The sequence below is a fragment of the Anomaloglossus baeobatrachus genome, chromosome 7 (assembly GCF_048569485.1).
Source record: "Anomaloglossus baeobatrachus isolate aAnoBae1 chromosome 7, aAnoBae1.hap1, whole genome shotgun sequence".
Taxonomy (NCBI): Eukaryota; Metazoa; Chordata; class Amphibia; order Anura; family Aromobatidae; genus Anomaloglossus; species Anomaloglossus baeobatrachus.
The window spans coordinates 124,155,023-124,299,201 of NC_134359.1; the positions used below are offsets into that span (position 1 = coordinate 124,155,023).

The 144,179-nt window shown below is 47.3% G+C and overlaps 1 protein-coding gene across 1 annotated transcript; it reads left to right on the forward strand.

Moving 5' to 3' along the window:
- The first annotated feature begins 28,539 nt into the window (after nt 1-28,539).
- Nucleotides 28,540-112,221, forward strand: LOC142246637 (inducible T-cell costimulator-like). The gene is made up of 5 exons (XM_075319705.1): nt 28,540-28,615; nt 40,419-40,769; nt 43,429-43,556; nt 68,560-68,665; nt 111,904-112,221. The coding sequence occupies exons 1-4, from the start codon at nt 28,540-28,542 to the stop codon at nt 68,662-68,664; spliced, it is 660 nt and encodes a 219-aa protein (XP_075175820.1). The 3' UTR covers nt 68,665; nt 111,904-112,221.
- Nucleotides 112,222-144,179: the final 31,958 nt, after the last annotated feature.

Sequence of the window (144,179 nt, forward strand, 5' to 3'; positions counted from 1 at the left end):
TGCAAGCCCCTGGCCCAGAAGTAATCTGAAGGTACAACTGCATCCCAAGGGCCTGGTGTGGGCTCCAGCAGAGAAGCACCAGAGAGGGCCTGCGCAGTCTACCACACAGAAAAGGGGACGAACAACAAGTCCCAGCAGCAAGAGGGCAATTGCAAACCCAAAGTGCAGTGTCCTAACACAGCAGAGAAAGATTAAGGAGTAGGCCTCATACTCAACTGGCCAAAGATCACCCCAGGCACTTCCAGGCCGGCCGGACCATCTTTACCATCTGTGACGGTCTCCCTGGACTAAACTTCTGCCGAGTAAAAGAGGAAAAGGTAAAGAGACTACTGTTTGTGCCTGTTTCTTTCATTGCTGGTCGGCCCTGCACCGTGTTAGTCACGCAGCACCATAGACTTCCACAAACACCAACCGTGCCCCGGGCATTGCTCCACCTGTGGGGAGCAGTACTACCATTGCTGCCATAACATCATCCCGGAGGCCTCACACAGCAGCGGCGGCTTAGTAGCCGCATACCACAGGTGGCGTCACGAACACAAACTTTAATTCAAGCCACATATTCAACTGACACCCACCAGGGCCACGGAGCCGGGCCTAGCCACCACTGACTACCACCGGACTAGTCCGGTCCGGCACCGGGTGTCCCATAGCCCTGGGGTGGGCGAGTCAACTTTGGCGTCACGAACAGGATTTCGTGCCCGGTCACACCGGGTACTGTGCGCCTGAAGAACTGTGTAAAAGACTGTGTACTGGTTGTAAATTGCCGCCGCCATTAGCCGCGCCGAGCGCAGGAAGAAGGGGGGCGTGCCTGACAAAGAGCGCGAAGGGAGCGCGCCATCAGAGCAGAGCGCTGTTAACCCCGCGCGACCCGGAAGAAAATTTGAAAAGTGAACGGAGCCTGGTAAGGTTCACTAAGGGGGAGGAAGATGTCCGACTCCGAGGGAGAGCAGGTGGCTGCCATCGCCCAGGGCGCCGCAGCACCGGCCGAAGTAGTCCCAGTCGCCGTCGCCCCAGCCCCCACTGTAGCGCCGGTAATGCCGATCACCATGCCGTACATACCAGGAGCAGAATGGCTGCCGCAGTACTCCGGGGAGTCCCATACCTTGAGTGACTTCAGAGAAAGCCTGCACAGCTTGTTCCGGGTGTATCCTCTGACTGAGAGCCAGAAGGTGGGCATAGTAATGGGACAGCTAGCCGGCGCAGCCCAGCGTGAAGCGAAGTCCTGGCCTGATACAGATAAAGGGACAGCAGCCCAGATACTGGCCAAGCTAAAGAGTACTTTTGACACCCGCACCGCAGCAGAGATAAAGATGAGATTCTTTGGGTGCAAGCAACGGGCCACGGACAGCATAAGGGACTATGCCCTAAACTTGCAGGAGGCCCTGAAAGCAGTTAAACAGGTGGACCCAGAGAGTGTACGTGAAGAAGACAAACTCCTAACTGAGCAGTTCATAGAGGGGCTCCTGTCAGATGCCCACAGGACCCAGCTGCGTATCCTGGTCCTGCAGAACCCTGCTCTGGACTTTGCCAAGTTTAAGGACCAGGCCATCAGGGTACTGAGAGAATCTACACCGAATGACCCAGTACCCCTCCGGCCTCTTGCTATCACGTACCCCGGGGTGGTGCCTGCAACACGAGCCACTGCAGGGGCTGAGGCGCAGTCCCTGGATAAGGATCCCACTGCAGAGCTCAGACAGCAGTTCCAGGAGCTGACCAAGACTGTGGCTGCCCTTGCCAAGACCGTGCAGTCTCTACAAATGACCCCCTCGCCTGCAAAAATCGAGTTGGCCTCCAGCCCAGAAGACGTCCCATGGATGCGACAGAGGAGGATTCCGCCGACCCGAGGCAGAGACACAGACCGGTATGATTCAACAGGACAACCGATCTGCCGCCACTGCAACCAGGCGGGCCACATTGCACGACGCTGTCCTTTAAACGGGCCGAGCCTGGGGCCAGGAGCCAACCCCCAGGTGTGAGGAAGCCCGGCTCAAACCCCAGCCGCAGCAAGTATGTGGGAGGACGCCCGGTCCTTCCCATTGTGCTGGATGGGATCCCTTTGAATGCCCTCCTGGATACGGGGTCCCAGGTAACAACCATCCCCCACAAACTGTACAAAAGATATTGGGCTGATTCAGACATTGACCATGGCCCAGATGATGATTTAACGATTGTGGCCAGTAATGGTCAGCCCTTACCTCAAATTGGGTACAAAGAAGTAACCATTAAAGTGGGGCGGGTGGAATTGCCATGTCAGGGGATGATAATTGTAGATATAGATCGCAAAGAATCTGACCCACTGCTAACCCTTGGTACAAATGTGATAGAAAATTGTATTGCCGAAGTGATAATTTTGTTGCAACAGGCGTCTGAAACTGCCAGCTCCGGGCAGCAGCGTGTCCTACAGAGGGAGATCAGAGCCCTGATGAGGAGGCAGCAGGTAGAGCTGGCCGGAGGAGAAATTGGCAGTGTGAGGGTAAGTGACCCCCTTCCCATTGTAATACCCCCAAGAAGTGAAATGTTGATATGGTGTCGGGCAGCAATAGGCCTCAAGGGTCAGGATTACCATGCCTTGGTAGAACCAGTGTATTCAGACAGTAGGCCTGGAGTCCTGATAGCCAGAGGGGTAGCGGACGTCCGCAAGGGGAGAGTGCCCGTCCGTGTCCTGAATTGTGGGGAGGAGGAGGCCAAATTACCCCGGTACGCCACTGTAGCAAAACTGTACACTGTCAGTAACAATACCATTAAAGCAGTGGAACCCTTGATCCCGTCCGACCAGGCGGAAGACAATGGCTCCAAGGGGCAGCCGGAAGACTGGTGCCAAAAATTACATGTAGGCACCGACTCCACCCCCTCGCACCAAAAGCATGGGGTTTACCGGGTGGTACAGGAGTACGAGCGGGTCTTCAGCAAACACCCCCTAGATTTTGGGCAGGTGAAAGGGGTTAAACATCAAATCCCCACGGGTGATCATCATCCCATTAAAGAGAGATACCGCCCTGTACCCCCCGCACAGTATCAGTGTGCCAAGGAAATGTTACGGGAAATGAAGGAGGCTGGGGTTATCAGAGATAGTTGTAGCCCCTGGGCAGCTCCACTAGTGCTCGTAAAGAAAAAAGATGGTACAATGAGAATGTGTGTAGATTACAGGCAAATTAACCGCATTACACATAAAGATGCTTATCCACTGCCCAGAATAGAGGAGTCACTAACAGCCTTAAAGTCAGCTAACTATTTCTCCACCTTGGATCTCACCAGTGGGTATTGGCAGGTTCCCGTGGCAGAGGCGGACAAGGAGAAGACTGCATTCACGACACCAATGGGCCTCTGTGAGTTCAATTGTATGCCATTCGGGCTCTGCAACGCCCCAGGGACATTCCAAAGGTTGATGGAGTGCTGCTTGGGCCACCACAACTTTGAAACCGTGCTGTTGTACCTGGATGACGTAATAGTCTACTCCAAGACTTATGAGGACCACCTGAAGCACTTAGCAGAAGTGTTTGAATCCTTGTCGAAATATGGCCTGAAGATCAAGCCGTCCAAATGTCACCTCTTGAAGCCAAAGGTACAGTACCTGGGTCATGTGGTCAGCGCAGAAGGTGTGGCACCTGATCCGGAGAAAGTCACTGTAATCAAGGACTGGCCAAGACCCACCACAGTGAAGGAGGTGCGGCAGTTCCTTGGACTGGTGGGCTACTACCGAAGGTTCATTGATGGTTTCACCAAGATAGCAGCGCCCCTTCAAGATCTCCTGGTGGGCCAGCCAAAGCAGGCTAAGAAGCAGAGCCCTCCATTTGAATGGAGCAGCCAACTGGAAACATCCTTTGTCCGGCTGAAAGGGGCTCTCACGGGAGAAGAAATTCTGGCCTACCCTGACTACAGCCAACCGTTTGTACTGTATACAGACGCCAGCAACGTGGGACTGGGAGCAGTTCTGTCCCAGGTACAGGGAGGCAGAGAGAGGGTGATAGCGTACGCCAGTAGGAAGCTTCGGCCCACAGAAAGGAATCCAGAAAACTACAGTTCCTTCAAGCTGGAGTTCCTCGCTATTGTTTGGGCAGTGACTGAACGCTTCAAGCACTATCTGGCATCGGCCAAGTTCACCATCTTCACGGACAACAATCCGTTGACACACCTGGCAACAGCCAAGTTAGGTGCGATGGAACAGCGATGGATGGCCCGGCTGTCTAACTTTGACTTTACCATCAAGTATCGGGCTGGCAAGAAGAATAACAATGCTGATGCGCTGTCCAGAATGCCTCACTTGCCCGAGTCTGGAGAAGACATGGATGAACTCGAAGAGATAGAGTTACCGGCTTTCCATCACCAAGGTGTGTCCCAGTGTGAGCATGCTGTGGGAGTGAAGCGCTCAAGCCAGCACGGGGTCTCGGTCAACCCCTTACTCCACCATAATTGGGAAGAAACACAGAACGGTGACCCGGCCGTGCGATTGGTCAAAGAGAAGCTAGCGCAAGCTGAGACCCATCTTGGCCCAGACGCTCCAGAGGAAGCCCAGCAGCTGTGGAAGGAGAGGGGACGACTGTTCACCTACCAAGGCAAGCTCTGCAAGAGATATGTCAACTATCGAACAAATGAACTTGTCTGGCAGATAGTGGTTCCGCAGAGAGATGCTCCAATGGTCCTAGCCGCGTATCATGATAACGCAGGACACTTCGGGTGGAAGAAGTTGGAGGCCCTACTCCGTGATCGGTTCTATTGGGTGCACATGAGAAAGATGATCGAGAAGTGGTGCCGAGACTGTGGCCCGTGTAACCTGAGGCGGAAAGACGATGCCAGCCAAAGGTCTCCCTTGCAGCCAATTGTCACAAAGCAGCCCCTGGAGTTGGTGGCCCTGGACCACGTGAAGTTAACACCAAGCCGGTCAGGCTATGTGTACGCCCTCACCATTGTGGACCATTACTCTCGTTTCCTGGTAGTAGTGCCTGTGAAGGACCAGACAGCCAGGACAGCAGCTAGAGCGTTCCAGGCATCCTTTTGCCGACCTCACGGCTATCCGGAAAGGGTACTGACTGATCAGGGTCCTGCATTCGAGGCTGAAGTGTTCCAAGAGTTCTGTAACATGTACGGTTGTAAGAAAATCCGAACCACACCGTACCACCCCCAAACCAATGGACTGTGCGAGAAAATGAACCATGTGGTTATTGATATGCTGAAGACCCTACCGCTGGAGGAAAGGAACCAATGGCCAGAAAAGTTGCCAGATCTGGTAGACCTGTACAACCACATCCCAGTGAATTCGACCAACTGCAGCCCCGCTTACCTGATGCGAGCCAGACCAGGCAAGTTGCCTGTAGACTTTGAGATGGGGACTGTGTCGCCTGAGGCGGTTCAAGAAATAGAGGATTGGGATACAGAACGGCAGCAGCGGTACCGTAAGGTCCAGGAGTGCGTAGAGAGGAGCCTGTCTCAAGCAAGAACGAGACAAGAACAGCATTACAATCAAACAGCCCCAGCAACTCCCTTAGCACCTGGAGAACAAGTCCTCAAGAAGAAGCGGAAGGCGCATAAATTGGATGATCAGTGGGAAAGCGAGCCCTACACCATTATCCCCTCCAACTTTGACAATAGTAAGGTATGCCTCATAAGCAAAGATGAAGGCAAGACCTATCAAGCAATTTCCCGAGACCGCCTGAAAGCGTGCCCTGAACGGTGCAGAATCCAAAGAGAAATGGAAGGAGTACAAGGAAGTCCCCAAAGTCAAGAGAAAGAAGGGGAGATGATTCAAACCATCCTTGGAAAGTTCCCCAAAACTTGGACCCGAATAAACAATGCCATAGTGGTACCAGTTTTGACGTTTCCGCAGTTGGTCGAGCCAGAAACGGAAAAGGTTCCGGATCCACCTAAAGAATCGTCCGCTCCAGCACGAGATGACACGCCAGCAGTGGAACAGGAGGATCAACCCCCTGTCAGTGGTGAACCTGTCATACCCTTGGCGACTCTTAGATCACAAAGGCAACCATCACGCTTACCTATGGGGGTTAGGCCCACCTGTAGTGCTGAGATAGAAGACGCACCACGTAGTCAGGGGCAAACACCAGAGCTACGTAGGTCCCAGCGCAGCACTCGGGGACAACCCCCTCTAAGGTATAGGGAGTCAACTGTATAAGGGAAAGAGTACTTATTAGGATGTAAATAGTTATGCAAAATGTCTGTCATGTTGTGTACAAAATGTTTTCTTTTTCTTTGATTGCGAAAATGGACAATTGGGCCACTGGACTATGGGTGGCCAACACCTAAATTGTTCATAGTTAGCACCAGTGTGCTCAACACCCCTGAAGAAAAACCCGTCCGGCGTGCATAGAGTGGGGTCATCAATGCTCTGACGCACGCCCAGAGCCTACGTTGGGGGTTTGAACGCGGCGGGTCCCCCATGGAGCAGTGTAATGGACACCCGGCAGGGAGCCACACTGGACTCTTATAGTAATGTTTAAGGTTGTAACGTTAAAGTATTTGCGCCTCCCATAATGGGATGAAATGTTCTAACATGTCATGTTTGTTTCTACAGTCCGGGAGTACTGAATTTAACTAAGGGGGAGTGTGGCGCCCCAGGACCTGGTCGCCACAACAGCATTGCCCTCCCAAAAGGGTTAATGCTGAGCCTGGAGGTAATTGGGAGATCTATTGGCCAGTAAGTTAACACTCAACACAGTTCTCCCTCCGGCCAGCAGGGGGAGCTCTGAACCTGGAACTTCAGGGAGCATTCCTTAAGTCTGGCTGGAAGGAGGAAGTGGTGGGTAGTCTGGACACAGGAGTGAAAGAGTGCAGACGCAGAGTAGTGCTGCCTTGTAAACTGGGGCCTAGAGCTTGGATAGCTTGGCCCAGTGAAGCAAGGGGAGCAGAGAGGCACAGCAGGGACTCGGACATCGGAGTCTGTAGTTGCCAGGGCATAAAATCCATCCCTGGTAGCTGAATCCGGAGGGCAGGAGAGCTGCAAGCCCCTGGCCCAGAAGTAATCTGAAGGTACAACTGCATCCCAAGGGCCTGGTGTGGGCTCCAGCAGAGAAGCACCAGAGAGGGCCTGCGCAGTCTACCACACAGAAAAGGGGACGAACAACAAGTCCCAGCAGCAAGAGGGCAATTGCAAACCCAAAGTGCAGTGTCCTAACACAGCAGAGAAAGATTAAGGAGTAGGCCTCATACTCAACTGGCCAAAGATCACCCCAGGCACTTCCAGGCCGGCCGGACCATCTTTACCATCTGTGACGGTCTCCCTGGACTAAACTTCTGCCGAGTAAAAGAGGAAAAGGTAAAGAGACTACTGTTTGTGCCTGTTTCTTTCATTGCTGGTCGGCCCTGCACCGTGTTAGTCACGCAGCACCATAGACTTCCACAAACACCAACCGTGCCCCGGGCATTGCTCCACCTGTGGGGAGCAGTACTACCATTGCTGCCATAACATCATCCCGGAGGCCTCACACAGCAGCGGCGGCTTAGTAGCCGCATACCACAGGTGGCGTCACGAACACAAACTTTAATTCAAGCCACATATTCAACTGACACCCACCAGGGCCACGGAGCCGGGCCTAGCCACCACTGACTACCACCGGACTAGTCCGGTCCGGCACCGGGTGTCCCATAGCCCTGGGGTGGGCGAGTCACTCCCTATATACTGCTGGCAGCTCCCCCAGGCTCCCTTTATACTGCTAGCAGCTCCCCCCATGCTCCCTATATACTGCTGGCAGCTCCCCCATGCTCCCTGTATACTGCTGGCAGCTTCCTTATGCTCCCTATATACTGCTAGCAGCTCCCCCATGCTCCCTATATACTGCTGGCAGCTCCCCCATGCTCCCTGTATACTGCTGGCAGCTCCCCCATGCTCCCTATATACTGCTGGCAGCCTCCCCATGCTCCCTATATGCTGCTGGCAGCCCCCCATGCTCCCTATATACTATTGGCAGCTCCCCAATGCTCCCTATATACCACTGGCAGATCCCCTATGCTCCCTATACACTGCTGGCAGCCCTCCCATGCTCCCTATATACTGCTGGCAGCTCCCCCATGCTCCCTGTATACTGCTGGCAGCTCCCCCATGCTCCCTGTATACTGCTGGCAGGTCCCCCATGCTCCCTGTATACTGCTGGCAGCTCCCCCATGCTCCCTGTATACTGCTGGCAGCTCCCCCATGCTCCCTGTATACTGCTGGCAGCTCCCCCATGCTCCCTATATACTGCTGGCAGCCTCCCCCATGCTCCCTGTATACTGCTGGCAGCACCCCCATGCTCCCTATATACTGCTGGCAGCTCCCCCATGCTCCCTGTATACTGCTGGCAGCTCCCCCATGCTCCCTATATACTGCTGGCAGCTCCCCCATGCTCCCTATATAGTGCTAGCAGCTCCCCCATGCTCCCTATATACTGCTGGCAGCTCCCCCATGCTCCCTATATACTGCTGGCAGCTCCCCCATGCTCCCTTTATACTGCTAGCAGCTCCCCCATACTCCTTATATACTGCTGGCAGCTCCCCCATGCTCCCTGTATACTGCTGGCAGCTTCCTTATGCTCCCTATATACTGCTGGCAGCCTCCCCATGCTTCCTATATACTGCTGGCAGCCCCCCATGCTCCCTATATACTATTGGCAGCTCCCCCATGCTCCCTATATACTGATGGCAGGTCCCCCATGCTCCCTATATACTGCTGGCAGCCTCCCCCATGCTCCCTATGTAAGACCTGTTAACATTTATATGTATATATATATATATATATATATATATATATAGGTTAAAAGACTGTTTGGTGGACTTCCTTGTGTTATGCTGCCACCTGCTGCTCAAGTGACTAGATTGAGTCTGGAACAGGAGGAGGAGGAGTCTACACCCTTGACCTGGTCTTTATCCGCCTCTGCTCAATCTCTCACTTTGACAACTCACCTCTTCCCCTCTCTGACCACAACATCCTCTCCTTCAAGCTCACAAACCCTCGTCCGCCCCAGCACACTCCCACCAATCACACATTCAGAAACCTACAGGCCATCGATTCTCAGACACTTTCAGACTCTTTACACACATCACTGTCCCCTATATCCTCACTTTCCTGTCCTGATCTGGCTGTAAAGCACTACAATGACACACTCAGGACTACGCTAGACCAAGTAGCGCCCCTCACCCTCAGAAAGACCAAACACAGAGTAAAACAGCCCTGGCTCACATCACAAACTCTATTTCTCCAGCGATGCTCCAGGAGCGCCGAACGCCTATGGAGGAAAACCCGCACACCAGAAAACTTCATCCACTACAAGTTCATGTTAAGGACCTATAACTATTCCCTTCACCTCGCCAAACAGACCTACTTCACCAACCTTGTTTCCTCACTTGCCAACAATCCAAAAAAGCTCTTTGACACCTTTCACTCCCTCCTCAGTCCCAAAGTACAGACCCCTATCACAGACCTTCATGCTGATGACCTGGCCTCGTATTTCACAGAGAAAATAGAAAACATCCGCCAAGAGATCAGCTCCCAGCCACCAAGCCCTGTGAATCCCATCCCTCCCCATATTCCATCCAGCTCACTTTCCACATTTGACCCAGTCACAGAGGAGGAAGTCTCCAGGCTCCTATCCTCCTCTCGTCCTACAACCTGCCCTACTGATCCCTTCCCCACACCTCTACTCCAGTCCCTCTCTCCAGTTGTCGCCACTCACCTAACTAAAATCTTCAATCTCTCTCTCTCTTCGGGTATCTTCCCCTCCTCCCTCAAACACTCTATCATTACTCCATTATTAAAAAAACCTTCTCTTGATCCGTCCTGCACAAGCAACTACAGACCAGTCTCCAATCTCTCCTTCATCTCTAAACTCTTGGAGCGCCTGGTCTACTCTCGCCTCACCCGCTACCTCTCCTCTCACTCTCTTCTAGATCCTTTACAGTCTGGCTTCCGCCCTTTACACTCAACAGAAACTGCCCTTGTCAAAGTGACCAATGACCTATTGACAGCAAAACGTAACGGTGACCACTCTCTGCTTATTCTTCTTGACCTTTCTGCTGCCTTTGACACTGTTGACCACCATCTCCTTCTCTCTATGCTCCACTCTATCGGCCTAAAGGACACTGTTCTTTCCTGGTTCTCTTCCTATCTTTCTGGCCGCTCATTCAGTGTATCATTTGCTGGCTCCACATCTTCTCCTCTTCCTCTCACTGTTGGGGTCCCTCAAGGCTCAGTCCTTGGCCCTCTTCTTTTCTCCCTCTACACTGCCCCAATTGGTCAGACCATCAGCAGATTTGGCTTTCAGTACCATCTTTATGCTGATGACACACAGCTATACACCTCCTCCCCTGAGCTCACCCCCGCTGTACTACAGAACACCAGTGACTGCCTGACTGCAGTTTGCAATGTCATGTCTGCTCTCTATCTGAAACTTAACCTTTCCAAAACTGAACTTCTTCTTTTCCCTCCATCTTCCAACTTTCCTCAACCTGACATCTCCCTCTCTGTGTGTGGCACAACGATAAGTCCTAGGCCGCAAGCCCGCTGTCTGGGTGTTATACTTGACACTGATCTTTCCTTCACCTCCCACATACAATCTCTTGCCCGCACCTGCCGCTTGCACCTCAAGAACATCTCTAGAATCCGCCCTTTTCTCACAATGGAAACGACAAAAACCCTCACCGTGGCCCTGATCCACTCTCGCTTGGACTACTGTAACTCTCTATTAATTGGTCTCCCCCTAACTAGACTCTCTCCTCTACAGTCAATCCTTAATGCAGCAGCCCGGGTCACCTATCTGGCTAACCGCTACTCGGATGCCTCTGCTCTGTGCCAGTCATTGCACTGGCTGCCCATATATCATAGGATCCAATTCAAACTGCTTGTTCTCACCCACAAAGCTCTCCACAGTGCAGCACCCCCCTACATCTCCACCCTCCTCTCTGTCTATCAGTCCACCCGTTCTCTACGCTCTGCAAGCGACTTTCGACTAACATCCACACTAATTCGAACCTCCCACTCCCGGATCCAAGACTTCTTCCGAGCTGCACCAACCCTCTGGAACGCTCTACCCCAAGAAGTTAGGACAAATCACAACTTACTCAGCTTCAGACGCACCCTAAAGACGCATCTTTTTAGGGCGGCCTATCACACTCCCTAATCAGATTCGATTCACATAGTCCCTCTACAACCTCTCACAACATAGCTCCACATCAAACTCCATGGCACCCAAAGGCATCTCAAGGCTCGGGCCCACTGGTCCAGGAAACCATTATCCAGCCCCATTTCCGTGAGATGGTTGGATTGTCATTGTAAATAAGCACTTGAACCTTGCCTCTCCCCCCATCTCATTGTAGATTGTAAGCTCTCACGAGCAGGGTTGTATTTTTTTTTTCCCCTCTAAATATTGTATTTCTATAACTGTTACTTGTTTGTATATGATCCTCCTGAATTGTAAAGCGCTACGGAATATGTTGGCGCTATAGAAATAAAGATTATTATTATTATTATTATTACATGTGGCTGTGTTTTTGGCAGAGAGGAGTGTGCTGGAGTGGGCTGTAAGATAGAAGGCCTCAGTCTGCCCTGTTTTTCCGAGGTCCAAGTACCTCAGAGTGTTGCGTGGTGTCTCCCCCAAGACACAGATCCAAAGAGGCTGGATGTGGAGCGAGGAGCCAGACAGCACGTGCAAATTACAAAATTACAGATCCAAAGAGGCTGGATGTGGAGCGAGGAGCCAGGCAGCACGTGCAAGTTACAGACCCGGGACAAAGACTGAACTTTAGAGGTGTCTGCCAGCGGAATACGGGCCCCAACGGTGACGAGGTACCCCACGCTGAAGCCTGCAGTTAAGTGTGCACACTACTTTTAGTTAGGGACAGATAGGAAAAGACTGCACTGTGTTATACGAGTAAGATAACAAGGACTCTGCGTTTTTTTTGTTTAATAAGGATTTCTGTGTTTTGCTTTTGGGAGTACAATCTGAGGCTTCCTATCCTTGACAAATTATTCAAAGTGGTTGTATGTATATTGCATTATATCTACTGCTGTGCACATTCCCGCTTTTCTTCCCCCTCCTTTCCCGCACTATTCCTTCACCTGTGTTGTGCAATACATTATTAAATTTGCATTGATTAACCCCCGTGGTTCCGTGCAGTCCTTGCGTATCCCGTTACCTGCAGTATTACATTTGGCGTAGTCGGCAGGATACGCAGGCTGGTACGGAACAATGGACGGACAGGGGAGTGTCGCTGATGGAGGTGTTCTAATACAACCTGATGGGGGAATACCAGCAAGGCAGCTGTCCCTGGGGGCTATGCTGACCCATATACCAAAATTTACTGGCAACAATGTACCTCTCCATGACTGGGCGCAGAGAGTGAGGGGCATGTTGAGAGTAGCAGGAGTGACTGCAGAAAATCAAGGGGAGATACTGTTGATTGCCCTTGAAGGCCATGCTCAAGAGACTATTTTATTGCGCCCTGAGAGTGAACGAAAGACGTTAGAGCAGGTGGTGAAGATTCTTGAGAGAGTGTATGTCGGGAAACCAGAAGCAGGAGATTTACAGGCGCAACTGTTCTACAGGCTGCAGGGTGAAGAAGAAGGTCTGCCACAGTATGCAAATGCACTCCAGAGAATAATGAGACAAATGCTTACAGCAGAGCCAGAGCTAGCACAAACCCCCGGTTATGCTGACCGTACCCTGCGAGATCAATTCCTCCGCGGATTACATAACCCCAAGATCAAAGGTTCCCTCCGTGAACGGCTCAGGGTAGAAAAAAAACTAACTTTCCAGGAAATATTGGAAGAAGCAGTCTCCCGCACACAAACTGAAAATTGCGACCCGCAGAACGCCTTGGGTGAAGTTTGTATGCATAAGGTAGTCCCGGGTGAGAAAAACCGAGAACCGAGCCAACTTGAGGCTAAAGTGGATCAGTTACAAGAGACTGTTACTGCTCTACAAGAGTTGCTGAAGAATATGCAAGCCCCGGCGTCAGAAGTAAGAACGACAGCACCGCGGCCAAATACCCGCACGCATACCTATCAAGAAGAGAGGGGACAGATCGAGCAGAGACGACCGAGACCCGCTGAAGGCTACCGGTGTTGGAACTGTGGAAATCGGAACCATTTATTCCGACACTGTCCGGAGAGGAAGACTTCTCAAGAAAGACCGCCGTTAAACTAGTGCCTCCCTCCATGGATGGGCACATGGCGGGGAGACCAACTGAGCTTAGAGAAAACCAACGCCCTGAAGATATAGCAGCCTGCACGCCGACGATCACGGCCGAATTTGAAGGGAAAGAAGTAAAATGCCTGATGGATACTGGGTCCCAAGTGACCACCATGCCAGAACAGTTCTTCTACCAACATTTTGGACAAACTGTATCCATTGACAAAGGGGCACATATCAAACTGAGGGCTGCAAACAATCTTCCCATTCCGGTTGTAGGGGTCGTGTGGATGAACATACGTGCCTGTGGCCAGAACTTAGGCAAAAAAGGGATTGTGTTAACGGAGGGCCGGTACGACATAGAGGTGCCAGCTATCGTGGGCATGAACGTCCTGAAAGAATTAGACCAGTTGCTCTTCAACAAGGGGGGCTGTGATTACTGGAAGACGCCAGTTGCTAACAGGCCTGCCCAAAAGGTCTTCCAACACCTTATCCGTGCCCGAGGACTGTGGAAGAATGGTGGGAGCCGCTACCCGGTGGGGAGGGTTCGAGTCCCAAGACAGACAACAATTACTCTACCTCCAAATCGTGAGACAGTCCTCACCTTGCCAGTCGGGGCCCACCGTACACTCGAGGGGATGGAGGTGTTGGTGGAGCCTTACCGTGGTGAAGAGAACGGAGACGAACCGTTGGTGGCTCGCACTTTAGCAACAGTAAGAAATGGAAGGGTCCCTTTCCGTTGCGTGAACACCGGTGAACAGGCCTACACCTTGACCTCGGGAGTTGTTCTGGCCCATGTCTACCTGGCGCCCGAAGAGGTGGCGGCTGCAGAATCGATTGAATTGCAGCCCATGGCAGGGGAAGCCTGGACTTGGGCTCTTTCTATGGAAAGAAAAGAGAAACCCACTGATCAATGGAACAGTCGCGTCATCTTAGGGCAGATGGGAGTGGACCTGAGCCCCTTCGATTCGGAGCAAGCCCAAGCCATAGAGGACTTTATTTGGGAGAATCAAGCCACGTTCTCCCGTCACGCAGAAGATTTCGGCTGTACTGACAAGATTCAGCACGAAATACCCACAGGAGATGCCCCACCGATCAGGGAAAGGTACAGGCAAATACCCCCAAAGTACTACCAAGAGGTAAAAGAGCTTTTGGCGCAGATGCTGAAGAGCGGGGTGGTAAGAGAAAGTCAGAGTCCATGGGCTGCCCCAATCGTGCTGGTCAAGAAAAAGGATGGGTCTACCCGCTTCTGTGTTGACTACCGCAAGCTTAATGGATGCACGGTTCGTGATTCCTACCCTCTGCCCCGGATAGAGGAGTCCCTGTCGGCGTTGGGAAAGGCACGTTACTTCTCCTCCCTCGATCTGGCCAGCGGATATTGGCAGGTCCCTGTGGCAGAGAAAGACAAGGCCAAGACCGCATTTATTGTACCCATGGGACTCTTCGAGTTCAATCGCATGCCGTTTGGACTAAATAATGCCCCAGGAACTTTTCAGCGCCTCATGGAAAGTTGCCTTGGAGACATGAACTTCGAGGCCACATTGATTTACCTGGACGACATAGTAGTGTATTCTGCAACCTTTGAGAAACATCTAGAAAACCTGGGCCAAGTGTTTCAGCGGTTACGGGCCCATGGGCTTAAACTAAAACCAAAAAAATGTCGGATCTTTCAGGAAGAGATTGAATATCTCGGACACAAGGTGTCGGAAGCCGGCGTACAGCCCTCCGATGGGAAAGTGAGAGCAGTGCTAGAATGGCCCACACCCAGCACAGTGCGGGAGGTTTGAGCTTTCCTGGGGCTAGCCGGATATTACCGTCGCTTTATCAAAGATTTCGCGAAGGAGGCAGAACCTTTGCACGAATTGCTCCGAGGCACTGCGAAAGGACCAAAAGCACAGAAAATTTGCTGGGGACCAAGACAAGCAGAAGCCTTACACCGATTGAAAGAGGCCTTGGTTAGCGCCCCTGTGCTTGCCTATGCAGACTATAACCTCCCCTTTCGGTTGTATACAGACGCGAGCCTCTACGGCCTGGGTGCAGTACTGGCCCAGGTACAGAATGGTACTGAACGGGTGATTGCATATGGAAGTCGGACGTTGCGAGAAGCCGAGCGCAACCCCGAGAATTACAGTTCCTTTCGGTTGGAATTACTGGCACTAGTATGGGCAATAACCGAAAGGTTCTCGGAATATCTCACGGGAGCTCAAATTGAAGTCTATACGGATAATAACCCCCTGGCTCACATCTCCACCGCCAAACTGGGAGCAATGGAACAGAGGTGGCTGGCACGACTGTCCAGATACAATTATCATGTGCAGTACCACTCTAAGCATGAAAATCAGAATGCGGATGCCCTTTCTCGTGTTACCACCGAAGCCCCAGTGGGGGAGAGAGATGAACAGTTGGAGGAAGACGAAATTCCGGACTTTAGTAAATTCACCGCTCAAGTGGTAGAGGCTCGTATGCTGGAAATTACGTCGGGCACGACATCACGCCTGCTTGGCCAAACCAGAGAGGAATGGGTGAAAATCCAGTCATCTGACCCAGAACTGCTTCAAGTGAAAGAGTGGGTGATCCAGCAGCGCAAGCCTAGAAAGGAAATACGGGCCACGCTGTCGCACGTGGCCCTCCAGATTCTCAGCCAGTGGGATAAGCTGTCGGTGCAAGAAGGGATGCTGTATCGGAAGGTGCACCTAGCTACAGTGTTAGAAGTACGGTGGCAAGTAGTGATACCCCAGAAGATGGCAGTACCATTGGCCCGAGAGGCGCATGAGAAGGGAGCCCATTTCGGACCGGACAAGACTTACCAGTGGTTGCAAAGAATAGTATACTGTCCTCAGATGCTTCGGGCAGTAGAGAATGCCTGTAAACTGTGCCGTTCCTGCGAGTTAAGTAAGGCTCCTCCACAGCAAGCACCAGTACAGACTATTGTAACCAAAGAGCCGTTGGAAGTACTCATGATCGATTATCTCAAGATTGGCCACTCCCACCGGGGCTATCAGTTCTGCCTTGTGATGACAGATCACTTCTCCATATTTGCGGTGGTGACGCCCACCAGAGATCAGACGGCTGAATCAGCTGCTCGAGCCATCAGTGATGACTTTATCCGGGTGTACGGCTGCCCCAAAAGAATACATTCCGACCAAGGAGCTTGCTTTCAGGGCAGTGTCATGAGAGAGCTGCAAAGGATTTACGGAATGCAGAAGTCAAGGACTACGCCTTATCATCCGCAGGGCAACGGAGCCTGCGAGAGATTTAACCGGACCCTCCTACAAATGCTACGCACGTTGGAGGATGATCGTAAGAATCACTGGCCCGGCTATCTTGCAGAACTCGTGTGGGCGTACAATAATCGTGTCCACTCCACCACTGGGTACACCCCATACGTGCTACTGTTTGGAAGAGCCGGAAGAGGCATTGAAGAGCTGAACCTAGCTCCCCCCGAGATCAGTGAAGGTCAGAGCGTAGGTTCCTGGGTTGATTGTCACCGTCGACGGCTGGAGACTATCCATCGAATTGTCACCAAGCGGTTGCAAGAAAAGACACACCCGCAGCGGAAACCTGTGTGTGAAACCCCGTTCTTACCAGGAGACAGAGTACTAGTTGCAGAGAAACACCCGAGACACAAGTTGAGCGAGCGCTGGAAAACAGAGCCGTACATTGTGATCAGAAGAATCTCGCCCCATGGATCAGTATACGAAGTGAGAGGCGAGCAAAGAGGCGGCACCCTCATCCTGCATCGTAATATGCTGAGGCCCTGCTATTCAGAAGACAGGACCAGACAAAGTACCCCGGAGACGGTGCCTGTGCCTGTTCCTGTTACCTTCGAAGAGGGCTCTGATGATGAAGAATGGTGGCGGGCCCCGACCAACCCAACAGACTGGGAGAGATCCACACCCCCATCCGTTCAAGACACAGGTGCCACCCCTGCAGAGCAGGAGTCACTAATCTCCAGAGATGGGGACGAGAATACTGTACTCCCTGATACGGCGCCGACGTCTGGCGAGTTAGCTGTGGTGCCACGCCGGACTGAGCGGGCTAATGCTGGTATTCCCCCTGATCGGTACTTGGCAGATGAATTTGTGTGTTCTGTCACTGAATCCTGTTTTACGACATTGGCTCCCAAGCAACAGGTTGTGAAGCAGGGCAGGAGTTGCCACCGTGTGCCCCTTTGCAGAGTGCCTCAGGAGTGTATCGGCCGGGACGGCCGAGGTTAAAGAGGGGGGGAAATGTAAGACCTGTTAACATTTATATGTATATATATATATATATAGGTTAAAAGACTGTTTGGTGGACTTCCTTGTGTTATGCTGCCACCTGCTGCTCAAGTGACTAGATTGAGTCTGGAACAGGAGGAGGAGGAGTCTACATGTGGCTGTGTTTTTGGCAGAGAGGAGTGTGCTGGAGTGGGCTGTAAGATAGAAGGCCTCAGTCTGCCCTGTTTTTCCGAGGTCCAAGTACCTCAGAGTGTTGCGTGGTGTCTCCCCCAAGACACAGATCCAAAGAGGCTGGATGTGGAGCGAGGAGCCAGACAGCACGTGCAAATTACAAAATTACAGATCCAAAGAGGCTGGATGTGGAGCGAGGAGCCAGGCAGCACGTGCAAGTTACAGACCCGGGACAAAGACTGAACTTTAGAGGTGTCTGCCAGCGGAATACGGGCCCCAACGGTGACGAGGTACCCCACGCTGAAGCCTGCAGTTAAGTGTGCACACTACTTTTAGTTAGGGACAGATAGGAAAAGACTGCACTGTGTTATACGAGTAAGATAACAAGGACTCTGCGTTTTTTTGTTTAATAAGGATTTCTGTGTTTTGCTTTTGGGAGTACAATCTGAGGCTTCCTATCCTTGACAAGTTATTCAAAGTGGTTGTATGTATATTGCATTATATCTACTGCTGTGCACATTCCCGCTTTTCTTCCCCCTCCTTTCCCGCACTATTCCTCCACCTGTGTTGTGCAATACATTATTAAATTTGCATTGATTAACCCCCGTGGTTCCGTGCAGTCCTTGCGTATCCCGTTACCTGCAGTATTACACCTATATACTGCTGGCAGCCCTCCCATGCTCCCTATATACTGCTGGCAGCTCCCCCATGCTCCCTATATACTGCTGGCAGCTCCCCCATGCTCCCTATATACTGCTGGCAGCCTCCCCCATGCTCCCAATATACTGCTGGCAGCTCCCCCATGCTCCCTATATACTGCTGGCAGCTCCCCCATGCTCTCTATATAGTGCTAGCAGCTCCCCCATGCTCCCTATATACTGCTGGCAGCTCCCCCATGCTCCCTATATACTGCTGGCAGCTCCCCCATGCTCCCTGTATACTGCTAGCAGCTCCCCCATGCTCCCTATATACTGCTGGCAGGTCCCCCATGCTCCCTGTATACTGCTGGCAGCTCCCCCAGGCTCCCTATATACTGCTGGCAGCCTCCCCCATGCTTCCCAGACCATGCACTGATTTAAAAAACAAAAACAAAACAAAAAAACACGTTTTTACTGCTCTCCACGTTCCCCCGCTGCTGTCCTCACGTGTCCTCTTTCCCCGCTGCTCCGTCCTCATCTCTCCTCTGCTGCTCCGTCCTCATCTCTCCTCCGCTGCTCTACAGCTGCGGTCGGCGTCCTCCCGCCCTGCGGTCTGTGCTCTGAGCACAGCGGATGCACAGGAGTGACGTCACCGCGCAGGCACAGAGGGAAAATGAAGGAGCGTGGAGCTGCACGGGCCACTCCACGCTCATTCATTGTTGCTATGCGTGATGACAGGGAAGGGGGGCCCGGTGCTGCCGCCGCTGACAACGGGCAGGGGGGCCCGCTGTCAGCTGCGGAGGCACCAGGTCATACAGCGGCCGCGTGGTCTGCGCCAGATCAGCACAGCTCCTCTCACAGAAAGGAGCTGCTTGCTGATCTGCAGAGCGGGCCCCTAAAAGCTGCCGGGCCCAGTCGCACTCGCGACCTCTGCGACCGCGGTAGTTACGCCCCTGATTTTATATATATATATATATATATATATATATATATATACTGTATATATACAGTGCCTTGTGAAAGTATTCGGCCCCCTTGAATTCTTCAACCTTTTCCCACATTTCAGGCTTCAAGCATAAAGGTAAATATTTTAAATATTTTAATGTTATGGTGAAGAATCAACAACAAGTGGGACACAATTGTGAAGAAGAACGAAATTTATTGCTTATTTTAAACTTTTTTAAAAAATAATTAACTGAAAAGTGGGGCGTGCAATATTATTCGTCCCCTTTACTTTCAGTGCAACAAACGCACTCCAGAAGTTCATTGAGGATCTCTGAATGATCCAATGTTGTCCTAAATGACTGATGATGATAAATATAAGCCACCTGTATGTAATCAAGTCTCCGTATAAATGCACCTGCTCTGTGATAGTCCCAGTGTTTTGTTTAAAGCGCAGATAGCATCATGAAGGCCAAGGAACACAACAGGCAGGTCTGTAATACTGTTGTGGAGAAGTTTAAAGCTGGATTTGGTTACAAAAAGATTTCCAAAACTTTAAATATCCCAAGGAGCACTGTGCAAGCAATTATATTGAAATGGAAGGAGTATCATACTACTGCAAATCTACCAAGACCCGGCCGTCCATCCAAATTTTCATCTCAAACAAGGAGAAGACTGATCAGAGATGCAGCCAAGAGGCCCATGATCACTCAGGATGAACTGCAGAGATCTACAGCTGAGGTGGGAGAGTCTGTCCATAGGACAACAATCTGTACACTGCACAAATCTGGCCTTTAAGGAAGAGTGGCAAGGAGAAAACCATTTCTCAAAGATATACATAAAAAGTGTTGTTTAAAGTTTGCCACAAGCCACTCGGGAGACACACCAAACATGTGGAGGAAGGTGCTCTGGTCAGATGAAACCAAAATTGAACTATTTGGGCACAATGTCATGTTTGGCGTAAAAGCAACAAAGCTCATTACCCTGAACACACCATCCCCACTGTCAAACATGGTGGTGGCAGTATGATGGTTTGGGCCTGCTTTTCTTCAGCAGGGTCAGGAAAGATGGTTAAAATTTAAGATTCCAACAAGACAATGATCCCAAACCTAAAGCAAAATCTACAATGGAATGGTTCACAAATAAACGTATCCAGGTGTTAGAATTGGCCAAGTCAAAGTCCAGACCTGAATCCAATCTAGAATCTGTGGAAAGAGCTGAAAACTGCTGTTAACAAACGCTTTCCATCCAACCTCACTCAGCTCCAGCTGTTTCCAAAGGAAGAATGGGTAAGATTTTCAGTCTCTCGATGTGCAAAACTGATAGAGACATACCCCAAGCAACTTGCAGCTGTAATCGCAGCAAAAAGTGGCGCTACAAAGTATTAACAATAATATTGCACACCCCACTTTTCAGTTATTTATTTTTTAAAAAAGTTTAAAATAAGTAATAAATTTCATTCAACTTCACAATTGTGTCCCACTTGTTGTTGATTCTTCACCATAACATTAAAATTTTTATCTTTATGTTTGAAGCCTGAAATGTGAGAAAAGGTTGAAAAATTTAAGGGGGCTGAATACTTTCACAAGGCACTGTACACAGTAAATCACAACTGCAATACATAGATTCAAACGGGTAATAGTAACATGTAGTTGACAAAAAATCTACAAGTATGCTAGTCCCACAGGATTCTATTGCATAGGTCTTCAAAATAGTAAAGGCACTGTATAGAGCACTTATTAGTATAGTAGTCGTTTTGTTATGGTGTCTCGCTGCCTCAACGAACATTTCAAACAGTTTCTTCCTCACTAATTGCACAATAATATTGTCTATCTGTGCTATTGGTGTCGTTGCTTTTTGTAAGCAATCTTGATTAATTTTACCATTAAAGGGATTCTGTCAGTCATTTGCGTTATGTAGTAATCAATATGGGCATACAGGTAGTATAGATGTGAAATTATCCATACCTGTATGCCTCCTGGATGAGGGGTCATTTTGCAAAAATCCTCTTTTATATCTTCTATCTTCTGGGCTATGGGTTGTGTGCTGCTCGGAAGATAAGCCTTCCTCCAGTCTTAATTATACAGGATTCCTTCTCCTCTTCTTTTGATTAGTGTTTCTGTGACATCAGGTGCACAGCCAAAATCTTGTGCCAGCGCATTATGTCCTTTGTGTCCAGCCAGGTACAACTAGGCAGCTGTGGATTGGAATCCGCAGCACAGGTTGGCCCGAGCTTTCTGGGCGCCTCTGCTGCGAATTGCAGTCCGCAGCCTCCCCAGAAAATGGCGCTTTCATAGAAGCGCCATCATCTGGCGCTGTATCCAACTCTTCCAGCAGCCCTGAAGCCGGGTGGCTTGCTGGGTAATAATGAGTTAATACTAGCTAGTATTAAGCCACAGATTCTTAATGTCAGGCAAGTTTGACCAGGCTATTAAGAATCTCCAATAAAGGGTTAAAAAAAGACACCACAGAGAGAAAAATTACTTTAATAGAAATAAATACACAGACACACTTAGAGACTCCATGTTTATTACTCCCTGTCATCCCTCCACGATCCTGCTCTTCTGTTTTCTTTCTCCTTCAACCCATGCAGCTCTGCTACATCAGACAGCACTGCATGGGAGGAAGACGCTGCTGCTCCATGCAGTCTAATCACTCAGTGAGTGAGCAGAGGCTGCGGGCTCTAAGCAGTGACTTTGTTTACTCAAGAAGTAGGAGGGCACCAAATCCTGGGATCACCCCTGGCACTGAAAGCTAATAATTAATAGAGAGAAAAGAAGTGCCAAAAAACTGAGGGATCACCATATACATAATTAATCAAAAATATTTTATTGTATATCAAGGAACATAAAAAGCACATTTGTGTCACACAACACCAAATGGTATCACAACAACCATAGACAAATTTTAAAAACATTTAAAAACATACAAAAAGGAAACCATGTTATTCCCTATATAAAGTGGACCAAGATTCTAACCAAGCTAGCTGGTATAATGAACAGATCAGAAGTTAGTTAAATTTTCAAAGCACATGGTGTTGCAGCACAGCAAAAAATGTGCTGTAGCACTTCACAAATAATTATACATATTGAACCCAGCAACAGCTTGTAATGCAGTCATAATATACCTTGATACTTAGACAAAGCAGCCTTGTGCAGAAAAATTATAGAAACCCCAATATCTCAACTAGCATAACCCCAGGTTAAACCTGAGCACCACAATTCCCAGAGCTGCAGCCTGATAATCCCTAGCCCTGGGCTGAGAAAATGAGTGCAAAAAAAAAAAAAATCCCTCCTCAAGGAGACAGATTTTGACTTGACTCGTGTGTCTATGCACCAAAGTTCAAAGGGTTAAAGCAGGATAATGTAAAGCACAAAGCTGTTTGAAGGTCCAGGGAATCACCGTAGGCTAAGTTCACACATCCTGTGTTTTCAATCCGTCAGGTCCGTCAGCAACGGATCAGTCATTTTCAAGATGTCAACTGATGCAACTGATGTGTTTTTCACAGGATTCCTTTCACAGGAATCCTGTGAAAAAACGGATCAGTTGCGTCCGTTACATCCGCTGTGCGTCCGTTTTTTGACGGATCAGTCATGATCCGTCTGTGTTTGGGACAGCCCAGTGGGCATGCCAAGCATGCTGGGCATGCTCAGTAGAGCATGACGGAATCCTGCGCTGGATTCCGTTGTAAGACGGATTACGACGGAATCCAGCACCATAGACATGCATTACAAGCTTGACGGATGGCGACGGATTCCTGCGCGGCGCGTTAATTTTGACGGCCCGAAAAACGTTACATTCTGCGTTGCTCCCCGCTCGGCGGTCAGTCAAAAACGACGGACCGCGACGCAGCGGATGCAACGCAGGGTCATCAGTCGCAATCCGTCGCTAATAGAAGTCTATGGGGAAATACAGGATTCCTGCAAAATATTTTGCAGGTTACCGTAATTCCCCAAGGCGACGGATTGTGACTGATGCAAAACACAGGATGTGTGAACTTAGCCTTACCCACCCGACGCGTGTCGTCACACTTGGTGACTTTCTCAAGGGCAAAAAAGTAACTTACTTACTTTTTTGCCCTTGAGAAAGTCACCAAGTGTGACGACACGCGTCGGGTGGGTAAGGTGATTCCCTGGACCTTCAAACAGCTTTGTGCTTTACATTATCCTGCTTTAACCCTTTGAACTTTGGTGCATAGACACACGAGTCAAGTCAAAAGCTGTCTCCTTGAGGAGGGATTTTTTTTTTTTTTGCACTCATTTTCTCAGCCCAGGGCTAGGGATTATCAGGCTGCAGCTCTGGGAATTGTGGTGCTCAGGTTTAACCTGGGGTTATGCTAGTTGAGATATTGGGGTTTCTATAATTTTTCTGCACAAGGCTGCTTTGTCTAAGTATCAAGGTATATTATGACTGCATTACAAGCTGTTGCTGGGTTTAATATGTATAATTATTTGTGAAGTGCTACAGCACATTTTTTGCTATGCTGCAACACCATGTGCTTTGAAAATTTAACTAACTTCTGATCTGTTCATTATACCAGCTAGCTTGGTTAGAATCTTGGTCCACTTTATATAGGGAATCACATGGTTTCCTTTTTGTATGTTTTTAAATGTTTTAAAATTTGTATATGGTTGTTGTGATACCATTTGGTGTTGTGTGACACAAATGTGCTTTTTATGTTCCTTGATATACAATAAAATATTTTTGATTAATTATGTATATGGTGATCCCTCAGTTTTTTGGCACTTCTTTTCTCTCTATTAACTCTAAGCAGTGACCTCACTGCTGACAGGCGGGTTACCATAGCAACGGTGCTCCGATCACGTGATTCCCGGTGCCGCAATTCACCGGCTGTGGCATCTAGTCCTTGCATGTGGGCTGACTCTGTAAAGAGCGCCCACATGCAGAAACGGGGAAGCCGACCATGTGCCAGAGCATTTCGCCGGTACACGGAGATGCTGGAACTATCACCGCGTACCGGAGAGATGCACTGACAGGACCTAGTATGACATCTAGCCATGTGACCAGTCTGTAGCCAATGAGATAATAGACACATGACTGGTCACGTGCTATTTTGACATCACGATAGGTCCTATCATCAGTGCTGGTTACTGGGAGGACGCAGTGATTATCGGAAGGAAAAGCGGCGGGAGACAGAGTGCAGGACGCGTCGCGGGGAACTGTAAGTGTTATAGCAATGTTTATTAACTGTATGTGTACATGTTTTTATGTGTTTGCCTCCCATTGTTTTCAATGGGGTTCGAGTGGTTCGTCAAATGGTTCGTCGAACGTTCGTCGAACGGAGCCTCCGTTCGACGAACCGAACCAAACTTGAACGCTAGGGGGCTGGCTCATGTCTAGAACAGAATACAAGTCTCACACATAGTGAACGACTGGCGAGGATGGTGCAGTATTATCTAGAGCTCAATATCAATGCTATAAGGGGGTTTGGACTCTTTTGTATTTTGGTCATTAAAAATGGAAGAGTGGCCTGAGCTCGCAAGTCATGTCTTAGAATTTTTGGCATGCCCGGCAGCCAGCATTCTCTCAGAACATGTCTTCAGTGCTGCTGGCGGTATACTGATGGGTAAGTGCATCTGGCTGTCTACTGACAGTGTAGGCCACCTAACTTTCATCAAGATGAAGAAGGCATGAATATCCAAAGACTTCCCCACCCCAGTCCCAGACTGTGCAGACTAGGCATTGGTGGTTTGCCAGGTGGTGTCAGGGAGCACCAGTCCTACACCTGTCTGTCATCTTGCTATCTCTCTAATGAACTAATGAAGGTAGAAATGCTGGTTCAGGCTTCGTTACAGAGCCAATCCCATGCATCCATGTTGCGGCATTCCACTGTTTGTAGTCTGTGCCAATTGTTGCGACTTTTTCTGTTGTCTGACCTTAATTTTTGGAAATATAGAGACTCCAAGTAGCGACTCCAAATTGTTTTTTGTCTGTATTGCCATGGTTCTGGGAGCAAGAGACCTACATGTGTCTGTCATCTTGCTGTCTCTGGTGAAGGTAGAAATGCTGATTCAGGCTTGTTGCAGGGCCAGTACCATGCATCCATGCTGTGGCATTCAATTATTTGTAGTCTGTACCAATTGTTTTCTTTTTCCTATACTGGCAGCCTTGGGGTAGCAAGACCCCAAACTGTCACTCATCCACTTATTGATTTTAAAAATTGAAAATTGAAATATCGGGCCGCATCCTATGTGTTTCATGGACCGTACTTGACTGCCGTGCAAAGACACTAAGGGGCAATGGTAGTGGCAATTGATGCCAATGTCCTCCTGTCTGCCGGAAATGTTTTTAAATGTCAAGACTCCAAGATGGATCTCCAATTGTGTCTTGTCTGTACTGACAGGGGTGTGGGACCAAGAGGCCTTTTCCTGTGACTCATCCACTGCTTGATTTTAAAAATGGAAATACTGGACCACAAACTGTGTGTTGCATGGACTGTACCTGACTCCAGAGCTAATACACTATGGGGCAATTGGGGGGACAATTGATGCCACTGTCCTGCTGTCTGTATGAAATACTTTTAAATGTGAAGACTCCAAGATGGGTCTCCAAGTTGTGTTTTGTCTGTACTGGCAGGGGTGTGGAAGCAAGAGGCCTAATCCACCTCTTGATTTTAGAAATGAAAATGCCAGGCCACATCTTTTGTGTTGCATGGACCATACTTTACTGCTTTTCAAATACACAATAGTGCAAAGAGGAAGCAATTAATGAAATTGTCCTGCTGTCTGCCTGAAATGTTTTTAAATATCAAGACTCCAAGATGGCTCTGCAAGTTGTGTCTTGTCTGTACTGACAGGCATGTGGGAGCACCATCCCTACACCTGTCTCTCATCCACTTCAATATTTCTTATGTCAATAGTTTAGGAAGCTAATTGTTGTGTCAAAACAGTGAGGCTTCATTACAAAATGTATATTTGCTGTTTTGGAAGCTTTTTGACCCCCTTAAAGGTATTTTCTGCACCTTAAGTTTGGCCTTCCATTGAATCTAATGAGGTTAGAAAACATTCAGTGGATCATTCGGCAAACATAGGGAAGTTTGCAAAGATCAGCAAACCAAACTTTGAAAGGTTTGTCATCTCTAGTCTCCAAGCCTGGATCAGGGAGTCTGCTTTAAACTAACGGATTGTTATGCAAAAGGAATGGATTAGTGATTGTGGAGACACGGGGGTCAGTGGGTGCTCTCGTCCACTGGACCGGCCGCCTTTAGAAAGACAGCATGGCTCAGGGCTCATCCCAACTGAACGCCTGACCTCCTTAACCGTGGGCGGAACACTACTCAGACAACACAGGGTGAGGGAATCACAATATTAAGACTTTATTGAATCCCCAAACAATTAACGGCACAGAGCACATAACCAGCAGCACACATAAATGTAACAGGCAACAGAGTCTCACCCTTCCACTGGCTCACCAAGGATTAGAATGTCCGTGCCTCAGAGCTTCCAGGGCTACTTACTCCAATCCAGCAGCACCCTGCTTTTGGCGGGCAACCACCGAGAATGGAATAATGCCAGATTTAGGAAGCTGGCTGAGGTCTGCAAAGTCTGTAGTCAGATGACTGGATTGTCCCAAGCTGGATTCCTTCCTCAGGTAGTCCTTGATATCAAAGCCGAATCCTTGCATTCGATGCTGAAGTCCATATAGTTTTATAATCCAGGTTTGGTTATGGCTTGCCAATCGGATCCGCAGGTCCGTAGATTGGTAGCATGTAGCAAGAGTCTCTCTGGGCAATGGCCAGTCCTCCTTCTTATACCCCCAAGTTCTTCATTCAGACCATTTGGGGTCTTCATGATTGGTGGATGAGACTGGGCTCTTATTGGCTAGATTTCAAGCCATGTACAGAATATCCCAGTTATAATGGTCAATGGCAGAGACGAGGAAGAGACAGCTAAGGGGTGCTTCACACACAGCGAGATCGCTACTGAGATCGCTGCTGAGTCACGGTTTTTGTGACCTCATTAGCGATCTCGCTGTGTGTGACACTGAGCAGCGATCTGGCCCCTGCTGTGAGATCACTGCTCGTTACACACAGCCCTGGTTCGTTTTTTTATTGTTGCTCTCCCGCTGATAAGCACACATCGCTGTGTGTGACAGTGAGAGAGCAACAATCCTGAATGTGCAGGGAGCAGGAGCCGGCGTCTGACAGCCTGCGGTAAGCTGTAACCAAGGTAAACATCGGGTAACCAAGGTGGTTACCCGGTATTTACCTTCGTTACAAGCCTCCGCAGCTCTCACGCTGCCAGCGCCGGCTCCTGCTCCCTGCACACTCTAAGCTAAGCGGTGTGCGCTGGTAACTAAGGTACACATCGGGTAACCATACCCGATGTTTTCCTTAGTTACCAGTGTCTGCAGCTTCCAGACGCCGGCTCCGTGCAAGCGCAGCGTCGCTTGCACGTCGCTTGCACGTCGCTGCTGGCTGGGGGCTGGTCACTGGTCGCTGCTGAGATCTGCCTGTTTGACAGCTCACCAGCGACCATGTAGCGATGCAGCAGCGATCCTGACCAGGTCAGATCGCTGGTGGGATCGCTGATGCATCGCTAAAGTGTGAAGGTACCCTAAGTTAAATCAGATCCAGCAAAGACATCGTAATACAATGGGTGTCTGGCCTTCAGTGGCCAAAACAATTACATGAGTCAACAAAAACTTCAATACTAAACTCCCAAGAGTCTTGTAGAACAATGAGGGATTATCCCCCATCTATAAACAAACTGTCTTCATGTCTGGCTGAATTTTAAGAAAGTTAACCCATGCTAGGCACTGACAGAGTCCATGTCGTCACAGTGATGCTCAAACTTTATTATTGGTAAAATATTCTCCCAGTTGTTGCTAACAGCATGTATATAAAATTTGGCAACTGACTCTTATTGTGCTTTTTTTTAGGTTGTACTGGTTTCAAAAGAAAAGTGAGATACATTGTTATTAAATTTTTATCAACCACTGAGGACTCTCAAATTTCAATATTTTTCTATCTACTGGTTAACATGGTACAAAGATATATCTTTCGTGTTATAAAATTTAAATTTTAGCATGTATGTAGAGAAATGGTAAGGCTCAGGTGTCACTAACTTCTAACTGGGAAATACCCCCTAGAAATAATGAAGAAACCGCTACAATATAATGCATATAGCTTTAATATAGTTATGTATCTTAACAATGTGTTTTTAATATGAAAAAACAGTTACACTCTGTAGTCAGTGGACTGATTTATTAAAAATCAAGATAGGGAAAATTTGCGATGGTATACAAGGTATGTTTGCCACTCAAGTCACCTTGTTTTTGTGAAACCACATCAAGAGGAATGTAAAAGACAAATATGCTAACTAAACCTTTCCGCTGAAAAGACGTTTTACACATTAAGACTCTTACCTCATTTCGAGGTAGAGCTAATCTGGAGCTTTTTTCTTTCATCAGTTGTAACAATCTAAGATTTAAGCAGATAACATGTTAAGAAAAACAGTCTTTATGATGAGCACTTGTCTTGTTGGCATCCTTCTGTTCATTTCATTACAGGTTTCTGGTAAGTTTTTATTATTGTTATATTTTATTGCAAACTAAGATAATATAATATAAAGATTGAATGTGGATCAATATGTGGTCAGTCGACTAACTGATAGTAATCTAAAAACGTACAGTCCAGATTAAAAGTATTGAGACAAGTTTTGTAGTTTGTAAGCTTTATGAAGCACCGTACTTCCGGTGCTATCTATATATACAGCATATTAATGTGTGTGTGCAATTAGTCAATCAACCAAATATAAAATACATTTTGTCTCAAGTAAAATATACTGTGGAATAAATAATAAAAAAAGCAATATGTAAAAGCAGTGAAATCTTAGCGATAAAAAAACAATATAACTAAAATATAAACAACAGCACTCCAAAAGCATTTCTAGTCTAGCAAATAAGTTACTGTCCTGATTTAGTTTAGTCAGTTATTTCTTTTATGTCTACTGTAGGATATGTATATATATATGGCTCTATAAAGGATGTCATTTAATTAATGGAATTTTCATCTCTAATTTAAAAAAATAAAAAAAAATAGTAAAAATATTCTTTAATTAGCTATCACCACATTTCCAACTACAGTACATTGGAATTGCCATGTGAATGCTATACAAAGAATGTGACTGCTTCAGCTAGTGATTGGCAGCAGTAGTCACATCTCTGTATGGCCATAACTAAATGTACAGAGACCAGCTACTTTTCCTGTCATATGTACATGTGCTAACATGCCATTGTACCTTATTCGGTGTAATTAGTGTAGCAAAATACAAATTTGCTAAAGAAAGCCTTAATCATTCTATTTTTGAATTCCGGTAAAGTATCTCTTCTCTGTATTGTAACTCATAGTGTATAAATATGCCAATCTTTGTATAAAGGAAATCTAGATATCTGTGCATCTGGGAGATCTTCAGGCAGCAGAGGATATAAAATATTGTCTTATTTAAATATTCATTCATTTGTTTCATACAGTCTATGAGATATAAAAAGACATGGTACATTGAAAAACTTTCTTCTGGTGACGGAAAAAGAGAAGAACCTTTACCGCAGGTCAAATTCCAATTAGGTAATTGAATGGCCTAATCCAGGGGTCTCAAAGTCAACTGGGTAAATGTGCTGCCCCTGGGTCAGCAGCCGAGCTGCTCGGATCCGAATCCGCGATGGCTTGAGGGGTCTCCGGACCTGGGGGGGGTCGTGCGGCCACTCAAATAAAGGGGGGGCTATGTACAGGGGATGGTGTGGAAAGTTCGTAACGCCATCCGTGGTGTGTGGTAAGGGTGAAGATTCACTGCTGTGGCTGGGAGTACCCGGTGGCGATGGTATCGGCAGCCAGGTGTTTAACCCCTCCACGGGTAGGGGGGATGCCCCGGGACTCTGTGATGGTGTCGGGGAGGTGCTGTCGGGCCGGTAAGGGTTAATTGCGTACTCACTCAGTCCAATAACGCTGACACTGACAACGGTTGTAAACCAAAGTTCTTGATGCCGCTACAACAGGGAGGGAGCACGTCTGAATCCCGTGCCCGTTGGTGTTGCTTGTTAGCCTGTGACCTTGACCTTGGCACCTCTTTCTGTAGTTGGTCCCTTTTAGCTTAAAACTAAATGGGTCCCGCTCACCCGTATGGCTAACAGAGTGAGCTTGCTCTCAGGGTTCACGCTTGGGATTTTCTGGACTATGCAGTGGCAAAGTACTGTCCCCCTTGTTGCGCTAGTACCCTGATTTTGAAGCAGGAGGAGAACGGATCTTGAAGGCTCCATCCTCGTCGGGTGAATTACCAGGACGCCTGAAGCTACTTCCTGGCCTAAGGTCCATGTACCCCGTCATGCCCTGGCCACTGCCCGGTGATGGCACAAGGCCGCCAGCTGTCCTCCTCGACAGTCCGTGCCCCTTGTCACGATCCCCTGCGACCGGGGTACAGCTCCTACCAGGCCCAGACCAACATCTGCCACCTAGTAACTGAGGAGCCCAACCCCTGACCTCTCCTCTCGAGAGTCACTGCTACACTGACTTGTGACCTCTCCTCTTGTTGAGAGTCAATCTACAACGGACTTGTGACCTCTCCTCTTGAGAGTCACTCCACAACTCCTTTGTGACCTCTCCTCTTGAGAGTCACTCCTCAACTAACTGTCTCCTAACATTCTTGACCTCCCCTTACCAACCCCCCAAGTGGCCAACCCTATTCCCTTCAGGTTGACCACTGGTGTGTCTGGTGGGTGTGGTGCAGAGTGTTCCTAGGGTTTTGATTAGCTTGTTCTTAGCAACACCAAAGGTCAGGGACCCGTAACCAAGGAGGAGGTGGATATCATGCAGAAGGGCAGATTGCACAATACCCTGTGATGATCTGATAGGCCAGGTCGTCACATAAATAGGCCGCACATAAAAAAAATTGATATCACTGGCCAAGTTCTTTGCAAGACAAGAAGACGTTTTCAGTACTACCATTATTTTCTATATAAATTTTGGTAAGTTTTTTTATTTTTGGGGTATTTTTTATTCTTTTTATGGTGTTTATCATATAGTTTATATTTCAGATCTTCTTTTTTACTTTAGTTTTTACATAAAAAGTATTTTTTGTTTCCAAATATTTTTCCTTTATTTTTTCATATTTTATTTTGATTTGTTTAAGTTTTCTTTTTTGTCTCCTAGTTGGCCCCATACAGTAATATTATTTTACAATTAGCCCCATATAGTATTTCTGACCCCCCATCCTGTAATAATGTCCCAAATCGTACAATAATGTCCCTTATCTTGTCAGAATGGTTCCCATCCTGTAATAATGTTCTGTGTTAATGTCCCTCAGCCTTTAATAATAGTCCCTATCCTGTAAAAATGATCAAAATCCTATAATAATGGTTCCATATTTTAACCCCCATTTTGTGCTTTCCGTTTTTTATGCCACCCTTCTTCCGAGAGCCGTAATGTTTTTATTTTTCCAACAATATGGTTATGTGAGAGCTCGTTTTTTGTGGCATGAGTTGTACTTTTAAATTAAATCATGAGTTTTACCATATATTGTACTGGGAAAAGGCCAAAAAATTCCAAATGCAGAAAAATAGCAAAAAAGCACGATTGCACGATAGTTTTTGAGATGTTTTATTCACTGTGTTCCCTATACAGTAAAACTGATGTGTCAGTGTAATGCCCAGGTTGGTATGAGTTCATAGACACCAAACATGAATAGGTTTACATTTATCTAAAGGGTTAAAAAAATCAGACGTTTGTCCAAAGTGGTGTATGTTTTGCACCATTTTCCGTGACCCATAGCGCTCTAATTTTCTGGGATCTATGGCTCAATGATGGCTTATTTTTGCATCTCAAGCTGATGTTTTTAATGGTACCATTTTTGCGCAGATGCTACGTTTTGATTGCCTGTTATTGCATTTTGCGCAAAACTTGTGGTGAGCAAAAAACGTAATTTTGGCATTTGGAATTTTTTTTGCTGCTACGCCGTTTACCAATCAGATTAATTGATTTTATATTTTGATAGATCGAGTATTTCTGAATACGGTGATACCAATGGATGTGTGTATATTTTTTATCTTTAATTTCCAATGGGGTGAAAGGGGGGTGATTTGAACTTTTAGGTTGTTATATTTTTTTAAATTTTCAAAACTTTTTTTTACTTTTATATATTTTACTAGTCCCCCTAGGGGACTTTAAGGATCAACAGTCTAATCGCTCATTCATATCTGCTGATCACAGCTTCACAGCTGTGAACACCAAATATGCTCATCACCTATCTCACACAGCTCTCGGCTGTGTAAGATAGGAAGTGAGTCATGTGAGCTACAGAAGTCATCACATGACGGATCCGCAGTGTGGCTCGAGGGATTCTACCGGACCCAGGGGTCACGCGGACACTTTAAATAAAAGGTATTTGTACGGGATTTGCCGTAATCAGTCTGTGACGCCACCCACGGTGTGTGGTGAAGTGTGGCACCACCGCTGCTGTTGTGGGGCACCCGCGGGCGATAGGGTGGCAGCTGGATGTTAACCCCTCCGTGGGTAGGGATGGATGCCCCGGGGTCCAGTGTCTCTGTGCTGAGGGTGGTGATTGCAGGGGCCGGCATGCCCAGTCAGACCGGGGGATGTTAATTTACTCACGATTGAATAAATCACACAAATACAATGGTAAACCAAGGTGCTGGTGGCCGGCCGCCACGACTGGGTGTATTCTGGTCCCACACTCGGGCTGATGGTCTGTGTCACTTTCCTCTGCACTGTGTTTTTGGTGTGTTGGACTTTCCAGTGTGAAACATGGGAGTCCGCTCCAGGTACTTTGGTTGGGAGCCGTGCCTGCTGACGCTGGCTCCTGGGATCTACCGGGCCCTGACGGATGCCCTATCCCCCGCAGTGGGCTGTTGTCTGCTTTTTGGGACTTTGGTTGGGACAGGACCTAACATCCTGCCCACAATTGGTTAATTAGCTAGGCCGTTGGTTCCGGTCCTGGCTTCAGGGTCCAAGTACCACCTCTGTGCACGGTTTCCGGGTCGGTTCTCCGGTGTCGGTACCAGCAGGCTCCAACCCTGCCCCGGTCCACCTCGGATCTCCGGCAGCCGTCTTCCCGTCTCCTGACAGACACGGACCACCATCTGCCACCTAGCCAGTACGCCGGGGCTCCAACCCCGACTCCTTTCCTTTCTGTCTCAGCACTTCATTTTTTCCTCTCAACTCCTCCACTCCACTAGTATCACTCCTTTCTACTTGAACTCTGAACTGAACTGACTCTTTTCCCGCCCTGGGTTCTCCAGACCCCTAGGTGGGCGTTCTCCATCCGCCTGGTCCCGCCCACTGGTGTGCCTTTCGTTCCCTGGGGGGGTGACTAGGGTTTTGTGGCTAAGTGTAACCCTATGTGGGAAGGTGTTATGCTAGGGCCTATTCTGTGTGACCACCTGGAGGTGCCAGGGCATCACATTAGAATTGCCATATTCCAAGATAGGGAATTACTTACTACACACTGGTAGTCCAACAACTAGGACATTCAGCATTCACAAAAATTGTGTTCTGGACATCAAAAACAGAGCTTTGTAGTGGTTTGTCTGAAAAAAGGTTGATCGTGTGCAACTTACACGATTCAGATGGGAATTTGCAGAGCCCCGAGCTTGAAGCACCACTCCAGCTTTTTTTGTAAGCACCGGAGTCATACTTCTAATCTAAGGTCTGTGAACTTAGACCCAAGACACAAAGCAAGAAAATCGGTGCGAGTGGAATGCGATAAAACATCGCATTCCACTCGGACCAATATTACCCTGTGTGTCAGCACCCATGAGCGATTATTTTCTCAGCCATAATCGGACCGAGAAAACAATCGCAGCATGCTGCTATTGTATCGCGATCCAGGTTTCTCTCGCACCCATTCAAGTCTATGGGGCGAGAGAAAAAACGCACTGTACTCGCGGTACACCGGTGTACCACGAGTTTAGGGCGAGAATGGCAGTAGCCGGCAATAGAGGAGAGAGAGAGATAAATCCGTCTCTCCCCTCCGCAGCGCTGGCCCGCACCTCCTCAGTGCCAGCCCTCCCCTTCTCAGTGCCGGCCCACTCCCCGCAGCTGAGGTCCGATCGCATGATTGGACTTCAGTCGCAGTGACACTCGCATGACACTCGGCTCCCACTGTGCTGCCAGAGTGAGCTGAGTGTCATGTGAGGATCGTAGTAGTCACCCGTGTGGCCCCGCCCTTACTCATATACTCCCACTCCGGTATCTTCACCTTTATCTGCACCGCACCTTCTTGTGACTGCAACTTCTGATTGCTGGATTTCAGAGATAAGGGTCACAAACTCTCAATGCAAGTCTGTGAGAGCCAGAGCAAGGCCAAAACAAGGCTTTCATAGATATGAATTAAGTTGTGACCTCCGGCTCACTCCAACAAACAATGTAAAGATCAGGTAGGTCACACACTGTTGAAGACTGATAAGAGTGGCGGCGATAGAGGGTAAAGACGGCGGCAGATAAGTATAAGGCCTCTGACACACGTTCGTGCCTCCGGTACGTGTTTTGCAGTTTTTTCACGTACTGGAGACATGTACACACCTACACCAATGTTACCCTATGGTAACAGGCACATTAACGTAAATCCACATGGAACGTGTGTCAATGTGGATTGTACGTTTGTACGTGTTTAAAAAAACGCCGACATGTCCGTTTTTCTCCGGCATCACGGGTGTGAAATGGCCCGCACATGTACCACACGGATGTAGTGTGGATGCGGTCCCGTGTGACACGCACCGGAGAAACACGTGTCATTATTTTAAAATAAAAAAAACAAATACTCACCTCCTTCTGCAGAATCCTCCGCTGTAAACAGTTGCTGCCGGCAGGCGCTCATTATGAGCGTGTTAAGGAAGTGGACATGATGTCACGGGTGCTAATCTCCGCCCCTCCGCTTGGCAGGAAGCAGCATCAGCGGGGAGTGGGCGTGGCTGGAGCTGAAGATCAGTACCCTGGACAGCAGCAAGGACCATGTGAGTATGTTAATTACCGGTTCTCTGTGTGTTATCGCGGATAGCACACGGAGAACACATGTGGCCCGCACGTACCGGAGACACGTACTTACCAAACGCAACATGCAAGGAAAGTATGTGTCTTGCGGCACGTGCGTGATTTTCACGTGAGTGTGGCAGAGGCCTAAAGGCTGATTTACACGGTACGACCGATTGTGCAATTTCACGTACTTACCTCCCGTCCGACCTCGCTGTGGGCGGCGAACGTCCACTTCCTGGAGTGGGAGGGACGTTCAGCGTCACAGCGACGTTACACGGCCGCCGGCCAATAGAAGCGGACGGGCGGAGATGAGCGGGACGTAAACATCCCGCCCACCTCCTGCCTTCCACATAGACGGCGAGAGCCGCGGGTCGCAGGTAAGCGATGTTCATCGTTCCCGGGGTGTCACACAGAGCGGCGTGTGCTACCCCGGGAACGATGAACAATTAAATTAAACGATATTATGAAACCTAACGAGCAGTACACGACTCACGATTTGTTAGTGATACTGCGTCGCTAGGAGGTGTCACACATGTGCGTCACAAAAACCGTGACCCCGACGATCTATCGTACGATAGATCTTCTGGTGTAAAGCAGCCTTTAGACTGGGCTCAGGAAACTTAGATTAAAAGCACCACTCCAGCAGTAAAATGAAAAAAAAAAATGCTGGAGTGGTGCTATGAGATTGCTGGGTTAGATCTCCAGCGATCAGCAAGGTATTCTTTTCCTAGATATGGGATAGCTTTCAAATGGGGGAATATACATTTAAAATAGGGGAAAAAAATTGTAAAAATTGTTTGATAATAATGTGACGCCCTGGCAAAACCAGGTAGTCACACATAGGCCCCAGCATAACACCTTCTCTCACCTAGGTTACATACAGCCGACCTGAAACCCTAGCCACCCCCTCAGGGCAAGACATGCACACCAGTGGGTGGGACCAGGCAAAAAGGAAACGACCACCTAGGGGTCTAGACAGCCTGGGGCGGGAAAACAGTTAGTTAATCTAAAACTTAAGTCAAGAGTTCAAGTCTGAAGCTCAAGTTGACAGGTGCCAGGGTCGGAGCCCTGGTGCTTTGGCTAGGTGGCAGACGGTGGTCTCCGTCAGCAGGAGACGGGAAGACGGCTCGGCAGATCCAAGGTGGACCAGGACAGGGTTGGAGGAGCCCGCCGGTACTGACACCGGAGACCCGACCGGAAACCGTGCACAGAGGGGGTACTCGGACCCTGAAGCCAGGACCGGAACCAATGGCCTAGCTAATCAACCGATTGAGGGCAGGATTATAGGTCCTGTCCCAACCAAAGTTCCAAAAGCAGACAACCACCCACAGAGAGGAATAGAGCAACCGCCAGGCCCCGATAGATCCCACGGGTCAGCGTCAGCGGGCACGTCTTCTCAGGTACACAACAAGCCAGGAGTGGACTCCCTTGTTCCATACCGGGAAGTCCAACACAAGCAAACACAGTGCAGAGGGAAAAGACGGCGACCACCAGCCCAGGTGTACCAGAGTACAACCGGCCACGGCGGCCGGCCACCAGCATCTTGGTTTACCAAAAGACTCATGTGATTTATTCAACTGTGAGTAACCAAACATCCCCTGGTACGTCCGGGCGCGCAGGCCCCTGCCATCGCCATCCCTTGCACCAAGTCATCGGGTCCCGGGGCAACCATCCCTACCCACGGAGGGGTTAACATCCAGCTACCATCACACCTCCCCCAGGTATCCCGCACCAGCAGCGGTGGTATCCCACTTCACCACACACCGTGGATGGCGTCACGAACTGAATACGACTAAGCCCGTACAACTACGTCCCCCTTTTCATTTGGCGTGACAGCGTGACCCCTGGGTCCGGAAGATCCCTCGAGCCACACGGAGGGTCCGGATCCGAGCAGCCCGGCTGCTACAGGCGTGTGGGCGGCACACCCCAAAAAATGGTGTCACGCACAGGATTGTAACCCATCCACCTACCTGGTGGAAATGCGCCTTGATTTGGACAGTCAGCGATGATCCGTTGAAAAATTTTAAGAAGTCGCCATTTTGACGCCATTTTTAGGCACGAAAAACAACAGCCCAGCGTCTTCTCCCCCGAGAAAGGGCGCAAAGCTGAAGCCCCATCCCCTGGGAACGAGGCCGGAACGAAACAACACCCTGAGGCCGAAAATGAAACTAACCAGCCGCATGAGGGAGTGCTTGCCAAAGACCAAGGGGGGGCGGGCGAAGAGTCTGCAGGATGTCACCCGAGGAGATAGAGGGCAGAGACGCCAGGACTCTGCTACCCTTTTGTTCCTGGCTACCAACGGAGAAGGATGGCTGATCAGTCTGACAATCCAATTGTGGAGGAACCCATGCCCGGAACAGCCGACTGCATGTGCCGCAGAATCCAGGCCCAGGCCAATTTCCTGCTAAAGCAATGGACGGCCGAGATGAGGGAGCTGGCTGCAGCCGTCCGGGCCCGTGAAGTGGAGGCGACCTCGGAGGAGCTGGTAATCGACCCACGCCCCTATATCCCACCGGGACCGGCCCACCAGGCCGAGGAGCTCGGTCTGCCCCGTCCGCCACGCCACCTCCCTCGCTGCCCGAACCTATAGCCGACACCTCACTCGGTCCACTGCCACAAGCAACGGCAGCGGTCCTCGGTCCATCCACCTGTGAGGACCCGCCAGCAGAATCCTCAGGCCGCGAGCACACCGCCGCCCCGGCACCCGCATCAGCTCCACGCCAGACTAAAGCCCGGAAGAAGCCCCTTACGGTCCCAAGCCAGGCCGCAGCCCAGATGATGTCACCCCGGTCCCGGAGAAGGCAGCGCACTCAAAGATGACGGCCCTGGCAATCCGCCCGGCCGCAGCAGAGGTGGCACCTGACCGGAAGTCAGCATCGGCAGAGACGCCGACCGCTCCCCAGTTTCCGGTCCCGGCTGAGGGGCAGCCGGGATGCACGTGCGGGGCAGCAGAATGGGCCATGACACAGCGCAGCCCTCCATTGCAAGTGATGCTGGTTGTAGCCGGCACGGAGGGTATCCGGCTGGGCCCTGCCCCTGCGCAAGAGGAAGCGGAGTATGGAATCGGTACCCCGTATTGGGAGCGGCAGTGACACCAGTTGAAGAAAGAGATTGCTGCTTGGGAGAAGAGGAAGGCGGAAGTGTTATCCCGGACCTACACCGAGAAAGACCACCTCTGGAACGCCACCTTCTGGGTGCAGGGCCCAACATAGCAAAGCAAGATCCGGTACTTTAATGCTCAAAGAGGTTGGGGCTTCATATACGAGAGGGCCTGGAGGCCGAAATCTTCATCTCCGAAGAGATGTGGCCCCTCACCTACCTTTTGGCCACCCGGACTGAGACCTGGAGCTCGGAGAAATGGTCTCATAGACCCGGCACTGCGGAGAGAGGGGGTGGTTCGCCTTCGACGTGAGGAAGTGGGTGAAGATGGGTGCCCAGCTGCACACCTCCCCCTCTCCGCCATCTTCACCTGATTAAGAAGTTAAGGTAGCGGAACTCAGCTACCCCAGTTGTGCAAGTCCCCATTGGGACCATTCATCGTTTAACAGTTTGATGTACAAAAAGTTTTAAAAATGGACCATGGCAGTGAACTGGCAGGCCAACTCAAAAACTATTGGGCCTTGTAAATAGTCCCTTACCACCTTTCTCAACCCATTGCAGTCTCTGGAGAGGCTGATTGGAGGAAGGGCCTGCGGTAGAGTAGACCGAGGCCCAGTCACCATAGAGACCGGTGACTACCCTCCAGGCCTGGGGTCCGCGGACTTGGGGCCCGTGACAAAAGACTGCCGGGTAAGGAACTTTTTACCCGGCCCGTGAGGGCATCACCCGGACCTATCCTGGACTTGGGCAAGGGGTGCACACCAGTGCTTAGCGGTGGTACCAGGGGGCAGGTTGTTTTGGGTGGGGGTGCGGTGAGAAGTGTCCCGGTCTCTCCCGTCCTGGTTTAGTTGTGTAACGTTTAAGAAAAGTGCCTCCCGTAAGGGAAGAAAAGAGAATTATATCAATGTTATTATCTTTGTTATCCCTGTTTTTATCATTTCAGTTGCTGTTAAATAAATGTTGGTGGTCGGACAGCCCGCGGACGGTCTGTATTAAACCAAGGGGGAATGTGACGCACTGGCAAAACCAGGTAGTCACACATAGGCCCCAGCATAACACCTTCTCTCACCTAGGTTACATACAGCCGACCTGAAACCCTAGCCACCCCCTCAGAGCAAGACAGGCACACCAGTGGGAGGGACCAGGCAATATGGAAATGCCCACCTAGGGGTCTAGACAGCCCGGGGCGGAAAAACAGTTAGTTAAGTTTTAGATTAAGTCGAGAGTTCAAGTCTGAAGCTCAAGTTGACAGGTGCCAGGGTTGGAGCCCTGCTGCCTTGGCTAGGTGGCAGACGGTGGTCTCCATCAGCTGGAGACAGGAAGACGGCTCGGCAGATCCAAGGTGGGCCGGGATAGGGTTGGATCCCGCCGGTACAGACACTGGAGACCCGACCGGAAACCGTGCACAGAGGGGGTACTCGGAAACTGAAGCCAGGACCAGAACCAACGGCCTAGCTAATCAACCAATTGAGGGCAGGATTATAGGTCCTGTCCCAACCAAAGTCCGAAAAGCAGACAACCACCCACAGAGAGGGATAGGGCAACCACCAGGGCCCGATAGATCCCACGGGTCAGCGTCAGCGGGCACGGCTCCTCAAGTATGCAACAAGACGGGAGCGGACACCCGTGTTCCATACTGGGAAGTCAAACACAAGCAAACACAGTGCAAAGGGAAAAGACGGCGACCAGCGTACAACCGGCCGCGGTGGCAGGCCACCAGCACCTTGGTTTACCAAAAGACTCGTGTGATTTATTCAACTGTGAGTAACCAAACATCCCCTGGTACGTCCGGGCGCGCAGGCCCATACCATCGCCATCCCTTGCACCAAGCCATCGGGTCCCGGGGCAACCATCCCTACCCACGGAGGGGTTAACATCCAGCTGCCATCACACCTCCCCGGGTATCACGCACCAGCAGCGGTGGTGTGCCACTTCACCACACACCGTGGGTGGCATCATGAACTGAATACGACTAAGCCCGTACAACTACGTCCCCCTTTTCATTTGGCGTGACAGCGTGACCCCTGGGTCCGGAAGATCCCTCGAGCCACACAGAGGGTCTGGATCCGAGCAGCCCGGCTGCTACAGGGGTGGTGTTGGCACAATAATAATTCAATAATAACATATAAGTATATAAATATTTTAAAATAATATATTTTAATTGAAACATGATAAACTCATGAACATAATTTTAAATAAACCATACCATAATAATAACTGTTATTTTTTTTTTTTAAAGCACAAACTATTGGGAAAGACGAATGTCCACATCTAGTGGTTGCTTCTCATATGGGAAAAGTGGAACTCTGTCGATTTAGTCCTCCCGAGAATTCAACATTTAACCTGACTCTAAAAAGAGACAATGAAGAAGGTGTGACATGTTTGGTATATACTCTGGATACTGGACTAAAAGTACACAGTCGGACAGACAAAGGACAATGTCATGTTGAGAAATTTGATGGCACTTTTACTTTGAGTATTAATGACCTTGAAAAACAGCATGCTGACAACTACATTTGTCATGTGGACATTTTTTCTCCACCTCCTCTTCAAAATTTCACTGTGAATAGGACTCTTTTGTATGTCCATGGTAAGTTTTATTTTTTTTTCTAAATATACTTGATACGTTAACTGTAATGTAGATTTACACATGTAGTTTTGCTCCAGTTACTAGAGATGAGCGAATTTATTAAAATCCTCATTTTTGAGAAATTTGCTTTGCGCAGATTCACAAAAATAAAAACTTTTACGTACTCACCTAACTGCTCACCTCTCCAACCCGCTTGCTGCTCATTCTTTGTTCCTCAGAACTGCCTCTTTCTTTTCCTAGCTTGTTCATCCTAGGCTGGGACTTGCAGCCACAACCAGGCCTTGCAGGTTATTTTGCATCACTGGTCATGACATCAAGAATGTACGACACACAGTGACCTCCAAGGCCTGATCACAGCTGGAAAACCCAGGCTGGAGTGAACATGTCGAAAATGCAACAGCAGAAGAACTGGATAGCGTTACTCACTGGTCTTTTTTTTCTACTATCGTTGCTCCAGCTTGTTCACTCTAGGTTGGGACTTCAGGCAGTGACCAAACCTCAGAGATCACTGCATGTGCATGTCTGCTTTCACAACGTGTGTTGCAACGTGATCTTTGAGGCCTGGATGTGGATGTAAGTCCCGGCCTAGAGTTTACAAGCAAGGAAATGTAGCTTGTGATGTGAAAAAGAAGAGATGGCTCTGAAGAATATTTGTAATAGGATAAGGCACAGCCAAATGGTGGAGATATAATGAGGTGCACTTGATGGTTTCCAAACCGTAATTCATTAAATTAGGTGCAAGGCACTCTCAAGTGTTAAATTTCATATAATTTATTCCAAAATAGTTTTGAACATGTGCTGTTTCCGCCACTAGGTGGCCTTCATCAGACGACTGGTATCATTAACTGGACAGAGTAGAACGTCAAGGCAGCGGTATCCACCGCTATGCTGTGTGTCACCGTATTCAGTCTAACTTTAGTTAAAAGTTCGATTTGGTATCCATACTTGATCTAAACTTGACCTGAAGCCCTGAACTCCATGGAAGTCAATGTGGATCGAAACTGTTGTGCTGCAAAATGGTCATAGTAAGGGCTAGGGGGCTGAATAAGGATGCAAATGTTGGTTGCAAACAAAATAATAAAAAAAATAAATGATATGCGGTCCCCATTCATTTTCATAACCAGCCACGGTAAAACAGACAACTGTGGGCTGCAGTTCATATAAATATAATAAATATTTAACATCATTGGGTTCCCTCCTATTTTTGTTAATCAGTGAAGGTAAAGCAAACAGCTGAGGGATGGTATTATCAGGCTGGGAAGGCCCATGGTTATTTGGTCCTTTCCAGCCTAAAAATAGCAGCCCACAGCCACCCAAGAAGTGACGCATCTATTAAATATCAGGGGTTGATGTCAGCTGTGAATTGAACAATAGAACAAAGAACCATAGGTCACTAATGGTCATCGGCAGGCACATTTGTGAGAAAATCCATGCCTACTACTGACCATGAGTGACCCGAACATGTGTGCTGTGGGGATAAAAGAAGCCAGATGCTTAGGCTATGTTGTGGGCAGGGACGAGATCAAGCCCCAATTAAATAAGATGGATGTTATCCAAATCTGGCCACAACCACTCTCAAAGAAATAAGTTAGGGCATTTCTGGGCATCGTGGGCTACTACTGTCACTTCATCCCAAACTGTGCCATGGTAACCAAAGTTGGCTACAGCCAAGTGGTCTCCAGAAGCAGAGTCAGCTTCCAAGAACTGAAGCATGCATGGAAAAGAGTTTTATCAGCTCACCACTCACCAGTGCTATCACAAGATGTGATGAGGTAACAAAAAACAGGGGCGCTTACACTGTCCCTAAGGCCTATAAGGGCCTTTGCTGTCCCTGTTCTGAAAGATACATCTAATGGTGATGATGTTTGGGCCACCTTCCTAACCTTAGCTCCTGAATAGCCCTGGTCTATACTCCCTATTCCCTATCCCCAAGGAGGGCCTGGACAGGAGTGCTTTATCCCACACAAACAGACAGACAGGGATAAACCAAAACTCAAACTCACTCATATTTTTTATTTTTTTTTCATCATTTAACTATGGAATAAAACGGAATTTTTATCACCTAATTCGTGGTTGCTAGATACCACCCCCTTTTTTCTGCTGCTACTTCCAAGAACTGAAGCTCACCATGGTAAACAACCTCTGGTGGTGTCACCAAACTTCAATAAAGAATTTATAGTCCAGAAGGATACCTCAAAGGTCTTGTTAAGTGCCATCTTGTCCCAAGAAGTGAACAGCGAACAACACCCAATAATGTAACTGTCTTCCCGTGAGAAGAATTACTTAATCGTGGACAAGAAGTTTTTAGCCATCAAGTGGGCTTTGCACACTTTAACCTACAGTAAATTTCCTCCCTAATCGGTAGTATCCTAGTGTCAGATGAAGCCCCCCTGAGATGGCTACACAAAAAGAAAGGTAATAATGCTAGAGTAACCAGATAGTTCCTAGCACTCAAAAACTTTAACTTCCATGTGGAGCATAGGCCTGGGAAACTACATGGCAATGCAGACACTTTTTTATGACAAAAAATGTACTATAGGCTGCTACTATTAATGCATTTTTTTAACCTTAATTCATGTTTAGTTACCATATTTTATATTAATGCATTTTTTTAACCTTAATTCATGTTTAGTTACCATATTTTATGTTTCTATCTTAGATTATCATATGAAACCTCCGGCTTGTGATATACTGTCATTTGTAGAAACATGGGTTTTGATTGGAGTTTCTGTCCTATTGTTTGCATGTTTCCTGGCTGTATTAATAATGATGAGCTCAAAAAGAAAGGTGAGCACTAACCAAAGGTAATGAGATAACTCTTTTCCTTGTGAATACCTAAGCTCCATGCGTATGACAGTGCTAAGTCCATAAAACCTGTATCACAGTACAGTACTTCTGATGTTGTAGTACAGAGATGTGAGGGCTCTTTGTGCTGCTATACAGTGCACCCATAGGACATGTCTGCACACTGAGTGTTTGGTGCAGAAATTTTCTGCACCAAAATCTGTACCTTGTGGCCCAAACATGCATCAAAAAAGCATAATTTTTTGGTGTGTTTTTGTGCCATATGTTTTTTAAGTGAAAGGCTAAAAAATGCAGGAAAAAAACCGCACCAACAATTAACATGCTGCAGATTATTTTCTGCTCCAAAAATCTGCAAGGAAAAAAAAAGCAATGAGAGCATAGCACATCAGAATTCTCATGGACTTTGGCATAAGAATAGACATGTTTTTTTGTCACAAAACTGCATCAAAAAACACATTTAATAAATGCATGAACAAAATGCACTGTGTGCACACAGCCATATAGCTTTAAATAATAGAGATCCTCTCCCTTAAAAGCAATTTCCCTAGAGACGAATCTCTGCATAACACTGCTATTAACCCCTTCAGCCCCAGGGCACTTTCCGTTTTTGCGTTTTTGTTTTCTGCTCCCCTTCTTCCGAGAGCCGAATCTTTTTTATTTTTCCGTCAATCTTGCCATATGAGGGCTTGTTTTTTGCAGGACAAGTTTTACTTTTAAATGAAACCATAGGTTTTACCATATCGCGTACTGGAAAACAGCAAAAAATTCCAAATGCGGAAAAATTGCAAAAAAAGTGTGATGGCACAATAGTTTTTGGGAAGTTTTATTCACGGTGTTCACTATATGGTAAAACTGATGTGTGGGAATGATGCCTGAGGTCGGTGCGAGTTTGTAGACACCAAACATGTATAGGTTTACTTGTATCTAAGGGGTTAAAAAAAATTCATAAGTTTGTCCAATAAAAGTGGCGCACGTTTTGCGCCATTTTCCGAAACACGTAGCGTTCTTATTTTTGGGATCAATGGCTCATTGATGGCTTATTTTTTGCGCCTCGAGCTGTCGTCTCTAATGGTACCTTTTTTGCGCAGATGCTACGTTTTGATCGCCTGTTATTGCATTTTGCGTAAAACTTGCGGCGACCAAAAAACGTAATTTTGGCATTTGGAATTTTTTTGCCACTACGCCGTATACCAATCAGATTAATTGATTTTATATTTTGATAGATCGGGCATTTCTGAATGCGGCGATACCAAATATGTGTATATTTATTTATGTTTTAACCCTTTAATTTTCAATGGGGGGAAAGGGGGTGATTTAAACTTTTAGGTTTTGTTTTTTTTTTTGTTTTTTTTTAAAACTTTTTTTTACTTTTTTTTTATTTTACTAGTCCCCCTAGGGGGCTATAGCGATCAGCAATCCGATCGCTGTTATCTATCTGCTGATCACAGCTATACAGCTGTAAACAGCAGATTCAGTCACTTCCTGTTTCTCTCTGCTCGCGGCCGAGGGAAAACGAAAGTGAAACTTCATAGCTGCAGGCGTCATCACATGACCCTGTGCTACGATGGCAACCACCGATAGTCACGTGATCACGCACGTGACTTCCGGTGGGGGCGACGGTAAGTAAAAAACATGGCCGCACGCATTTAGATCTTGCTGCCAGACTTTGGCAGCGAGATTTAAGGGGTTAATAGAAGCGATTCCACCCGCGGCTAGCAGGCACACATGTCACAAGGGTGCCGTGCAATCTACCCTTCTGCATGGTACCCGCTGCTCCTTGGTTACGGGTCCTGTCAATTTGGTGTTGCTACTGTGAGGCAGTGACAGGGTAATAGTTGAAGACGACTATGTGTCCCCCAGAATGTGTCTGGAAACCCTCTGAGTTTGCTATAGCTATTACGGGGAGTATAGCACAAAGGGTAAGGCTAGTTTCACACTTGCGTTGTTTTGACGCAAACGGAATCCGTCACTAATGTAGTACAGTTCATTTATTTATATTGGAAGCGCGTTACTATGGCGCGTGTGTGTGTCATGCAGTACCCGCTTGTGTCCACATGATGTCGCGCTTCCAATGTAAATAAATGAACTGTACTACATTAGTGACAGATTCCGTTTGCGTCAAAACAAGGCAAGTGTGAAACTAGCCTAACAGGAAGATAGATCCTTCCTCTCAGTCCAGGTTTTGTAGCAATCCTCATGTCCATGATTTTAGTTTAAATCTTGCAGAGCACATCGGGTTGTGTCTCAGTTGAGAGCCAGGCTTGATGAAGCTAAAACATGCTGTGTGAGCTGAGCTGGCTCTGTGTGGAGTGAACACAGGCCAAGAGTGTGAACCTAGGAGAACCTTAAACAGATCCCTGCGGTTAACGGGGTCCTAAGGTAACAAGACTTTTTGATACAAAGGATTTGTCTATATGCACTGGCTGTGATCTGGAAGAGACTTTGACTGTGGGAAATTGGATCTATTTATGCTGCAACAACAAATAGACTGTTGGTGTGAACACACTGCTGCCTCACTGTCTCATGTTTTTGCCCAAGCAACGCTGCTACCTCACACTACCAACAGGTGTACTAAAATCCTGAGGAACACTCTGCACCACACCCACCAAACACCCATTGGGCAGCCTGAGGGGAATAGGGCCACCCAGATGGAGGGATGGAAAAGGGAGGGCAGAGATGTCAGTTGATGAGTCACTCACCAAGGGAGAGGTCACAAATCGGTAACAGTTGTAGAGTAGTAGTCGAGCAGCCAGCAGCGGTGACAGGACAGGTCACGCTGTGGAGCTGGGCTTCTGTACCCGTCACAGGTGCCAGACGTTGGCCTGGCCAGTAGGAGCTGGAACCCAGCCCACCGGTCCCACCACTGTGCGGTATCCCGACAGCTGTTGGGGCCGCAGCAGTACTTTCAAAGCCAGAGCCAGTCAGGGAGCTGAGGCCGGACGCCGATGCCTCCTACTGGGAACGACCACGCCAACCGTTGAAACCTACGATGACCCAGACAGAGCAATGGCAGCAAGAAATAATCACCCGCACCCAGCGAGAGAAAGATCATCTAAGGAAATCTATGTTCCGTACCAGGGGCCCGATAAGGAGAGGCATGGTACACAGCTATGATCCCGAGAAGGGGTGGGGTTTCTTGTCAGAAGCTTGTCTGGCCGATGGGGTGTTTGTTACCAGAAGAGATGTGGAAAAACACCTCCCGAGAGATTACCCTGGCCGCAACCTTGAGCCTGGGGAAATGGTCAGCTACACCCGGCACTGGGGCGAGAGGGGCTGGTATGCCCTCGACGTGAAGCTGTGCACCGTGGTGAATGAGCGGATCGTGCCAGCGGCTGCCGTTGGCTACCGGTTCCCTAGGGAGTTGGACCAGTAAGAATGTTGATATTAGCAAAAATGTGGTACCGTAAAAATGTTAGGTATCTGTGTTTTCCGTTTGTTATTTTCCACAGTTTGTTATTTTTCATGTAGAAAAATGGTAGAAAATGAGAGAGCCAATGAAACACTAATTGCATGGGAAAGTAACCTGATTTTCTCTAAATTTGCAACAGTTGTACTACGGTACAGGAATTTTAGGGTAAGGTTTTACAGAGACTTCCACGTTTTATAGTTGATTAAAAAATGGACCACGGTCACAGGACTGGTGTGATCAACACAAACTTGTGTCTTGTAAAAAGACTGCACCCGTTGTGCCATCTGAGTCGTCTGGCATACCCCGGGACCTTAACCCCTTCACGACCATGGACGGAAAGATCCGTCCTTGTGCCCTGGGCCTTAACGACCAAGGACGGATCTTTCCGTCATGGCGGAATCGCGGCACCGGAGCCTCCGGTGACTGCGATCGGTTAACATAAACCGCAGATTCGGGGAGGAGGGGACCTGTTCCTGACCTTAGGAGGGGTGGTGCCTCCTCCCCGGACCTACGGAGGCTGTGATTGGCTGACGATTGCCGCTCAACCAATCACAGCCACTGTAATGTTCCAGCCATTTAAAATGACTGAAACATTGAATTCCAGCCCTGGCCAGTGCAGCTGTAGCACTGGCCATTGGCTGGAGCTGGGTGACCTCACTGGATCACCCTCCCCCAGCTCCACTGCTCTGATTGGAGAGATCGGCCTTGTGACCGATTTCTCCAATCACAGTGTACCTGTTGCCGGTGACCGCCCCCGTCATCGTCCCTGCAGCACGCTGAGCACAGTGAGTGTACACAGTGAATGGCAGGGCGACAAGCTCCGGTCCCATGCTGTTATGAGACCGGAGCATGGGACCCGGAAGTTGCCGCGCTGCCATTGCACTGTACGAAAAGCGTCCCGATCCGCCGCCGCCGCTGCCCTCCGCGATCTGCCACCTGTCTCCCCGATCTCCTGCCCGCACCCTCACCCCCACACCTCCCGATCCGCTGCCGCCCTCCATCTGTCACAGTGCCACCGCTCCCCCCAATCTGCTGCCCGGCCCCTCACCTCCGTGCAGCAGATCGGAGGGAGCGGTGGCACTATGACAGATGGAGGAGGACTGGGATCGTGCACCCTGTCCTCCTCCATCTGTCATAGTGCCACCGCTCCCTCCGATCTGCTGCCCGGCCCCTCCCCCTCGTGATCGGTGCTCGCCCCCTCCCCTCCGTGATGTGCTGCTCGCCCCCTCCCCTCCCCTCCCCTCCCCTCCATGATGTGCTGCTCACCCCCTCCCCTCCCCTCCCCTCCGTGATGTGCTGCTCGCCCCCTCCCCTCCCCTCCGTGATGTGCTGCTCGCCCCCTCCCCTCCCCTCCCCTCCGTGATGTGCTGCTCGCCCCCTCCCCTCCCCTCCCCTACGTGATGTGCTGCTCGCCCCCTCCCCTCCCCTCCCCTCCGTGATGTGCTGCTCGCCCCCTCCCCTCCCCTCCGTGATGTGCTGCACGCCCCCTCCCCTCCCCTCCGTGATGTGCTGCTCGCCCCCTCCCCTCCGTGATGTGCTGCTCGCCCCCTCCCCTCCCCTCCGTGATGTGCTGCTCGCCCCCTCCCCTCCGTGATGTGCTGCTCGCCCCCTCCCCTCCGTGATGTGCTGCTCGCCCCCTCCCCTCCGTGATGTGCTGCTCGCCCCCTCCCCTCCCCTCCGTGATGTGCTGCTCGCCCCCTCCCCTCCGTGATGTGCTGCTCGCCCCCTCCCCTCCATGATGTGCTGCACGCTCCCCCCACCTCTCACCCCCGTGGTCAGCTCCCTCCCCTGTCACCGCCGTGATGTGCGCTCCCTCCCCTGTCACCGCCGTGATGTGCGCTCCCTCCCCTGTCACCGCCGTGATGTGCGCTCCCTCCCCTGTCACCGCCGTGATGTGCGCTCCCTCCCCTGTCACCGCCGTGATGTGCGCTCCCTCCCCTGTCACCGCCGTGATGTGCGCTCCCTCCCCTGTCACCGCCGTGATGTGTGCTCCCTCCCCTGTCACCGCCGTGATGTGCGCTCCCTCCCCTGTCACCGCCGTGATGTGCGCTCCCTCCCCTGTCACCGCCGTGATGTGCGCTCCCTCCCCTGTCACCGCCGTGATGTGCGCTCCCTCCCCTGTCACCGCCGTGATGTGCGCTCCCTCCCCTGTCACCGCCGTGATTTGTGCTCCCTCCCCTGTCACCCCCGTGATCTGCTGTCCACTCTCCCTCCACCTCTCACCCCCGTGATCTGCGCTCTGCTCACCTGTCTCCCCCGTGATCTGCGCTCTCTCACCTGTCACCCCCGTGATCTGTGCTCCCTCACCTGTCTCCCCCGTGATCTGCGCTCTCTCAGCTGTCTCCCCCGTGATCTGTGCTCCCTCACCTGTCACTCCGTGATCTGTGCTCCCTCACCTGTCACCCCCGTGATCTGTGCTCCCTCACCTGTCACCCCCGTGATCTGCGCTCTGCTCACCTGTCTCCCCCGTGATCTGCGCTCTCTCACCTCTCACCCCCGTGATCTGTGCTCCCTCACCTGTCACCCCGTGATCTGTGCTCCCTCACCTGTCACCCCCGTGATCTGCTGTCCGCTCTCCCTCACCTCTCACCCCCGTGATCTGTGCTCTGCTCACCTGTCTCCTCCGTGATCTGTGCTCTGCTCACCTGTCTCCTCCGTGATCTGCGCGGCGCTCCCTCCCCCACCTCTCACCCTCCCCGATCTGCTGCCTCCTTCATCTCCTGTGATCCAGCTGCCTAGATCCATCCTGTAGGGTAACTATCCCCAATCTCACCTCCCACTCCCCTTCCCACCCATCCCCCCCACCCGCCCCCTCCCCCCATCCTCTGCCGCTCCTGCATCCACTGCGCCCTCTCCCATCCGCCCCCACCCTATCCCAGCCGCCGTCTCACAATCACAGATGCTCCCTTTATATGCCGCTGCCCCCCCATCTGCTGCCGCCCCATCTGCCGCCCCCCCCCCCATCTTCCGCTGTTTTTTTTTTCTATGCCATGGGGGTCTAGTTTCCAAAATGGGGTCACATGTGGGGGAGCTCCACTGTTTTGGCACCTCAGGGGGTCTCCAAACAGCATGGAATACGCTAATTGTCCCAGACAATTTTGCGTTTGAAACGTCAAATGACGCTCCTTGCCTTCCGAGCCCTGCTGTGCGCCCAAACATTTGAGTTCCACCACATATAAGGTATCTGCGTACTCAGGAGAAATTGCACAATACATTTTATGGTGCAATTTTTCCTGATACCCTTGTGAAAAAAAAAGCTACCTGGTTGAAGTAACAATTTTGTGGTAAAAAAGTTTTTTTTTATTTTCACGGCTCAACTCTATTAACTTTTGTGAAGCCCCCAGAGGCTCAAAGTGCTCAATAAACATCTAGATAAATTCCATGAGGGGTCTAGTTTCCAAAATGGGGTCACATGTGGGGGAGCTCCACTGTTTCGTCACCTCAGGGGGTCTCCAAACGCAACATGGAATACGCTAATTATCCCAGACAATTTTGCGTTTGAAACGTCAAATGACGCTCCTTGCCTTCCGAGCCCTGCTGTGTGCCCAAACATTTTATTTCTACCACATATGAGGTGTCTGTGTACTCAGGAGAAATTGCACAATACATTTTATGGTGCAATTTTTCCTGATACCCTTGTGAAAAAAAAAGCTACCTGGTTGAAGTAACAATTTTATGGTAAAAAAAAATTTTTTTATTTTCACAGCTCAACTCTATTAACTTTTGTGAAGCCCCCAGAGGCTCAAAGTGCTCAATAAACATCTAGATAAATTCCATGAGGGGTCTAGTTTCCAAAATGGGGTCACATGTTGGGGAGCTCCACTGTTTCGGCACCTCAGGGGCTCTCCAAACGCAACATGGTGAGGCTAACGATTCCAGCTAATTTTCTGTTCAAAAAAGTCAAATGGCGCTCCTTCCCTTCCGAGTCCTGCCGTGCGCCCAAACAGTGGTTTTTCGCCACAAATGAGGTATCTGCGTGTTCAGTAGAAATTGCCCAACAAATTTTGGGGGTTCATTTAATCCTGCTACCCTTGTGCATATGCAATATTTGAGGCTAAATTAACATTTTTGTTGCAAAAAGTAAAATGTTCATTTTTTCCTTCCACATTGCTTTAGTTACTGTGAAGCACCTGAAGGGTTAATAACCTTCTTGAATGTGGTTTTGAGTAGCCTGAGGGGTGCCGTTTTTGGAATGGTGTCACTTTTGGGTGTTCTGTGTCATGTAGACCTTTCAAAATCGCTTCAAATGTGATGTGGTCCCTAAAAAAAGTGGCTTTGTAAATTTTGTTGTAAAAATGAGAAATTGCTCATAAACGTTGAACCCCTATAACTTCCTTAAATTTTTTTTTTTTTCCCAAAATTGTTCTGATGTAAAATAGACATGTGGGAAATGTTATTTATTAATTATTTTGTGTCATATGTCTCGTTGGTTTTAGAGCATAAAAATTCAAAGTTTGAAAATTACAAAATTTTCAAAATTTTCGCGAAATTTCCGTTTTTTTCACAAAGAAATGCAAAAAATATCGGCCTAAATTTACCACTAACATGAAGCCCAATATGTCACGAAAAAACAATCTCAGAATCACCGGGATCCGCTGAAGCGTTCCAGAGTTATAACCTCATAAAGTGACACTGGTCAGAATTGCAAAAAATGGCCTGGTCTTTAGGGTCAAAATAGGCTTGGGGCTGAAGGGGTTAACCCGACCCATGGACCCATATAGGTTTCCAGGGGAACCAGGTTGTTTGGGAGGGGGGTTATTGGGATCAGGGACGTTGGGACTGGACTGTTGCAGGGAGGGACCGCAACGTGAAAGGTTGGGTCCCCGCTGCCATCAAAACCGGTGGCATCCCCTGTGGCAGATGAACTCTAAAAGTTTGAGTAACGGTTTAAGAAAGCAACTCCCCTGTGTGGGATGAACCTGGTTTAAATAAAAATGTATATTAACCCTTTTTTGTTCCTTAAAAAAAAAAAAATGCTTGGTGTTCTGTAGCTCGCGGACCAGCTATGTTTAACCAAGGGGGAATGTGATGCCCTGGCCTATCAGGTCGTCACAAGTGTGCCGTGCAATCTGCCCTTCTGCATGGTACCCGCTCCTCCTTGGTCACAGGTCCTGTCAATTTGGTGTTGCTACCAACAGGTGTACTAACATCGTGAGGAACATTCTGCACTACACCCACCAAACACCCATTGGGCAGCCTGAGGGGAATAGCGCCACCCAGATAGAAGGATGTAAAAAGGGCGGGCAGAGATGTCAGTTGAGGAGTGACTCTCCAAGGGAGAGGTCACAAGTCGGTGACAGTTGTAGAGTAGTAGCCGAGCAGCCAGCAGCGGTGACAGGACAGGTCACGCTGTGGAGCTGGGCTTCTGTACTGGTCCCAGACGTTGGCTTGGCCAGTAGGAGCTGAAACCCCGGTCGCATGGGGTAGTGACTGGGGGCACGGTGCTGCTACAGAAAGCAGGCCGGCTGCCTTGTGCTACAACCAGGCAGGGGCCAAGGCATGGCGGGGTAAGTGGACCCTAGGCTGCGAAGAAGCTTCTAGTAGCCCAGTAATTTACCCAACGGGAACAAAATCTTCAAGAACTGTTCCCCACCCGCTCCAGAATCGGGGTACTAGCGCAACGAAGGGGATAGGACTTCCCACAACTGTCCAGAAAATCCCAAGCGTGAACCCTGAGAGCAAGCTCACCCTGCTAGCCACGCAGGTGAGCGGGACCCGAAATGCTTTAAGTGTAAGGGATCCACACGTAGGACACACAGTGCCAAGGGACAAGGCTTCAGGCACGGACCCAGCGTGCTCGCTCAAAAGAAGCAGAACACTCAAGAGTTTGGTTTACCTGGTGTCAGCGTAAGTGACTTTGGACTGTGTGAGTACACGTTATCCCTTTACACCCGACGGGTTCCCCACTTCATCCATCACCGGACCCCGGGACACCACTCCCTCTTCCCACTGAGAGGTTAACAACTCGAGCTGCCACACACCAGTGTCCCCGGGCTTCCCCAAACCGGCAGCGGTGGTCCCTCACGTTACCACACACTGTGGGTGGCGTCACGAACATTAGCCCAAAACAACATATCCCCCTTTTTATTTTCCGAGGTAGCAGCGTGACGCTGCGTCAGATCCGGAGACCCCACAAGCCACTGTGGATCCGGGTCCAAGCAGCCCATCGGCTGTCGCGGGGGTGGCACACTTGGGCATTTCAGAGGTTCTGAGCCATAAATTTAGTGTGCATGGGGCTTTCTAGAAAATAATTTTTACCCCCTTACTGACTTATGATGTACATGCCGAGCCCGGATCTTTATCAGCAGACGATGGCTGAAATATTCAGCCACCATCTGCCTCTAACAGCTGTGAGTGGAGCTAAATGTTGCTGTTAATTTATGGCAGCAAATGGCAGCATGTTAATCTATGTGACCATTGGCTCAACTGTGATGTGATCGTGATACGTCAATGGGTTGTTATGACAGCCAGGGGTCTGCTAAAGAACCCCATGCTTGTTATTATAGTTCTCCTATGAGAGCCAAAGTTTAGCTGGTGTTCATAGGAGACTGTGATTTTTGCTATATATAGAAATGCTTATGCTGTATAGTACAAGGTATACTACAACCAATTGGATGATCGCAGATTTAAATTCTCTAAGGGTTCTATAAAACAATGAAAAAGTAAAAAAAATATATTTAAAAAAAAATATGAAAAAAAGACATAGCTGGTATTGCTTTATTCATAAAAGTTCAAGCTCTCAAAATATAAAATAAAATAAAATAAAATAATCAGATCGGTAAACGTCGTAACAACGAAAAATAAAAAAAACCACAGAATTGAGAATAAATGTTATAATAGGCGATCAAAACATTGTATCTACCCAAATATGATATCAATAAAAACATTCGCTGAGAATGTAAAAACAAGTAGTCACACAGCTCCATATCCTGAATATTGAAATCACTTTGGCTCCCGGAAAATGGCTACAAGTGAACATTTCTTTTTTACAAATGTTTTAATTTTTTTTTCACCACTTAAATAAAACAAAAACTATGCATGGTTGGTATTTGCATAATCGAACTGACATGGAAAGTCATGCATTTTATTTTTTATCATAATAGATACTGTGAATCAAAAAATACCTAGTAATATATAGGAGGGAAGGGCACCACCTTATGGGATCTCCAGGTATACAGTTACATGAACCAAAAAAAAAAAGAGAAAGGTATACCTATGAAGGGATCACTAAAAGATTGTATCATATAAAAATAGAATCTTTATTACAAAAAGACAATACATGGATCTCCACACTGGGAGTGAGGCACACAAAGTGACTATTAAAAACACTAAAAACAGACATGTGTCCCCAAGCCAAAAAAACAGTGACAATGGTTATACAAATGTATCAAAAATATTTAAACCCCTCTTATATTCAATGCGGCCTGCTATGTAACATGCACAGAAATATTATCTAGATATGGTTAGGGCGCCGTAAAGTAAGCACATTTTATCATCATCCGGTGGCGGATAAGGAAGGAGAGAAGGCAATGGGGCCCCTTAGGTCACAGATGGAAGGACACTCCCACTAGAGCCAGGGGGTATGAATCCGACCCAGGACTAGCATGTTATGGCATATGCACAAGGTGTGGAAATGGGTGGCAAATATAGACTCCCTGAAGTGAGCTCATCAATATTGAATATTCAATACCTAGGCAAAATACAAGAGTAGGTGCAGCCAGAGTACAACAATTGTAAAGCAGGATGATAGCCAATGTCTATATTTAGCCAGTGCAATTAGTATGTATAGGTCAGCCCCTGTATCCACCAAGTGAGCTAATTAATTTTAAACATTCAATATCTAGGCAAAGTACAGAGGTAGGTACAGCCCAAGTACAACAATTATTATGCAGGATGGTAGCCAAAGTCTATATTTAGCCAGTGCAGGTAGTAATCGTAGGTCAGCCCCTATATACACAAAGTGACACTGTCAGACCAGAAGGTCAGTTGTCCTGGTCGCAGCACACAAGATGCGGGGCAAGCAAAATTAACGCATACATATAAGGAAACTGCACAGGCACAAAGTGCCGTAATTATGCATGCTAACCTTGCAGTGGTAAAATGCCCTATTCGGTGGGAATCAAGAGGCCCATACTCACTATCCCAAAAGGTAGAGGCGCAAGCATAGCAGGGTACAGAAAAATTGTGTAAAGAGGGGTGGGTTATTTTGGCAGCGTTACCCCACGCGTATCGCCTCCATACGGGAGGCTTCCTCAGGGGAAGAAAAAGGCTGACAGTGTGAGTTCAGGAATGTGCCTTATTTAAGTCATACCAAATTAAATAATCTCTCACCAGCTTGCAGCATTGGAGAGTGCAGCGTTGTAGTTTGTAGCGTTTCTGTATGGCGGCCGCCATATTGGCCGAATCACATGATTCGGCTGGAATACGCCCTAAGACCCTACAGTGCATGCGCCGGTAAAACAGCGCTATTGGTCATCAAAACATATATTCCTCAGGCGAATGAGACATTATCGCTAGCGCACAGTGATCTTGGAGTATAAAAATAAACTTTTATTAAATAGATTAAATATATACAGGCAAGATATTCAAGCTCCAGCGACGCATGCGCAGTGGCATTTTATTAGGACTTAGTGCATCTTTCACAGCGGAGTAACACGCTTGCGCAGAGAATAGCGATGATAACTGCTGTAACACAGCAGTGGCATAGATACTCATCATTCGACCCCACAGGCTCCTAGATTCATTACATTATTAAATAGAGAGTCTTAGGGGGGATTGGATGGAACTTTTACGGTCGTAGGTTTAGATTAACAATTCAGTACCAGATATCCCGTTCTTGTACAGTACTATGGCTCCCATATAGAGGCAAAATAACACACACAGAGGGGCATTCTGATTCTGCTACAATTAATAAGTGTGTTGTGTACAGACATACCAGACCCCTATCTGGGAGAGTCATTTAGATCGGGGGGGACATCGAGAGGCAACCTCAATACCGGAGTATAAAGAGCAGCCGGCAGGGCTATACTGAGTGAATAAGGGCCGTCTGAGGACTCTACAGGCCCATATCCTAACCGCTGGTATATATATTGGCAAAGGTCATGGGGAGAAAATTGACTCAAAATAATAAACCCTCAGTGGGCGTCATTATAGCTCGAGATGGTACTCCAAGTTATAGTTGGCAGCAGTAGGTCCCCACGAGGACTTCACTGGCGAAATTTTTGTGAAGATTCAGGGTCCAGATAAGTTAGGACAAAAAGTGACATACGAATAAGGTCAACAAAAAAACTTTAAAAGCCCCATAACCATATAGGGAGAAAAAAAAGCCCCATAACCATATAGGTTTTTTTTTTTAATCAAAAAATACCAAAATCAATGTTTGTTATTTTGCCGAACTTGCATTTTTTTTTTCCTGCTTTCCATAATAATGAATGATTCCATTCAAAAATACAATTTGTCCCGCAAAAGCAAGACCTCATACAGCTATGTCGATGAAAAAAATACAAAATGTTATAGCTTTTGGAATAAGGGGAGGAAGAATCAAAAGCGCAAAAAAACAAAACAAAACGGTAAATCGCTTGGTCAGGAAGGTGGTTAAGGATTAATACATGTTCATGTATTAATGTTTATGTAATGATAAACAAAAAGGCTTGGTAACATTGTTAAGGCATTGTGCAATTATTTTGTATCACCCCAATAATGATCACCTAAGCAGCCATTAAAAATAACTATATTATTATTTATACATATCAGTTTGGAGAAGAAGCATTAAGGAAAAGACTAGCAAATGTTCCCCTGCCTTTTTTATTTGCCTAGATGAATAAAACAAATCAATTTGCTGGAAAAAAACTTCAAGGATATCCACCACACCTTATGGGTTGGGTTGCATTATATCACTTTTTATAAAATAGCATACAAATACATAAATAGCTTCAGGCAAGACTGTATCTAGACTAGAGATGAGCGAACCGGCCGTGGTTCGGCTCGAGTTCGGTTCGTCGAACGGAGGTCTCGTTCGAGTTCAGTTCGACGAACGTTCGACGAACCGAACATGGATCATTTTTAAAAACAATGTAAGCAAGGGTTACTCCAAGCGGAGTCTCCTTTTTTTCCAAAAATTGGGCCACACAGACACCCCATCAGTGGCAGCACTTGTGCCCCAGTTGTACACTTCACAGCTAGATTTGCATCAAGCACATTCAAAAATACGCCATCCTTAACCGTCCCCAGGATGACACCGGGGTAGGTAGCTAAGTCTTTCCTGATCCCAGCTCTGTTCATCTTGGCTCCTTTTAAAAAACACAGCAAGCAAGGGTTACTCCAAGCGAAGTCTCCCTTTTTCCCAAAAATTGGACCACACACACACCCACCCATTCAGTGGCAGCAGTTGTGCCCCAGTTGTACACTTCACAGCTAGATTTGCATCAAGCACATTCAAAAATACGCCATTCTTATCTGTCCCCAGGATGACACCGGGGTAGGTAGCAAAGTCTTTCCTGATCCCAGCTCTGTTCATCTTGGCTTCTTTTAAAAACACAGCAAGCAAGGGTTACTCCAAGCGGAGTCTCCTTTTTTTTCCAAAAATTGGGCCCCACACACACCCACCCATTCAGTGGCAGCACTTGTGCCCCAGTTGTACACTTCACAGCTAGATTTGCATCAATCACATTCAAAAATACGCCATACTTAACCGTCCCAGGATGACACCGGGGTAGGTAGCAAAGTCTTTGCTGAACCATGACTTGTTCATCTTGACTCCTTTTAAAAAACACAGCAAGCAAGGGTTACTCCAAGTGGAGTCTCCCATTTTTCCAAAAATTGGGCCACACACACACCCACCCCTTCAGTGGCAGCAGTTGTGCCCCAGTTGTACACTTCACAGGTAGATTTGCATCAAGCACATTCAAAAACACGCCATTCTTAACCGTCCCCAGGATGACACCAGGGTAGGTAGCAAAGTCTTTGCTGAACCATGACTTGTTCATCTTGACTCCTTTTTAAAAACACGGCAAGCAAGGGTTACTCCAAGCGGAGTCTCCCTTTTTTCCAAAAATTGGGCCACACACACACCCACCCATTCAGTGGCAGCACTTGTGCCCCAGTTGTACACTTCACAGCTAGATTTGCATCAAGCACATTCAAAATACGCCATACTTAACTGTTCCCAGGTAGAAAAGTCTTTGCTGAACCATGACTTGTTCATCTTGGCTCCTTTTAAAAAACACAGCAAGCAAGGGTTACTCCAAGCGGAGTCTCCCTTTTTTTCCAAAAATTGGGCCACACAGACACCCCATCAGTGGCAGCACTTGTGCCCTAGTTGCAAACAGGATATTTTGATTTGCATCCAGCACATTCCAAATCCACAAGCATTTACTCTCCCCAGGATGACACAGGGGTAGTAAATTCATTGTGGATCCATGACTTGTTCATTTTGATGAACGTTAGTCTGTCCACATTGTCACTGGACAGACGTGTGCGCTTATCTGTCAGCACACACCCAGCAGCACTGAAGACACGTTCAGAGACAACGCTGGCAGCTGGACACGACAAAATCTCCAAGGCGTAAGTTGAGAGCTCTGGACATTTTTCAAGATTTGAAGCCCAAAATGAGCAAGGCTCCATTTGCAAAGTCATGGCATCGATGTTCATTTGGAGATACTCCTGTATCATCCTCTCCAGCCGTTGACTATGTGCCATACTTGTTGTCTCTGGTGGCCTTGCAAAGGACGGTCTAAAAAAATTATGAAAAGATTCAATAAAATTGCTGTTACCAGCACCAGATACGGTGCTACTGGTACGGGTAGACTGTTGAAGATGACGAGACCTTCCCATGTTTGTCAAGTTACAACTGGGAGATTCACTCCCTGCACCTGCACGGTTGTTTGGTGGAAAAGCCGAGCTAAGATCGAGTAACAGCTTCTGCTGATACTCCTGCATACGTGCGTCCTTTTCTATGGCTGGAATTATGTCACAAAATTTGGACTTGTACCGAGGATCTAATAGTGTGGCAAGCCAGTAGTCATCATCACTTCTAATTTTGACAATACGAGGGTCATGTTGGAGGTAGTGTAGCAAGAAGGCGCTCATGTGTCTTGCGCAGCCATGCGGACCAAGTCCACGCTGTGTTTGTGGCATAGAGGTGCTAACCGTTCTTTCTTCCTCTGACATCTCCCCCCAACCTCTTTCAACTGAAATTTCACCAAGGTCTCCCTCATCCGCTGAGTCTTCCATGTCCATGGACAGTTCGTCCTCCATTTCTTCATGTTCTCCTGCACCTTCCTCAACATTTCGCCTGCTACCATGCGCCCTTGTTGATCCCTGTCCCCCATGGGCCCATGCCTGCCTCGTTGGTGATGATGAACGTCTGGACCTTGGTGATGTTGTTGTGTCTTGCGCATATGAATCCTCCTGTAGTTCCTCCCCTTCCTGTTGTCCCACCCCCTGACTCCGAATAGTGTTTAGCGTGTGCTCCAGCATGTAAATGACTGGAATTGTCATGCTGATAATGGCATTGTCAGCGCTAAACATATTCGTCGCCATGTCGAAACTGTGCAGAAGGGTGCATAGGTCCTTGATCTGAGACCACTCCATCAGGGAGATCTTCCCCACCTCTGCATCTCGTTGGCCCAGGCTATACGTCATGACATATTGCACCAGGGCTCGGCGGTGCTGCCACAGTCGCTGTAACATGTGGAGAGTCGAATTCCAGCGTGTCGGCACATCGCATTTCAGGCGATGAACCGGCAGGCCGAAAGACTTCTGGAGCGATGCAAGTCACTCAGCTGCGACAGTTGAATGGCGGAAGTGAGCAGACAGTTTTCGTGCCCTGGTCAGAAGGCCATCTAGGCCGGGATAGTGTGTTAAAAATTGCTGGACAACAAGATTCAACACGTGAGCCATACAAGGCACGTGTGTCACCTTGCCCAGGCGAAGGGCCACACCCAGGTTTGCAGCATTGTCGCACACGGCCTTACCAGGCTGCAGGTTGAGTGGAGACAACCATTTATTAAACTCAGTCTCCAGAGCTGCCCACAACTCAGCCGCTGTGTGACTCCTATTTCCAAGACATGTCAAGCTAAAGACCGCCTGATGCCGTTGCGCTCTGCTGCCAGCATAGTAATGAGGGGTGCGTGATTCCTTTTGCGCAGTGAGAACGCTGGTGGCCTGACCAGGCAGGCTTGGGGCGGAGGTGGAGGACCCAGATGAGGTGGAGGAGGCAGAAGCAGTGGCGGAACTTGGACAGACAGAGGATTGACACACAAGTCGTGGGGACGGCAAGACTTGTGCAGCAGACCCATCACCATCTATCACCATAGTTACCCAGTGCCCAGTCAGTGACATGTAACGTCCCTGTCCGTGACACCCACTGCCCCTGATGAAGCTAACATAGCGACACGCGTTAGGCCAGGTTCTCCACCTCTATTTTCAGATAGGGAATCACCATGATAGGAATTTTCTGCCTATGAGGCATTGCAGTTGCTGTTCTGACTATTTGGTCACAATGCTGCTTGAAAGATAGAATGTCTGTCTCAATGTATACCTATTTATAAGATGGTTATATCTGATTCATTATCTGTATTGTTATACATTTTGAACTATCTATGGTGATTCTGGTACAATATTTATCTTTGAGAGGACTTATTCTGGATTGGGTCTCATTATTATTGTCCTTGGTGTTTTTTAATATGTCTGCACTGTGTTGTATTTTGTATGTGTGTTTTTAAACTTTTTGATACACAAATAAAAATTGTATTATAATCTAATTCTGCAGTGAGTGCCTTTTGGTCAAGCGCCTTTCTTGTGATTGATATAGTTGGTTTTGCTTGACAGGTGCACCCCCCCCCTATTACTGATAAATTTACCGTATAAACTATGGCTGTGCACTTCCAATTGTTTTTCTTGCATTTTCCTTTTTTGGCCATCATCTACCTTTGTTCCAGTTGTTCGTGTCCGTAAAAAAGGGAGCACATCGGATTGTCCACGGTAAGTAGTAGACATCTTACTTTTGCTGGAAGATGGTCTATCTTCAGCAGAGGTTAATGGAGCTTTCCCACCTTCCCCACGGACAAACCCTTTTTTTCCTTTTCCAACACGCCTCTTCCCCTTTCCACCAGCATCTGTCATTTTGCCACTCATTTTGATTGCGACAAGATTGTGCACTTAAAATGTGGTAGTAAAAATTGAGAGGTGGTGTAGATTTCAGCGGTGGTCTAGCTTTATTAACAGCAGAATAATAAAGAATAAATATCCCTGACAATGCAACTACGGCCCTTAAACTGGCAGCATAGTTTGCTAGTATAATGGCTTAGTAACAATGAGTTTGAGTGTGCAATGCAGGCAGACGTGCTGCAAATATCTTTGCACTAGTGGGACAATACAGAAGTCCAACAGCCTCGTTTAGGATGCCACTAAGTTTCCTCAGTGTTTGCTAGTATAATGGCTTAGTAACAATGAGTTTGAGTGTGCAAAGGGCAGGAGGGTACAGTGGCAGGGTTGTGGGTCTGGGTAGAGGAAAGGAAGCCTCCCTTTCTATCCCTCCTAATGGGGAAATGCAGCGAGGAAATCAGGAAATCCCTGACCTTAGCTACACAGACGCTGTCATCTTGTGTAGCTGTTAAAATCTGTTTTCACTGCCCTGACTGTCACCTATGGCTCTGACCCTGCCGGAAAGAAACTTATATCCCTCTTCTGTATAGCGCTGTGTATAGAGCGTACACAGCAGTATCGGAGACAGGAGCTACGCCAGCGGTGACTGACACCCAGACGCAGAAGAGATAATGGCGTCCGGACGGGCAGATACTCGTTTTTATAATGCAGGGACATGTGACATGGACATCCTATCACACATGCCGTTGCTTCTCTGGCTAAAAGTCCACTTAGCTGTGTGTGTGTCTGGGATTGGCTGACATGCTGGCCCGCCCCACTACACGCGCGCGCTTAGGGAAGGAAGACAAGGAAAAAAAAAAATGGCGATCGGCATTATCCAAACAGCAGTGATCTGAATGCGCTGTTCCCGCACACTATACACTGAAATTTCATAATAGTGTGAGTCACAGAGTGACTTACACTATTACAGCGGAAAGCCAGCTAGTAATTAGCTTGTCTTTTTGCTGCTAGAACCGTTCTCGAACGTATCTAGAACTATCGTGCTTTAGCAAAAAGCTTGAGTTCTAGTTCGATCTAGAACAGCACCCAAAATCACTCGAGCCGCGAACTGGAGAACGTCGAACCGCGAACTGCGCTCAACTCTAATCTAGACCAATCTGTTACCTTGGGCTTTTCTATCTGTGATCTTTGATGAAATTGCAGTCAATTGGTACTTGCTCATGACTCCTCTATATAGCTGCATTGCGTCATCCTCATAGGTGGCTCAGTATTGAGTGGAGTTGGGCAGCAATAATTGTCAATGGTCCCTAATAGAAATAAGCAAAATGATTCACAGTACCTTGTACAGTGCAAGGTTCCTTGGCCAGCACTCGAATGTGGCTTCTTGGGTGCCTATTTCCATTATTAGGCAAGATGCAATATGATGATGACGTAGTTCATCTCTATTCCCTACTAAGTGCAAACCCCATACAATTGAAAGTCAGGATGTGTAACCATAACGGATCAACTTGAAATTTATTATTTATACTAGAAGGTGGCCCGATTCTACGCATCGGGTATTCTAGAATTTACGTATTGTGTAGTTAACGTATGATTTTTGTTATATATATATATATATATAGATGTTGTTGTGTGTAGTTACCAAGTGTTTGTGTAGGGGCTGTACATGTTCTGGGTGTTGTCTGGGTGTGGCGGGGGGTGAGAGCGGTGTTGTATGTGTGTTGTGTTGTTTGTGGAGCGCTGTGTGTCTGTCGCGTTGTGTGTGTGTGTGTTGCGCGGTTTGTGTGGGTGCGGTGTGTTTTGGGGGAGGTATGTTTTGTGCAATGTGTGTGTTGTGCGGTATGTGCGTATATTTATGTATGCCGCGGTGTTTGTGTGTTGGGTGTTGTGTGTGTGCAGCGTTGTCTGTGTGTGTGGGTGTCTGTGTATGGCAGTGTTTGTGGTTCCCTGTGTGTGTGTGTGTGTGTGTGTTGGGGGGAGGTGTGCACCTCCCATCGTGCTCCATCCCCCATGCTGCGCACCCCCCATCATGCCCCATCCCCTATGCTGCGCATTCCCCATCGTGCTCCATCCCCCATGCTGCGCACCCCCCATCGTGCTCCATCCCCCATGCTGCGCACTCTCCATCGTGCTCCATCCTCCATGCTGCGCACTCCCCATCGTGCTCCATCCTCCATGCTGCGCACTCCCCATCATGCTCCATCCCCCATGCTGCGCACCCCCCATCGTGCTACATCCCCCATGCTGCGCACCCCCCATCGTGCTACATCCCCCATGCTGCGCACCCCCCATCGTGCTACATCCCCCATGCTGCGCACTCCCCATCGTGCTCCATCCCCCATGCTGCGCACTCCCCATCGTGCTACATCCCCCATGCTGCGCACCCCCCATCGTGCTACATCCCCCATCGTGCTACATCCCCCATCGTGCTACATCCCCCATGCTGCGCACTCCCCATCGTGCTACATCCCCCATGCTGCGCACCCGCCATCGTGCTCCATCCGCCATGCTGCGCACTCCCCATCGTGCTACATCCGCCATGCTGTGCATTCCCCATCGTGCTACATCCCCCATGCTGCGCACTCCCCATCGTGCTACATCCCCCATGCTGCGCACTCCCCATCGTGCTACATCCCCAATGCTGCGCACTCCCCATCGTGCTACATCCCCCATGCTGCGCACCCCCCATCGTGCTACATCCCCCATCGTGCTACATCCCCCATCGTGCTACATCCCCCATGCTGCGCACTCCCCATCGTGCTACATCCCCCATGCTGCGTACCCGCCATCGTGCTCCATCCGCCATGCTGCGCACTCCCCATCGTGCTACATCCCCCATGCTGCGCACTCCCCATCGTGCTACATCCCCCATGCTGCGCACCTCCCCATCGTGCTACATCCCCCATGCTGTGCACTCCCCATCGTGCTACATCCCCCATGCTGCGCACTCCCCATCGTGCTACATCCCCCATTCTACACACTCCCCATCGTGCTACATCCCCCATGCTGCGCACTCCCCATCGTGCTACATCCCCCATGCTGCGCACTCCCCATCGTGCTACATCCCCCATGCTGCGCACTCCCCATGGTGCTACATCCCCCATGCTGCGCACTCCCCATCGTGCTACATCCCCCATGCTGCGCACTCCCCATCGTGCTACATCCCCCATGCTGCGCACTCCCCATGGTGCTACATCCCCCATGCTGCGCACCCCCCATCGTGCTCCATCCCCCATGCTGCGCACCCCCCATCGTGCTACATCCCCCATGCTGCGCACTCCCCATCATGCTACATCCCCCATGCTGCGCACTCCCCATCGTGCTACATCCCCCATGCTGCGCACCCCATCGTGCTACATCCCCCATGCTGCGCACCCCCCATCGTGCTACATCCCCCATGCTATAATAGTTCTCCTATTATACTCAGAGAGGAGTATAATAGGAGGACTGTAATAGGAGGAGTAGTCCTGGGGGAAGAGGAGTATAATGCCGGCTCCCTGCACATGTGTACCGGGAGCCGGTGTACACTGGTAACTATGATACACATCGGGTAACCAAGGGACCTTAGTTACCCGATGTGTATAATGGTTACCAGCGTTCAAGGGCTCCGTCAAGATCCCAGCATCGCAAGGTTATGTCTGGCGCTGCTGGGATCGTGACGGAGCCGGTGTACACTGGTAACTATGATACACATCGGGTAACCAAGGGACCTTAGTTACCCGATGTGTATAATGGTTACCAGCGTTCACGGGCTACGTCAGGATCCCAGCATCGCAAGGTTATGTCTGGCGCTGCTGGGATCGTGACGGAGCCGGTGTAGAAGCAAGCGATATCCCAGGATGTTGTGAGTATGTGGATGTGATATGTTGTGAGTGTGTGGATGTGATGTGTGAGGTGTGTGAGGTGTGTGTGAGAGTGAGTGTGATCTGATGTGTGTGTGTGTACTCACCTGGGAGTCGGAGCTCCGTGTCAGTTGGGCCAGAGCGAGCGTGCATTGCGTGAGGGGGGCGGGGCCTGCAGAGAGCCGGGGCGAGAGGCCAATCCGTGTGGGGGGGCGGGGCCATGGCGAGCCCAGCGGCCAATCAGCTTTGTGTCACCGTAAGGACACAATTTTGGAGCATGACAGACAGACAGACAGACAGACAGACAGAATAAGGCAATCTATATATATAATTGCCTTATTCTGTCTGTCTGTCTGTCTGTCTGTCATGCTCCAAAATTGTGTCCTTACGGTGACACAAAGCTGATTGGCCGCTGGGCTCGCCATGGCCCCGCCCCCCCACACGGATTGGCCGCTCGCCCAGGCTGCGCCCCCACACGGATTGGCCAGCCGCTCGCCCAGGCTCCGCCCCCCCCACAGATTGGCCTCTCGCCCCGGCACCCTGCAGGCATTGGCAATTCGGCCACGCCACGCCCCGCCCCCCTCACGCAACGCACGCTAGCTCTGGATCCGCCCACCTCCCCCCGCGCATTCCCCGAACTGACACGGCTGTCACGGAGGTGAGTACTGTACTCCCCCCCCCGTCCCCCATCCCCCGCTCGCACGGGAGTGGTGTGGGCTCCCGTGCGAGCGGGGGACGGGATACGTTGGCATGGTTACAAGCGCATCAAGGTCCTGCAGCGGCGGAAGATCCACACGCACACACATAACAGCACACACATACACACACATCAGATCACACTCACTCTCATACACACACCTCACACACACATCACACACACATCACATCGCATCCACACACTCACAGCATCCGGCGATATCGCTTGCTTCTCGGCCTCGATACTGTGCTGTTGTGACCTTCCAGGACCTGACGGAGGATCACATGGCCAGAAGCATGTGGTATCTCCGGATGTTGTGACTGTGAGCGCGTATGTGCGATATCGTCAGTGTCTGTGTGTGTGAGTGTATGCGATTGGGTGTGTGTGAGTGTATGCAATCGGGTGTGTGTGAGTGTCGGGATCGGGTGTGTGTGAGTGTCGGGATCGGGTGTGTGTGAGTGTATGCGATCGTGTGTGTGAGTGTCGGCAGAGGAGCACGGCGTGCTGGAGGAGGCTGGGAGCAGAGAGGCTGATCTTGGGGAAGGCTGGGAGGGGGAGGCTGATGCTGGGGGAGACTGGGAGGGGAAGGCTGATGCTGAAGGAGGCTGGGAGGAGGAGGCTGGGAGGAAGGAGGCTGGGAGGAGAGAGGCTGATCCTGGGGAAGGCTGGGAAGGGGAGGCTGATGCTGAGGGAGGCTGGAAGGAGAGAGGCTGATGCTGGGGGAGGCTGGAAGGAGAGAGGCTGAGGCTGGGAGGAGAGAGGCTGATGCTGGGGAAGGCTGATGCTGAGGGAGGCTGGGAGGGGAAAGCTGATGCTGGGGAAGGCTGGGAGGACGGAGGCTGGGAGGAGAGAGGCTGATCCTGGGGAAGGCTGGGAGAGGGAGGCTGATGCTGGGGGAGGCTGGAAGGAGAGAGGCTGATGCTGGGGGAGGCTGGAAGAAGAGAGGCTGATGCTGGGGGAGGCTGATGCTGGGGGAGGCTGGGAGGAGAGAGGCTGATGCTGGGGAAGGCTGGGAGGAGAGAGGCTGATGCTGGGGACAGAGAGGAGAGGCTGATGCTGGGGACAGAGAGGCTGATGCTGGGGACAGAGAGGCTGATGCTAGGGACAGAGAGGCTGATGCTGGGGACAGAGAGGCTGATGCTGGGATGAGAGAGGCTGATGCTGGGAGAAGAGAGGCTGATGCTGGGGACAGAGAGGCCGATGCTGGGGACAGAGAGGCTGATGCTGGGGACAGAGAGGCTGATGCTGGGGACAAAGAGGCTGATGCTGCGGGCAGAGAGGCTGATGCTGCGGGTAGAGAGGCTGATGCTGGCGCAGCATGGCGGATGGAGCACGTTTGGGAGTGCGCAGCATGGCGGATGGAGCACGTTTGGAAGTGCGCAGCATGGCGGATGGAGCACGTTTGGAAGTGCGCAGCATGGCGGATGGAGCACGTTTGGGAGTGCGCAGCATGGCGGATGGAGCACGTTTGGGAGTGCGCAGCATGGCGGATGGAGCACGTTTGGGAGTGCGCAGCATGGCGGATGGAGCACGTTTGGGAGTGCGCAGCATGGCGGATGGAGCACGTTTGGGAGTGCGCAGCATGGGGGATTCAGCACGATGGGGAGTGCGGAGTATGACGGATGGAGCACGTTTGGGAGTGCGCAGCATGGCGGATGGACCACGTTTGGGAGTGCGCAGCATGGCGGATGGAGCACGTTTGGGAGTGCGCAGCATGGGAGATGGAGCACGATGGGGGGTGCGCAGCATAGGGGATGGAGCACGATGGGGAGTGCGCTGCATGGGGGATGGAGCACGATGGGGAGTGCGGAGTATGGCGGATGAAGCACGTTTGGGAGTGCGCAGCATGGCGGATGGAGCACGTTTGGGAGTGCGCAGGATGGGAGATGGAGCACGATGGAGGGTGCACAGCATAGGGGATGGAGCACGTTTGGGAGTGCGCAGCATGGCGGATGGAGCACGTTTGGGAGTGCGCAGCATGGCGGATGGAGCACGTTTGGGAGTGCGCAGGATGGGAGATGGAGCACGATGGAGGGTGCGCAGCATGGCGGATGGAGCACGTTTGGGAGTGCGCAGCATGGCGGATGGAGCACGTTTGGGAGTGCGCAGCATGGGAGATGGAGCACGATGGGGAGTGCGCAGCATGGCGGATGGAGCACGTTTGGGAGTGCGCAGCATGGGGGATGGAGCACGATGGGGAGTGCGCAGCATGGCGGATGGAGCACGTTTGGGAGTGCGCAGCATGGCGGATGGAGCACGTTTCGGAGTGCGCAGCATGGCGGATGGAGCACGTTTGGGAGTGCGCAGGATGGGAGATGGAGCACGATGGGGAGTGCGCTGCATGGGGGATGGAGCACGATGGGAAGTGCACACCTCCCCCCAACACACACACACACACACACAGGCGCACGCGCACTGCACAACACACCACACACACACACTGGGAACCACAAACAACTGCCCTACACAGACACCCACACACAGACAACGCTGCACACACAAATATACGCACATACCGCACAACACACACATTGCACAAAACATACCTCCCCCCAAAACACACCACACACACACAAACCGCGCAACACACACACACAACGCTACACACACAGCGCTCCAGAAACAATGCAACACACAAACAACACTGCTCTCACCCCCCCATCACACCCAGACAACACCCAGAACATGTACAGCGCCCTACACAAACACTTGGTAACTACACACAACAACATCTATATATATATATATATAACAAAAATCATACATGAACTACACAATACGTAAATTCTAGAATACACGATGCGTAGAATCGGGCCACCTTCTAGTTATATATATAGATAGATTATATTTATTATTCATTTATTTGGTCACGTTCTCAGCAAGGGTGTGTGAGCAGTTTTCTGAATGTTATACTAATTTCATTTTTTACAGCAATGCAGAGAATGTGATGCTAGAAACATGGAGCTGACAAAGGAGCAGAACAGCGAATATATGCACATGGCTTCTGTGCCTCTTGGAAAATGTCGGGCGAACTAAGGTATGATAGATTTCAGTAAATATTTATCATGAAGCATGCTTAAATCCACGCTACAGCTTAACACTGAATTATAATAATACATTTGTCAGGTATAGTCACACTCCCCTTTATCTCCTCACTCTGCTAAGTGGTGATGCTATAAAGCAGATGATGTGATGGCGCTGCTGACCATGGCTGTGTTTACGGTCCTGCTCTGCAATCAGTGAGCACTGCCCTACAGTGCATGGGAAGCACTCATTAAACTCCAGCACCTGATAGGCAAGTCTGTGTAGCAGCTTAACTGTAAGGCCACATGTACATGGTAAGTATTTGGGGAGTTTTTTACCTCATCATTTATAAGCCAGAAGCAAGAGTGAGTGACATATACAGAACTGGCACTCGTGTTTCTATTATACTTTTCCTCTAGTTGTTCCACTCCTGATTTTGGCTTCCAAATATGAAGCGAAAAGAAATAAAATGCAAAGCACAGTAAAAATCCTTTTTTCGAAATAAAATACAAAAAACTTCACCCTCTTTCTCCCCTTTGTTAACCCCCAAAACAGCCAGTTCCAACATAATCCACTCGAGATACCACGACAATTCCAGCTCTGCAGCAGAGAACATAACCGCACACTGTGGGCTTCAGGTAGGGAGAGACTGAGCAGCAGCGATGAGCGGGGACATCACTCAGTTTATATGCCGTTATAGCTAGAGGTTCCAACAGTATCCCACCTGTGACTGCAGGCAACCTGACCTCAGGTGACCTCATTAAACCTACCTCAGGTGACCTCAATAAACTCAGTGACCTCACCTCAATTGAGGTTACTGAGTTCACAGACCTACATCTCCTGGCAGAAAACCACGGTTCACAGACCTACATCTCTTGGCAGAAAACCACGGTTTTCTGCCAGGAGGTGCAAATTTGAGGCTGAAATGTCTGCACCAGATTTCAGAACAAAATTTGTACCTCCTGACAGAAAACCACACCAAAACCATTTTGGTTCATTTTTTTGCCAACAGATGCAGATTTGCTGCTGAAATTTATACACCATATTACTGCACCAAATTTGCATTTCCTGGAAAAAAACCCACATCAATATCTCATGCAGATGATCGAGCGCTGCACGCATACCACAGCATCCACTGCTGTTGTAATGAGCGCTCATTATACCAGCGGTGGATGCCACGGTCTGCGCACAGTGCTCGATCATCCGCATGAGATATTGATGCGTTTTTTTTTCCCAAGAGATTCAGTGTGCCAGTGATAGTTAAACATGTCTGCATGCTGATGAAGGTCCCCTGACCAAAATATTTGTGTCTGTTTAATTTCTGAATATTTAAAATAAATTGAACAAAATCACCTATTGAATGCTAGGTGTATTGCTTGATATGACATATGGGTTTGGAACCTACTTGTGCACCACCCAGCCAGAAGTGCCATGCTATCCCTATTTGTCTGTACATAGTGAAAGAAGTGTATTATGCCAACTACTGCCCATATAGATTGTAAGGGGCACACTCCTGCACTGGGGGATTTACCTGTTCCCCTTTGGGGCAGTCCGAGAATGTCTGGTGGTTAATAAGAGTCTGCATGCAAATGTAGCACCCCTGAGGAATCAGGTGCCACAAAATGTAACCTGTGGAAACCCAAACCCCGGAATATCTGTGCCAGTGAACACACCGGCACCCTCAGGCCACATACATAACCCCAATTCCAGACTGGGAGACTGCCTAGCAACAGGTCAAAGGAATGGGCACTTATTGGCTAATTGCCACCCAATCTCTAGGGAGAGACCCAGCAAGGGGAGGGACCAGTGGTCAGTTGGGAAGTTAGCGGGAAGAAGAGAGTCAGGGGTTGAGAGTTAGAAGTGAAGGAGTGAGGAGTGAGGTGAGAGAGTGAGGAGTAAAGTAAAGAAAGAAAGGTGTAAAGACCTAAAGTAAGAATGGGACGCTGTAAAGGAGAGAAGGACTGTGGAGTTAGGAACCGTGACTCCAGGAACTGTGAGTGACCTGTTGAAGTATAATACTCCAGGAACCGCGGGGGGCCTGTGGAAGTCTGGAAACAAGGCTCACAGGACTCAGCACAAGGTAGGGTGCAGACCCTAGGACATCGGGACACTTTAAGGTCAACTGTTAAATCTGCCAGGTGAGGAGATATCCAGGGTCCCTCACCAAACAAAGAGTCTGAAGCATCATCAGCAAAGAGGGGACCTGGGACAAGGGACAAAAGTCTACCCATTAAATAGTCCAGGCTGCCTGCAATAGGATCAATACTGAAACGGAGAGACTCCCCCAGAAGCTCTAAGCCACATGAGCCCAATACCAACAAGTGTGCATGGAGGACAGCTACCCCAGGTCACAGCTGGCACGGAGAACAAGAGGAGCGGGAACACCTGAGACCGGCACCAGCAGGTCCAGGTACCAAGGCAAAGTAAAAAGGCAAGTCGAAACTGCAATACCGGTGTGAACTGTTTCCTTCACACCTCCGTACACATACACTGACTGTTCTCTACTATAGCCCCCTCATCATCCACTGCTGGGGCCTAGCCCTGCTTGTGGAGGGCCCAAAACACCTAAGTTGCATTACTCCACCAGCCGCAGCAGGACCCAGCAGCAAAGGCTTCAATAACTTGGCCGCATACAGCAAGTGACGAAGTCGAAAACTCTTTTATTTTATTTTTAATTGTTCCATTTTTCACCCCTTTTATTGGAGCGTTCCCCAGGGTCACGGAACCGGGCATCAGCCATGACCACAACTGTTCCCCCTGTGCACCACGATCCCGGGACCGAGTACCCCACAATGCTGGGGCGTCAGACAAACAACAATCACAAGGCAATGGCCTTTTCATGCTGTCACCAAAAGTGTTTATACCCTTGTAAATGTCGCCTGAATGTGGACCCCTACTGACAACTTCACATGTCCATTGAATAAAGGAATGTGTGAGTCCACATCCAGGATGATTGGTGCTTATTCCTTATGTTGAAGGCTTTAGCTTGTGATTGTCATATTTCTCAAAGGAAAGCATCACTCAAATTTGTGCGGTCTGACTAGCCCCGTTATGTGTATGTTTGCTGTCCTCCAGTGAAGGTCTGCAGACTCTGGTGACAGATTTTTTTCATCACGATATATATAAAAACCTAGTCTTTGGCCGAAACCTAGCAAAGACATCCATCACCAATAGGCTATAATGTCATTCATTTACCATTCAATATTTTGAGATGTTCATAAGTTTTTTATAATGTATATATTAAACAGAAGGCACCGTATGGTATCCATCACAGGTTTTCCTCAGACTATGAAGCTCATGATGTATATATTTAAGAGATACTTATGACAAATGCCATATGATGACATTTATGACCCATAGACAACCAAATTAAAAAACAGCTATGTAAGCATCCATATGTATATATTTTTTTATTGGACTCTGGTGGGTGGATAGCAAAGTCTTCACTGCTATTTCAACCTCCTTATTTTTTTTTTCTTTTTTTGCAGTATAGTTTAATATACTGGCTAAAAAAAAAAGCCTAATAAGTAGAGATAAGCCACCCCCCTAGTGTTTGAGTTTGGTTCGGTTCAGTTCGTCGAATGGCGGGCAAGTTCGGCGAACGTTCGACGAACGTTTGACGAACCAATTCGAACCCCATTGAAAACAATGGCAGACAAACACCTACAAACACGTAGAAAACCCCTTCTAAGGTGTCCAAAAGGTGACAAACAACTCACAAGACACCACAAACACATGTAAAAGTGACAAAGACATATACTCATGCGAAAATAAAAGAGCTGGACGAGTAAAAAGAGGAGACACAGATATAGGCATGTCATGCCATTCTAAAATCATGTAAAACACAGCAAGGGGACTCCAAGCAGAGTCTCCCTTTTTTCCAAAAATTGGGCCAGGGACACCACTTCAGTGGCATCACTTGTCCCCCAGTTGCAAACTTGACCTGTTGATTTGCATCAAGCACATTCAAAAATACGCCAGCCTTTACTGTCCCCATGATGACACAGGGGTAGCAAAGTCCTTGCTGAACCATGACTTGTTCATCTTGATGAACGTTAGTCTGTCCACATTGTCACTGGACAGACGCGTGCGCTTATCTGTGAGCACACACCCAGCAGCACTGAAGACACGTTCCGAGACAACACTGGCTGTGGGACACGACAAGATCTCCAAGGCGTAAGTGGCGAGCTCAGGCCATTTTTCAAGATTGGAAGCCCAAAATGAGCAAGGCTCCAGATGCACAGTCATGGCATCGATGTTCATTTGGAGATACTCCCGTATCATCCTCTCCAGCTGTTGATTATGGGTCAGACTTCTTGTCTCTTGTGGCCTTGCAAAGGATGGTCTAAATAAATTATGAAATGATTCCATAAAATTGCTGTTACCACCAGATACGGTGTTGCTGGTACGGTTTGACTGATGATGACTCGACAGTCCCATGCTTGGCAAGTTACAGCTGGGAGATTCACTCTGTGCACCACTGGTGTTTAGTGGAAAAGCAGATCTAAGATTGCATAACAGCTACTGCTGATACTCCTGCATACGTGCGTCCTTTCTATGGCTGGAATTATTTTGGCAAATTTTGACATGTACCGGAGATCTAAGAGTGTGGCAACCCAGTAGTCAGCATTACTTCTAATTCGGACAATACGAGGGTCATGTTGTAGTGCAGCAAGAAGGCGCTCATGTGTCTTGCGCATCCATGCGGACCAAGTCCTTGCTGTGTTTGTGGCGGTGAGGTGATAACCGTGCTTCCCATCTCTGACATCTCCCCCAACCTCGAACAACAGAAATTTGACCAAGGTCTCCCTCATCTGCTGAGTCTTCCATGCCTATCGACAGATCGTCCTCTATTTCTTCCTGGGCTCCTGCACCTTCCTCAACAGTTTGGCTGCTACCATTTGCCCTTGTTAATCCCTCTCCCCCACCGTCCCATGCCTGCCACCTTGGTGATGCTGAACGTCTGGGCCTTGTAGATCTTGGTATCTCTTCCGCATATGAATCCTCCTGTACTTTTCCCCTTCCTCTTGTGCCACCACCTGACTCCGAATACGGTTTAGCGTGTGCTCCAGCATGTAAATGACTGGAATTGTCATGCTGATAATGGCATTGTCAGTGCTAAACATATTCGCCATGTCGAAACTGTGCAGAAGGGTGCATAGGTCTTTGATCTGAGACCACTCCATCAGCGTGATCTGCCCCACCTCTGCATCTCGTTGGCCCAGGCTATACGTCTTATCGTATTGTACCAGGGTTCTGCGGTGCTGCCACAGTCGCTGCAACATGTGGAGAGTCGAATTCCAGCATGTCGACACATCGCATTTCAGGCGGTGAAACGGCAGGCCAAAAGACTTCTGGAACGATGCAAATCGGTCAGCTGCTCCGTTTGAATGGCGGAAGTGAGCAGAGAGTGATCGTGCCCTGTGCAGAAGCCCATCTAGGCCGGGATAGTGTGTTAAAAATTGCTGGACAACAAAGTTCAACACGTGAGCCATACAAGGCACGTGTGTCACCTTGCCCCGGCGAAGGGCCACACCCAGGTTTGCAGCATTGTCGCACACGGCCTTCCCTGGCTGCAGGTTGAGTGGAGACAACCATTTACTAAACTCGGTCTCCAGAGCTGACCACAGTTCCTCAGCTGTGTGACTCTTATTTCCCAGACATTTCAACGTATTGACCTCATGATGCCGTTGAGCTCTGCTGCCAGCATAGTAAGGAGGTGTGCGGGATTCCTTGTGCGCAGTTACAAAGCGGGTGGCCTGACCAGACAGTCTTTGGGTGGAGGTGGAGAATCCAGACGAGGTTGAGGAGGAAGAAGCAGTGGAGGAACTTTGACATACAGAGGATTGACGCACAACTCGTGGGGATGGCAAGACTTGTACAGCAAACTCTTCTCCATCTCTCACCATTGTTACCCAGTGCCCAGTCAATGACATGTAATGCCCCTGTCCATGTTTACTGGTCCAAGTATTGGTGGTGAAATGCACACTGCCACACACAGACTTTCTCAAGGAAGCGGTGATGTTGTGTGCGACATGCTGTTGTAGAGCAGGCTTGCCTTTCTTGGAGAAGTAGTGGCGACTGGGCATCTGGTACTGGGGCAAAGCGACAGACATAAGGTCTTCAAAATCCTCTGTGTACACCAGGTGGAAAGGCAGCATTTCTGTAACCAACAGCTTGAAGATGGTGAAAGTCAACCTATTAAGCCTGCTTTACACGTTGCAATTTCGCATACGATATTATGCAATTTGCATTCGCCCCCATCGTATATGTGGCACGTTCAATTTGTTGAACGTGCGCAAAAATGATTAACCCCCGTCACACGTCCTTACCCATCCATACGACCTCGATGTGGTCAGCGAACGTCCACATCCTGGAGTGGGGGGGGACGTTCGGCGTCACATCGACGTCACGCGGCAGCCGGCCAATAGAAGCGGAGGGGTGGAGATGAGCGGGACGTAAACATCGCGCCCACCTCCTTCCTTCCACATAGCTGGCTGGAGCCGCGGGACGCAGGTAAGATCTGTTCAATGTTCCAGGGGTGTCGCACACTGCGATGTGTGCTGCCTCGGGAACATTGAACAACCTCATGTTCAATTTATGAGGAATGGACGACGTACATACGATGAACGGATTTTCATTCAATCGCACATACCTGTCACACACTACAATATATCTTACGATGCCGGATGTGCGCCACTTATGACGTGACCCGGCCGACACATTGTAAGATACATTGCAGCGTGTAAAGCTGGCTTTAGCTTTGTCATGGTGATGAGGAAATGGTCTTTTATTTGTCCACATCTGAGGGACCGAGATCTGGCTGCTGTGCGGAGACGGTGGTGAGTAGGGTGTCCCTGGAAAACTGCTTGTCTGTGAGGAAAGTGCAGGCGGAGACATGATGTTGCCTTCATCAAAAGTTGGTGCTCTCGATGTCTGAGAGAGCTCTACACCAGCATCTGTTTCCCCTTCCAAAACAACTGACGACCTGCCAATCACACTGCCTGTTGCGGTTAAAGAGGTGGAAGGTCTGCGTCGCAAAGCATGTGTGACAGGTGTCCCCACAGTCATAGAGGATGAAGAGCACGCGGATGCACTTGAAGGGTCAGACGGTGGTTGGCCCGCTCCACTACGCCGCATTGTAGCACAGTGAGCTTCCCACTGGGACTTATGCTTGTTATTCATGTGACGGTTCATGGATGAAGTAGTCAAACTAGTGAGTTTTTGGCCTCTATTTACAGATTGGCGACAAATCTTACAGATGACATGAGTTGGGAGATCCTTTGTGATGTCAAAAAAGGACCAGGCTGGGCAAATATTAGAGCCCATGCGACCTGCAGAGCCATCACGACTTGTGCTTAGAGGCAGAGTTGTGGCTGAGGATGCAGTTGTTGACGTGCTTCCAGTACTCCGTCTGTGTCCAGGAAGGCGCACGCTAACCTCGTCATCAGTCGCGTCCTCCTCCACCGCCTCTGCTGACCTCCTCGAGTGCTTGACTGTGTGTTGACAGTAAGTGGGATCTACAACCTCATTATCAACCTGTGTGTTTGCACTCACCTAGTCCTCAGACCTAACCTCTTCCTGCCCTGACTGAATAGTTAAGTTGTCATTCAAATCAGGTATCTGAGTCTCATCGTCATCAATATGTTCCTCATTGTCTCCACCAAGAGGAGTTAGTTTGGGAATGAGGGTCTACATTATGCTCAGAACCTTGGTCATCAGGGCCTGAATCTGACTCACAAAGCTTCTGGGTATCACTGCAGATCATTTCCTGGCCTGTACTCACTGTAGCTTTGGAGCAGACCTCTGATTCCCAGCCTATAGTGTGACTGAACAGCTCTGCAGACTCACCCATCTCTGTTACCTCATACTCTGCAGGGCAGGTAGAGACTTGAGAGCTGGTAGAAAGCAAGTGCGATTGGGGTGACAACTCAGAGGACTGGGTTTTTTTTGATGTTGAAGTTGAGGTGGAGGAGAGGCCACTTGTTGGAGCACTTGAATTCATTCAAGCATGTTCTTTTTCTGTGCATCATCTACCTTTGTTAGGGTTGTTCGGTTCCGTAAAAAAGGAATCACATCAGATTGTCCATGGAAAGTAGTAGACATCTTACTTTTGCTGGAAGATGGCCTTTCTTCAGCAGATGTTACTGTAGCTTTACCACCTACCCCATGGACGCAAACTTTTTTTCCCTTTCCGACACGCCTGTTCCCCTTTCCACCAGCATCTGTCTTTTTGCCACTCATTTTGTTTGTGACCAAATTGGACACTTAAAATATAGTAGCAAAAATGGAGAGGTGGTTTAGATTGCAGAGGTGGTATAGCTTTATTGACAGCTGAAGAACCAACACTGACTATCACCAGACAATTTTACTATGCCCCTAAAAGTGTCAGCACTGTTTGCAATTAAAATTGCGTAGCAAAACTGGACAGGTGTGTAGAATGCAGAGGTGGTGTAGCTAGCTTGTCAGCAAAGGAAGCCTCACTTTCTATCCCTGCCCATGAAACAATGCCCCAAGGAATTGCCTGAGCTGATGTAGCCAGACGCTGTGATATAAACCCCTGCACAGCATTGGCACAGACCTGCCTAGCAACAGTGGCTATGAACGGCTGTAATGCAACTTTGAAAAGGGCTGAAATTACAAGTAGTCCCTAATCCCTAAAGTGATCTGTAGATTGCACTGTATGTCTATGACGCACACAGCAGCACCAGCAGTGGGAGCGGTGACTGTCACCCACCCGCAGCAGAGAGATAATAGCGGCAACGGGGAAAATGGCCGGGTCTTATAGGGCAAGGACATGTGACATGGACAGCCTATGACACATGCCCTTGCTTGTCTGGCAAAAATCCACTTTGTTGTGTGTGTATGTCTGTGATTGGCTAACAGCCTGGCCCACCCCACTGTACGCGAGGTTAGGAAAAAAAAGGCTATCACCATTCTTTCAGCACTCAGCAGCAGCACTGATCTAAACCCCGTGCCCCCCGCACACTATACGCTGAATTTTGATAATATCATGATTCACAGTGACTCACAGTATTGCAGTGAAAAGCCAGCTAGTAACTAGCTATGGTTTTTGATGATCGAACCGTTCTTGAATGTAACTCGAACAGCCGAACTTTAAGCAAATCCTTCGAGTTCGTCGAACGACTCGAACACCGCCCAAAATCACTCGAACTTGAAATTGGCGAACCGTTCGACTCAAACATCGCTCAAATCTACTAATAAGCCCTACAAATATATTTCATGTATACGTCAAGAGCTTTCCCAGTGTACTCTCTAAACAAAGGGCAAAATCCTGATGTGATACCGGTGTTATACAGAGTTATGTTTATTGTATGTAGTTTTGTTTTCATTATTTCATGACTTGAATTTTAACCCTCATGTACAGCACACTGGCCTTTATTTGTGCATAAAATAAAAATATACCTTTTTTGCTGTCCATGTTGTGGACATCTGTGTACAACGATTCTTCAAGCCTTATATCCCTAACGTTGTTCTGACAAGCTCTCTGTTCCCCTTTCTTTTTCTTAAACAGCAGGAATTCTGGCAGCTTTGTAATGTTTTCACAGAGCTCCAAGAATGATAAATGACTAAATTTGCACCAACAAAATTATTGAAAAATGTTAACCCCTTTAAAGATTGGACATCTTATTACTTTAATTTCTTTTTCTTCTTCCAAAATCCAACATTTACATTAACTGCATGAGAGGTTTTTTTTTTATGGGACAATTTGTAGTTTTTAATGACACAATTCATTTTACCATATATTATGTACTGGGAGATGGGAAGAAAATTCCAAGTGGAGTGGAATTGTGAAAAAAAAACCCACGTCAACCTAAAAGAATTTTAAGTAATCATTGTGTGGTATAAATGACCTGGGAACATGATTACTCAGGTCAGTATGAGTATGTGAGTCAGGTGATAAAAAAACATTTTACATGTTGTTAAGGCTTTACTGCTTACAAAAACCCTGTGAATAGAAAAATCAGTTTGTGTCACCATTTTCAGAGACCAGAAACTTTTCTATTCTTTCATTGATACACCTGTGTGATGAAGATTAGTTTTTTGGGCTCCAAGCTGATGATTTCATTGATACTATTTTGGAGTACATATGATGTCTTGTTGGCTTGGTACAACAATTTTTTGGGAACTTGGGATGACTGAAAAATGGCAATATTTTTTTTTTTATTTTTAATTTTTGCATTCATTATACAATAGAAATATTTTTATGTATTAGTGGAGTCAATTATGCCTGCAGCAATACAAAATATATTATGTTATTTTATTTTTTACATTTTAATATTTTTGTTTGGGGAAAAAAGGGTTTGATATATATATATATATATATATATATATATATATATATATATATATGAACAACAACAAGGCAGAGTCCAGCAATAACGTGAGCAATCCAGGATGCTGTTAAAAAATGTTTTCCTTCTTTTTATTCATAAATTCATTAAAATATAATGGTCCAAGGAATGCAGAACAGCATTATCGCAGGAAAATAGCGCAGATAGGACTACGCGTTTCAGCGGTAAAATCCGCCTTCTTCACGGTCCAGAATCTGAGATTTTACCGCTGAAACGCGTAGTCCTATCTGCGCTATTTTCCTGCGATAATGCTGTTCTGAATTGCTTGGACCATTATATTTTAATGAATTTATGAATAAAAAGAAGGCAAAAATTTTTTAACAGCATCCTGGATTGCTCACGTTATTGCTGGACTCTGCCTTGTTGTTGTTCACATTTGTATGGATGGACTCCTGCGTCCTGATCCGGGCACAACGGAGTTAACCAGGTCAGCTGAGGTTCCAGGTGATTCACAGGAGTGAGCTGGTCTACATTGTTGGACATATATATATATATATATATATATATATATATTATGGGACTTAGACTTGTGATTGCTTTATTGCCTAGGCAATACACTTCAGACCCACGGTATTTCAATGTATTGTGAAATTACTGATCTCTAATGATGCTCATGGCAGTCATGGTGGCCATCATAAGGCCAACAGCTTCACTGCACTCAATCGGCAACATGTTTTACCAATTGCTATTATATGTGATGTTCACTATGTTGAAGCCTGTTAAATTCCACTGTCACTTTTGACATCGGTATTTAAAAGGTTAAACTGATGCGATTGCAGATAACTCTGATTGTATTAGTTACTGTCAGTTGTTGCCTATGTAACACAGTTTAGCACCTGAATTGAGCAGCGTAGACTCAACACCTGAGCCCACTCTGTGCAGTGTTAAGGTATGTCTGCCATTCGTGTTAGCGGCCATCAGTAAGGGGTTAATGCAGACTATTGAGAAAGTTGCTTGAATTTAGTTTTCCCCATGATTAAGCAATATCGAAACGGTCATTGGGGGGTTTATCTGGAATCCTTTTTGTGAAGCTGCATGAGGCCCTTTAGATAAGTATGTAATGATTTACTTTGGCTACCTTTCTTATCTGGAATTTTTGTACCACTTGGCTTAATTTATACCCGGTATAAGACACTTTTTTCCACCGCATCCCTGTTCCTATGTATTTATACAATGCACGCATGTTTATGACCTGCGTTTTTGCAATTATTTTTCTATATATTTATTGAAAAAAATTCAATTTTTTTTTATACCAAAAAGCACTCTTTTTTTCCTCATTGTATTGCTATTATTCTAGAGTGTAATCATTAGGTGGCCTCCCTCAGGGTAATAGTTCTTGCCCTTTGGTCACCTATTTTCACTATGTGCCATATGGAGTTTTGTTTTCTTAAATTTGTATTTAGTAAGTAAATCAACAACTAAAAAACTTGTATTGTTTGAAGGTGTACATAGTCTTTAAAGTGGAACTAAATATTAAGTTTAATAAGTGCACTGTAAAACCCAGAAAGATTATAACAAACAATCAATGTTATTAATTTAAAAAAAAAATGGTTCTGCTTGGAGGTGACCCAATAATTATGCTTTAATATCTATTTATACCCAGGACTATAAACTACAATATGGGAAAATGTTTCATAGAAGAGGCAACTGTATTGTGAGAACAGTGAAAGTATGGAGGACTCTTGCTAGAGAAAATTGTGGTTAATTAATAGAAAGCTTTTCAATGAGGCAACCTTTACCACCTTACTTTGCAAACATGTTTATTTAAAGGTATTGTGGTTGCTTTTATGTCAGTTGTGTGTTTATTGTTTATGTCTTTCTGAAGATAGTCAAGCACTTCATTAATTCAGACTTAGGGCTGCTGTACACGCTGCGAGATCGCTAGCATTTCCTGGCGATGGCGAGCGCGATAGCACCCGCCTCCATCGTTCAGCCGATATGTGGTGATCGCTGCCATAGCAAACATTATTGCTAAGGCAGCGTCACATGCACATACCTGCTCTGCAACGTCGCTCTGGCCGGCGAACTACCTACTTTCTATGGGGGCGGGTTGTGCGGCGTCACAGCGACGTCACACGAAAGGCGTCCAATAGAAGCGGATGGGCGGAGATGAGCGGGACGTAACATCCCACCCACCTCCTTCCTTCTGAATTGCCGGGGGAAGCAGGTAAGGATATGTTCGTCGCTCCTGCGGTGTCACAAACAGCAATGTGTGGTGCCGCAGGAACGAGGAACAACATCGCTAATAAGCAGAAAACGATTTTTTGTTTCAGGACGACCTCTCCACGGCAAACAATTTTGACCGCTTTTGCGATCGTTTAAGGTCGCACATAAGTATCACGCACTGCGATCTCGTTAATGAAGCCGGATGTGCGTCACTAACGACGTGACCCGGACGATAATTCATTAACGATATCGTAACATGTAAAGCCCGCTTTAGATCACATATGCATTTGAGGCTTTGTGTAGAGATTCCATCCAGTGTCTGGAAAGGACGGTGCTATTCTCCTTGCCAAATGTGATGAATACTGTAACAGAACCTAACTTTGAATTAATAGGGTTCTTTGGGTGATATCCATCAGGTGACAGATACAGCACCATTGGACTAACTATCGTATGTTTTATGCCATTTGTATATTCTTCATCACTGAGTTTAGGTATGAACAATTCTGTTGCACTTGACATGTAATTGAGATGTTCCATGCTATGGGATGGACTCTGATCTGTGTGAGAATCTGCCTCCAGAGCTTATTGTAAATAGAAGGGGTTGTTAGCAGTGTGAGACATGTAACAATGGGGAGATAAGGCATGCACACCAGTGACTATGTAAGGGGAATACATGGAATAGCAGAAACTGCTGTGTGAATACTGACATGAAAAATTCAATAGCTATATGTAAGAATGAAATGTGAAAAATGGAACTTGCATTACTGCCATGAATATATGAATAAAGAGAAATTTAGCTACTGAATTGATCAATGCAATAGAGCCCCAACACTACGCCAAAGTATTTCTCTACGTTGGGGTCCCTAGCTTGTGTGTGTCCTCTCATGCAGTTAAAAAACTTACCGTGTATGGGAAGCTGAGACCCAGGCTATATATACGATGTGGATTGGCAATAGGTGTGTGTGGGGTAGCTAAATTTCTCTTTATTCATATATTCATGGCAGTAATGCAAGTTCCATTTTTCACATTTCATTCTTACATATAGCTATTGAATTTTTCATGTCAGTATTCACACAGCAGTTTCTGCTATTCCATGTATTCCCCTTACATAGTCACTGGTGTGCATGCCTTATCTCCCCATAGTGATGTTTTTTAGGTTTTTGCACCCAGTTCAGACATAGAATGGAGTTCCAAACGTTATTCCTTAATGTTAGTAGTTTTTCGTTTGTGAACCCTCCCCACACACACCTATTGCCAATCCACATCATGTATATAGCCTGGGTCTCAGCTTCCCATACACGGTAAGTTTTTTAACTGCATGAGAGGACACACACAAGCTAGGGACCCCAACGTAGAGAAATACTTTGGCGTAGTGTTGGGGCTCTATTGCATTGATCAATTCAGTAGCTAAATTTCTCTTTATTCATATATTCATGGCAGTAATGCAAGTTCCATTTTTCACATTTCATTCTTACATATAGCTATTGAATTTTTCATGTCAGTATTCACACAGCAGTTTCTGCTATTCCATGTATTCCCCTTACATAGTCACTGGTGTGCATGCCTTATCTCCCCATAGTGATGTTTTTTAGGTTTTTGCACCCAGTTCAGACATAGAATGGAGTTCCAAACGTTATTCCTTAATGAGACATGTAACAAACACACAATGGTAGAACTGAACTTTGTCTCATAACAAACACTAAGCAACTGCAGCAACACTGGCTGCCTGTGAGAAGCTGAAGCACAGAGAGGAACCTGCAGATGTGTCAGTTATAATCACACATAGTTCTGCAGATGTGTCAGTTATAATCACACATAGTTCTGCAGATGTCTCAGTTATAATCACACATAGTTCTGCAGATGTGTCAGTTATAATCACACATAGTTCTGCAGATTTGTCAGTTATAATTAGAGATGAGCGAGCCTCTGAAGGCTCGAGTTCGGTTCGGTTAGTCGAACGGAGGCCCCGTTTGAGTACAGTTCGACAAACCGTTCGACGAACCTCTCGAGCCCCATCGAAACCAATGGCAGGCAAACACAAACACATAAAAACACATAAATGTACACATACAGTTAATAAACATTGCCATAACACTTACAGGTCCCTGCGACGCGTCCTGCACTCTGTCTCCTGCCGCTTTTCCTTCCAATAATCACTGCATCCTCCCCATAACCAGCACTGATGATAGGACTTATCATGACATTAAAATAGTATGTGACCAGTCACGTGTCTATTATCTTATTGGCTACAGACTGTTGACATGGCTAGACGTCATTGCTAGGTCCGGTCAGTGCATCTTTCCGGTATGCGGTGCTCGTACCAGCATCTCCGTGTACCGGCGAGATGCTCTGGCACATGGTCGACTTACCGTTCCTGCATGTGTACGCTCATTACAGAGTCAGCCCACATGCAGGGACTAGCTGTCACAGCCGGTAAATAGCAGCATCGGGAATCAGGTGATCAAAGCACCATTGCTATGGTAACCCGTCAGTCAGCGGTGACGTCACCGCTTACAGCACGCAGCTGCTGCTCACTCACTGAGTGAATAGACTGCATGGGGAGCAGCAGCGTTCTTCCTCCCATACTGTGCTGTCTGATGTAGCAGAGCTGCATGGGTTGAAGGAGAAAGAAGACAACCAAACACCGAAATCGATATCAAGGTAATTATATTAAACCAAAAACCGAAAAACTCAAATTACCCACAAAACAATTTTTATTACATATATGCCACAAACAAGGTACACATGTTAAAATATTGATGAGAAGAAAGGTGAGAATCAATACATTCTACTCCTCACCCTTCCTGTCATACAGGGGTCGGCGTCCTAAAGTTTACTGACGCCCCTGTTCCCCGTCGGCTTGAGCCCTAAGCAGGCCCTCCACTCACACTAAAAGAACACCGTGTGCCCTAATTCAAAAGTGGGTAAGGTGAAACACCCAAGAACCCATATAGACAGTATGTGACATCCTAATTCAGTCAAAGAATTCTCTGTCAATGGATGTCATCAATCTATGTATAGGGGAGGCTCTGACTCAGTCGACTATTTGTCAAGAGGAATAAACAAAGGATCATAAAAACTATTGTTGCATTTGTCCAGGATGCACCCAAGGAGAAAGAAGACAGAAGAGCAGGAGGGCTGAAAGGTAATAAACATGGAGTCTCTAATGTGTCTGTGTATTTATTTCTATTACAGTATTTTTTCTCTGTGTGGTGTTTTTTTTAACCCTTTATTGGAGATTCTTAATGGCCGGGTCAAACTTGCCTGACATTAAGAATCTGTGGCTTAATACTAGCTAGTAAAACAAAGCTAGTATTAACTCATTATTACCCAGCAAGCCACCCGGCTTCAGGGCTGCTGGAAGAGTTGGATACAGCGCCAGATGATGGTGCGCCATTTTCTGGGGCGGCTGCGGACTGCAATTGACAGCAGAGGCGCCCAGAAAGCTCGGACTAACCTGTGCTGCGGATTGCAATCAATCAAATAGTTGTACCTGGCTGGAAACGAAAATGGGGCAAAGCCCATATTGTTTTTTTTTTTTAATTATGTCATGAAATTCATGAAATAATTAAAAAAAGGGCTTCCCTATATTTTTTGTTCCCAGCCGGGTACAAATAGGCAGCTGGGGGTTGGGGGCAGCCAGACCTGCCTGCTGTACCTGGCTAGCATACAAAAATATGGCGAAGCCCACGTCATTTTTTTTTTTTTTTTTTTTTTAGTTTTTTGGCAAAAAAATAAAAATGCTTCCCTGGATTTTCCATTGCCAGTAAATGTAGCACCAATAAGTTGGGTTTAGCAGCCAGTAGCTGCTTGGATCACCCTTAGCTAGCAATACAAAAAATGCAGCGGGAGCCCATATATTTTTTTTAAATTATTTATTTAAATAACTAAAAAAAAATGAACTTCCCTGTATTTTGATTGCCTGACATCACAGTACTGTAAAAATAAATCATTAAAAAAATGGCGTAGCGCTCCACGGTATTTTGGATTCTCAGCGCAGATAAAGCAGACAGCTACGGGTTGCCACCCCCATCTGCCTGGCGTTACCTTGGCTGGCAATCAAAATACAGGGAAGCCCATTAATTTTTTTTATTTAAAAAAATAGTTTTAAAAAAAAAAAATGACGTGGGTCCCCCCATTTTTGATAGCCAGCTAGGGTAAAGCGGATGGCTGTAGCCTGAAAACCACAGCTGGCAGCTTTACCGTGGTTTGTGATCCAATGTGGAGGTCACCCCAGGCTCTTTTTTTATAATTATTTTACTATTCACTTATTTCTGCCTGCTGTTTATAAACGGATGATCAGAATAATGCTACATTCACACGACCGATACGTTTTTGCGGTCCGTAAAAAACGGTCCTTTTTTTCATGGATGCATCCGTGTGGCATCCGTTTCCGTTCCGTATACGGTCCGTGTGTCATCCGTGTGCCTTCCATTTTTTTGCGTACTGCAAAAATACTGAAGGAGGGAAAAAACATAAATTTATAAATTTACCCAGGATCCATAGCTTCAACCTACATGAGGCGGTCACATGTTCACTCCAGTGCCATTTTCTACTGCTTTTCACAGCGTAGAGCGCTCTGGTGATTTTCCTGTGCTTGTACACTTCATATCAGTCTTTTCTGTCATTACAATGGCAGAAAGACACATAATGTCCCACTCTCCTGCATTTTGTAATTTTGCACCCTTTGGTGCCTTTCATGTGCCACTAAGGGGTGCTTAGCCTTGTATTTAGCAAAAAAAAAAAAAAATAAAAAAAAAAAAATGACATGGGGTTCCCCCTATTTTTGATAGCCAGCTAGGATAAAGCAGACGGCTGCAGCCTGCAGACCACAGCTGGCAGCTTCACCTTGGCTGGTAATCCAAAACTGAAGGCACCCCACGCTGTTATTTTAAATGAAATAATTTAAAAAAAAAAAAAAACACGTGGGGTCCCCCAAAAATTGGATCACCAGCCAAGGTAAAGTCGACAGCTGGGGTCTAATATTCTCAGACTAGAGAGGTCCATGGTTATTGAACTCTCCCCAGCCTAAAAATAGCAGGCCGCAGCCGCCCCAGAAGTGGCGCATCCATTAGATGCACCAATCCTGGTGCTTTGCTACAGCTCATCCCGTTGCCCTGGTGCGGTGGCAAACGGGGTAATATATGGGGTTAATACCAGATGTTTAATGTCACTTGGCATCAAGCCCTGGGGTTCGTGATGTCAGGCGTCTATCAGATACCCGACATCACCAACCCAGTCAGTAATAAAAAAAAAAATAGACGACAAACCCATTTTTATTTGAAAAAACACTCCCCAAAACATTACCTCTTTCATCAATTTATTAGAAAGAAAAACAAATCCAGCTCTGGTGTAATCCAAGGGGTTCCCATGATGATCCATACCATAGTCAATGTCCCAGTCAATGAAGAACAGAATGTTCCATATTGGCTGGGAGAGCAATGTGTCACGCTCCCGGTGTCCCGACAGCCCTCCTTACCCACTGAGTCGGTCCCTGCAGCACATCACTGCTCCTTACCCACTGAGCCGGTCTCGCCATCCAGGCACTGCTCCTTACCCATTGATCCAGTATCGCCATCGCACCACCGCTCCTTGCTCACTGATCCAGTCCACGTGTCCACCAGTCATGGCTGCCGCTCCCGCTCTTGCTCCCCTGAGTCCTGGTCTCAGGAGTCTGACTCTGAGTCTTGGCCTCATGGTTCTGTATAGGACCGGGCCGCGCCCACTCTCCTGGTCTTATAGGCCCAGCACACCTGCAGCAGGAAATGACATGAGGCTGTGCTGGGTATATAAGACTTGCCTTTCCATGTGGGCGGGGCCTGATCAACGTGTCTTGTAGCTAGTCTTATGAGCTAGGTGCTCAGGTCCCCTGGTACCGTGTCCTACTGACTTCTTGTCCTTGCACTCTGGTACCTTGCCTGTTTACATTACTGTCCTAAAGAACTCTGTGACTCTGGTGACCTGTTTATACTTGTCCCTGCCATGCCAGTGCTCCGGCTGCCGTGTGCCCTGCTCTCCGGTGGGGTGCAAGGTCTAGTGGATCCACCTCCTGGGCCCACCAGTACTCCCGGCCCTGACACAATGCAGTGACCTGAGCTAACATCAATAGGTCAGCCCAGGTCACTGCAGGGCATGACAAGTGCTGCTGTCAGGAGGATAGCGAGGTACATTACCTACGGTGATTGTTGCAATCCTGATAGCAGAGCTGTCACTGCAGGGCATAACGAGTGCTGCTGTCAGGAGGATAGCGAGGTACATTACCTGCGGTGATCGCTGCACTCCTGATAGCCGAGCTGTCACTGTAGGGCATGACAAGTGCTGCTGTCAGGAGGATAGCGAGGTACATTACCTGCGGTGATTGCTGCACTCCTGATAGCAGAGCTGTCACTGAGTTCAATAACTGCCGCCTCCACAACCAAGTATCGCGGGTGCCTGTGACGTCACCGCTAGTCTCATTCTCGGGTCGGAAGACACACTGTTCTGCAGATGTGTCAGTTATAATCACACACAGTTCTGCAGATGTGTCAGTTATAATCACACAGTTCTGCAGATGTGTCAGTCATAATCAAAGTTCTGCAGATGTGTCAGTTATAATCACACATAGTTCTGCAGATGTGTCAGTTATAATCACACAGTTCTGCAGATGTGTCAGTCATAATCAAAGTTCTGCAGATGTGTCAGTTATAATCACACATAGTTCTGCAGATGTGTCAGTTATAATCACACATAGTTCTGCAGATGTGTCAGTTATGATCACACATAATTCTGCAGATGTGTAAGTTATGATCACACATAATTCTGCAGATGTGTCAGTTATAAGCATACAAAGTTCTGCAGATGGTCAGTTATAATCACACACAGTTCTGCAGATGTCAGTTATAATCACACACAGTTTTGCAGATGTATCAGTTATAATCATACATAGTTCTGCAGATTTGTCAGTTATAATTACACACAGTTTTGCAGATGTATCAGTTATAATCACACATAGTTCTGCAGATTTGTCAGTTATAATCACACACAGATCTGCAGATGTGTCCATTATAATCACACACAATTCTGCAGATGTCAGTTATAATCACACATAGTTCTGCAGATGTGTCAGTTATAAGCATATAAAGTTCTGCAGATGGTCAGTTATAATCACACACAGTTTTGCAGATGTGTCAGTTATAATCACACACAGTTCTGCAGATGTGTCAGTTATAATCACACATAGTTCTGCAGATGTGTCAGTTATGATCACACATAATTCTGCAGATGTGTCAGTTATAATCACACACAGTTTTGCAGATGTATCAGTTATAATTAGTGATGAGCGAGTACTAAAAAGCTCGGGTGCTCGAGGCTCGGGCCGAGCATCCCAAGATACTCGTGTACTCGGCCCGAGCACCGAGCCCAATGTTATCCTATGGGAGACCCGAGTATTTTTGTGAAATGACCACCGGCAGCATGTAGAAACCCTAAAAATGGCACAAAAGTCTCAGAAGAGTGCTCAAAGGACATGGCAACAGCATTGGGAAGATCCCTTGAAGCATTTATCACTCAAAAGTCACAGCTGTGAACAATTTTGTCCGCGTTTTACGCCATTTTTACGGACTCACCAGAAAACCTTCCAAAATGACACCAAAATTAATTTTCATGGCGGAAATGTTAAGGGCACATACCCAATAGTGAGATAGAGCTAATGTATGTTAATTTTTGAGATTAATACATGAAAGATTTTACGTAACACATTGTGTGGCACTCCGATGTCCCTGAGAAGAGACGTACATAAAGGCCTCTGAGTCTAATGTGCCCATTTTGAGGAACTGAGTCTTTGTAGTATTTTCCTTTGCCAGGGCAGTCCAAAATTGTGAGGTTCACCAATGACCCTGCATACAGACGTGCATGAGGGCCTGTAAACCTGAAGTGCCCATTGTAAGGAAGTGGGTCTATTGTAGTATAGCCCTTAGGCAGGGCAGCCAAAAATTGGGAGGCTCCACGTTGTCCCTGGATAGAGATGTGCATGAGGGCCTGTAAACCTGAAGTGCCCATTGTAAGGAAGTGGGTCTATTGTAGTATAGCCCTTAGGCAGGGCAGCCAAAAATTGGGAGGCTCCACGTTGTCCCTGGATAGAGACGTGCATGAGGGCCTGTAAACCTGAAGTGCCTATTGGAAGGAAGTGGGTCTATTGTAGTATAGCCCTTAGGCAGGGCAGCCAAAAATTGGGAGGCTCCACGTTGTCCCTGGATAGAGACCTGTTAGGTTCTTAGTGCCTCCGTGCTTGCATTTAAAAACCGCACGTGTGTGCCTGTTGGTGGCAGCTTTCCGCTGCACTTGTGTGCGTTTTGCAAAAACTTGGATATAACGCACAAGTCTAGTAAATACACATCAGCACAGCATTGCAAAATGCGCAAGGGCGTTGTCAACGAACAAGGAAGTGGACGTGATGGTGGTGCAGGCAGAGACCGAGGTCGTGTGCAAGCTCTAATTTCGCCACAACAAAGGGCCACATCTACTCGCTCGCACGTCCTGTCCCAAATTCTTGGTGACCGCAGCAGTACACCGCTCTTGAACCAAGACCAGTGTCAACAGGTTGTTAGTTGGATAGCGGATAATGCTTCCAGTCAGATTGGCACCACCACAAACACTCTGTCTTCCACACGGTCAAGTGTCGGTAGCCGTGATACTGCACCGCACATTTCAGAACCTGATCCTCCTTTCTACCACCAGGCCGAGTACACGTCCACGGACATTACTGATCCCACACTTGGACACTCGGAAGAGCTGTTCGTTCACGTTTCCATTCACACATTCTGGCCTCTCGCCAGCTCCTGTTGAAGTGGGCCATGACGAGATTGTATGTACAGATGCCCAAATATTTGAGCAGCCACGTTCTCACGAAGTTGGCAACGTGTCTCAACAAGGGGTGGACGATGATGAGACACAATTGTCAGGAAGTCAGGAGGAGGAGCAGGGTGCGGAAGAGGAAGACGACGTGGTGGATGATCCAGTAACTGACCCAACCTGGCAGGAGGATATGCAGAGCGAGGACAGCAGTGCACAGGGGGAGGGAGGCGTAGCATCCCAACAGGCAGTAAGAAGCAGGGTGGTGGCCCCAGGCAGACGTCAGGCAACTGTTCCCCGGAACAACACGACACAAGGTGCCTGTACAAATGTTAGGTCTTCCCGAGTCTGGCAGTTTTTTAAGTTGGCTCCAGATGATTCTAAAAAGGCCATTTGCAACACCTGCCATGCCAGCATCAGCAGGGGTACCAAAACTAGCAGCCTGACCACCACCAGCATGATCAGGCACATGTCAGCCAAGCACCCGGCTTTGTGGGATGTACAACAGAGTCGAGGAGCAGTGCTTGCTGATGTCACTGCTACGTCTTCGCTTGTTGTGCATGCGAGCCAATCCCCTGTCCATGCTGCCCGCGAACAAGCCTCCTCCGGCCCTGCACCTGCAGTTACCCACGCAGAAATAACACCATCATCAAGCACGTCCTTGTCCCAGCGCAGCGTTCAGTTATCCATTCAGCAAACCTTTGAACGCAGGTGCAAATACACTGCCAACGCCCCACATGCCACACTTCTAAATGCTAACTTTTCGCGACTGCTTGCGCTGGAAATGTTGCCTTTTAGGCTGGTTGAGACAGAAGCATTCCGCGACCTGATGGTGGTAGCTGTCCCACGTTACTCGGTCCCCAGCCGCCACTATTTCTCCTGGTGTGCCGTCCCCGCATTGCATAACCACGTGTCACAAAACATCACACGTGCCCTGAACAACGCTGTTTCACCCAAAGTCCACCTAACCACAGACACGTGTACAAGTGCATGTGGGCAAGGCCGCTACATCTCGTTGACGTCACACTGGGTTAATATTGTGGAAGCTGGGACCCAGTCTGAGCGAGGGACGGAACACGTCCTTCACACACCAAGTTTTGCAGGCCCTACCTCAGTCAGGGTTTCACCCACACTCTACAGCTCCGGAATCTCATGCTCCTCAGCCTCCTCCTCCTCCTGCGCATCCTCATCCACTTTACCCTCCACACCAGTCCCAAGCTGGAAGTGTCGCGGGCGGAGGAGGGGACGCTGCGCTCTCCCACTGCTCGGGTCCGGCTGCCGCTGCTCTACGGCTGCTGCTGCTCGTTGGCTCGAGCGATGGCCGGATCCCGGGGACTCAAGCGGCGCTACTCGCCCGTGAGTGAAAAGGGGTGGTTTGGGTTTTGGGGATATTGTCCGTGACGCCACCCACGGTTGTGGTGATTGTGTGGACACCACCGCTGCTCTGGACGGGGATCCCGGGAGCCTGTGACAGGGAGCAGCTTTGTTGTTATTTCTCCCCTCCGTGGGTAGGGAGGTTGGTTGTCCCGGGGCCCGGTGATGGGGTAGAGATGGATGACAGGCGGATTGCGGGGCCTGATGAGGTGCAGGGTCGCAGGGGCAGCGCTGTGCCGCACGGCATGGAGGTACTCACTCAGCCCAATGATGATGACACAGTTCACGGTAAAACAAGTGGCTGGATGGACGGGTCCCTCGGACGGCTGCGGTTGTTCCTCCCTGCAGGTTAGTGATGACTGTCTCTCCCTGCACCTAAGTTAAGTGTTGGTAGTGATGATTTCCCACCGGTAACCCGCTCCCCGACCTAGATATGGGCCGGAGGAGCCCCTTTTGCCCACAGGCGCTGGCCCTGGGAGACGGTTGTCCTTGGTGGTGGCGGTGTCTCCCCTTCACGGTTGGACGGTTGCCTTCTATCGGGACTTGGCTGTTTGGAAACCCTGAGGTCCCCTTCACTAACGGATTTGGCAAATTCACGGCGACACCAAGCCTTGCCGGGATCCGAAAGTCCTCTGACAATGGTGCTGGCTTCTCTTTGTATACCGGTCCGGTACGGCCGGGTCACCACCCGTCCACGGTCCTTACGGCAGACTCCAATCGGCCTCCACTGCAGACGGTCACCACATCCTGCCAACCTTGCTGTCCTGTCCGGGCCACACACCCGGACCAACTTCAGGCTCTTTGCTGTCACTTTTCTCCTCTCTACTACTTTCCTCCTTCCACTTCCTTAGCTTAACTCTCACTGCCTGTGTTTTCCCTCCTCCTTGGTGGGTGGAGACCAACCGCCTGGCTCCACACCCTGGTGTGGACAACAGCCCCTGGGGAAGGCAACAAGGATTTTGTGTTTTGACTATGATATGCCTGCAGGGAGTGTGGGGTGTTTAAGTGTTGTGCTCTGTGGCCCCTGGCTTGTCCAGGGCGACACAGAAGCACTGCAGCACTGCCTCGGCGAAGCGGCAACAGGCAGTACTGAAGCTAATCTGCATAGGTGACAAACCCCACAATGCAGAAGAGGTGTGGACAGCTCTGAAACAGCAGGCAGATCACTGGCTCACAACTCTGAACCTAAAGCCAGGAAAGGTCGTGTGTGACAATGGCCGGAACCTGGTGGCGGCTTTGAGGCGAGGCCAACTGACACATGTTCCATGCGTGGCCCATGTGCTCAACCTCGTGGTTCAGCGGTTTCTAAAGTCATACCCAGAGCTGTCTGATCTGCTGGTAAAAGTTCGCCGCCTGTCTGCACATTTTCGAAAGTCACCTACTGCTTCAGCCGGCCTTGCCGGCTTTCAGCGCCGTTTGCATCTTCCGGCTCACAGACTGGTGTGTGATGTCCCCACGCATTGGAATTCAACTCTGCACATGTTGGTCAGGATATGTGAGCAGAAGAGGGCAGTTGTTGAGTACCTGCATCACCTAAGCCATCGGGAAATGGGTCAAACTCCACACATAACACCTGAGGAGTGGAGATGGATGTCCGACCTATGTACCATCCGGCAAAACTTTGAGGACTCCACCAAGATGGTGAGCGGCGATGACGACATTATTAGCGTCACCATACCGCTTCTCTGCCTTCTAAAATGGTCTCTGCTATAAAAACAACCATGATGCATTGCAGCCGGAGCGCGATGAGTTTGAGCAAGAAACAGTAGTGGGTGTGAGTGATAACACACAGCCCAGCCTCGTCTCATCACAACGTGCAGTGGAGGACTATGACGAGGAGGAGGATGAAGACATGGAGCAACTCTCTGGCCAAATTGAGGATATGACATGCAGTCATATCCTCGGTTCAGCGTGGCTGGCCAGAGGACAGGGTAGATGATGAGGAGGAGGAGGAGGACAGCATGTTCAGTCATCGTGTTGGTCAGGATACTGAAGTGATGGCTGTTAAGAGTCTGGCACACATGGCTGACTTTATGGTAAGCTGCCTGTCTCGTGACCCTCGCGTTAAGAACATCTTGGCCGACAATCATTACTGGTTGGTAACACTGTTAGACCCACGCTAAAAGGAGAACTTTATGTCTCTTATTCCCTAGGCGGAGAGGTCAGGAAAAATGCAGCAGTTCCAGAAGGCCATAGTCACGGAAGTAGGCAAAGCATTCCCCTCACAAAACGCTAGCGGCATAGGTCAGGAATCAGTGGACAACCAAGGCGTACAGCCGAGAGGGGCACAAGTCCAATCCGCCAGAGGTAGGGGAACAGTCTTTAAGATGTGGGACAGTTTTCTCAGCCCCTCACATACCACAGCCCCTGAGGTGCAAGGTAGTGCCACAAGAAATCCTAAGTTTGCCCAGATGCTCAAGGAGTAACTTGCAGATCAAACAACTGTACTCCGACATTCCTCTGTGCCTTACAATTAATGGGTATCCAAGCTGGACAGACATGTGGCATGAATTGGCTCTCTACGTTTTGGAAGTCCTGGCCTGCCCTGCCGCTAGCGTTTTGTCAGAGCGTGTTTTTAGTGCCGCAGGTGGAATCATTACAGATAAACGCACCCGCCTGTCAACTGTAAATGCTGACAGGCTGACTCTGATCAAGATGAACAAGGGTTGGATTGGGCCAGACTTCACCACACCACCAGCAAATGACAGCGGAATTTAAAGTTTGTAACGGGAATTTGCCATGTACCTCCACTCAACCATGGTAACACACTTCTGGACTTTGGCTAATCGCTGGACTGCTCCTCCTTCTTCTCATGCGCCATCATGATGACCGTTACAATAGTTAGGCCGTTGTTTCAGGTATACCCCCAGTGGTAAATTTTTTCGCCCATTCTTTCAGAATGGGCATTACAACGACAGGAGACCCGCTCCTTTGCAATGGTAACAATGTTTTGAGGCCCTCATGCACATCTCTATCCAGGGACAATGTGGAGCCTCCAAATTTTTGGCTGCCCTGCCTAAGGGCTATACTACAATAGACCCACTGCCTTACAATGGGCACTTCAGGTTTACAGGCCATCATGCACGTCTCTATCCAGGGACAATATGGAGCCTGACGCTGCCACCGACAGGCACACACGTGCGGTTTTTAAATGCAAGCACGGACGCAATAAGAACCTAACGGGTTTTTAGGAGCGACAATTACTGAGAAGTCTGACACTATCAGCCACTGCTGACTGACGTGTATTATACACTAGACTTGTGCGTTATATAATAGTTTGTGAAAAACGCACACAAGTGCACCTGTACGCTGCCACCGACAGGCACACACGTGCAGTTTTTAAATGCAAGCACGGACGCAATAAGAACCTAACAGGTTTTTAGGAGCGACAATTACTGAGAAGTCTGACACTATCAGCCACTGCTGACTGACGTGTATTATACACTAGACTTGTGCGTTATATAATAGTTTGTGAAAAACGCACACAAGTGCACCTGTACGCTGCCACCGACAGGCACACACGTGCGGTTTTTAAATGCAAGCACGGACGCAATAAGAACCTAACAGGTTTTTAGGAGCGACAATTACTGAGAAGTCTGACACTATCAGCCACTGCTGACTGACGTGTATTATACACTAGACTTGTGCGTTATATAATAGTTTGTGAAAAACGCACACAAGTGCACCTGTACGCTGCCACCGACAGGCACACACGTGCGGTTTTTAAATGCAAGCACGGACGCAATAAGAACCTAACAGGTTTTTAGGAGCGACAATTACTGAGAAGTCTGACACTATCAGCCACTGCTGACTGACGTGTATTATACACTAGACTTGTGCGTTATATAATAGTTTGTGAAAAACGCACACAAGTGCACCTGTACGCTGCCACCGACAGGCACACACGTGCGGTTTTTAAATGCAAGCACGGACGCAATAAGAACCTAACAGGTTTTTAGGAGAAAAAATTACTGAGAAGTCTGACACTATCTGGACTGTTTTAGACTGTGTACACCAGCCCCAGATATGATGAAGGCTGGTGTACGGTCACCACTAGGAATGGCTATATACCCTGCCTGCCTGCCTGCCTGCCTGTATACTGCTACAATAGTCCTGACAAGGACTCTTCTGGTCACTAGCCTGTATTCCGACCTGGCTATACCCTGCCTGTATTAGCACTCCGTACCTCCTTCCTGAATGCTACCATATTTATGTTTGACATCTCTGGGGTTGATGCGGGTGTAGGGTGCTGATCTGCATTCCATCGATGTTTCTTTCGGCCGTGCGTTACTATGTCCGCGCCCCCCTGTTTTCCCTCAGATTCGTGACTGCTCTTTTGGGAGGACGGGGCGGTGTGATGTGTGCACGCCCCTTTGTGGGTTATTCCTGGCCGTACACTCCCTCTCTGTGAGTGACTTACACTGTAGCCACTCATGGGGCTGGATGTGGGAATGCACTCCCTGAATGCGCTCTTTGGCCAGCGCGCCACTACATCCACGCCCCCCTGTACTCCCTTAGGTGTTTTTACGATCTGCGACCTTCGCCTGGGTGGGTGGTTTGTTTGTGATGTGCGCGCGCCCCACTGAGGGTTATTTTTGGCCGTATAATTTTCGCTTCCCTGTGATTGACATATATTGCAGCCAATCATGGGACAGTGGGCTGGCTCGCACTTCTGGTTCATGTTTTCTGGTCGCGCGTCACCATACTCACGCCCCCCTGTACTTCCCCAGGTGTCGTCACGATTCGTGACTGTCTCCTGGGTGGGCAAGATGGCGTGACGCGCGTTTACCCTAATGAGGATCACTTCCGTCCACATACTTCCGGTTTCTGTTGAGTGACATACACTGTAGCCACTCATGGCGTTTGCTATGTTTGTCACATGATGTATACATCCCCACACCATTCCTTCCCATTGGTTCTTCAGCCAGTCTTTCTAATATATATATCGGGACCCTGACCATGATGACTCCACCCCCTGACGAAGGTGACGCCGAAACGTGCGCGTCGGGGCTGGCATCACATGCGAGCACTGGTATCTCTCTGTCTAGGTAAAAAAACCCTCTTCATATGCCTTCTTGTACTTAAACCCTGGCTGAATTCTTTGCCTCAGTTACCCCTTGCACCATAGATCTTATAATCCTCATGCATGTTATCAACTGTTCTTGCATATGCCTCATTGGTACACTTCCTTCATTTAAACCTTCACTCATTACTATCATTCACACTAAAATACATGTGCAGGCTGTTATCTGTTGGTTTTTCCCTGTATGACTACACTATTGATGTTGTATCATTTTGGTACTCCACCACCCCCCCCCTTTTTTTCATTGCATTCTAACCAACTACCAGCTGAAGTTTTTACATTTTTGTATGCCATTTTTTTGCCTCAGACGAATAATATAGTACCTGTACCTTGATACCGGCTCCCACTGTACAAAATATTTATACATGTGATGCCACTGTTTTTAGGTTCTCTGCCATTTTGGCAATCATTTTTAATAATAAAATTGTTATACTGTTTGACTTAATCGGTTTTCTCTTGAATTTTTTGTTCTGTTTTGGTGCCCTGTATATAGCAACAATAGTCCTGAGAAGGACTCTGCTACTGTACTCCGACCTGGCTATACCCTGCCTGCCTGTATACAACTTATTGTATGTCCTGAGAAGGACTTCTGGTCACACTGTTTGCAGTCCTGCTCCGGAACTAACTATAAAGGGCCGCAAACCTTTCCCTGAAGCAGCGACCCTCTCCCTGCACTGACTGTCTGGATGGCTGTGAGCAGAGCACAGCGCGCCCGCCGGTATAAAGGCTCGGTCACGCTGTGCAGGCCGGCCAATCACTGCAATTCCACAACTAACAGGGCTGTGGCATTGCAGTGGTCTGCCAGCCAATCCCTGCATGAGGGCTGGCTCTCAAAAGAGCGCCAACATGCAGGGATGAAGACCACGAGTACAGCACGAGTATCGCGAGATTACTCGGTCCCCGCCGAGTAGCCCAAGTACAGTGATACTCCTGCGAGTACCGAGTAGTAACAAGCATACTCACTCATCACTAATTATAATCATACATAGTTCTGCAGATTTGTCAGTTATAATTACACACAGTTCTGCAGATGTGTCAGTTATAATCACACACAGTTCTGCAGCTGTGTCAGTTAATCCTCACTGCCACTTGCGATTAACACGGACAAGTGCAATATGATAAGACATCAGATTGTAATCGAACCTGTGTTATGCAATGAGGCAGTCTGTTATTTTTTTTCTCATGCCAAATTGGCATGAAAAAAAAATGTCAGCATGCTGCATTTGGCAGCGAGTTTCACATCACATGCACTCATATAAGTCTAAAGGCCGCTTTACACACTGCGATCTCGTTAGCGAGATACCCATCCCCATCGCTTGTGAGTCACGGGCAAATCGCTGTCCGTGGTGCACAAAATCGTGCGGACCCGTCTCACTACTTACCTGCCTAGCGACCGGCGAATCGCCTCCTTTCTAAGGGGGCGGTTTGTTCAGCGTCATAGCGGCGTCATTAAACAGACGCCCAATAGAAGCGGAGGGGCGGAGATGAGCGGGACATAACATCCCGCCCACCTCCTTCCTTCCTCATTGCTGACGGCCACAGGTAAGGTGAGGTTCCTCGTTCCTGGGGTGCCACACATAGCGATGTGTGCTGCCGCAGGAACGACGAACAACATCGTACCTGCAGCAGCAACGATAATTGGGAATAGGGGTGCATGTCACCGATTTTGCACGTTTTTGCGATGATTCAAAATTGCTCATAGGTGTCACACGCAACGACATCACTAACGCGGCCGGATGTGCGTCACAAATTCCGTGACCCCAATGACATCGCTTTAGCAATGTCGTATAATGTAAAGCGGCCTTAAGAGTATGTGTGAAACATCGCACTGCACTCGGATGTTATCCAAGTGTTGTCCAATATATGCAAAGACAGGCAGCAGAAAAGATGGAGAGATTACTCCTTGCCTCTTCTCTGCGCCTGTGATCCGATCCCAATATTGGATCACAGTTGCATGACACTTACGATGGCAGCAGGGCCCAAGCCAAGGGTTATTAGCATATCGCATCCAATTCTCTCACATTGAATGCTATAAGCTAGTGGGAGTGAGGCCTTATAATCACACATAGTTCTGCAGTGACATCAGGAGAGCAGTGAGTGGCCATCACAAGTCACACTGGAAATGCCCCCTTTTATTTAAAACAAGATATGAAGGCAGATTCTCAGGGAGACCCTAGCTTTGAACAGAAATGAAAAAAGGACAATCGCCGGGTGGTTAAGGGGATAAATGATACAATTGTAGGAAAGTTTACCAAAGACTAATTGCATCAAACTCAAAAAGTTTGTAAACTCTAAGGGGTACTTTGCACACTACGACATCACAAGCCGATGCTTGCGATGCCAAGCGCGATAGTCCCCGCCCCCGTCGCATATACGATATTGTGTTATAGCTGCCGTAGTGAACATTATCGCTACGGCAGCTTCACACGGACTTACCTGCCCTGCGACGTCGCTCTGGCCGGCAAACTGCCTCCTTACTAAGGGGGCGGGTTGGGCGGCATCACAGTGACATCACACGGCAGGCGGCCAATAGAAGCCGAGGGGCGGAGATGAGTGGGACGTTAATATCCCGCCCACCTCCTTCCTTCCGCATAGCTGGCGTGAGCCGCAGGTTGAAGATGTTTCTTGCTCCTGCGGATTCACACACAGCGATGTGTGCTGCCGCAGGAACGAGGAACAACATCGTAACATCGGTCCTTCCGAAATTATGGAAATGACCAACGCTACACCGATGATACGATTTCGACGCTTTTACGCTCGTTAATCGTATCAAAAACGATTTATACACTCCGATATCGACAGCAACGCCGGATGTGCGTCACTTTCGATTTGACCCCACCGACATCGCAGCTGCAATGTCGTAGTGTGCAAAGTACCTCTTAGGTAGAGTTGAGCGCGGTTCGTGGTTCGTGGTTCTCCAGTTCTAGGCTCGAGTGATTTTGGGGCATGTTCTAGATCGAACTAGAACTCGAGCTTTTTGCAAAAGCTCGATAGTTCTAGAAACGTTCGAGAACGGTTCTAGCAGCCAAAAAACAGCTAAATCTTAGCTTGGTTTCTGCTGTAATAGTGTAAGTCACTCTGTGAATCAAACTATTATCACATTTCAGTGTATAGTGTGCGTGAACAGCGCCTTCAGATCACTGCTGTTTCTATAATGGCGATCGCCATTTTTTTTTTTTTTTTCTTGTCTTCCTTCCCTAAGCGCGCGCGTCTTGTGGGGCTGGCCAGCATGTCAGCCAATCACAGACACACACACACCTAAGTGGACTTTGAGGCAGAGAAGCAACGGCATGTGTGATAGGATCTGCATGTCACATGTCCCTGCATTATAAAACCGGACATTTTCTTCACGATCGCCATTATCTGCCTTCTGCGTCTTTGGTGTCAGACATCACTGTCGCAGTTCCGTCCTTTGTCCTATCGCCGATACAGCTGTATGCGCTGCATACACAGCGTTAGACAGCTTAGGGAGAGCACATTCTAGCAGTCCTTTTAAGGGCTCGTACCGGCAGGGTCAGAGAGCCATAGGTGACAGGTCCTGCAAACAGCAACAGCGTCTGTGTAGCCCAGGTCAGGGATTTCCTCCCTGCATTTCACCATTAGGAGGGAATAGAAAGGCAGGCTTCCATTCCTCTACCCAGAGCACCACAATCCTGCCACTGTACCCTCTTGTCCTCTGCACACTCCAACTCATTCTAACTAAGCCATTATACTAGCAAACACTCAGTGTACCTAGTGGCATCCTATACGTGGCTATTGGACTTTGCTATAGTCCCACTAGTGCCAAGACATTTGCAGAGCGCATCTGCCTGCGTTGCACACTCCAACTAATTATAACGAAGCCATTATACTAGCACACACTCAGTGTACCTAGTGGCATCCTATACGTGGCTATTGGACTTTGCTATAGTCCCACTAGGGCCAAGACATTTGCAGAGCACATCTGCCTGCATTGCACACTCCAAATTTTTTAAACTAAGCAATTTTACTAGCAAACACTCAGTGTACCTAGTGGCATCCTATACGTGGCTATTGGACTTTGCTATAGTCCCACTAGTGCAAAGACATTAGCAGAGCACATCTGCCTGCATTGCACACTCCAAGTTTTTTAAACTCAGCCATTATACTAGCAAACACACAGTGTACCTAGTGGCATCCTATACGTGGCTATTGGACTTTGCTATAGTCCCACTAGTGCCAAGACATTTGCAGAGCGCATCTGCCTGCGTTGCACACTCCAACTAATTATAACGAAGCCATTATACTAGCAAACACTCAGTGTACCTAGTGGCATCCTATACGTGGCTATTGGACTTTGCTATAGTCCCACTAGTGCCAAGACATTTGCAGAGCGCATCTGCCTGCGTTGCACACTACAACAAATTATAACGAAGCCATTATACTAGCAAACACTCAGTGTACCTAGTGGCATCCTATACGTGGCTATTGGACTTTGCTATAGTCCCACTAGTGCCAAGACATTTCCAGAGCGCATCTGCCTGCGTTGCACACTCCAACTAATTATAACGAAGCCATTATACTAGCACACACTCAGTGTACCTAGTGGCATCCTATACGTGGCTATTGGACTTTGCTATAGTCCCACTAGGGCCAAGACATTTGCAGAGCACATCTGCCTGCATTGCACACTCCAAGTTTTTTAAACTAAGCAATTTTACTAGCAAACACTCAGTGTACCTAGTGGCATCCTATACGTGGCTATTGGACTTTGCTATAGTCCCACTAGTGCAAAGACATTAGCAGAGCACATCTGCCTGCATTGCACACTCCAAGTTTTTTAAACTCAGCCATTATACTAGCAAACACACAGTGTACCTAGTGGCATCCTATACGTGGCTATTGGACTTTGCTATAGTCCCACTAGTGCCAAGACATTTGCAGAGCGCATCTGCCTGCGTTGCACACTCCAACTAATTATAACGAAGCCATTATACTAGCAAACACTCAGTGTACCTAGTGGCATCCTATACGTGGCTATTGGACTTTGCTATAGTCCCACTAGTGCCAAGACATTTGCAGAGCGCATCTGCCTGCGTTGCACACTACAACAAATTATAACGAAGCCATTATACTAGCAAACACTCAGTGTACCTAGTGGCATCCTATACGTGGCTATTGGACTTTGCTATAGTCCCACTAGTGCCAAGACATTTGCAGAGCGCATCTGCCTGCGTTGCACACTCCAACTAATTATAACGAAGCCATTATACTAGCACACACTCAGTGTACCTAGTGGCATCCTATACGTGGCTATTGGACTTTGCTATAGTCCCACTAGGGCCAAGACATTTGCAGAGCACATCTGCCTGCATTGCACACTCCAAGTTTTTTAAACTAAGCAATTTTACTAGCAAACACTCAGTGTACCTAGTGGCATCCTATACGTGGCTATTGGACTTTGCTATAGTCCCACTAGTGCAAAGACATTAGCAGAGCACATCTGCCTGCATTGCACACTCCAAGTTTTTTAAACTCAGCCATTATACTAGCAAACACACAGTGTACCTAGTGGCATCCTATACGTGGCTATTGGACTTTGCTATAGCCCCACTAGTGCCAAGACATTTGCAGAGCGCATCTGCCTGCGTTGCACACTCCAACTAATTATAACGAAGCCATTATACTAGCAAACACTCAGTGTACCTAGTGGCATCCTATACGTGGCTATTGGACTTTGCTATAGTCCCACTAGTGCCAAGACATTTGCAGAGCGCATCTGCCTGCGTTGCACACTCCAACTAATTATAACGAAGCCATTATACTAGCACACACTCAGTGTACCTAGTTGCATCCTATACGTGGCTATTGGACTTTGCTATAGTCCCACTAGTGCCAAGACATTTGCAGAGCGCATCTGCCTGCGTTGCACACTACAACAAATTATAACGAAGCCATTATACTAGCAAACACTCAGTGTACCTAGTGGCATCCTATACGTGGCTATTGGACTTTGCTATAGTCCCACTAGTGCCAAGACATTTGCAGAGCGCATCTGCCTGCGTTGCACACTCCAACTAATTATAACGAAGCCATTATACTAGCACACACTCAGTGTACCTAGTGGCATCCTATACGTGGCTATTGGACTTTGCTATAGTCCCACTAGGGCCAAGACATTTGCAGAGCACATCTGCCTGCATTGCACACTCCAAGTTTTTTAAACTAAGCAATTTTACTAGCAAACACTCAGTGTACCTAGTGGCATCCTATACGTGGCTATTGGACTTTGCTATAGTCCCACTAGTGCAAAGACATTAGCAGAGCACATCTGCCTGCATTGCACACTCCAAGTTTTTTAAACTCAGCCATTATACTAGCAAACACTCAGTGTACCTAGTGGCATCCTATACGTGGCTATTGGACTTTGCTATAGTCCCACTAGTGCCAAGACATTTGCAGAGCGCATCTGCCTGCGTTGCACACTCCAACAAATTATAACGAAGCCATTATACTAGCAAACACTCAGTGTACCTAGTGGCATCCTATACGTGGCTATTGGACTTTGCTATAGTCCCACTAGTGCCAAGACATTTGCAGAGCGCATCTGCCTGCGTTGCACACTCCAACTAATTATAACGAAGCCATTATACTAGCAAACACTCAGTGTACCTAGTGGCATCCTATACGTGGCTATTGGACTTTGCTATAGTCCCACTAGTGCCAAGACATTTGCAGAGCGCATCTGCCTGCGTTGCACACTCCAACTAATTATAACGAAGCCATTATACTAGCACACACTCAGTGTACCTAGTGGCATCCTATACGTGGCTATTGGACTTTGCTATAGTCCCACTAGTGCCAAGACATTTGCAGAGCGCATCTGCCTGCGTTGCACACTACAACAAATTATAACGAAGCCATTATACTAGCAAACACTCAGTGTACCTAGTGGCATCCTATACGTGGCTATTGGACTTTGCTATAGTCCCACTAGTGCCAAGACATTTGCAGAGCGCATCTGCCTGCGTTGCACACTCCAACTAATTATAACGAAGCCATTATACTAGCACACACTCAGTGTACCTAGTGGCATCCTATACGTGGCTATTGGACTTTGCTATAGTCCCACTAGGGCCAAGACATTTGCAGAGCACATCTGCCTGCATTGCACACTCCAAGTTTTTTAAACTAAGCAATTTTACTAGCAAACACTCAGTGTACCTAGTGGCATCCTATACGTGGCTATTGGACTTTGCTATAGTCCCACTAGTGCAAAGACATTAGCAGAGCACATCTGCCTGCATTGCACACTCCAAGTTTTTTAAACTCAGCCATTATACTAGCAAACACTCAGTGTACCTAGTGGCATCCTATACGTGGCTATTGGACTTTGCTATAGTCCCACTAGTGCCAAGACATTTGCAGAGCGCATCTGCCTGCGTTGCACACTCCAACAAATTATAACGAAGCCATTATACTAGCAAACACTCAGTGTACCTAGTGGCATCCTATACGTGGCTATTGGACTTTGCTATAGTCCCACTAGTGCCAAGACATTTGCAGAGCGCATCTGCCTGCGTTGCACACTCCAACTAATTATAACGAAGCCATTATACTAGCACACACTCAGTGTACCTAGTGGCATCCTATACGTGGCTATTGGACTTTGCTATAGTCCCACTAGTGCCAAGACATTTGCAGAGCGCATCTGCCTGCGTTGCACACTACAACAAATTATAACGAAGCCATTATACTAGCAAACACTCAGTGTACCTAGTGGCATCCTATATGTGGCTATTGGACTTTGCTATAGTCCCACTAGTGCCAAGACATTTGCAGAGCGCATCTGCCTGCGTTGCACACTCCAACTAATTATAACGAAGCCATTATACTAGCAAACACTCAGTGTACCTAGTGGCATCCTATACGTGACTATTGGACTTTGCTATAGTCCCACTAGTGCCAAGACATTTGCAGAGCGCATCTGCCTGCGTTGCACACTCCAACTAATTATAACGAAGCCATTATACTAGCACACACTCAGTGTACCTAGTGGCATCCTATACGTGGCTATTGGACTTTGCTATAGTCCCACTAGGGCCAAGACATTTGCAGAGCACATCTGCCTGCATTGCACACTCCAAGTTTTTTAAACTAAGCAATTTTACTAGCAAACACTCAGTGTACCTAGTGGCATCCTATACGTGGCTATTGGACTTTGCTATAGTCCCACTAGTGCAAAGACATTTGCAGAGCACATCTGCCTGCGTTGCACACTCCAACTAATTATAACGAAGCCATTATACTAGCAAACACTCAGTGTACCTAGTGGCATCCTATACGTGGCTATTGGACTTTGCTATAGTCCCACTAGTGCCAAGACATTTGCAGCACGTCTGCCTGCGTTGCACACTCCAACGAATTATAACTAAGTTACATTGTCAGGGATATTTATTCTTTATTATTCTGCTGTTAATAAAGCTAGACCACCACTGCAATCTTCACCACCTCTCAATTTTTACTACCACATTTTCAGTCCACAATCTTGTCGCAATCAACATGAGTGGCAAAATGACAGATGCTGGTGGAAAGGGGAAGAGGCGTGGTGGAAAAGGCAAAAAATGTTTTGTCAGTGGGGAAGGTGGCAAAGCTCCATTATCATCTGCTGAAGATAGACCATCTACTAGCAAAAGTAAGATGTCTACTACTTATTGTGGACAATCCGATGTGCTCCCTTTTTTACGGACACGAACAAGAGGAACAAAGGTAGATGATGGGCAAAAAAGGAAAATGCTTGAATCGATCTCAAGTGGTCCAACAAGTGCCCTCTCAGCCACTTCAAGTACCGCATCCAAAAAACACCATTCCTCTGAGTTGTCATCCCAATCACACTTGATTTCTCCCAGCTCTGAAGTCTCCATCAGCCCTGCACAGTATGGTGGAACTGAGATGGCTGAGTCTGCAGAGCTGTTCAGTCACACTATAGCCTGGGAATCAGAGGTCTGCTCCCAAGCTACAGTGAGTACAGAACAGGAAATGGTCTGCAGTGATGCCCAGAACCTTTGTGACTCAGATTCAGGCCGTGAGGACCAAGTTTCTGAGCATAATGTTGACCCTTTGTCACAAACTGTAACACCTGTGGTTATAGACAATGAGGAACATACTGATGAAGATGAGACGCAGATACCCGATTGGGATGACAACTTAAATATTCGGTCAGGGCAAGAAGAGGCTCGGTCTGAGGGGGAGGGGAGTGCAAACACAACAATTGATGATGACGTTCTAGATCCCACCTACTGTCAACCCCCAGTCAGGCACTCGAGGAGGTCAACAGAGGCGGTGGAGGAGGATGCAACCGACGACGAAGTTACCTTGCGCCTTCCTGGACAGAGTCGGAGCACTGGTAGCACGTCTACAACTGCATCCTCAGCCACCACTCTGCCTATGAGCATTATTCGGGGTGGATCAACAGGTCGCATGGCCTCTAAGCCTTGCCTAGCCTGGGCCTTTTTTCACATCGAAAAAGATCGCCCAACTCATGTGATATGTAACATTTGTCATGATTCTGTTAGTAGAGGTCAAAACCTCAGCAGTTTGACAACTTCTTCCATGAATCGTCACATGAATAAATATCATAAGTCCCGGTGGGAAGCTCACCGTGCTGCAATGCCGGCTAGCGGAGCGAACCATCCACCGCCCGCCCCTTCCAGTGCATCCGCGCGCTCTTCATCTTCTAGGACTGTGGGGACAGCTGTCACACCTGTTTTTCCACGCAAAACTTCCACCACTGTAACCGCAACAGGCAGTTTGCTTGTAAGGTCGTCAGTTGGTTTGGAAGGGGAAACAAGTGAGTGTGTACAGCTCTCTCAGACATCGATAGCACCAACGTTGGATGAAGGCAACATCATGTCTCCGCCTGCACTTTCCTCACAAACCTGCATTTTTCCAGGGACACCCTACTCAACACCGTCTACACACAGCAGCCAGATCTCTGTCCCTCAGATGTGGTCAAATAAAAGGCCACTTCCTCCGACCCATGACAAAGCTAAGAGGTTGACTCTATCCCTCTGTAAGCTGTTGGCTACCGAAATGCTGCCTTTCCGCCTAGTGGACACACAGGATTTTAGAGACCTTATGTCTGTCGCTGTGCCCCAGTACCAGATGCCTACTCGCCACTACTTCTCTAAGAAAGGTGTGCCCGCGCTACACCAGCATGTCGCACACAACATCACCGCTTCCTTGAGAAACTCTGTGTGTGAACGGGTGCATTTCACCACCGATACTTGGACCAGTAAGCATGGACAGGGACGTTACATGTCGCTGACTGGGCACTGGGTAACTATGGTGATAGATGGTGAAGGGTCTGCTGCACAAGTCTTGCCGTCCCCACGACTTGTGTGTCAATCCTCTGTCTGTCCAAGTTCCGCCACAGCTTCTGCATCCTCCACCTCATCTGGGTCCTCCACCTCCGCCCCAAGCCTGCCTGGTCAGGCCACCAGCGTTCTCACTGCGCAGAAGGAATCACGCACGCCTCATTACTATGCTGGCAGCCGAGCGCAACGGCATCAGGCGGTCTTTAGCTTGACATGTCTTGGTAATAAGAGTCACACAGCTGAGGAGTTGTGGTCAGCTCTGCGGTCCGAGTTTAATAAATGGTTGTCTCCACTCAACCTGCAGCCTGGTAAGGCCGTGTGCGACAATGCTGCAAACCTGGGTGCGGCCCTTCGCCTGGGCAAGGTGACACACGTACCTTGTATGGCTCACGTGTTGAACCTTGTCGTGCAGCAATTTTTAACACACTATCCCGGCCTAGATGGCCTTCTGAACAGGGCACGAAAACTGTCTGCTCACTTCCGGCGTTCAAGCGCCGCAGCTGAGCGACTTGCATCGCTCCAGAAGTCTTTCGGCCTGCCGGTTCATCGCCTGAAATGCGATGTGGCGACACGCTGGAATTCAACTCTACACATGTTACAGCGACTGTGGCAGCACCGCAGAGCCCTGGTGCAATACGTCATGACGTATAGCCTGGGCCAACGAGATGCAGAGGTGGGGCAGATCACCCTGATGGAGTGGTCTCAGATCAAGGACCTATGCACCCTTCTGCACAGTTTCGACATGGCGACGAATATGTTTAGCTCTGACAATGCCATTATCAGCATGACGATTCCAGTCATTTACATGCTGGAGCACACGCTAAACACTATTCGGAGTCAGGGGGTGGGACAACATGAAGGGGAGGAACTACAGGAGGATTCATATGTGCAAGGGACAACAACATCACCAAGATCCAGACGTTCATCATCACCAACGCAGCAGGCATGGGACCATGGGGAACAGGGATCGACAAGGGCGCATAGTAGCAGGCGAAATGTTGAGCAAGGTGCAGGAGAACATGAAGAAATGGAGGACGAACTGTCCATGGACATGGAAGACTCAGCGGATGAGGGAGACCTTGGTCAAATTTCAGTTGAAAGAGGTTGGGGGGAGATGTCAGAGGAAGAAAGAACGGTTAGCACCTCTATGCCACAAACACAGCGTGGACTTGGTCCGCATGGCTGCGCAAGACACATGAGTGCCTTCTTGTTGCACTACCTCCAACATGACAGTCGTATTGTCAAAATTAGAAGTGATGATGACTACTGGATTGCCACACTATTAGATCCCCGGTACAAGTCCAAATTTTGTGACATAATTCCAGCCATAGAAAGGGACGCACGTATGCAGGAGTATCAGCAGAAGCTGTTACTCGATCTTAGCTCGGCTTTTCCACTAAACAACCGTGCAGGTGCAGGGAGGGAATCTCCCAGTTGTAACTTGACAAACATGGGACGGTCTCGTCATCTTCACCAGTCTACCCGTACCAGTAGGACCGTATCTGGTGCCGGTAACAGCAATTTTATGGAATCTTTTCATAATTTTTTTAGACCCTCTTTTGCAAGGCCACCAGAGACAACAAGTCTGACACATACTCAACGGCTGGAGAGGATGATACAGGAGTATCTCCAAATGAACATCGATGCCATGACTGTGCAACTGGAGCCTTGCTCCTTTTGGGCTTCAAACATAGAAAAATGGCCAGAGCTCTCCAGTTACGCCTTGGAGATTTTGTCGTGTCCAGCTGCCAGCGTTGTCTCTGAACGTGTATTCAGTGCTGCTGGGTGTGTGCTGACAGATAAGCGCACGCGTCTGTCCAGTGACAATGTGGACAGACTGACGTTCATCAAAATGAACAAGTCATGGATCCAGAAGGAATTTACTACCCCTGTGTCATCCTGGGGAGAGTAAATGCTTGTGGATTTGGAATGTGCTTGATGCAAATCAAAACATCCTGTTTGCAACTAGGGCCCAAGTGCTGCCACTGATGGGGTGGGTGTCTGTGTGGCCCAATTTTTGGAAAAAAGGGAGACTCCGCTTGGAGTAACCCTTGCTTGCTGTGTTTTTAAAAGAAGCCAAGATGAACAGAGCTGGGATCAGGAAAGACTTTGCTACCTACCCCGGTGTCATCCTGGGGACGGATAAGAATGGCGTATTTTTGAATGTGCTTGATGCAAATCTAGCTGTGAAGTGTACAACTGGGGCACAACTGCTGCCACTGAAGGGGTGGGTGTGTGTGGGCCCAATTTTTGGAAAAAAGGGAGACTCCGCTTGGAGTAACCCTTGCTTGCTGTGTTTTTAAAAGAAGCCAAGATGAACAGAGCTGGGATCAGGAAAGACTTTGCTACCTACCCCGGTGTCATCCTGGGGACGGATAAGAATGGCGTATTTTTGAATGTGCTTGATGCAAATCAAAACATCCTGTTTGCAACTAGGGCCCAAGTGCTGCCACTGATGGGGTGGGTGTCTGTGTGGCCCAATTTTTGGAAAAAAAGGGAGACTCCGCTTGGAGTAACCCTTGCTTACATTGTTTTTAAAAGAAGCCAAGATGAACAAGTCATGGATCAGCAAAGACTTTATCTACGTACCCCGGTGTCATCCTGGGGACGGATAAGAATGGCGTATTTTTGAATGTGCTTGATGCAAATCAAAACATCCTGTTTGCAACTAGGGCCCAAGTGCTGCCACTGATGGGGTGGGTGTCTGTGTGGCCCAATTTTTGGAAAAAAGGGAGACTCCGCTTGGAGTAACCCTTGCTTGCTGTGTTTTTAAAAGAAGCCAAGATGAACAGAGCTGGGATCAGGAAAGACTTTGCTACCTACCCCGGTGTCATCCTGGGGACGGATAAGAATGGCATATTTTTGAATGTGCTTGATGCAAATCTAGCTGTGAAGTGTACAACTGGGGCACAACTGCTGCCACTGAAGGGGTGGGTGTGTGTGGGCCCAATTTTTGGAAAAAAGGGAGACTCCGCTTGGAGTAACCCTTGCTTGCTGTGTTTTTAAAAGAAGCCAAGATGAACAGAGCTGGGATCAGGAAAGACTTTGCTACCTACCCCGGTGTCATCCTGGGGACGGATAAGAATGGCGTATTTTTGAATGTGCTTGATGCAAATCAAAACATCCTGTTTGCAACTAGGGCCCAAGTGCTGCCACTGATGGGGTGGGTGTCTGTGTTGCCCAATTTTTGGAAAAAAGGGAGACTCCGCTTGGAGTAACCCTTGCTTGCTGTGTTTTTAAAAGAAGCCAAGATGAACAGAGCTGGGATCAGGAAAGACTTTGCTACCTACCCCGGTGTCATCCTGGGGACGGATAAGAATGGCGTATTTTTGAATGTGCTTGATGCAAATCTAGCTGTGAAGTGTACAACTGGGGCACAACTGCTGCCACTGAAGGGGTGGGTGTGTGTGGGCCCAATTTTTGGAAAAAAGGGAGACTCCGCTTGGAGTAACCCTTACTTGCTGTGTTTTTAAAAGAAGCCAAGATGAACAGAGCTGGGATCAGGAAAGACTTTGCTACCTACCCCGGTGTCATCCTGGGGACGGATAAGAATGGCGTATTTTTGAATGTGCTTGATGCAAATCAAAACATCCTGTTTGCAACTAGGGCCCAAGTGCTGCCACTGATGGGGTGGGTGTCTGTGTGGCCCAATTTTTGGAAAAAAAGGGAGACTCCGCTTGGAGTAACCCTTGCTTACATTGTTTTTAAAAGAAGCCAAGATGAACAAGTCATGGATCAGCAAAGACTTTATCTACGTACCCCGGTGTCATCCTGGGGACGGATAAGAATGGCGTATTTTTGAATGTGCTTGATGCAAATCAAAACATCCTGTTTGCAACTAGGGCCCAAGTGCTGCCACTGATGGGGTGGGTGTCTGTGTGGCCCAATTTTTGGAAAAAAGGGAGACTCCGCTTGGAGTAACCCTTGCTTGCTGTGTTTTTAAAAGAAGCCAAGATGAACAGAGCTGGGATCAGGAAAGACTTTGCTACCTACCCCGGTGTCATCCTGGGGACGGATAAGAATGGCGTATTTTTGAATGTGCTTGATGCAAATCTAGCTGTGAAGTGTACAACTGGGGCACAACTGCTGCCACTGAAGGGGTGGGTGTGTGTGGGCCCAATTTTTGGAAAAAAGGGAGACTCCGCTTGGAGTAACCCTTGCTTGCTGTGTTTTTAAAAGAAGCCAAGATGAACAGAGCTGGGATCAGGAAAGACTTTGCTACCTACCCCGGTGTCATCCTGGGGACGGATAAGAATGGCGTATTTTTGAATGTGCTTGATGCAAATCAAAACATCCTGTTTGCAACTAGGGCCCAAGTGCTGCCACTGATGGGGTGGGTGTCTGTGTGGCCCAATTTTTGGAAAAAAAGGGAGACTCCGCTTGGAGTCACCTTGCGGTGTTTTACATGATTTTAGAAGGGCGTGCCATGCCTATATCTGTGTGTCCTCCTCTTTTTCCTTGTCCAGCTGTTTTGTTTTCACATGAGTATATGTCCTTGTCACTTTCCAATGTGTTTGAGTTGTTTGTCACCTTTAGGACACCTTTGAGGGTGTTTTCTAGGTGTTTTTCTGTGTTTGTGATTGCCTGCCATTGTTTCCTATGCAGTTCGAGTTCGGTTCGTCGAACGTTCGACGAACCGAACTCGAACGGGAGGTCCGTTCGGCGAACCAACCTCGAGCCGAACCGCGACCGGTTCGCTCATCTCTACTCTTAGGCTGCCACTAGTAGAAGCTGCATTCAGAAAATCCAGACATGGGACATAATAGAGACCCCTAAATACTGTATGTAATCACAGTGCACAAATGATGATGACAGTGATGGAATAATACCACAACAGAGTGATAGAATAATACTACATCAAATAAATGGAATTCCTTCTGCAGAATTTGCATTATAGTGGTGGGGGCTTCTCTCTACAGAAAGTCTCAACCTCTCACAGCACAAATGTATGCAATTTGCTTAGTTACCTTCCAAGGATATTAGTTATTAATGTTGATAAAGAATTGTATAAGTTGTATGATTGTAATTTCCACAATTTTAGTTTTTTCTTTTATTCCTGGTTAAAAAAGTGTTATTTTCTATCTATTAGGTGGAATGGAGATAGATACTGCAAACCACAGACTTTTGTTTGCTACACATGACCGCAGGATTTTGCACATCTCTTCTGTGTTATCTGGTGAAGACAGCTGACTCATTTGTTTCACTTTGTGATTCACATACGGTGATGGTAATGTCAAGTATAAAGTGTAAGTTCCCCAAAATGTATGACTCAATTATTTCATTTCAATATTTCTTTCTTTCTATTTTGCCATCCATAATCTTATTCAACATAGATGAAGAAAGAGGTGTATATACTAAATGGATGGTGATACTAATAAATAATCTAAAATATTGAGTCATGTTTTTAATAAATTAAGAAAACATACTGCATTAAACAAATTTGTGTGAAACTGCAAATTTCCGAGAATTTGACCTGAATCCGAACTACAGGGGATTGCTCCACTCATCTGTAATGCACAGTACTCCAAAGAAAATTTTTCATTTGCTATACATTAAAAATGTGTTTTAAGTAAGCTTCCTGGGTTATATCTTGTCTATTAAAGGTTTCCAAATTGAACCCTCAAAAGGTCAAAGCCACTAAGGAGGGGGTGCCACCTAAATCTCTGAAAGCTTCGCAGTGCTTTCTTGGGTTCTGTAATTACTATCATAAATATGTTATGTTTTTTCAAAAAGCAAATTCGGCTGAAATTGATTGCATGCACCATGTCAAAGTTTCAGGGCCCTTGAGGTACATCAGAAACCTCCCACAAGTCACTACATTTTGGAAACTATACCCATCAAGGAATATATTTAGGGGTTTCTTCAGCATTTTGAGCCCATAGGTGCTTAAAAAAAAAAAAAAAAATCTTTATTATATAGCGCTAACATATTCTGCAGCGCTTCACATACATCAGGAACACTGTCACCATTGGGGCTCACAATCTAAATTCCCTATCTGTATGTCTTTGGAGTGTGGGAGGAAAACAGAGAACCCGGAGGAAACCCACGCAAACATGGGGAGAACATACAAACTCCTTGCAGATGTTGTCCTTGGTGGGATTCAAACCCAGGACCCCAGCGCTGCAAGACTGCAGTGCTAACCACTGAACCACCGTGCCACCGCTTCACAGAAATTTTTAAAATGTGGATATGAGCATGATGGTTACGTTCTTATCCACTGAAATGTTATTTTAGCCAAAGATTTGTAATTTTGATAATAGGAGAAAATGGACCCCATAATTTGTTACGCAATTTCACCTGAACACAGTCATACTCCATGCATGGTGAAAAACTAAAGTTTGGGCACATGGCAGGACTCAGAAAGTGAACAGTGTTGTTTGAGTTTTGGAATGTAAATTAGGACATGTTGCATTTGCAGAGCCCCTGACATGACAAAAATATAGAAACATCCACATATGACCCCATTTAGCAAATTAAACTCTATAATGAATATTGATGTGGTGGGTATTTTGAACTCACAAATTACACAGACTTTTATTACATTAAGCTGTAAAAATGAAAATTGTATTCTTTTTCAACTAAAATTTAACTTTAGCCTCAAAATTTTAATACACGCACAGGATAACAAGAGAAAATGGACAGGACAATTTGGTAAGCAATTTTTCCCGAACATGGCAGCACCACATATGTGGTTGTACACTACTATTTGAGTCCACAGTGGGGATCAGATGGGAAGGAGCACAACTTGGTATTTAGAATGCAGATTCTGTATGAATAGATTGTGGCCTCCATTAGCCGAGCCACTGAGGTGCCAGATCATCAGAAACCCCACAAGTCACCCCATATTGAAAACGTCACTGCGTAGGGAATTCCTATAGGGGTGTAGTGAGTATTTTGAACCCTCAGGTGCCTAAGAGAATTTTATAACATTGGGACTTGAAAAGATAACATGCTAGTGGTAAAAATGTAATTTTTTTATTATCAGCAAATTTGTCAGTTACACAAGAAATTAAAAGGTAAAAATGTACCCCACAATTTATTGCGCTATTTCTCCCGAACGTTTTGTTGCCCTATATGTCATCAGAAACTAGCAGAAGGGCTGAGCAGAAAGGAGCACTATTTGGTTTTTGGAATACAGATTTTGCTTGAATAATTTGCAGACAACATTTGCGGATCCCTTAGGCTACGTGCCCACGGGACTCTGTATCTGCGGATTTTTATGCATCAAAATCCGCAGCTTTCCCCTGGAATCCGCACCTTTTCATAGGTGCGGATTTGACGCGGATTTTGCAAATTTTTTTTTTTTTACTTCAATTGAATAGGCAAAATCGGCACGAAAATCCGCAACAATACTTGACATGCTGCAGATTTTTCTGCACGAAAATCCGCACGATTTCCGCTGCGGAAAAATCCGCAGCGTGGGCACAGCATTTCCCAAATGCCATAGAAATGGCTGGGGAGTAGCTGTGATGCAGATTTCTGGAAAATCCGCTGCTTTTCCGCGAGAAATCCGCGGCAAAATCCGCGCATTTTCCGCAGCGTGGGCACATAGCCTAAGGCTATTTCTCGCGGAAAAGCCACGGATTTTCCAGAAATCTGCAGCACAGCTACTCCCCAGCCATTTCTATGGCATTTGGGAAATGCTGTGCCCACGCTGCGGATTTTTCCGCAGCGGAAATCCTGCAGATTTTCGTGCGGAAAAATCTGCAGCATGTCAATTATTGTTGCGGATTTTCGTGCGGATTTTGCCTATTCAATTGAATTAAAAAAAAAAAAAAATCGCAAAATACGCAACAAAATCCACGTCAAATCCGCATCAAATCCGCGTCAAATCCGCACCTATGAAAAGGTGCGGACTCCGGAGGAAAGCTGCGGATTTTGATGCAGAAAAATCCGCAGATACAGAGTCCCGTGGGTACATAGCCTTAATATGCCAGAACAGCAGAAAAACTCCATAAGTGACCCCATTGTAGAAATTGTACTTCTCAAATAATTTATCTATGACTGCAATGACTATTTTCTACACTGTCTTTATTTATAACAGGGAAAAAGGAAACATAAAATGAGGTGTAACAAGCGTTGAAATTACTTATTGTACAAATGTTGTCATTGTTTAATAAACATTAGGCTTTAGATATAATTTGAAAGGTAAAATTCAACAAAAAAGGGAAGGAAAATCTAAGGATAGAAGAATCCAGGTGAAGAAAAAAAAATACAACTCCAGGAATCCTAACAACTATTACTATAACAAAGAAACATACTGCAAATATAAGGAATATTTGCAAACAGTAAGAAGGTTCAAAGAATTGATATATGTAAAAAAAACAAAAACAAGAGAATAACATCAAAGGTCGTAAATCTTAAGGTTTGGGTTAAATTTAAATGAGCACAGATACCACCTCTCAGCATATCTAGAAAATTTACCTTCTTTAAGGGCTATTTCGTACTCTTAAATGTTGTGTAAGGAAACCCTATCTATAACTTCTTGTATTGAGGGGACATCTATTTCCTTCCATTCGGACGCTAGTAAAGATTTAATGACCAAAAGAATATGGCAAGTAATTTGTCTACGCCGCTTTTTCAACTCCTCCAAACCAATAGATAGGAGAACTAGCTCAGCGGTCAAATGAATTCTAACCGAGGTCACCGTATATATAAGATGTTCTGTGTCTTTCAATAAGGTACCCAACAAGGACAATTCCAAAAAATGCAATGACTATTTTGTAGCATCTACACCACGCTCTTTTTCTGGAGAATTCCAAATATGCCAGTTCAGTGCCCATCATTGTGCCCAGTTTGTGCTTCTGGAGACATGCACCCCGTAACTTGATAAGTACGCTCTCCCTACTACAATAACACACACATGGTCGCTTACTGTAGTTTAGGCACGGGGAGTCAGAAGTGGGGAGTCATTTACATTTGGGAGCTCAGGCGTCACTGCATTTTATTTGGGGGTGGGAGCCTTATCGCTTTTCCAGAGTCTTAGTTATAGCAGTGATGTGGGACCTCCCCGATATTCCCATTGACAAATGACGGACCTGAGTGGGGGCTGGGTTTGTGTAGGGTAAGTTAGGGGTTTTATTAGTAACATTTTGGGATACATAACATTTTCTGATTGTTTTCAGTATAAGGCTGGTATCACATTCTTGTGTCCTGCACTGAGCAGTTACATCGGGGTTTCCATGTTAATCACCGAAAAATGTGATTCAGACGAAACCCTCGATGGAGCCACTCACTCTAATGAGGCAGATGTAGACACTTTGGACTGTGCACTATGTCTGTTTCGTTGATGGCCATCTTTTAGGCCTGCAAAGGGCTGTGGTTGTTTATATTTGTGACCTAAAAAGATGCCTAAAATGATGAGACATTGCAAGGCCAGAACAGAGACCAGACTGAGTCCAAAGTGTCTCCATTTGCCTCATTAGGCTGGTTTCAGACGTCCGTGTTTTAGGTACGTGTGACATCCGTTTTTAACACGGATGTCACACGTACCCATGTTACCCTATTGTGCACTCTCACACGGCCGTGTTTTCACATGGACCGTGTGGCCCCGCTATTTCACACGGAGACGTGCCCGTTTTTTCTCCTGCAGCATGGATGTCACACGGACCGCACACTGATGGGATCCGTGTGACATCAGTGTGACACGTACCAGAGAAAACACGGGTTTTTAAATAAAAAGATTTTCTATAGTTACCTGTATCCAGTGATTCTGTCTCCAGCTCTGCTGCCTCCCGCTCCTGACCCTCCCTCATTATTTTCATTGATTATTCACCGCAGTGAGCAGCTGAGAGCAGGGGCATCACGGTGACAGTGAAGGAGACAGCATCGCCAAGGACAGCATCGCTGGGGACATCGCTAGTGACATGTGAGTATCCTGCCAGCAGTGTGTGTGCAGGGACGTCCAAGAGGTCATCGGATTTCCCAATGAACTCTGATGACCTCCTGATAACACCCCTGCGACAACTGCGTTACAGCGAGTATCACGATGGTGACTTCCAGGGGTTCATGAGAGTTCATTGGGAACCCTGATGAGTCCCTGGATGTCACTGCACAAACTGCTGTATACTCACCTGTCACCGGCGATGTCCGCGGTGATGTCCCCAGTGATGCTGTCCTCGGCTGTGCTGTACCTAGCCTGTCCCTGCGATGTTCCGGCTTCCAGATCCTCAGGAAGTGAATAATCAATGAAAATAATTAGCGGGGATCAGGAGCGGGACGCAGCAGAGTCGGAGACAACATCGCTGGATGCAGGTAAATATAGAACATCTTTTCATTACAGAGACACGTGTTTTACCCGGTACGTGTCACACGTATGCAAACATGGATGTCACACACGTGCCACACGTGTAACACACATATGACACACGTATGAGAAACATATGAGCATAACCATGCGTGTGACTGGTACCTGATTAAACACGGACGTCTAAAACCAGCCTTAGAGTGAGTAGCTGCAATATGGATTTAGTTTGAATAACGTGTTTTGGGATTTATATGGAAAGCCCAACGTAAGTGATCAGTGGAGAGCGCAGGATAAATATGAGCCGTGCCTCATTCCGATTTTTGGGAAGCAAAACGAAGAAATAGACAGCAGTACAAGAAAAGATCTTATTTTTATTTTTACGCTGTTCACTGTGCCGCACTAGTGATAGGATGGATTTATTCTGCAGGTCAGTGCAATTACAGCAATATCAGATTTATAGTGTTATTTTTCATGCTCTGCTTCTATCACATGGTAAAAATGTTTTTTTTTTTTTATAATACATGTTTTTTCCATCGTAATATTCTGAGAGCTGTAACATTTTTTTTTTATTGGATAAGGGCATCTTTTTTCTGCTATGAGTTGTAGATATTACTGGAATTGTTTTGGGGAACATAATATTTTTTGATCGCGCGGTTCACTGTGCAGTAAAAGTGATCAGACTGATTTATTCTTCGGGTCAGTACAGTTACAGCAATACTAGTCTAGTTTTTTTTATGCTTTTCTACTTTTACAAACTAAAATCTATATTTCACAAAAAGCAATTTGTTTTTGCATCATTACATTCTGAAAGCTGTAACTTTTTTTTCCAAATGAGCTATATTAGGGCTTGTGCTGTGCGGGACAGAAGTTTCCATCCACTCTCTAAAAAGACACATATGTATGTTTTTCTCAGTATCTGACATGAAATCAAAATAAATCTTTCCCATTTTATGTCAATTAGGAATACCAAAATTATTTATATTTTCCAAATGCCAGAATAATGAGAGAGAATTTTTTAAGGCATTTCTATTACTGCCTGCAAAGTCAAAAGTTTACATACGCTAAGAGTAATATCCTTTACACACTATGTACAGCCCATATGATGATGTCATGTCTTTGGAAGCTTCTGAAGTTTATTGGCAACATCTGAGTTAGAGACTCACCTGGCAATGTATTTTGATGCACACATGAAACACACTACTTCTTTGAGTAGTGTCATGGGAAAGTCAAAAGAAATCATCCAAGATCTCCGAAAGCGTATTGTGGACTTGTACAAGTCTGGTTCATCCTTGGGTGCAATTTCCAGATACCTGAAGGGGCCTTGTTCACCTGTACAAACAATTATATGTGAGTACAAATAAGATGGGAATGTCAAGCCATCATACCGCTCAGGAAGGATAGGAGTAGAGTTCAGCGATGTTCGATTCGATCAGTTCGCCAATTTCAAATTCGAGTGATTTTGGGCAGTGTCCGAGTCGTTCGACGAACTCGAACAATTTGCTTCAAGTTTGGCAGTTCGAGTTACGTTCGATAACGGTTCGATCACCAAAAGCGTGGCTTTTCACAGTAAGGCTATGTGTGCACGGTTTACATTTGTATTCATCCTGCATCCCCAGCACAATTCCTCTCTTTCCTACTCACCGATCACGGGCCCGACGCTGCACGGCTGTCACAAAGCTCCGGCGGCTTTTTCTCTTTTGAAAATGGCTGCCGCTTTATTATTCAATCTGGTATTCCCTGCTATTCGCGCCCACCAGCGCCCATGATTGGTTTCAGTGAGACAGCTGTCACTCATCGGGGGGGCATGTCTGACTGCAACCAACCACAGCCACCGGCGGGCAGTAAAAAAATAAAATAAATAATAATAAAAAAAAAATACGGTTCCCCCCAATTTTGATACCAGCCAAGATAAAGCCTCACTGCTGGAGGCTGGTATTGTCAGGATGGTGAGCGCCACATTATGGGGAGCCCACCACCCTAACAATATCAGCAAGCAGCCGCCTGGAATTGCTGCAATCATTAGATGCGACAGTCCCGGGACTCTACCCAGCTCATCTCAAATTGCCCTGGTGCGATGGCAATCGGTGTAATAACGGGGTTAATCATGGCAGGCGTCTCCCCGAGATACCTTCCATGATTAACCTGTAAGTGAAAGTAAATAAACACACACAACAAAAAATCCTTTCTTTGGAATAAAAGACAAAAAAACACCCTCTTTCACTATTTTATTAAAATCCCCAAATACCCCTCCAGGTCCGACGTAATCCACAGAGATCCTGTGACGCATCCAGCTCTGCTAAATGAAGCTGACAGGGAGCGCCGTAGAACACGAGCGCTCTGTGTCAGATCCACGGAACAACTGACGTGAGCCGCGCTGTCAGCGGGGACGTCACTGAGGTAATGCCTGCGTGTGCGGTGATGATGGGGGTTGTGGTGCCTGCGTGTGTGCGAGGATGATGCGTGCTGTAGTGCCTGCATGTGTGCGAGGAAGATGAGTGCCGTAGTGCCTACGTGTGTGCGAGGATGATGAATGCCGTAATGCCTGCGTGTGTGCGAGGATAATGAGTGCTGTAGTGCCTGCGTGTGTGTGAGGAGGATGAGTGCCGTAGTGCCTGCGTGTGTATGCGGTAGTGGCGGTGTTTGCCCTCCCATCCATCCATTCATCCATCCATTCCTGCAGAACTACAAGGCTCAGCATTCACCATCCAGGACTGTTTGAAAGAGTTTTTTGCCCACCAAAAAAATGACATGGGCTTCGCCATATTTTTGTATGCTAGCCAGTAGAGATGAGCGAACCGGTCGCGGTTCGGCTCGAGGTTGGTTCGCCGAACGGACCTCCCGTTCGAGTTCGGTTCGTCGAACGTTCGACGAACCGAACTCGAACTGCATAGGAAACAATGGCAGGCAATCACAAACACAGAAAAACACCTAGAAAACACCCTCAAAGGTGTCCTAAAGGTGACAAACAACTCAAACACATTGGAAAGTGACAAGGACATATACTCATGCGAAAACAAAACAGCTGGACAAGGAAAAAGAGGAGGACACACAGATATAGGCATGGCACGCCCTTCTAAAATCATGTAAAACACCGCAAGGTGACTCCAAGCGGAGTCTCCCTTTTTTCCAAAAATTGGGCCACACACACACCCACCCCTTCAGTGGCAGCACTTGTGCCCCAGTTGTACACTTCACAGCTACATTTGCATCAAGCACATTCAAAAATACGCCATTCTTATCCGTCCCCAGGATGACACCGGGGTAGGTAGCAAAGTCTTTCCTGATCCCAGCTCTGTTCATCTTGGCTTCTTTTAAAAACACAGCAAGCAAGGGTTACTCCAAGCGGAGTCTCCCTTTTTTCCAAAAATTGGGCCACACAGACACCCACCCCATCAGTGGCAGCACTTGGGCCCTAGTTGCAAACAGGATGTTTTGATTTGCATCAAGCACATTCAAAAATACGCCATTCTTATCCGTCCCCAGGATGACACCGGGGTACGTAGATAAAGTCTTTGCTGATCCATGACTTATTCATCTTGGCTTCTTTTAAAAACAATGTAAGCAAGGGTTACTCCAAGCGGAGTCTCCCTTTTTTTCCAAAAATTGGGCCACACAGACACCCACCCCATCAGTGGCAGCACTTGGGCCCTAGTTGCAAACAGGATGTTTTGATTTGCATCAAGCACATTCAAAAATACGCCATTCTTATCCGTCCCCAGGATGACACCGGGGTAGGTAGCAAAGTCTTTCCTGATCCCAGCTCTGTTCATCTTGGCTTCTTTTAAAAACACAGCAAGCAAGGGTTACTCCAAGCGGAGTCTCCCTTTTTTCCAAAAATTGGGCCACACAGACACCCACCCCATCAGTGGCAGCAGTTGTGCCCCAGTTGTACACTTCACAGCTAGATTTGCATCAAGCACATTCAAAAATACGCCATTCTTATCCGTCCCCAGGATGACACCGGGGTAGGTAGCAAAGTCTTTCCTGATCCCAGCTCTGTTCATCTTGGCTTCTTTTAAAAACACAGCAAGCAAGGGTTACTCCAAGCGGAGTCTCCCTTTTTTCCAAAAATTGGGCCACACAGACACCCACCCCATCAGTGGCAGCACTTGGGCCCTAGTTGCAAACAGGATGTTTTGATTTGCATCAAGCACATTCAAAAATACGCCATTCTTATCCGTCCCCAGGATGACACCGGGGTACGTAGATAAAGTCTTTGCTGATCCATGACTTGTTCATCTTGGCTTCTTTTAAAAACAATGTAAGCAAGGGTTACTCCAAGCGGAGTCTCCCTTTTTTTCCAAAAATTGGGCCACACAGACACCCACCCCATCAGTGGCAGCACTTGGGCCCTAGTTGCAAACAGGATGTTTTGATTTGCATCAAGCACATTCAAAAATACGCCATTCTTATCCGTCCCCAGGATGACACCGGGGTAGGTAGCAAAGTCTTTCCTGATCCCAGCTCTGTTCATCTTGGCTTCTTTTAAAAACACAGCAAGCAAGGGTTACTCCAAGCGGAGTCTCCCTTTTTTCCAAAAATTGGGCCCACACACACCCACCCCTTCAGTGGCAGCAGTTGTGCCCCAGTTGTACACTTCACAGCTAGATTTGCATCAAGCACATTCAAAAATACGCCATTCTTATCCGTCCCCAGGATGACACCGGGGTAGGTAGCAAAGTCTTTCCTGATCCCAGCTCTGTTCATCTTGGCTTCTTTTAAAAACACAGCAAGCAAGGGTTACTCCAAGCGGAGTCTCCCTTTTTTCCAAAAATTGGGCCACACAGACACCCACCCCATCAGTGGCAGCACTTGGGCCCTAGTTGCAAACAGGATGTTTTGATTTGCATCAAGCACATTCAAAAATACGCCATTCTTATCCGTCCCCAGGATGACACCGGGGTAGGTAGCAAAGTCTTTCCTGATCCCAGCTCTGTTCATCTTGGCTTCTTTTAAAAACACAGCAAGCAAGGGTTACTCCAAGCGGAGTCTCCCTTTTTTCCAAAAATTGGGCCCACACACACCCACCCCTTCAGTGGCAGCAGTTGTGCCCCAGTTGTACACTTCACAGCTAGATTTGCATCAAGCACATTCAAAAATACGCCATTCTTATCCGTCCCCAGGATGACACCGGGGTAGGTAGCAAAGTCTTTCCTGATCCCAGCTCTGTTCATCTTGGCTTCTTTTAAAAACACAGCAAGCAAGGGTTACTCCAAGCGGAGTCTCCCTTTTTTCCAAAAATTGGGCCACACAGACACCCACCCCATCAGTGGCAGCACTTGGGCCCTAGTTGCAAACAGGATGTTTTGATTTGCATCAAGCACATTCAAAAATACGCCATTCTTATCCGTCCCCAGGATGACACCGGGGTACGTAGATAAAGTCTTTGCTGATCCATGACTTGTTCATCTTGGCTTCTTTTAAAAACAATGTAAGCAAGGGTTACTCCAAGCGGAGTCTCCCTTTTTTTCCAAAAATTGGGCCACACAGACACCCACCCCATCAGTGGCAGCACTTGGGCCCTAGTTGCAAACAGGATGTTTTGATTTGCATCAAGCACATTCAAAAATATGCCATTCTTATCCGTCCCCAGGATGACACCGGGGTAGGTAGCAAAGTCTTTCCTGATCCCAGCTCTGTTCATCTTGGCTTCTTTTAAAAACACAGCAAGCAAGGGTTACTCCAAGCGGAGTCTCCCTTTTTTCCAAAAATTGGGCCCACACACACCCACCCCTTCAGTGGCAGCAGTTGTGCCCCAGTTGTACACTTCACAGCTAGATTTGCATCAAGCACATTCAAAAATACGCCATTCTTATCCGTCCCCAGGATGACACCGGGGTAGGTAGCAAAGTCTTTCCTGATCCCAGCTCTGTTCATCTTGGCTTCTTTTAAAAACACAGCAAGCAAGGGTTACTCCAAGCGGAGTCTCCCTTTTTTCCAAAAATTGGGCCACACAGACACCCACCCCATCAGTGGCAGCACTTGGGCCCTAGTTGCAAACAGGATGTTTTGATTTGCATCAAGCACGTTCCAAATCCACAAGCATTTACTCTCCCCAGGATGACACAGGGGTAGTAAATTCCTTCTGGATCCATGACTTGTTCATTTTGATGAACGTCAGTCTGTCCACATTGTCACTGGACAGACGCGTGCGCTTATCTGTCAGCACACACCCAGCAGCACTGAATACACGTTCAGAGACAACGCTGGCAGCTGGACACGACAAAATCTCCAAGGCGTAACTGGAGAGCTCTGGCCATTTTTCTATGTTTGAAGCCCAAAAGGAGCAAGGCTCCAGTTGCACAGTCATGGCATCGATGTTCATTTGGAGATACTCCTGTATCATCCTCTCCAGCCGTTGAGTATGTGTCAGACTTGTTGTCTCTGGTGGCCTTGCAAAAGAGGGTCTAAAAAAATTATGAAAAGATTCCATAAAATTGCTGTTACCGGCACCAGATACGGTCCTACTGGTACGGGTAGACTGGTGAAGATGACGAGACCGTCCCATGTTTGTCAAGTTACAACTGGGAGATTCCCTCCCTGCACCTGCACGGTTGTTTAGTGGAAAAGCCGAGCTAAGATCGAGTAACAGCTTCTGCTGATACTCCTGCATACGTGCGTCCCTTTCTATGGCTGGAATTATGTCACAAAATTTGGACTTGTACCGGGGATCTAATAGTGTGGCAATCCAGTAGTCATCATCACTTCTAATTTTGATAATACGACTGTCATGTTGGAGGTAGTGCAACAAGAAGGCACTCATGTGTCTTGCGCAGCCATGCGGACCAAGTCCACGCTGTGTTTGTGGCATAGAGGTGCTCACCGTTCTTTCTTCCTCTGACATCTCCCCCCAACCTCTTTCAACTGAAATTTGACCAAGGTCTCCCTCATCCGCTGAGTCTTCCATGTCCATGGACAGTTCGTCCTCCATTTCTTCATGTTCTCCTGCACCTTGCTCAACATTTCGCCTGCTACTATGCGCCCTTGTCGATCCCTGTTCCCCATGGTCCCATGCCTGCTGCGTTGGTGATGATGAACGTCTGGATCTTGGTGATGTTGTTGTCCCTTGCACATATGAATCCTCCTGTAGTTCCTCCCCTTCATGTTGTCCCACCCCCTGACTCCGAATAGTGTTTAGCGTGTGCTCCAGCATGTAAATGACTGGAATCGTAATGCTGATAATGGCATTGTCAGAGCTAAACATATTCGTCGCCATGTCGAAACTGTGCAGAAGGGTGCATAGGTCCTTGATCTGAGACCACTCCATCAGGGTGATCTGCCCCACCTCTGCATCTCGTTGGCCCAGGCTATACGTCATGACGTATTGCACCAGGGCTCTGCGGTGCTGCCACAGTCGCTGTAACATGTGTAGAGTTGAATTCCAGCGTGTCGCCACATCGCATTTCAGGCGATGAACCGGCAGGCCGAAAGACTTCTGGAGCGATGCAAGTCGCTCAGCTGCGGCGCTTGAACGCCGGAAGTGAGCAGACAGTTTTCGTGCCCTGTTCAGAAGGCCATCTAGGCCGGGATAGTGTGTTAAAAATTGCTGCACGACAAGGTTCAACACGTGAGCCATACAAGGTACGTGTGTCACCTTGCCCAGGCGAAGGGCCGCACCCAGGTTTGCAGCATTGTCGCACACGGCCTTACCAGGCTGCAGGTTGAGTGGAGACAACCATTTATTAAACTCGGACCGCAGAGCTGACCACAACTCCTCAGCTGTGTGACTCTTATTACCAAGACATGTCAAGCTAAAGACCGCCTGATGCCGTTGCGCTCGGCTGCCAGCATAGTAATGAGGCGTGCGTGATTCCTTCTGCGCAGTGAGAACGCTGGTGGCCTGACCAGGCAGGCTTGGGGCGGAGGTGGAGGACCCAGATGAGGTGGAGGATGCAGAAGCTGTGGCGGAACTTGGACAGACAGAGGATTGACACACAAGTCGTGGGGACGGCAAGACTTGTGCAGCAGACCCTTCACCATCTATCACCATAGTTACCCAGTGCCCAGTCAGCGACATGTAACGTCCCTGTCCATGCTCACTGGTCCAAGTATCGGTGGTGAAATGCACCCGTTCACACACAGAGTTTCTCAAGGAAGCGGTGATGTTGTGTGCGACATGCTGGTGTAGCGCGGGCACACCTTTCTTAGAGAAGTAGTGGCGACTAGGCATCTGGTACTGGGGCACAGCGACAGACATAAGGTCTCTAAAATCCTGTGTGTCCACTAGGCGGAAAGGCAGCATTTCGGTAGCCAACAGCTTACAGAGGGATAGAGTCAACCTCTTAGCTTTGTCATGGGTCGGAGGAAGTGGCCTTTTATTTGACCACATCTGAGGGACAGAGATCTGGCTGCTGTGTGTAGACGGTGTTGAGTAGGGTGTCCCTGGAAAAATGCAGGTTTGTGAGGAAAGTGCAGGCGGAGACATGATGTTGCCTTCATCCAACGTTGGTGCTATCGATGTCTGAGAGAGCTGTACACACTCACTTGTTTCCCCTTCCAAACCAACTGACGACCTTACAAGCAAACTGCCTGTTGCGGTTACAGTGGTGGAAGTTTTGCGTGGAAAAACAGGTGTGACAGCTGTCCCCACAGTCCTAGAAGATGAAGAGCGCGCGGATGCACTGGAAGGGGCGGGCGGTGGATGGTTCGCTCCGCTAGCCGGCATTGCAGCACGGTGAGCTTCCCACCGGGACTTATGATATTTATTCATGTGACGATTCATGGAAGAAGTTGTCAAACTGCTGAGGTTTTGACCTCTACTAACAGAATCATGACAAATGTTACATATCACATGAGTTGGGCGATCTTTTTCGATGTGAAAAAAGGCCCAGGCTAGGCAAGGCTTAGAGGCCATGCGACCTGTTGATCCACCCCGAATAATGCTCATAGGCAGAGTGGTGGCTGAGGATGCAGTTGTAGACGTGCTACCAGTGCTCCGACTCTGTCCAGGAAGGCGCAAGGTAACTTCGTCGTCGGTTGCATCCTCCTCCACCGCCTCTGTTGACCTCCTCGAGTGCCTGACTGGGGGTTGACAGTAGGTGGGATCTAGAACGTCATCATCAATTGTTGTGTTTGCACTCCCCTCCCCCTCAGACCGAGCCTCTTCTTGCCCTGACCGAATATTTAAGTTGTCATCCCAATCGGGTATCTGCGTCTCATCTTCATCAGTATGTTCCTCATTGTCTATAACCACAGGTGTTACAGTTTGTGACAAAGGGTCAACATTATGCTCAGAAACTTGGTCCTCACGGCCTGAATCTGAGTCACAAAGGTTCTGGGCATCACTGCAGACCATTTCCTGTTCTGTACTCACTGTAGCTTGGGAGCAGACCTCTGATTCCCAGGCTATAGTGTGACTGAACAGCTCTGCAGACTCAGCCATCTCAGTTCCACCATACTGTGCAGGGCTGATGGAGACTTCAGAGCTGGGAGAAATCAAGTGTGATTGGGATGACAACTCAGAGGAATGGTGTTTTTTGGATGCGGTACTTGAAGTGGCTGAGAGGGCACTTGTTGGACCACTTGAGATCCATTCAAGCATTTTCCTTTTTTGCCCATCATCTACCTTTGTTCCTCTTGTTCGTGTCCGTAAAAAAGGGAGCACATCGGATTGTCCACAATAAGTAGTAGACATCTTACTTTTGCTAGTAGATGGTCTATCTTCAGCAGATGATAATGGAGCTTTGCCACCTTCCCCACTGACAAAACATTTTTTGCCTTTTCCACCACGCCTCTTCCCCTTTCCACCAGCATCTGTCATTTTGCCACTCATGTTGATTGCGACAAGATTGTGGACTGAAAATGTGGTAGTAAAAATTGAGAGGTGGTGAAGATTGCAGTGGTGGTCTAGCTTTATTAACAGCAGAATAATAAAGAATAAATATCCCTGACAATGTAACTTAGTTATAATTCGTTGGAGTGTGCAACGCAGGCAGACGTGCTGCAAATGTCTTGGCACTAGTGGGACTATAGCAAAGTCCAATAGCCACGTATAGGATGCCACTAGGTACACTGAGTGTTTGCTAGTATAATGGCTTCGTTATAATTAGTTGGAGTGTGCAACGCAGGCAGATGTGCTCTGCAAATGTCTTTGCACTAGTGGGACTATAGCAAAGTCCAATAGCCACGTATAGGATGCCACTAGGTACACTGAGTGTTTGCTAGTAAAATTGCTTAGTTTAAAAAACTTGGAGTGTGCAATGCAGGCAGATGTGCTCTGCAAATGTCTTGGCCCTAGTGGGACTATAGCAAAGTCCAATAGCCACGTATAGGATGCCACTAGGTACACTGAGTGTGTGCTAGTATAATGGCTTCGTTATAATTAGTTGGAGTGTGCAACGCAGGCAGATGCGCTCTGCAAATGTCTTGGCACTAGTGGGACTATAGCAAAGTCCAATAGCCACGTATAGGATGCCACTAGGTACACTGAGTGTTTGCTAGTATAATGGCTGAGTTTAAAAAACTTGGAGTGTGCAATGCAGGCAGATGTGCTCTGCTAATGTCTTTGCACTAGTGGGACTATAGCAAAGTCCAATAGCCACGTATAGGATGCCACTAGGTACACTGAGTGTTTGCTAGTAAAATTGCTTAGTTTAAAAAACTTGGAGTGTGCAATGCAGGCAGATGTGCTCTGCAAATGTCTTGGCCCTAGTGGGACTATAGCAAAGTCCAATAGCCACGTATAGGATGCCACTAGGTACACTGAGTGTGTGCTAGTATAATGGCTTCGTTATAATTAGTTGGAGTGTGCAACGCAGGCAGATGCGCTCTGCAAATGTCTTGGCACTAGTGGGACTATAGCAAAGTCCAATAGCCACGTATAGGATGCCACTAGGTACACTGAGTGTTTGCTAGTATAATGGCTTCGTTATAATTTGTTGTAGTGTGCAACGCAGGCAGATGCGCTCTGCAAATGTCTTGGCACTAGTGGGACTATAGCAAAGTCCAATAGCCACGTATAGGATGCCACTAGGTACACTGAGTGTGTGCTAGTATAATGGCTTCGTTATAATTAGTTGGAGTGTGCAACGCAGGCAGATGCGCTCTGCAAATGTCTTGGCACTAGTGGGACTATAGCAAAGTCCAATAGCCACGTATAGGATGCCACTAGGTACACTGAGTGTTTGCTAGTATAATGGCTTCGTTATAATTAGTTGGAGTGTGCAACGCAGGCAGATGCGCTCTGCAAATGTCTTGGCACTAGTGGGACTATAGCAAAGTCCAATAGCCACGTATAGGATGCCACTAGGTACACTGAGTGTTTGCTAGTATAATGGCTTCGTTATAATTTGTTGGAGTGTGCAACGCAGGCAGATGCGCTCTGCAAATGTCTTGGCACTAGTGGGACTATAGCAAAGTCCAATAGCCACGTATAGGATGCCACTAGGTACACTGAGTGTTTGCTAGTATAATGGCTGAGTTTAAAAAACTTGGAGTGTGCAATGCAGGCAGATGTGCTCTGCTAATGTCTTTGCACTAGTGGGACTATAGCAAAGTCCAATAGCCACGTATAGGATGCCACTAGGTACACTGAGTGTTTGCTAGTAAAATTGCTTAGTTTAAAATACTTGGAGTGTGCAATGCAGGCAGATGTGCTCTGCAAATGTCTTGGCCCTAGTGGGACTATAGCAAAGTCCAATAGCCACGTATAGGATGCCACTAGGTACACTGAGTGTGTGCTAGTATAATGGCTTCGTTATAATTAGTTGGAGTGTGCAACGCAGGCAGATGCGCTCTGCAAATGTCTTGGCACTAGTGGGACTATAGCAAAGTCCAATAGCCACGTATAGGATGCCACTAGGTACACTGAGTGTTTGCTAGTATAATGGCTTCGTTATAATTTGTTGTAGTGTGCAACGCAGGCAGATGCGCTCTGCAAATGTCTTGGCACTAGTGGGACTATAGCAAAGTCCAATAGCCACGTATAGGATGCCACTAGGTACACTGAGTGTGTGCTAGTATAATGGCTTCGTTATAATTAGTTGGAGTGTGCAACGCAGGCAGATGCGCTCTGCAAATGTCTTGGCACTAGTGGGACTATAGCAAAGTCCAATAGCCACGTATAGGATGCCACTAGGTACACTGAGTGTTTGCTAGTATAATGGCTTCGTTATAATTAGTTGGAGTGTGCAACGCAGGCAGATGCGCTCTGCAAATGTCTTGGCACTAGTGGGACTATAGCAAAGTCCAATAGCCACGTATAGGATGCCACTAGGTACACTGTGTGTTTGCTAGTATAATGGCTGAGTTTAAAAAACTTGGAGTGTGCAATGCAGGCAGATGTGCTCTGCTAATGTCTTTGCACTAGTGGGACTATAGCAAAGTCCAATAGCCACGTATAGGATGCCACTAGGTACACTGAGTGTTTGCTAGTAAAATTGCTTAGTTTAAAAAACTTGGAGTGTGCAATGCAGGCAGATGTGCTCTGCAAATGTCTTGGCCCTAGTGGGACTATAGCAAAGTCCAATAGCCACGTATAGGATGCCACTAGGTACACTGAGTGTGTGCTAGTATAATGGCTTCGTTATAATTAGTTGGAGTGTGCAACGCAGGCAGATGCGCTCTGCAAATGTCTTGGCACTAGTGGGACTATAGCAAAGTCCAATAGCCACGTATAGGATGCCACTAGGTACACTGAGTGTTTGCTAGTATAATGGCTGAGTTTAAAAAACTTGGAGTGTGCAATGCAGGCAGATGTGCTCTGCTAATGTCTTTGCACTAGTGGGACTATAGCAAAGTCCAATAGCCACGTATAGGATGCCACTAGGTACACTGAGTGTTTGCTAGTAAAATTGCTTAGTTTAAAATACCTGGAGTGTGCAATGCAGGCAGATGTGCTCTGCAAATGTCTTGGCCCTAGTGGGACTATAGCAAAGTCCAATAGCCACGTATAGGATGCCACTAGGTACACTGAGTGTGTGCTAGTATAATGGCTTCGTTATAATTAGTTGGAGTGTGCAACGCAGGCAGATGCGCTCTGCAAATGTCTTGGCACTAGTGGGACTATAGCAAAGTCCAATAGCCACGTATAGGATGCCACTAGGTACACTGAGTGTTTGCTAGTATAATGGCTTCGTTATAATTTGTTGTAGTGTGCAACGCAGGCAGATGCGCTCTGCAAATGTCTTGGCACTAGTGGGACTATAGCAAAGTCCAATAGCCACGTATAGGATGCCACTAGGTACACTGAGTGTGTGCTAGTATAATGGCTTCGTTATAATTAGTTGGAGTGTGCAACGCAGGCAGATGCGCTCTGCAAATGTCTTGGCACTAGTGGGACTATAGCAAAGTCCAATAGCCACGTATAGGATGCCACTAGGTACACTGAGTGTTTGCTAGTATAATGGCTTCGTTATAATTAGTTGGAGTGTGCAACTCAGGCAGATGCGCTCTGCAAATGTCTTGGCACTAGTGGGACTATAGCAAAGTCCAATAGCCACGTATAGGATGCCACTAGGTACACTGTGTGTTTGCTAGTATAATGGCTGAGTTTAAAAAACTTGGAGTGTGCAATGCAGGCAGATGTGCTCTGCTAATGTCTTTGCACTAGTGGGACTATAGCAAAGTCCAATAGCCACGTATAGGATGCCACTAGGTACACTGAGTGTTTGCTAGTAAAATTGCTTAGTTTAAAAAACTTGGAGTGTGCAATGCAGGCAGATGTGCTTTGCAAATGTCTTGGCCCTAGTGGGACTATAGCAAAGTCCAATAGCCACGTATAGGATGCCACTAGGTACACTGAGTGTGTGCTAGTATAATGGCTTCGTTATAATTAGTTGGAGTGTGCAACGCAGGCAGATGCGCTCTGCAAATGTCTTGGCACTAGTGGGACTATAGCAAAGTCCAATAGCCACGTATAGGATGCCACTAGGTACACTGAGTGTTTGCTAGTATAATGGCTTCGTTATAATTTGTTGTAGTGTGCAACGCAGGCAGATGCGCTCTGCAAATGTCTTGGCACTAGTGGGACTATAGCAAAGTCCAATAGCCACGTATAGGATGCCACTAGGTACACTGAGTGTTTGCTAGTATAATGGCTTCGTTATAATTAGTTGGAGTGTGCAACGCAGGCAGATGCGCTCTGCAAATGTCTTGGCACTAGTGGGACTATAGCAAAGTCCAATAGCCACGTATAGGATGCCACTAGGTACACTGAGTGTTTGCTAGTATAATGGCTGAGTTTAAAAAACTTGGAGTGTGCAATGCAGGCAGATGTGCTCTGCTAATGTCTTTGCACTAGTGGGACTATAGCAAAGTCCAATAGCCACGTATAGGATGCCACTAGGTACACTGAGTGTTTGCTAGTAAAATTGCTTAGTTTAAAATACTTGGAGTGTGCAATGCAGGCAGATGTGCTCTGCAAATGTCTTGGCCCTAGTGGGACTATAGCAAAGTCCAATAGCCACGTATAGGATGCCACTAGGTACACTGAGTGTGTGCTAGTATAATGGCTTCGTTATAATTAGTTGGAGTGTGCAACGCAGGCAGATGCGCTCTGCAAATGTCTTGGCACTAGTGGGACTATAGCAAAGTCCAATAGCCACGTATAGGATGCCACTAGGTACACTGAGTGTTTGCTAGTATAATGGCTTAGTTAGAATGAGTTGGAGTGTGCAGAGGACAAGAGGGTACAGTGGCAGGATTGTGGTGCTCTGGGTAGAGGAATGGAAGCCTGCCTTTCTATTCCCTCCTAATGGTGAAATGCAGGGAGGAAATCCCTGACCTGGGCTACACAGACGCTGTTGCTGTTTGCAGGACCTGTCACCTATGGCTCTCTGACCCTGCCGGTACGAGCCCTTAAAAGGACTGCTAGAATGTGCTCTCCCTAAGCTGTCTAACGCTGTGTATGCAGCGCATACAGCTGTATCGGCGATAGGACAAAGGACGGAACTGCGACAGTGATGTCTGACACCAAAGACGCAGAAGGCAGATAATGGCGATCGTGAAGAAAATGTCCGGTTTTATAATGCAGGGACATGTGACATGCAGATCCTATCACACATGCCGTTGCTTCTCTGCCTCAAAGTCCACTTAGGTGTGTGTGTGTCTGTGATTGGCTGACATGCTGGCCAGCCCCACAAGACGCGCGCGCTTAGGGAAGGAAGACAAGAAAAAAAAAAAAAAAAATGGCGATCGCCATTATAGAAACAGCAGTGATCTGAAGGCGCTGTTCACGCACACTATACACTGAAATGTGATAATAGTTTGATTCACAGAGTGACTTACACTATTACAGCAGAAACCAAGCTAAGATTTAGCTGTTTTTTGGCTGCTAGAACCGTTCTCGAACGTTTCTAGAACTATCGAGCTTTTGCAAAAAGCTCGAGTTCTAGTTCGATCTAGAACATGCCCCAAAATCACTCGAGCCTAGAACTGGAGAACCACGAACCACGAACCGCGCTCAACTCTACTAGCCAGGTACAGCAGGCAGGCACGGCTGCCCCCAACCCCCAGCTTCCTATTTGTACCAGGCTGGGAACTAAAAAAATAGGGAAGCCCTTTTTTTAATTATTTCATGAATTTCATGAAATAATTAAAAGAAACGACATGGGCTTTGCCCCATTTTTGTATCCGGCCAGGTACAACTAGGCAGCTGGAGATTGGAATCCGCAGCACAGGTTATCCCGAGCTTTCTGGGCCCCTCTGCTTCGAATTGCAGTCCGCAGCCGCCCCAGAAAATGGCGCTTTCATAGAAGCGCCATCATCTGGTGCTGTATCCAACTCTTCCAGCTGCCCTGCTGATGGGTGGCTCGCTGGGTAATAATAGGTTAATACTGGCTTTGTTTTACTAGCTAGTATTAAGCCAGAGATTTTTAATGTCAGGCAAGTTTGACCCGGCCATTAATAATCTCCAATAAAGGGTTAAAAAAAAGACACCACACAGAGAAAAAATACTTTAATAGAAATAAATACACAGACACATTTAGAGACTCCATGTTTATTACTCCCTCTCAGCCCTCCATGATCCTGGTCTTCTGTGTTCTTTCTCCTTCAACCCATGCAGCTCTGCTATATCAGACAGCACTGCATGGGAGGAAGACGCTTCTGCTCCCGTGCAGTCTAATCACTCAGTGAGTGAGCAGAGGCTGCGGGCTGTAAACGGTGATGTCACCGCTGCCACCGTAGCAATAGCAACCTGACAGGAGGGTTACTATAGCAGTGGTGATCTCCGTTATTCACCGGCTGTGGCATCCAGTCCTTGCATGTGGGCTGACTCTGTAAAGAGCACCGACATGCATGGATGGGGAGTTGAGTATCTCTCCAGTACACGGAGATGCTCAAACGAGCACCGTGTACCGGAGAGGTGCACTGACAGGACCTAGCATGACATCTAGCCATGTGACCAGTCTGTAGCCAATGAAATAATAGACACGTGACTGGTCAAATGCTATGATGACCTCACGGATGGTCCTATCATCAGTGCTGGTTACCGGGAGGGCGCAGCGAGGATCGGATGGAAAAGCGGCAGGAGACAGAGTGCAGGACGCATCGCGGGGACCTGTAAGTGTAATGGCAATGTTTATTAACTGTATGTGTACATGTATAATGTGTTTTTATGGGTTTGTGTTTGCCTACCATTGTTTTCAATGTCGTTCAAAGGTGTTCGTCGAACGTTGGCCTAACTGAGCCGCTGTTCGACAAACCGAACCGAACTCGAACACTAGGGGGGTGGCTCAACACTAGATATGAGTTCTGTGTGCCAGAGATGAATGTGCTTTGGTCAGACATTTGCATATCAACCCAAGAACAAAAGCAATAGACCTTGTGAAGATGTCTCTCTGCCAAGAAGCCATTACTCCAAAAGAAACGAGTTGTTCGAAATAAACTCAAAAATGTTTGGTAAGCTAATCTGTGCTGTATTGTTATATTATAAATCACCCCTACATTGTTATTTTTTGTTTTCTAACTTTTGTTCCTCTTGAATTATCCCTTTATTCTCTGCATCTCTTTGTTTACATTCAGCTCAACCAAACCAACCTCTTCCTTTGCTAAACCTCACAGTCAAAGCTGGCACTGCCCGGCCTCACTGTCCAGCCTCGCCCCCTGCCCGCCCCCTGCACACACATTCCATGTCAGTATTCTGCCCCAGCACCTGACCTGTTATCACTCTAGCATTGGAAATAACAGCCCCACATCGGGCTCTGCACCCCCCACCACATTGGGCTCTGCACCCTCCACCACATTGAGCTCTGCACCCCCCCACCACATTGTGCTCTGCAGCCCACACACACATCGGCCTCTGCACCACCCACCATATCGAGCTCTGCACCCCCCACCACATTGGGCTCTGCACCCTCCACTACATTGGGCTCTGCACCCCCCACCACATTGGTCTCTGCACCCCCCATCACATAGGGCTCTGCACCCCCCATCACATAGGGCTCTGCACCCCCCACCACATCGGGCTCTGCACCCCACACACACATTGAGCTCTGCACTCCACACATACAGATAGGGCTCTGCACCCCACACACAGATAAGGCTCTGCACGCCACCCAACATTGGGCTCTGCACCCCACCCCACATTGGGCTCTGCACCCCCCAGCACATCAGGCTCTGCACCCCCCAGACACATCGGGCCCTGTACCTCACATACACATTGGGCTCTGTATCCCACACACACATTGGGCTCTGCACCACACACACACATTGGGCTCTGCACCCCACACACATATAGGGCTCTGCACCCCATACACACATAGGGCTCTGCACCCCATACACACATAGGGCTCTGCACCCCATACACACACTTGGCGCTCTGTACCGACCCCCCCAAAGACACATGGCGCTCTGTCCCGGCCCGCCCAAAAAAACACATGGTGCTCTGTACCGACCCCTCCAAAACACATGGCGCTCTGTACCAATCCTCCCCCCAAAACACATGGCGCTCTGTACCTGCCCCCAAAAACACATGGCTCTCTGTACCGACCACCCCAAAACACATGGCGCTCTGTTCCGACCCCCCCCCAAAACAAACATGGCGCTCTGTACCGACCTCCCCCCCCTAAAAAAAACCATGGCGCTCTGTAAAGACTCCCCCAAAACAAATGGCGCTCTGTACAGACCCCCCCAAAACACATGGCACTCTTTACGACCCCCCCCTCAAAACACATGGCGCTCTGTACCAGCCTATCCATAGGGAACACATGTAGGGAGTATATACTCACCCCTCCTCGGTCCCCGCCACTGCTCCACGTTCGTCCACTGGCTGGTCTGGACATATCAGCACAGTAGTGACGTCACCGCTGCACTGAACTGTCAGACAGCGGCACAATGCTGAGAAACAGTGCAGCACTCCCTCAAATCAGTGCTTACAAATGTATCGGCATCTGTGATCCTAAGCAGGGGGCCCGGTGCTGGCGGTGACACTGTGGCTGCTGCCGCCAGGCCCCTCCCCCAGGTCACAGACCCCACAGCAGTGGCGGGGGAGGTTGCGGATAGAGAGTGGAGTGCGGGGGAATGTGTGGCAGGGTGCAGGGAAGGGGGGCGGGGACTCCACACACTTTACCCGCCCAGCAGGGTGGCGACATGCTGTTCCCTTATTTGCACGTCAACATGGTCCTGCCTATGTTGACATGAAATGACCGGAAGCAGCAAAATCGCGGCAGGAGCGGTCACATGATCGCTCTGAGCCTGGGTAGAGTGGCTGCTAGCAGGGCAGGTAAGTGCTCCATAGTCAAATTAGCAAAAAAAGGCTAAATAAGCCGGATAACCCCTTTTAAAAAAAAAAAAACTGATTAATGCTTGAAAGTGCACACAGGAACAAAGACCTTAATTTTTTTGAGACATGTCCTGTGGGCTGATGAAACTAAAATTGAACTGTTTGGCCATAATGACCATCATTAGGTTTGGAGAAAAAAGGGAGAAGCTTTGAAGCATAAAAACACCATCCCAACTGTGAAACACGGAGGTGTCAGCATCATGTTGTGTGGTTGTTTTGCTGCAGGAGGGACTGGTGCACTTCACAAAATAGATGGCATCATGAGCAAAGAAGATTATGTGGCAATACTGAAGCAACATCTCAAGACAGCCAGGAACCTAAAGCTTGAGTGGAAAGGGGTCTTCCAAATGGACAATGACCCAAAGCATAATGCCAAACTGATTACAAAGTGGCTTAAGGATAACATAGACTATGTTTTGGAGTGGCCATCACAAAACCCTGATCTTAATCTTATTTAAACTTTATGGGCAAAGCTGAAAAGGCCAGTGAGAGCAAGATGACCTAGAAACATGGCTCAATTACACCAGTTCTGTCAGGAGGGATGGGCCCAAATTCCTACCAACTACTGTGAGAAGTTTGTGGAAGATTATCCAACTAATGAAATGTATGAAAATGTTTGACTTTGCAGAAAGTAATAAAAATGACTTAAAACATTCTCCCTCATTATTCTGGCATTTCACAAATATAAGTAATTTTGGTAAGCCTAATTGACCTAAAACAGGAAAGGTTTATTCTGCTTTCATATCAGATAGTGAGAAAAGCATGCATATGTGTCTTTTTGGATAGTGTATGCAAATTTCTGGTTTCAGCTGTATAACCTTTTTACATTTTACTTTTTTTATCAGTTTTATTTCCCTTTTTTGTAAGTCATTATAATGAAGAAATGCCATTTTTTATTACATTTTTTTATGGTATTCGTAATATGGAATAAGTATAGTGACTTTTTTTAATCGGGTTGTTCTGCAAGCGGTGATACCAATTATATGTACGTTTCTTTGCTTATTTTTGTTTGAACACAAAAGCTGCAATTTTAGTGGCAAAACGGGTTTTCGTGATTTGTGTGCCTATTGGCCCCCCAGTCTAAAAATAGCAGCCTCTAGCCCCCCAGAATTTTTGCATCCATTAGACGCAACACTCCTGGAACTTTACTGGACTCATCCCGATTACCCTGGTGTGGTGGCAATCGGGGTAATAAGGGGTTAATAAAAGCTTACAGCTGCCTCTAAGCCCTAGAGCCCTAGATTAGTAATGGGAGGCATCGATAAGACACCCCATTTACTAATATGTAAGTATAAAGAAATAAACACAAACACCAAAAAAGTCATTTATTTGAAATAAAATACAAAAACCCCTTTATTTACCCCTCACAAAACCCAGGTCCTATGTAATCCATGACAATTCCAGCTCTGCTACATCTGAAGTGACAGCACAGGGAAATAGAAAATGACCGCCCACTATTAGGGTCAGGCAGAGACTAAGCTGTGTGATGAGTGGTGACGTCTCTCAGTTTATTTGCGGTCACAGCTTGAGGTTCCCATGGTCCTCAATCTGTGATCACTAGTAACCTGACCTCAGGTGAAATCATTCAACTGAATGACCTCACCTGCAGTCTTTCTTTTTTTGATACACAGCACTATATGCTTTACCATGGTAGGTATCATATTTTTGGGGACCTAAGCCAATTTTATATTCAATCATTCATTCATTTTTACACCAATCTAAATGCAGGCAGCGCCTCTGATTGAAAGCAGTCATACACGCTGTCACACAGAGTGGGGGTGCTGTCTGACTACAACCAATCAGAGACACTGGGACTTCCGGTGGGCGGGGGAAGCAGTGCATATGCATGAAGATAATGAGTGGCCCTGGAAGTAAAGCGAGAGTCCCCGGAAGCAGTGTACAGCAGCGCGGAGACCAGTAAGTATGGAGCGCTTACTTTATTCTTATTTGCTTTGATTTTTTTTTATTACCCGGGTGACCAGACCCGGATCGTTGCCCAGAGTTCCATGGGAACTCCTGGCCCGGGGTTCTTTTGAATCTGCCCAGATCTGGACTTTTACAGTCAAAGTCCACCCATTACTAGTGATAAGGAAAGTTTCTTCTGTTTGTAGGGGTAATTATTTTCTTTACCTAGAGATTTGTCATTACTACTACTTGTTTTGGTGACTATTGATCTATTTACTGATAGCATTTTTTTTTCATTTTGCTTACCATATAATTATGTTTAGTCTGTTTATTTTGTCTGAATACAGAGAGTAGTAGAGAATGGGTTTCACAGCCGCGCCAAAAGACTACTGGATTCTTCTCAGATTAATGTTTCTTTTATTTCATAAAAGGTCAAGTCTACGCGTTTCAGGAGAACACAGCTCCCTTCTTGAGGACAAACCAGCAAAGAATCATCAAATCTCAGATTGATGGAGATTTGATGATTCTTTGCTGGTTTGTCCTGAAGAAGGGAGCTGTGTTCTCCTGAAACGCGTAGACTTGACCTGTTATGAAATAAAAGAAACATTAATCTTAGAAGAATCCAGTAGTCTTTTGGCGCGGCTGTGAAACCCATTCTCTACTACTCTCTGTTATCTGCCTCATGGGGACCGCTGCCGGGACTTGGTGTTACATGCTGCTATAGGTGTTGTGACTGTCACAACCCGAATTGGTGAGTAGGATTATTCTTTGCTTCACCCTATATATATTGGGGTAAGACCCTATTGCGCTTTCTTTTTCCACAGTTTTCACTCATATATTTTGTCTGAATGAAAACAAAATACAAGGTCTTCTTTGTTCCACACTGTATTTTAAATTACAATAGTCCTAATGTGATGCAATATAATTAATTTGAAGGGATTTTCTATAATTCAGGCTTTTATAATTAGATTTTTTTTAAAAATTTTAAAGCTACTTTTTATTATTTTTATTATTTTGTGATTACTAAACATACATGCTGATATTTTATGATTTTTTTGTTCACTTGTTAGTTTTGCTGTATAGATGAGTATAAAAGTGTTGCCATTAATGTGCATACTCAGAGATGATAATGAAACAAAGCTTTTATGGGTTATACCAGGTTTGGGACCCACACTGTTTTAGTTTTGATGACCTGTCTCTGGAATTGGTCATCTGTTTTTATGTCCTGGACAACCGCTATAAGCTGAGCTGAGTGATTTCATTATAATTAGTAGGTATGTAAATTATTTGCAAACGTTTTTTTTACCAATCTATACAAACAAAACTGACAAATTAAAAAAAAAACAACAAAAACACCAATTATTACGTATGCTTAGTCGTGTCAAAATATCAAATATAAAGTAGCAATATAATGTTTGTAAATATCATAATTATATCATAATTATAATACAGACCTGAATACAATTTTTATGTGATATATTCCCTTTAAAGTAATTATATTGCATTAAATTTGAACTATTGTAATTTAAAAACTCACTTTTGGCCAATGCATCTCAATATCACCACCGCAAGATTCTGTTCCGAAGAATTGCTCAATAACGTTATATTCATGAGAAATGAAGAAATCTAACATGAAAACAAAATGTGTTTTCATGCTCATAAAGTCAGTACGGTATGTTCTGAAATGTAAGTATCATTGTGAAATTGGTACTGCCTGGTGTCATTGCTCGGAACATGTCAATTGCAGCTTTGACATAGCTGTGCCTTTTTTTAGGTGACACATTAACCACTGAAAGTTCCCTAATGTTATCTCGTAGTTTGCACATGCAAAGTCATACATGTTTGAATACAAGCACATCAATAATTTCCACATTGTAAATGTGATATACAGCTGTAAACAGAGGCGTGACACAGCAATGCAAAAACAAATTTTGTTTATTAATAATAAGCAACAGTCATGAAAATGTAAAAGAAATAGCTAATGAAATATGCACTATTTTAACATTGTTGTTTAATTTATGTTTTGTACTCTTTCCAATATTTCAAAAGTATATAGTGCTTTGCACCTGCTCATGCTAGATTTGTTTTTCCTTGAGGTATCATCATTATATAACCATTTCCAGAATGGAAAACAATTTGACTATCATTGCCAAAAATGGAAAAAATGTACATGTTGTTCAAATTAACAGGTATATATACAAAAGCATTGTTGCCAAGTTAATGGTTCTCATGAGAGATATCACTCGGCAACAGTGGTTGTATTGGTGCCAGGAATATGTTATTGGAAATTAGTGTTGAGCGAGTAGTTAACTATTCGCACTCGCTATGCTGTTAGCGAGTACTGTCCGTTACTTGCATATTCGTTATGAGTAGCAGGCGCAATATACAGTACAGACCAAAAGTTTGGACACACCTTCTCATTCAAAGAGTTTTCTTTATTTTCATGACTCTGAAAATTGTAGATTCACATTGAAGGCATCAAAACTATGAATTAACACATGTGGAATGAAATACTTAACAAAAAAGTGTGAAACAACTTAAAATATGTCTTATATTCTAGGTTCTTCAAAGTAGCCACCTTTTGCTTTGATTACTGCTTTGCACTCTCTTGGCATTCTCTTGATGAGCTTCAAGAGGTAGTCACCGGAAATGGTCTTCCAACAGTCTTGAAAGAGTTCCCAGAGATGCTTAGCACTTGTTAGCCCTTTTGCCTTCACTCTGTAGTCCAGCTCACCCTAAACCATGTCGATTGGGTTCAGGTCTGGTGGCTGTGGAAGCCAGGTCATCAGGCGCAGCACCCCATCACTCTTCTTCTTAGTCAAATAGCCCTTACACAGCCTGGAGATGTGATTGGGGTCATTGTCCGGTTGAAATATAAATGATGGTCCAACTAAACGCAAACCGGATAGAATAGCATGCCGCTGCAAGATGCTGTGGTAGCCATGCTGGTTCAGTATGTTTTCAATTTTGAATAAATCCCCAACAGTGTCACCAGCAAAGCACCACCACACCATCACACCTCCTCCTCCATGCTTCACGGTGGGAACCAAGCATTTAGAGTCCATCCGTTCACCTTTTCTGCGTCGCACAAAGACACGGTGGTTGGATCCAAAGATCTCAAATTTGGACTCATCAGACCAAAGCACAGATTTCCACTGGTCTAATGTCCATTTCTTGTGTTCTTTTGCCCAAACAAGTCTCTTCTACTTGTTGCCTGTTCTTAGCAGTGGTTTCCTAGCAGCTACTTACCATGAAGGCCTGCTGCACAAAGTCTCCTCTTAACAGTTGGTCTAGAGATGTCTCTGCATTAGAACTCTGTGTGGCATTGACCTGGTCTCTAATCTGAGCTGCTGTTAACCTGCGATTTTTGAGGCTGGTGACTTGGATAAAGTTATCCTTCGCAGCAGAGGATACTCTTGCTCTTCCTTTCCTGGGGCGGTCCTCATGTGAGCCAGTTTCTTTATAGCGTTTGATGGTTTTTGCCACTGCACTTGGGTACACTTTCAAAGTTTTCCTAATTTTTCGGACTGACTGACCCTCATTTCTTAAAACAATGATGGCCAATCGTTTTTCTTTACTTAGAATTTGTATTATTGCAAGAAAAAAGCAGCTAACAGTCTATTCAGTAGGACTATCAGCTGTGCATCCACCAGACTTCTGCACAACATAACTGATAGTCCCAACATCATTTATAAGGCAAGAAATCCCACTTAATAAACCTGATGGGGCACACCTGTGAAGTGAAAACCATTTCCAGTGACTACCTCTTGAAGACAATGACCCCAATCACATCTCCAGGCTGTGTAAGGGCTATTTGACTAAGAAGAAGAGTGATGGGGTGCTGCGCCTGATGACCTGGCTTCCACAGCCACCAGACCTGAACCCAATCGACATGGTTTAGGGTGAGCTGGACTACAGAGTGAAGGCAAAAGGGCTAACAAGTGCTAAGCATCTCTGGGAACTCTTTCAAGACTGTTGGAAGACCATTTCCGGTGACTACCTCTTGAAGCTCATCAAGAGAATGCCAAGAGAGTGCAAAGCAGTAATCAAAGCAAAAGGTGGCTACTTTGAAGAACCTAGAATATAAGACATATTTTCAGTTGTTTTACACTTTTTTGTTAAGTATTTCATTCCACATGTGTTAATTCATAGGTTTGATGCCTTCAATGTAAATATACAATTTTCAGAGTCATGAAAATAAAGAAAACTCTTTGAACTCTTTTGAAAGTGTGTCCAAACTTTTGGTCTGTACTGTAAGTTAAAGGGAAATACTAGCTAAGTAGTGAGTATCCCGAAAGCCGTACTTTTCGTGTAAGTAGCCAATAGTACAGCTTTTGGGTTACTCGCTACTTAACGAGTATTTCTCATTGACTTACATTGCGCTTGCTACTTGTAAGTTAACAAATGTGCGAGTAGCTGACAGTACTCGCTAACAGCATAGGGAGTATGAATAGTTAACTTCTCGCTCAACACTATTGGAAATGTTTATTAGATTATTGCCTAAAATTTTCAATGCTAACCTTTAGATTATACAAAGCAATATCATCCTGATAGTTAATCAACAGAATAAACAATGGCCCTCATTCCTTAAGATTAGTGATGAGCGAGCACTATCATGCTCAGTGTTTGTAATGAGGAGTGATGAGCGAACACTATGATGCTTGAGTGCTGGAGTCAAGCTTGTCAGACACTCTGACAGGCTCAACTTGAGTAACAACTATAATGGAAGTCAAAGATTGGGCAGTTCGGTTCTCCGCCCACATACAGCCAGCCATGAACATAGCATTTCTGGGTAAGGGATGGTGTTTTTGAGGGGGCACACTACATCCAAAAATGTTGTTTTTATCCCCAGTGAACCTTTCAGAGACTGCAAGTGGCTCTCCCTGGGATGCTGGCTCCCGTCATTCACTGAAATGAGTCGGCGCTTTGTGTTCAATGTTTCATAAACGACCCATTCGAGTACTCTGGACACTCTTCCAAAAACCGAATGTACCCGAGCACGCCAATGCTCAATTGAGTATCACGCTCGTTCATTACTAAATTAGGATCAGCAATTTCCTTCCTGGTCTTGATGAAGGGGCATGATGAAGTCAGACATTTCTCAGCAATTTAAGGGCTTGTGCGCACGTTGCGTAATTGCATGCATTTACGCTGCATATTGCACTGCAGTGTAAATGCATGCGTCCCGCGTCCCCAGCACAATCTTTGAAGATTGTGCATAACACGTGCGCACGATGCTTTTATGAACGCAGTGATTTGGGTGTTAAAATTTTGACACAAATCCGTGCGTTCATAAAATGAGCATGTCAATTAATTTGTGCACTTTGGATGCAGCTCCCACTCTGTCTATGGTGGGGGCAGCAGCCATAGAGCGTGAAATCGGCTTTTTTTGTACAGCAAAACTGCATCCATTATGCAGTGTTTCTGCAGCGATTTGACGCACACATGTGATGTCAAATTGCTGCAGAATATTCAGCAGGTACGTGAGCATGAGCCCTAAAACAGAATTCTGGTGAACTTGCTTTGATAAATCTCTACTTTTACATTTTTAAAAGATTTTGAAATACTAACATTTTTTGCATAATTTAAATTCTAATGGGGTAAACCCTCAAATTTTCATTACAGGGGTATTTTATGGGTGACTGCACACACAACATTTTTTAAAAAAAAAAAATCTTATTTTTCTGTAAATTTTTAACCAATATCTAGAATATATAGTATATCAAAGACAAGACATACAGGAGAACTTTTTTGTCTTGCAAGGTTTTCTTTCACTTTGCAGACGCTGTTTGAGTTTCATTTTTTCTTTTTGCAAACTACATGTTTTATGTAGGACATGTCTTAGTGACTTTGGTGTGTTTTTTTCACATTGACCTCCTTTATCTTCAAAAGCAGCACATAAGCATATTGTTGTTTTTGGTGTGTTTTTGACATAACAACAGCATGTGATTTTATGGGAAAATATGTGACAAAATGCAGGTACTAAAACTTTTTCGCTAAAAAAAAGGAAAACTTACACTTATATAATTGCTTCAACCTGATCAACATGTTTTCTTCCAAGCATACTTACATCATAACTGCAGATTGAAAGTAAGATCAGTTTTGCTATATTAGTCAGTGTTTTGCATAAGTATTTGTGCTCCATAACCAAGAGTGGGTTCAAAAGAACCAGAAAAGGTGCAATCTTTCCACTGTGGACTTTTTTTTCTGTGTTTGCTCTGTCAATGGTTTTGCTTATAAATACTGATGTAAAAAAACTGTCAAATAAAGAGGTTTTGGACTATATCCACATACAATGTTTTGCTGTTTCTTGTGGAGCCCCGCTTGGTGCTTACTGTGACTGTTTTATACCATTTCATACTGTTCGGGTATATCCACACATCTTTCTGAGATCAATTCCACCTGGAACCACCCTGAAAAGGCACTGGAGGACGGCTACAAGGACTTAACATAAAGCACTGTAACATCCAATTGACTTACGATGCATATTTTA

Coding starts and splice junctions, on each gene's coding strand:
- LOC142246637 (XM_075319705.1), top strand. CDS start 28,540: ATGTTAAGAAAAACAGTCTTTATGATGAGCACTTGTCTTGTTGGCATC. Junction 40,770..43,428: donor GACTCTTTTGTATGTCCATG/GTAAGTTTTATT, acceptor TTTCTATCTTAG/ATTATCATATGAAACCTCCG. Junction 43,557..68,559: donor TGATGAGCTCAAAAAGAAAG/GTGAGCACTAAC, acceptor CATTTTTTACAG/CAATGCAGAGAATGTGATGC.